The sequence below is a fragment of the Arachis stenosperma genome, chromosome 2 (genome assembly GCF_014773155.1).
Source record: "Arachis stenosperma cultivar V10309 chromosome 2, arast.V10309.gnm1.PFL2, whole genome shotgun sequence".
NCBI classification, from domain to species: Eukaryota; Viridiplantae; Streptophyta; class Magnoliopsida; order Fabales; family Fabaceae; genus Arachis; species Arachis stenosperma.
Genome location: NC_080378.1, coordinates 14,677,539 through 14,821,717, shown reverse-complemented (window position 1 = coordinate 14,821,717; position 144,179 = coordinate 14,677,539). Strand labels below are relative to the sequence as shown.

Sequence of the window (144,179 nt, the reverse complement as noted above, 5' to 3'; positions counted from 1 at the left end):
TATGAGATATTTGACCTGCCCAGGGCCGACAGGGAAGGGCCCTAAGAGGTCAATTCCCCACTGAGCGAATGGCCGGGAGGTCGTCAGCAAGCTCAACTCATTTGCCGGTGCCTTGGCAAAGTTGGCGTTCTGTTGGCTTTATGCACTTTTTGACAAACTCTTTGGAATCTGCCATCATCGACGGCCAGTAGTACCCAGCTCGGATCAACTTCCTTGCTAGGGCTTTTCCTCCGATGTGGGTGCCCACAGCAGCCCTCGGGGACTTCCCTGAGGACGTAGTCCGTTTGGTCGGGGTGTAGGCACTTCAGTAGGGGCTGGCTGAGCCCTTTTCTGAACAGCTGTCCTTGGATGACGGCGTATTTGGCCGCTTCTCTTCTTAATTTCACCGCCTCCTTTTCGTCACCAGGGACTTGGCCGTGTTCTAGGTAGTTGGTGATGGGGTCTAGCCATGAAGGACTTAGGGTTGTTATGTGTAGTGCAATTGCAGGTTCCTTTGTCATGCCTTGGATGAGAGACCGGTTTCCCTCCCCTGGCTTCGTGCTGGCTAATTTTGATAGGAGGTCTGCTCGTGTGTTCCTTTCTCTGGGTACATGCTGGACCGTGACCTCGTCGAACTTTTGGCTCAAGCTTTTGACCTTTTCCAAGTACTTCTGAAACAAGGGGTCCTTGGCTTGATAGCTGCCGTTTACTTGGAAAGTGACGACTTGGGAATCGCTGCATACTTCCAGCCTTTTTGCGCCGACCTCTGTTGCTAGGGTCAAGCCTCCTATGAGGGCTTCGTACTCTGCTTGGTTGTTCGAGATGGGGAACTCGAATCTGACCGATTGTTCGTATACAATCCCGTTTGGACTTTCTAGGATGATCCCGGCTCCTCCGAAGGTCTGGTTGGAGGCTCCGTCCACATGGAGCTTCCACCGTGTACCCATGTCTTCGCCTGGGTCTCCTGTTACTTCAACCAAAAAATCCGCCATTGCCTGCGCCTTGATGGCTTGCCGGGGCTCATACCGTATGTCATATTGAGAGAGTTCGATGGACCAAGTCATCATTCTTCCCGCCAGGTCGGGTTTTTGGAGAACTTGTCGGATCCCTTGGTCCGTTCTGACGACCACTTGGTGACTCTGGAAGTACTGTTTAACCTTCTCGAGGAAGTTAGGAGTGCTAAGGCTAGCTTTCCAACTTGCTATATCTTAACTCTGCTCCTTGTAGGGCCCTGCTTATGAAGAAGAGACTGGTTGTTGGGTCCTCCGTCCTCCCGCACTAGTACTGCGGCCAGGGCTTCGCTTGTTATAGCGAGGTATAGGTCAGTGGTTCCCGCCCCTTGGCTTCCCGAGAACGGGAGGTGCCGTAGGATTTCCTTGAAGTGTTGAAAGGCTTCTTCGCACGCGGGTGTCCACTCAAACGCCATCCCTTTCTTCATGAGGTTGAAGAATGGCAGGGCGTTTGTCGCCGAGGCCCCGAGAAACCGGGAAAGTGATGTCAATCGCCCTGCCAACCTCTGGACGTCCTTGACACAGCCCGGGCTCTTCATCTGAAGTATTGCCTGGCATTTCTCCGGGTTGGCTTCTACCCTCTCTGAGTTATCATAAATCCAGGAACTTGCCGGCTTCCATGGCGAAGGCGCACTTGAGGGGTTCAGCCTCATACCATGTTGACGGAGGGACGCAAACACACTTGCCAGGTCGTTTAGGAGGTCGTCAGGTCGTGTTGTTTTTGCCAGGATGTCGTCCACGTAAACTTCGACCGTTTTCCCTATGAGGTCGTGGAATATCCTGTTCATCAGCCTTTGATATGTCGCCCTGCATTTTTCAAGCCAAACGGCATTACCTTGTAGCAGAAAGTTCCTCCTGGCGTTATGAACGCCGTTTTGTCTTCGTCTGGTCGGTGCATCGGTATCTGATTGTAACCGGAGTAGGCGTCCATGAAACTCAGATACCGGTACCCGCAGCGTCTACGAGTGCATCTATATTGGGGAGGGGGAAGCAATCTTTGGGGCATGCTTTGTTAAGGTCAGAGTAGTCCACGCACATTCTCCATCTGCCATTGTGTTTTCTCACCAATACCACATTTGAGAGCCATGTCGAGTAGTCCTTCTCGTATGAAGCATGCTTCTAGGAGGCCGGCCGTTTGCTTGGCTACCTCTGCTCTTTCCGCCGACATCTTTCTCCTCCGTGAGCCATGGGCATGCTTCCGGCTTGACGGCTAGGTGGTGTGAGATGATTTGTGGATCAATGCCCGGCATGTCGGCTGGCGTCCATGCGAACAGGTCTTTGTTGGCCTTATCATTTCAATCAAAGGCTCCTTAACTCATGTGGGAGGTTCTTGTTGACGAATGTGAACTTTTCCCCTTCGTCACCGATGCTAAATTTCTCCAGGTCCCCTTCTGGTTCCGGCCTCGGGTTGTCCTCTACTCTGGCATCGAGGTCGGCTAGGAATACGCCAGATGCTTCCTTGGACTTCTTTCTGAGGGAAAGGCTGGCGTTGTCACAAGCGACCGCCGTCTCGAGGTCTCCTCTTATGGTCCCTATGGATCCATCATCGGTGACAAACTTCATAACAGCAGCTTGGTATTGATTATGGCTTCAAAATCATTGATTGTTTTTCTTCCCAAGATGATGTTGTAGGCGTGGAGTCTCGGAGGATTACGAACTCGGCCATCGCCGATCTCCGGCCTTGCACCTGTCCCACCGAGATTGGTAGGGAAATGACTCCGTCTGGTTTGATGAAGTGGTCGCCTAACCCGATAACCCGTGCTGGTGTGTCGTCAGGTCGGCATCCTTCAGCCCCAGTGCGTCGAACACGTTGCGGAACATGATGTTTGAATCAGCTCCTGTGTCGACAAGGATCCGTTTGACGAGGCCGGTTCCCACTCTGGCCGTTATGACCATGGGAGGGTTTTCCGGGGCGTCGCTGAACCATTGGTCTTCTGGGCCAAAAGAAATGGACGGGGGTTTTTTGGTACTCTGCATTGGTGGAGAGAGATCGCCAGGACCTTGGCGTCTTTCTTGTGTGCCGATCGGGACTTTGGTGCAGTGTTCTTTGCCGTTACCACGTTTATTAAGTGAGGCCGTGGTCTCTGTCTTCGGGCTCCTGTCGCCGCTTGGACGAGCGTGTCTTGCCTTCCTCGTCTTGGTCACGATAACGCCTTCTCGGCTCCCTGATGAGATGGGAGAACGCTGCCAGTTTTCCTTCTCTTATTGCTTGTTCTAATGCGTCTTCAGGTCGAAACAGTCCTGCGTTTGATGGCCATATCCCTTATGGTAATCGCAATAAAGGTTCTTGTTTCCACCCGTGCGGTCCTTGAGTGGTCGGGGCTTCGGAAGAATTCCCTTTTCAGCTATTTGTTGATAGACTTCCACGATGGGGAGGGCGAGTGGGGTGTAGTTAGTAAACTTCCCTACTCGAGGGACGGCTAGGTGCTTTGCTTGACGCCTCCTCCTGGCCTTTTCTTTCGCTCTCTCCCGTCGCCGCCGAACTGACGAGCCTGGCCGTAACCGGACTGCGCTTATTGGCAGCCACGACTCGGCTGACTCCTCCTGACTTCCTCATCGTTTATGTACTCTTGGCCACCGTTTGGATTTCATGCATCGTCCAAACCGGCTTCGTGGTAAGGTGCTTTCGGAAGTTCTCGTTGAGGAGGCCGTTCGTCAGGCAGAGACTGGCCACCGAGTCGGTTAAGCCGTCGATTTCCAAGCATTCGTCGTTGAACCGATCTAAGTACCTCCTGGTCGGCTCTCCCTGTCTTTGGGTTACCCCGAGAAGGTTGATAGGATGCTTGGCCTTTGCTATTCGCGTTGTGAATTGAGCCAGGAAATGCGCGGCTGACGTCTGAGAAATTGTAGATGGAACCTTGAGGGAGGCCGTTAAACCATCTGATCGCTGGTCTGCTAGGGTCACCGGGAAAGCGCGGCATCTTACTTCGTCGCCTACTCCCTCTAGATTATCTGGCCTCAAAGGCCGTGAGGTGTTCTAGAGGGTCTTGAGTTCCGTCGTACCTCATGTCCGTTGGCTTGTCGAAGTGTTTCGGCAGCCGGACCTCGAGGATAGATCGGTGGATCGGGGTGGCGCCCATTATCACAGGTTGTCGTGTTCTTCCGTCTTCGCGACCTCTTGTCGCTCGATGGGTCGGTCTGCCGTGGGAGTAGATAATCGTGTCATTTCGTCTCCTCACTACGGGTGACTCCTCCCGCGAGCTCTCCGCTTCCGTCCGCGGGCGGCTTCGGCGAGAGTCTTCCTCCTCGCTCCCGGGAGACGGGGTGTAGCTCGGATCGGTAGACCGTCCGTCCCGCTCCCGGTCGGCAAGCTGTCGCTCCAGGTTCTGGACTCTGTGGCGTAGCTCTTGCATTATTATGGCGCTATCGCTGCCCGTTCCTCCGAATGGTCGTGTCCTCGTGCGTCGATGGGGGGACCTTCGCCGCCCCCCTTGCGAGGTGACGGAGGCTGCCCCATGCTCGGCAGCTCGGCCTTGGTCGCCGGGACCCAGTGCAACTTCCATTTAGACGTCCCCACAGACGGCGCCAATGTTCGTTGGTCGGTTTCCGAACAGGTCGGGTGGACAGAAGATGCAAAGATGGAGAGGTGAGGATGTCCTTGGTCCTGGTCGCACTGATTGTGGGTCTGCCGAGCTAGCAAGCACTTGTGCCGGTGAACGGACGAGGGGGGGTGCCACCTGCAAAGACACTCCGACGCTCAAGTCAGCAATGTGCAGGCGGGCAGAATAATGGGGTGAGAGAATGTGACGTACCTCGGGGGAAGAGCCAATCTTCCCCTTATATACATGTCAGTAGTGGGCCCCTTATGGGACAGGCCCATATTTCCGAGGACGCTGTCCTGCAGCCGTGTGTGAACCGTACAGGACGCGTGTCCGGTCGGTTGGAGGGCGCGTGTCCGGGTCGGGTACTGCTTGGGTCGGGTCGGCCCAAAGCTGATTCTGGGCCGGGCCGTAACAGAAGCAAATTAAGATATGTATAAATCCTACAGTTATAAACAAGTTCTCAGAATTTTGTGGCGGTGACTGCCTCAAATATTAATATAATATGAGCAATGCTAGAGAGCCAGCAATTTTTGTGATTGTTAGCCATCAACTAGCCATCAATGATGATTTGATGGTGTGAGATTGGTGTGAGATTTCATCCAATGGCTCACCTTTCTCTGCTGGTTACATGCTGGCCAAAATTCAATAAAACTGCTGGCCCCCTAGACTTTTCCATATAATATATTCTACTTATAATAAATACAACTTCTATGTTGGTTTCTTACAAATAATTAATTATATATGCTAACTAATTTAAATGGGAGCTGTTCAATTCCCAGCCATAAAGTAAAAACAGGGATTGCCTTAATTAAAAGGCATATATATTAATATTGCACATATGTAGTGTCAATGGTTAAGAAAAAAAATGAAAAAATGAAAAAAAATCATATCTTAATTAGATCCTAAAATTTTTAATTTTAATCTCGTCATCAATGTGTATGCTTGCTTGTCCATGCATACATCTTCAAGGTGGCTTAATTATTATAATTAGCCATTGGTAGGATCACCCTTTGATGAGTTTGGAGATCCTTTTTGAAGCATTTGAATCAAACTCCCATCTTTTAATGGCCTCCACGCTTCTCCAAATTTAGGGTTTGCAACCAAAATTACCAACATAATCACAATGGCTATCAAGAGGATCCTCCTATAATTGTTAGAGAAAGACATGTTCTTAAAATAATTAATGTGTAAGTGCTTTTATGTGTATATGTAAGTATATATTATAATAATAATAATAATGTCTTAGGTTTGGAAGGCAAAAAGCTAGCTACTGAATAAGTTTGGTTGGAAATAAAATGATGAGAAAGAGTTATAGTTTATGAAATGGATATTATTTTGATTTGAAGGAAATAGCAATGGCACACATACATATATATAGAGGGAACTTTGTATGATTTTTGTTTTGTGCCCGGTTCAAAGAAAACGTTTGGCTTGACTCTTAGCTTGAATTTTCAAATTTTGAATTGAATTTGGAAAAAGGTAAAATAGAGAGATCTTTGAAGGGATCAACATAAACTAACTTGGACGCGAAACACATTATTATTATTATTATTATTATTATTATTATTATTATTATTATTATTATTATTATATTAACAAAAATAAATTAATTATTATTAGTAATATATAAATTTAATTAAATAATTATGTAAAATTTTATACTATTAATACATTAAAATTATTAAATTATTATTAATAATAATACTTCTGCACTGAATCAGGCATATATAAGAACGTACGTGTTGACTTGGCAAGCAATACTACTAATAAGTAATAGTAACGATCTCATTCGTAATTTTAATTAAATAATTATGTAAAATTTTATACTATTAATACATTAAAATTATTAAATTATATTATTAATAATATATACTTCTGCACTGAATCAGGCATATATAAGAACGTACGTGTTGACTTGGCAAGCAATACTACTAATAAGTAATAAGTAACGATCTCATTCGTAATTTTGACTCTATCTTTTGCCAAAGTCCCATAACTCCGGGTATTCACAACTCAATTTCAAGCCAGACAAGTTAAATTTAAATCCGAAAATCCAAAAAAAAAACACGATAATTTGAAATAAATTGGGTTTAATTTATTACATAATTTATTTTATTTTTGTTGTATCATTATTTTTATTTCAATAATATTTTAATTATATTTTAAAATTGTTTATTTAATTTTATAATTTAAAGCACACACTCTCTTTTATATATATATATATATATATATATATATATATATATATTTTATTTATTTATTTATTTATTTAAGATTAATAATCAAACTAGTCTATATAAAAGATAGAATATTTTGTAAATTTGTTTCTAAAGTTTTTTTCAATCAAATTTATTTTTTAATGATAAATTATGAATTAATTATATTTATTTTTTAGTGGCTCAATCAACGATTTAATTTATTTGGTCTTTAAACCCTTCCACAGTACCCTTCTTGGCCTCTTCCTCGTCTTCTTCATAAAAGGCATTGAAACGGACCTCCTTCCACATAATTGGACTCTGGATCTCCTCCTTTGCTATATTTGCCAAGGAATCATACTCATTAAGAAACCTCTTTTTCTTTTTTTTTTAGAAGAAAATATCTTTCTTTCTCTTGATTGATCTCTTGACCAATATCCATAGTCCGAAATTGGACGTGGCATTAGTGTTAGTATCCCAGACATTAATTTCTCATTATTCTTTTCATTTTGGTCACCTTTCCTAATAACAGTATTCCCTTCATCGGAGTTTTCATCATCACCAGAGTTGATTTGGTGAGTCGATGCCTTAGTTTCAAGATTTTCGTAGCAAGATTCTGAACGATGGCTGTACTTCTCGCAAGAAAAACAAATTTGATGGAGTCCTTCATACTCAATGTTCAATTCGCTTCCCAGAACAGAAATGCGGGGTACCAGTTTCTTAGTTAGATTGGTTTCCACGCAAATCTTCGCGAACTTTTTGCTTGAGTGTATAGAAGTCGCACGATCTACTTTGAGCATATGGCCAATAGTAGAACCTACCCTCTAAAGAAATCGCTAATTATAGAGTTCTATAGGCAAGTTTGGGATGCAAACCCATACAACAATCTTTCAAACCACATTTTCTGATGTGAAGAAGAAGGGTCTCCATTTTTGGACAATAAGGCATGGCTATCATCCACGGTTTTTTCATAAGCGTATGAGAATAGTCCTCGTCATTTGAAAAATGAATAAGAAAGTAGTCACGATCCATATCAATGACATGAATGGTTCCTTTCCTTATCTAATCTCTTTTTATATGTTGTTCCATAAAGGCCAAACCAACCCTCTTGCCCAACAACTTCACAATGAGGGCATTCTTTCAAGGTTCGCACCATTCTTCAAACTCTTCCTTAAAAACAGGAATAGTCACTACAACAAAAACGTCATTTAGCGGCGGTTCCTGGAGCCGTTTAGCGGCGGTTTTGAACCGCCGCGAAACATTTCGCGGCGGTTTTATGAAACGCCGGAAGATAGGGCGCGGCAAAACGGATAGCGGCGGTTTTAGTCAACCGCTGGAATAACCGCCGCTAAACATCTATCAATTTTGCGGCGGTTTGCAACCGCCGCTAAATAACAAATAAACGAAAACAACATTTATTTTGCGGCGGTTCTAAACCGCCGCCAAATTTTAGTATTTCCGTTTATAGTTATTAGAATCGGACCGGACCGTCCGGTGGTCCAACTGACTCAATCGTTAAACCCGCGCTTCCACCATTAGACCCACAACGCGTGGATCACTGTAGAATATCAACTTTGTAAAGCCTTCCACAAACGAAGAAGGTATGGCTCGAACTTGGAACCTGGAGGAAAGAAAAGCTTTAACAATGTCATGTTACCACCAAGCCAAATGTCTCTTCGATGTATATAGCGCTAATAATTATATATCATATGAACACATTTAATTGCCACACAGATTTTTGTTGTATACTTTATATATCTGATCATTGTTATTATAGGCACCTTATATTGGGTAAAATTCACAATTAAATCAAATGGAGGACTAAATTACACAATTCTACCAAATTAAAAATATTACCAGGATCTCCCAAAAGCATATTCTTATGTAATTCGAATCAGTCTCATTTGAATTAGACAAATAAACACTACTTGAATTAGTCCTATTCGAATTAGTAGTAATGCTTGTAATTGGAATTTGTCCAATTTGAATTATGCTTGCATGTTTATGGTAGTTCGAACCAGGGTGATTCGAATTATGCACGCTAGGTCGCCCTAGTAATTCGAATGAGTCTGCTTCGAATTAATTTGGACCATAGTAGATCGAATTAATTTACGTCTATTATATATGATCCAAGCATATAAAAGAGTACAATAAAGAGTACATCTAATAATATCCATAATAAATTCAATAAAGAGTATATTCAATCATAAATAAAAAAAACAATAATTATAAATATTTTTTATAAATTAAAAATAAAATTTTCTAAAAATATTTATTAAGATTAGAATTTAGTCTTAATATTTAAAATTAGTAAAATATTTGTCAAAATATTTATTTGTTGGTCAGTTAGCATTATTGAATCTATTAACCATAATAATATGTAGATAATTGATTAGTTTTCATATAAAAATATTTTATTCTATTTAGTATATAATTTTGATAAAACATTTTTTTTAAATTAAATTTAGTTATTATGATTCTTATCTAAGAATACAAGCTAAGATTGTTATTTAAAAAAAATTTAAATTTTTTATTTTAATAAATGCCCAACAAATCATTAAAATAAAAAAATGATAATTTAAAATTGTAATTTTAAAATTATAACGTTTTGAATTTTTAATGACTTGTAGAAAATATTTTTAATTATTATTTTAATATTTTATAGAAGATATATATAATTATTATTTTTAAAAATGTTGATTTTAATTAGTCCATAATATAATTTTATTTTCTTCTTTTACATCCATATTTGAATGCAAATTTAAATGCAATAAAGTAAACAAAAAAATATTGGTAAATTTGTTCACATGAGTAACATATATAACTTATTTACTTGTGAAATTTTTATTTATGTAAAACGAATGTAGAAAAGTGTTACAAGTTTAAGTAACAATGATTAAACATATATAGTTTAAGATAGTAGTATTACTTAACTAGATTATACCCAAATTTTACTAAAGAAAACATTGCAATATGTGGTAATACGCATCCCAACCTTTAACCGCCGCTATATGTGCCGCAATTTGTCTTTTCGCGACACATTTACAAAACCGCCGCAAAATAACCGTCGCTATCTTAAGGATTTGTTGTAGTGAGTCGGACAAAGGTCAAATTCTTTTGTAGTCTCCTATTGATCATTGTCCTCTTTATACCATCGATTTTTGGGGTTAGGATTGCCCTCCACCATATCATTAGCAAGCCCCGTTTTTGGTATCATTTCAAGGTAGTATCCAGTGATGGCCAAGAGCGCTTCCTTGTAAGCAAGTTTCGAAAACCACTAGTTCATGGGAATCACCCAAAACTGAAGTGTCCATAGGATCCACCGGTTGATTGAGGTCCACCTTATCCTGAATTTTAATTTACTTTGTGTTTCGTTCGATCAGATCTTCTTCTTCTTGTGATGAAACCTTACCAGAGTATTGTATCACATTTTTTTTGGTACAATAAGTTTGGCCAAAATCTTTTAAATTGTAATTAATCAGCTATCTAATTCAGGAGAAGCTAAAATTTGTAGCTTTTGCGTTCACGTTCATGGTGGCTGATTATCCTTGGAAAGGCATGAGTGAGAGATGAGAGAAGGAGTGAGACAGAGGGTAAAAAACACAGAATGGGTTAGAACTAGAGAACATGTAAAAGATCACAGGATTTGAAATCGAGAAAAGTATCAACGGTTGGAAAATGAGTCTTTCTCCATCTTTGTTGATAATCTCCCTGAAAACATTTTGAAGAATGAATTATTCCATTTGTTTAATTAGACTGGACACATTAACGACATTTATGTATCGCGAAAACAAAAAGGTGGTAATATGTATGTTTTTGCGTTCATCCGATACACAACGAAAGGTGGAGCTCTGAAGGCTATAACAGAAATGAATCGTATGAGATTGAGAGGGAATATTGTGTACGTAGGAGAAGCAAAATATAGACGAACAACTGAGACAAAGGTTCAAAAGACAGCTCAAAAAGAAGGTGATAGTAAGAACAAGACAAATTCTCAACCTCAGGAATGAGATAACCAAAGGCAAGTAGAGAAACTAACAAGGCACAAAAAAGAGCTAGACTCGTATGGAAATGAGTGAACAAAGAAAGTGAAAGTATCGGTGGTGAAAGAGAATCTGGAATGGCTACAAAGAAGTCTGGTCGATAGTATGACGAAGGTAATTGATTTAAGTTCCTTGAAAAAGATGATTGGAAAAAATCTGCCTCAAGTTGTCCAAGTACGGGAATTAGGAGCATATAAAGTTCTTTTGACTTTTGATTCTGTATTGAATGCGGAAAAAGCATATACGTTTAAAATGCATAGTCTCTTGCAATTCTTCTATAGTATATGGAGATGGGATGAGACGGAGCGATGTGAAACTCGAAGAGTGTGGTTAGAATGTTACGGGGTTCCGTTACATGCGTGGTCAGCAGGTACCTTTAGTATGTTAGGAGGCCAATGGGGGGAAGTAGTCAGTTGTGACAAAATGACAGAATCGTTCATGTCTTTTAGTGTTGGACGAGTGCAAATTGATACTTGTATCATGGATATGATTAATGAATGGGTCCATATCACAATAGGTATCAGTGGATTTGATGTGCTAGTGAAAGAAGTGGGACGGGAGACTTTTGGATTGAATTGTTACGAAGAAGCTAATGAAAAAAAGTGACTATAGTTGTGAACAACGAAGAACAGTTGCGGAAAGGGAGTATGTGAGTACGAGCTTAAGGAGCGCACGGGCTACAAAATCAGTGGTTTTCAACGACCTGGCTGCCGATGTGGTTATGGGGGAGCTGAGGGAAGTCGGAGAAGATAAGGGCAGGTTGGTAATTCCTGAAATTATTTTGAATGAGTGGATTAATGATCATTCACAACAAAATCAGGTAAAAACGGTAACATATCAACTAATTTATGAAGGAATTGAAGGGAGAGAGGATTGTGTGGGATGTGATCATATTAATTATGAAGCTGATTCTGAAGATACATTAACATGGATTTATGAAGGTAACTTTAATGGATTAGAAAGGAGGCACAAAAGGAATAAGAAAAAGAAGGTTCGTTGTAAGCTTGGTGCTAGACCCAACAATTCAAAGATGTCCAAGAAAGATAGAGAATGATCTTTGGACCTGGCTTCCTCAATCAATCGGTTTGGTGATGTTGGGTTGGGTCTGGAATTTGAGTCAGGCTTGATGGAAATAGAGCACGGTTTCACGATAGGGATGGACACGCTAGAGAAGGGTCTACGACAAGTGTGCATGAAGCTGCATCTGCAAAACTTGTGCTAGAAATCGGCTCCGAGAAGATCGAGGGTGACCGAATCGGTGTTGAAGGAGGAAAGCTAAAGACTGGCCCCGGCAAAGGAGGTTTAACGTGGCAAGGAAAATGCGCAACTCTGACGCCACCTATGTTGAGTCATGAGATCGAGGAAGAGTTGGTGACGGAGAACCAAGCCGCAACTCTCCTGACGGTGACATTGAATGGAGGGACTGGTGGGTTGGGTGTGTATGTTGATGATGATGGTATAGAAGACGTTGATGAAGAAACGCGTGATAGGGATGGCACTGTAAATAATAGTGGCATGAGTTTCGGCACAAAGGGAACAACATTGACAAAGAGACAAGGAGAGCTATCGGAACATGATGAAGAAGTAGTTGGGAAGAGGGTGGTTGATGATGGTGGTTCAGACAAGAATGAAGGAAGTGAGGGAAACATAAATAATATTTTGGAGGAGCAGATGCTTGAAAATAGAAAAACTTGGGACCTAGCGTTAGAATCAGGTGCAATTTTATACAATGAAGAAGATGATATTATGGCTATTCTCCAAGCACAGAATGAAGAAATTGCTCAGAAAATAAGATTGGCAAAACAGAAAGAGAAAGCAAGACGCTACATGCCCAAAAATAAAAAAGGTGTATAATGATTTATTAAAATAATTTATTTTTAGAATGGTAGGTGGTTAATGGGTGATGGAATATTGAGCATGGTCAAAAACCTCAATAAAAAAATTTAAGTTGAATACGTTGGGCTTGTTTGAGATTAAGTGGCGGGTAGTGACGAAATTTGATGTAATAAGAATTCGGGAGAGTGATGTTGCGGGATGAGAATATGTTGAGTCGGAGGGTGCCTCAAGTGGTTTACTATTAATTTGGGATGAAATAATGTTTAAAATGAATCGTTGTCATAAAGGGGAGTTTTGATTGTGTGTTGAAGGGGTCTTACTAAAAATAATTTCAATTATGCTTTCTGTGGTGTATGGAGATCATACAAGAGAAGAGAAATTTGTTGTGTGAGAAAAATTGAGTTATATTACAGAGTTATGTCAACCTTTATGGGAGATTTCAACGAGATTGAACAGGTGGAGAAAGGATACTGTCAGATTAACAGAGTTTTAGTAAGAATTGATAAAAGAAGATATGCAACTGGTGGACTTTCGTTTAGCAATCTTACAATTGGATTGACAGAGTTTTAATAAGATTGAAGTGGTTGAAGATGTTTTCCCGAGTACAAAATTAGGAGTACAAAATCAAGACTACACTATAAGAAGGAGGAGCACAAAAAATAGTTGATGAGTTTCTTTGCAATTTTTTTTTAATTTTTCTATTTACTTGTTGTTGTTCTTGCTCCACTTATTGTGTTGAGCTCTTTTGTTAAAAAAAAAATAATCAGCTATCTAATAGCATATATAAAAATTAATATGTATAAATATACACAAATATATAGTGATTGATTTTGTATTTTAGTATATATAGAACATTTTTTTTTTGCTTCATATTAGAACTCAAACTAATAGAACCTCTCTAAACAATGGGTACAATAATATAATTTAAACAAAATCTTAAAAGTTTTAGCAGTAATAATAACGATAACAAAAAGCAAATAATATTACAAATTTAAAATTATTTTTAGTAACCATATAAATTATCAAAAAAATAATGATTAAAAGTTATAGATTTTTTTGCTGTTATTAAAATTTTTTTTATAAATAATTGTTATACTAAAATATTTTAAAATAAAAATATAAGATAGTTAATATTTAATTACTTGTAAATGTGTTAGCAACTATTTTAATTATTGTTAAAAGCAAAATAAATCATCACTAAAAGTAATTTTAAAGTATTGAACATGAAGTAAGGGTAGTCTGTATTATTCTCGTCGTTTTCATTATTTTCATTTCACAACCAACATCACCTAAAGAAACTAAAACAGGGGATCTCCACCAAAATAATCAAATTAAAACAAAAAAACTTGGCACGTAATAATTCTTTCATTATTTAAGGAATGAGGTATACATGTAAAAAAGGAAGATAGAAGTTCCACTAAGAAAAAAGGGACACTTTATTTTTGGAAAAACAATAAAAGAAAAACTAGGTTATCGATCACCATTAGTATCACCCCCGGTTGATGGGTTTGGAGGTCCTTTTGGAAGCATTTGCATGAACCCATCTTGTAGTAATGGCCTCCATGCTTCTCCATATTTAGGAGAACCAATCAAAATCACCAACACCATCACCATAGCTATCAACACAAACCTCCTATAATTGTTAAAGAATGATGATGACATGATGAGTTCCTCGTATATATGTATCTTATGTTGTCTAATCTTGATGGGCTTGAAAGCTAAGGCAAAAAGCTTATTGATTGGTATATATATATTAAATCAGAGTTTAATTTGTGAGATATCTTAATTGAAATGATCAATGTAACACACATATATAAGGTTGCGTGCTGCCAAAGCAGTATCATACAGGTAGATTTTGATTTAGACTTTAGAATGAGAAAAATCGTTTCTGGGTTGACTTTGAATTCAAATAAATGTTAATGGTTTAAATTCAACATATAGAAAGTTTCCGGCGATTTTGAAAAGAAGGTTAAAACTTAAGCTAAAACTATATAAGGTTAATTATATATGTTTTTCGTTCTAATTTTGATGTCTTAGATTTAGAAGGCAAAAATACTATAGATTTTAGAATAAATGTACAAAATATACATAAAAAATTTTTGGGTGGACAAATGTATATTTCAAATATTTTATATTCTCAAAAAAATTTATAACGATGGACAAAAGTAACACGCCATTAATAAAGTTTTATTTCCGTTAAATTTAGTGCCTACATAACTATGGAGCGTGACAAAATAGACTTTTAAGTGAAAATAATATAATTTATCAAATTTAAAAAAATAAAAAATCCCAAATAAAATTGAGTATCTTAATTTTTGAAGAAACTCTATCTCTTACTCTAATTGCACTTGCTGCAAAATTGAAGAATGAGAAGTGGCTTACGAAATTGAGAAATGAGAAGTGAATCTCAATAGAGGGTAAATTGAGATTACCGTATTAAGAGAAGAACAATTTTAGTGATATCGGGTGGGTCTTTTATTGGAGGTGAAATGAAGAGAAACAAAAAGAAACACCCTTTTAATAATAGCAAATGCTACAATGACATGGATGTTGTGCTGCTAAATCATAAACGGTGAAGAATTTAGATAGATGGTTCTTATGATATCCGCATTATAAAGTATTTGTACGTTAATTGTAGCGTCTCCACTGTTAATAAAAATTTTGGTTGATATTGATTCATTCTTCTTTTATCCAATCTTGTATAGAGTAGAAATTAGAGATGAGATGTGATTATTTTATTGGATTGATATACTTGAAGATGAATGCTTAGAAAAGGTCATTTTTATGATAGTTTATTACACCATAATTATGAGAAGATAATGCAAATATAAGTGAAAAGAGGAGTAGGTATGACTTTAATATAAAAGTGATGTTGAAGTTAATTGCTAGGATGAATTCAAAATTAGTAATCAAAAGACATTGATAATTGATTTTTACATTGGTTTAGAGATGTTGGGTTCGAATAGCTGGCTCAAGATTCGGTGGTCTCAAAATTTTTGGACCACTTAATGGACTTATTAAAAAATATGTTTTTAGAGATTTTTTAATAATTGTTACATAGTCCTTAAATTAATTTTAATTACAAATTAACCTTATATATTTTATTTAATTATAAAAATTATTTTTTATTTTATAAATTATTATTTTATCAATTATCTATTATATTTATTAATAATCAAATACAAAAACAACAACCAATTATATTCTCTATTGATCCTAATAAAGCTTTTGGCCATTCCAATCGATTAAAATATTAAATTTGATCTCGTGACCTTCGTCCATGGCTTCCAAATCGTGTTTCCTTGAAATTCAATCGATTGGTTTATCAAAATAATCGATTGAATTACAGTGTATCACAAAACAATCGATTGAAAGTTGTAAGGTAGAATGGTTTTCACTTAAACCAATCGATTGTTTATACTTTCCAATCGAATGAATGCCAAAAAACAATCGATTGTTTTTGTTACTCAATCGATTGAATTCACGAAAACAACATGAATTTGTCAAATACAATCTATTGGAAAGTGATGACATTGAAGTTTTAGCCAAATTCAATCGATTGGTAATGTAATCCAATCGATTGGAAGGTGATGAAGTTAAATTTTTTGCCAACTTCAATCGATTGTTAATACTACCCAATCGATTGAAATGTGTCCTGCACCTATTTCAATCTTGTTATCTTTTTAAAAATTATCTTATTATTCATCTATCTTATCTTTAAAATTATATCTTCAATTTTTTGCTGTTTTATTTTGATGTAGATAAACTAATCTTATCTTTTCCTTAATATTAACATAATTGGTGAATAATCCATTACTAATTATTCAATCCCACCATTGAAATCGTGTATCATTTTCTTTGATTATAAAAAATTTAATTATTTTTCTTTGGAACATCCATCTATTCAATATCCATTTTTTTTTAATTTTTTATCCGTCTATTTAATATCCACTATTTCTTCATCGTTAATCACCGTTGCAGTAATCAGCAAAGGTCTAATCAAGTTTTTCATTGTAGTGTTCAAAAAATAAACCATCGTTTTGATTACAAAATCGAGGTCAGTGAATAGAATCTCTAATTCTGCAATTATTTGTTTCGATACTTTATTCGTGAAATTGATTGTATAAGGAAAAAATATTTTTTTATCTTTTATTAATTCACAAAAATTGAGAAATACTAAAAGTAAATAGATGTTATTATTTTTTATTATTAATTAATTAGCTTGTAATCAGGGATGGATCTAGAGGGGGCAAGTAGTGGCCTAGACACCCCAAAATTTTAAGAAATTATACTTATCTATAACAATTTATATTAGGAATATAGAGGGTTTGGTGTCGAATATTTTTTTCCTATTTTACCCCTATGTTTATAATCTAAAACAACATACTCAATCACGTACTCACGTTCTGTAAATTTTGCATTAATGCATGACAGAATGATGTAACTGCTCGTTAAAATATTCTTATTGGATGTAAATTATTATTACAAATATTTTTATTAAGATATGTTTTGAAGGAATAAAAGTAGAATAGTTCAATATTGATTAATTTAAAAAAAAAAAAAATTTACACTAATAAATTTTCTCTTCAAATTATTAACGTACTTTTCTAATATACTCTAAGTACTTACACAATATATAATATCAATTAGCGTTCAAATTTAAGTTCCAATATTGTTATTAACGAGAGAGGTTTATTAATTTTTAAAAAAATTTACACACAATAAGTTTTGTATCAATATATCATGATTTATTTTAAAAATAATATTTATTCATCTAAGTGTCTTGAAAAATTATATTTAAATAATTTTTTTATTTTTTAACTATTTTATATTTTTAGATTGAAAAATTTGTATTTTTTTATTCAAGCTTTATTTTTATATTTTATTTTAATTGTCTTATTCAAAACTATTAATATGAATTTTTATTTTGTAGGATAAATAAAAAGATGAGATTTTTTTAATAAATTAAATTATTGAAAAACTTACTTATTATAAAAGAAGTTAAATATATTTCTTGATTATAAGAATACATATAATTCACTTTTGAATATAATCAAAATAAATATAAATTTATTCAATTTTTTAAAATGTACATTAATTATTAAAATTATAACATAATGAATGTACTCCTATATAAATTTATTCTTATTTTTGTGCTTTATTTTAATTTCGTTAAACAAAAAAGTTTAAATATTATTTACTTTTAATTGGGTAGCATTACAAATCGATTGAAGTTGGCAAAAAATTCAACTTCATCACCTTCCAATCGATTGGATTACATTACCAATCGATTGAATTTGGCTAAAACTTCAATGTCATCACTTTCCAATAGATTGTATTTGACAAATTCATGTTGTTTTCGTGAATTCAATCGATTGAGTAACAAAAACAATCGATTGTTTTTTGGCATTCATTCGATTGGAAAGTATAAACAATCGATTGGTTTAAGTGAAAACCATTCTACCTTACAACTTTCAATCGATTGTTTTGTGATACACTGTAATTCAATCGATTGAGTTACAATTCAATCGATTGAATTTTAAGGAAACACGATTTGGAAGCCATGGACGAACGTCACGAGATCAAATTTAATATTTTAATCGATTGGAATGGCCAAAAACTTTATTAGGATCAATAGAGGATATAATTGGTTGTTGTTTTTGTATTTGATTATTAATAAATATAATAGTTAATTGATAAAATAATAATTTATAAAATAAAAAACAGTTTTTATAATTAAATAAAATATATGGGATTAATTTGTAATTAAAATTAGTTCAAAGACTATATAGCAATTGTTAAAAAAATTTTAAAAACATATTTTCTAATGGGACCATTAAATGGTCTAAAAGTTCTAGGATCACGGAATCCTGAGTCCGAATAGCTTGTATAACTTGTTAAAGTGAAGTATAATTATGACACCCAATTTTATTTGGAATTTTTTTAAATTTATTAAATTATGTTATTTCTACTTAAATTTCACTAAAAAGTTCACCTTGTCACGCTAAAACAGCCATGTAGGCCCTAAACGTAACAGAAACGGAGTCTCACTAACAGCGTGTCACTTTTATCCATCGTTATCAATCTTTTAGAAGTATATTGAGTATTTTGATTGAATAGAATATATATTTGTTCATTCTAAAATATTTCATGTGTACTTTCGTTTATTTACTCGTAAATTTTATAAGCAATGAGAAAATGAAAATTTGAATCAAATATATTTTTTAAAATAGAAAATAAATGATAGGATAAACAAGAGAAATTTTTTAGTTTGACTCACGTAATTGTAACAGTAAAATATTTAAAGTGAAAAATATTATTATTTTATTAGTAAAATTATTATGTTAAATTAATTTTAAATTAAATAAAAATAATCTTATTAAAGTTATTTTACTATTAAATTTTGAAATAAATTACATAATAAAATATAATTATAACAATTATTGTTATGTTATATACTTTATTTTTTTAATTTTTAATGTCAAAATTTTTTTAAATTCATTAATATATATATATATATATTAAAATTGAACATGTTATAATATAATATGTATAAACTAATTAATAAATTTTTAATTCGAAACAAGAAAAAAGAAATACAGCTAAATGAGAAGCATGGTCCAAATTGGACAACACATAAAGAATCTAAAACAGGGGATCTCCAAAAGGAGAAGAAATTAAAGTAAAAAAGCTTAAAAAGAGAAGAGTATTCTTGAGATTTATAGTGTTCCAATCGGGAGAAGATCAGAGAAACCCAGCTTGGCACATCTTTTCCTTGCTCTCTTTGGTCTTGTCTTCACCGCAATGGTGGTGGATTGCCGTGTATACCTGGCACAGTTGAAAATAATTATTTCATTATTTGAGGAATGAGATATATATGTTAAAAAGAAAGATAAAGGTTCCACTAAGAAAAAAGGGGACACTTTATTTTTGGAACAACATAAAAAACTAGGTTATGGATAATCATGATGATGATCACCATTAGTATCATCCCCGGTTGATGGGTTTGGAGGTCTTTTTGGAAGCATTTGCATGAACTCATCTTGTAGTAATGGCCTCCATGCTTCTCCATATTTAGGAGAACCAATCAAAATCACCAACACCGTCACTATAGCTATCAACACGAACCTCCTATAATTGTTAGAGAATGTTGACATGATGAGCTCCTCCTATAATTGTTGTCTGATCTTGATGGACTTGAAAGCTAAGCCAAAAATTTGTGAGAGATCTTAAGGGAAATGATCAAGGTGTGATGAATATTACACACACATATATATATAAATATAAGGTTGCCGCGTGCTGCCAATTCAATATCATAAGGGTAGATAGATTTAGACTATTGGGAATGAGAACAATCTCTTTTGAGTTGACTTTGAATTGATGAATAATGTTAGTGGTTTGAATTCAGTAGATAGAAGCTTACCGGCGATTTCGAATAGAAGGTTAAAACTTAAGCTAAAACTATATAAGGTTAGCTATATATATGTTTTCCTTTCTGATTTTGATGTCTTAGATATGTAAGGCAAAAATATTGATACTTACAGAAAATTATGATCAAAGCCATATAATAAATAGGAGAATTCTACGGTGCTTACAGCAAAAATAAGCATGATATACTGACTTTACGTGTCAATCACACTGAGGATTGAAGACAATTTTATTTTTAAAATAAAAAGAATAAATTAAAAAAAAGTTCTAATATAAGTACATTAATGAGACATACAATCATACATTACGTCAATTTGTAACAATTTTAATTTTATTGGAATCGATGCATTTATGGCCCCATTATAAAATAAAAAATGAGATAAATTATTAGTTATATTTGAGTAAAAGCTGAAAAAAAAATACATTTATTTAATATTAATTAAAATATTTGATTATTTTTTTAATTTTTATAATTTTGTTAAATTTATAATTAATTTATTATAATTTTTTTAATTAAATTTTTATATTATTTTTAATTTATAATTAAATTTTTGCTAATTTAAAAATATTAAAATTAACGGAATAACTTTTTACAAATTAAAAATATCCACAATTAAAAACTTATTAAGTCTTGAACACATATTTTTTTAAAAAAAATATTTTATTAATTAGTATATTTTTTACACGAAAAAAAAACTTAAAAGAAATAACTAATATTACATAAATTAATAAATCTCTTCTAAATAATATATTTTAATAAATAAAATATTTAATTTATTTATTTAAAAAGGTATTCCCAGAATTTGTATTATTATGATAATTATTATTTTAATTAAAATAAAATAAAATTCATTAAAAGTTATATTAATATGATAAATTACTAAAATAATATAATAAATAATTTTTTTATTGAAAAAATTCTGCATGTAGACGTAATAGTTAGTTTCTTTTCGAGACATATTTTAGAATTTGAAATTTTTTTGTTATAATTTAATATTTTTCTTTTTCGTTTAAAAAAATTAGTCTCAAATTAAAAATTTTACAGATTGACGTGATATATGTCTGAAGGACTTACTTAAAACATTTTTCTTTAATTTAATCTTTTTTATTTTTATTTAAAAAAAATTACTTTTAATCTTCAGTAACTGACACCTAAGGTCAGCATATTATGCTTATTTGTGTGGTAAGCACCATAGAATTTCTCAAATAAATATATAGTTCGTGAATACGGTAACTATGGTAGATTTGGTGTTTTAAAGTGTGCTTTTAAAATTAAAGTAATTTTTTCTATTTAGCAACACTTTTTAAAAAGTGTTGCTTAAAAAATTTTACTAAAATATAAAAAAATGATTTTAATTTTAGCAATACTGTCATATTTATATCGTACTTATATCGTCTACCATATATATATATATATATATATATATATATATATATATCACTATTAGAAAAATCATTTTTAGTGGCCATTTATTTTACTTTTAGCAATAATATATATATCCGCTAATATATTTACGGACAATTAGATATTATTAACTGTCTTATGCTTGTCACTAAAAAGTTTTAGCCGCAATTATATAATTGCTGATAAAGGCTTTTTTAATAGCAGCAAAAAATATATAATTATCATTATAACATATAGTAATAATGACAAATATATAATTATCGCAAAAATATGAGTTAAACAAGACATAGTAACTATTATATTATTGCCACTAAAAATTTGTCATTAAAAATGACTTTTGTTATAGTGTGTGTAAATATATTGTAAGTTTTATAAGTCTTGAAAAAGCAGGAATTTGAATCAAGGCACCTTTTAATATATATTTTCATAATCTGAACTCTAAATTAGAGAACTCTTTTTCCCTACAAATCTCATTCTAAGAGAATTGTGCAATCATGCAGGATGAATTTTTAGCTGTTATAACAAAGTCATTGGTGACCTTGGTGCATGACCTTGGATATTGGAACAATTGCTGGGTAGGCTACAATTCTTTAGATATCTATTTGAGGGGAAAAAGTTTGTTCTCTAAACACTAAACAGAGTATCGTGTGAGCACTTGATTCATGTATCTTCAAATCATACTCTAACCTAAAATAAAGATAAGATGGTATTTTAAAAAATAAAGTAAATGTTTTATTTTATTTTAGAAGAAATATAGAGAATTAACTTTTATATAATTAATATTAACTAAGTATTAGCAGGATAATTAGGGCGATAAAGTAAGACTTCCAATGATTACTCTTTACTATTTTATTCTATATTATCCTATAAAAGTTTTTTATATACCATTGTATTATGCTAGTTTTTTTGTCAAAAATTAAAGAACTGGGCAGAGGTGAGATCTTTAATACATATTTTCCACTACATAAGTAGAATTTTTTTTCCTGAAAGATAAAAAAATATCTCTGTATACAAGTCTATTGTGTGTTTAAAGGAGATATATATATATATATATATATATATATATATATATATATATATATATATATAATTCATGCAATTTGAATATATATATAATTCATGCAATTTGATTCTATTTGATTTGTACATTCTTTGTTGTTGTTTTCTAAAGATTTTTTGAACAGGGATGGATTATTCTTCTGCTCATTTTGGTGATAATTACTTGGCCATTGTACTTGATTTTAGAAAATAAAACCTTTCCTTTTCAGCCATACTCTCTTTCCTTTCCTGTGTCCTAGAAAAGCAAAACTCCTATGTCATGTAGTATTTACTTGCGATAAAAATTTTAATATATATTTGTTAATATTAATCTATTAATGCTTGTCTAGTTTTGATTTTATTTAATTCCATCCAAGAAGACTTGTAAAAACAAATGGGTGAGAATACTTTAGCATATGTAAAGAGAATCTAGATTATGTTTGAGGTATGTATTTTGGTGTTCGTGCTTCCCAAATAATTGGATTATTGCTTCCACAAGAGAATCTATGCAATCTATTACTACTAATGAACTATCAAGAGCTGAATATCATATATTTGTTTAGCACTTAGAAATATAAATTATGTTATAGATACAATATTTGTATTGTGTATGGTGGTATTTGCTCTTTATAGATACATGAATTATGAATTAAATGAACAATAAATTAGATCTATGATTTTATAAATGTTTTGATGTAGAAAATTTTATTGAGATAGAATTTTTTGATGTAGTAATAATGTTTATATACATGTAAATTATTTTTTTTATTATGGAAATCAGTTTTGTAATACTTAATAAAAGAAAACTTTGATGCATGAAAAATTATGACCATTTAAAACACACTAAATATAGGAGAAATATGTTAAAGGAATTAGTAATTTAGTGAAAATTTTAAACCATCACTAAATATATTTGTAACGGGTTAAAAAAGTCACTAAATATTAGAAAAACGGTCACAAAAACTAATAATTTAGTAACGGTTTCAAACTGTCGTTAAAAAATATTGTGACGGTTTAAAACACTCACAAAATATAAGAAAAAAATGTCATACGGTATAGTAATTTAATGACAATTTCAAACTGTCGCAACAGCATAAAAAGACCTAAACAAGTATTATAAATTAGCGACGCTTTTATACTTTAAAACAGTCACAAACAATTTAGCAATATTCCTTACCAACGATGGTTCAAAACCGTCACTATGTCACTTTGCGACATTCAAATCTGCGACACTTTTTTAGCCTTGCAAAAAAAAATTGGCAACAATAAAAATCCGTCATACAAATATTGTTTTGTTGTTGTGAATCAACACTATTAGTCTCATAATTGTGATCTTCAATCAATTTGATCCTTAAATACTAATCAATCAATTAATCATAAATTTAATTGTGATAAACTTAATTAACCCAACCAATATGTTTGTCATCACAATGATTTAATAAAACTTTTTAAAACTCAACACACACGCACACACACGTACGCACATAGAAGAGACATTAATAACTTTGAAAAAGATTAAAATTTTGAATTTATAAAAAAAAATGAAAAAAAAAAGTTTAAAGATTGAGTTATGTTACGTGTACACCAAAATTAGCCACCAGTATAAAATACATGCTGGAATACAAATACACATTGAAAATAAATTAAACCACACATGTATTTATACACACAAATACATTGGTGACTAATTTTAATAACTAATTTTGGTGTACAAATAGTATTTTTTTAAAGACTAATTTGGTTAAAGACATTTAATTTCACAAATTAAAATGAGTCTGTAAAATTCAAAGATTAATCTGGTTCATATGCAATGATGATAAGTGGATAACACATGGACGAATCGTATTATAACACGTGACACTAAAATGACATGTTAACAAACATTATTATTACATGTGAAATTATTGTCCACAATATACCATCACTACGGAAAAAGGGTTTAAAATGGCATTGATATTAAGGCGGTTTTAAAGAACCGCCATAATATCCATGCAGTATGGCAATTTTTGTTGCTGCCGTAATTGTCTTTGTATATTTTGGCGGTTCTGGTGATTATGGCAGTTTTGAACCGCCGTTTTCACACGTATATAAAATAAAAAAACTACAATCCTAACTCATTCAATGAAATACATATACGACGCTCTCATCTCCCTTCTATCTCTCCTTCGTCTCTTTCGGGCATGTAAAGAAGCTCTCCGACAACACTGTTCTTCCCTCTAGGGTTTCTCCTCTCTCCGCCGATTACGATCTCTCCAGGTACCTCTCCCACTCAAGTTAAACTGAAATAATTATTCTGTTAGAGAAGTCGAAACCGAAACTGAAATGTTGTTTTATTTTCTTTTTTCTGTTAGTGATGTGGAGACGAAGATTCCGACGAAAGGCAAGGCTCTGGTGGCTACTGACCTCAGCATTTCAATTCTAGAAGGCACCTATGCCCGCATTGGTGATTAAATTACCAATTTTTTTGTTTTTGTTTGGGTTAGGGTTTTAAAATTGTTTTTGGTGCTGATTTTTGGGGATTTTTGTTTATATGTAACTCCACGATCGGGTCTTCCGTTGAAGCATTGGATTGACGTTGGTGCGGGGGTGATTGACGCCGATTACAAAAGACCGATTGGGATGATACTGTTCAACCAGTCGACGATCTCAGGTCTTCTTTCGTAATTTTACCCCCTCCCCTTTCCCTCCCTCCCCCTCTCTCTCTCTCTCATTATAATGAAATTATAAAATTTTGTAATCATTAATAATAATAGTTATTTTTATTGTCGTAAAAAAATATATTTTTATAGTGTAAGCAAAACTTCCAAATTTTGGTATGTAACATATAATTAATTATGTATTATTATATTAATAAAAAGATAATTTTCAATAAATTTATTACTTAAAAAATTATTTAAACACATAAATTATTTATATAAACACTTTACAGATGCATAAAAATTAAAATTCTTATTATTAATATTACTTCTGCATTGAGCCATGCATATATCAGAACATAACGTGTGGACTTGGTAAGTAGTACTACTAATAAGTAATAACTAACTAAAAATTAAATAGTAGTGACTAATTAACAGCTTAAAATTTTCTAAGTATAAAATTGTTTAAATTTTATTTGCATATAGTATAAATACCTACAAATATCTAATAACTAATTTTTAATACACAAATAATATTTTTATATAACTTTTACTACATATCTAACTTTTTGGTGGAATTTTATTTATTTTTATTGATGCAATGTTATTTGAGCACCTATCACATCATACTATAATCACCAATCTGCCCCGACGTATGAAAGTATATATTTTGAATTTTGTAAAATAATTTTATTATACCACTATAAAAAAAAATTTAATTATTCGTCTGTTTCAGGTGTAATTATCAAGGTTCTGAAAACTGAACCGGTCATCGAACCGCTCTAGGCACTGGTTCACTGGTTCATAGGTTCAACCAGTTTGACCGTGGTTGAACTGTAAAAACCGTTTTATAATAAAATAATAATTAAAATATAAATAAGCATATGAAAATATAATTATAGTCTAATCTAAACTTTAAAATATCATTCAAATTAAAAGTACTACATAAACCAAATGTTATAATCTCATTCAAATACAAATTCAAAGTTCAAAAGTCCTCAAACAACCAATCAAACCCAACATAGCATCATCAAAATGATCCAAGTTTGTCATCAATCATCAAAATCCTCCATAATTTGCTGCAGATTTGCCTCATTGATTTCATCACCTTCATTTTCACTACTTGGACCAGAAAAAACAAGTGGTGCAGCATAAAATGTACTAGTACTACCACCACCACCACGTTGATCTAAACCAACATCAATCTCATCTAAGAAAATATAACACATTATCAATTATTTAAAGATAAAAGCTATTGTAATTTATTGTCTGATCAATAAACTATAATACTCACGAAGCAAGTCTTCAATATTACTTGGAAGATCAGACTCTTTTTCATCAGAATCGGATTGCATCACAAAATCATGTTGATAACCTAATTAAAAATTACCTGGAAATGAGGAAATCTGTTGCTTTCTCTCAGAGCTTGAAGGACAACGCTTCAACGCTTCAACGCTTCTCTACTGCTTTCTCAGAGGCAGAGCTCGACGGAGGTGACATGCGAAGTGGCTGAGGGCGTGAGTGCTACGACGGTGAGGGCGTGAGTGCGACGGCGGTGAGGGCGTGACCGTGCTGAAGGCTGGAGTTGAGGGCATGAGTGCGTTGAGGGCCTCCTGGAGTCTGGAGTTGACAACTGGGCGGTGAGTGCGGTGAGTGCGGTGACTGGGTGGTGTTCTGTTCCTTGGAAGGCTGGAGGAACGAGGAAGTGGAGGGCTGGAGGCTGCGAACTTGCGAAGGAGAAAGAAAACTCAGAATTAGGATTCCATCAGCAGCACAAAATGGCGGCGTTTTGCTGCAATGTTTAAAAACCAGTCGGGTTCCGGTTCGGTTCGATCGACCGGTAACCGGCCGGTTCGTCGATTCAAGTCCGGTTTTCAAATACTGCGGTTTTTACTATTGCCCGAACCGCTACAGCCACCGGTTCACGGTTCGACCGGTCTGACCGGCCGATTCGAACCAGTTTTCAGAACATTGGTAATTATTTTACTATAATAAATTTGATATTATTCTAATTACCGATTGTTTAGTTAGAAAAACATGCAATTAATATGTATAAATATAGACAAATATGTAAAATGACTAATTATGATAACTGAATTTTAATATATAAGAAACATTTTTGTACTTAATTAGTATTAAAACTTTAATTAATTAATTACTTTAATTATATATATATATATATATATATATATATATATATAAATAATTGTGCATATAGTATAACATATATAAACTAATGAATGAAATCATGAAATCTAAAAACATTTTTTAATTTGAAACAAGAGCAAAAATACAGCTAAAATGAGGATTGTATAAAGATATCATATATATTCTCGTTTTCATATTTTAAAATGGAAAAATACTTTTTTTTTTTCATTATTTTCATTTCCCAAGAAGAAGATTACAGAAAAGGTCCATTATGATAATAAGCTTATTAACATTACACCAATTAACACCAAAACTAACAAATACATAATACAAACATAAACAAGATTAATTAATACAAAAACATGGAACAACAACATAAAATCCTACGTTATTATGGCTAACCATGACGAGCATTAGTACCGCCCCCGTTTGATGGGTTTGGAGGACTTTTTGGAAGCATTTGCATGAACTCATCTTGTAGTAATGGCCTCCATGCTTCTCCATATTTAGGAGAACCAATCAAAATCACCAACACCATCACCATAGCTATCAACACGAACCTCCTATAATTGTTAGAGAATGACGACATGATGAGTTCCTCGTATATATGTATCTTATGTTGTCTGATCTTGATGGGCTTGAAAGCTAAGGCAAAAGAGCTTAATGGTATATAAAATCAGAGTCTGTGAGAGATCTTAATCTAAATGATCAATGTGTGATGAAGATTACACACACATATATAAGGTTGTTGCGTGTGCTGCCAATGCAATATCATAAGGGTAAGTATTGCTTTAGACTTTAGAATGAGAAAAATCGTTTTTGAGCTGACTTTGAATTGAACAATGTTAATTCTTTGAATTCAATACACTTCCCAAAAAGGTTTAACGAGAAGAAAGCACGTTAATGATTATATTTTTATCTAATACCTTTATTTAAGAATTTTACTTGAGTTTGCGTAAATTTTGGCATAAATCTATTTGTCTTATATTAAAATTATTTTTTTATAATATTATAAAAAATTTTGATATTATATTATAATATTATTTTTTTAAGTTTTAAACTAATAAAAAAACATATGAATAATTATATTTAAAACATTCAATAATTTTAAATAAAAAGCTACAAATTATGGAACCTTCATAATTTTAAATAACATTCAATAATTTTAAACTAATAAAAGATACGTTTGGCTTGACATTTTAAACTTGAACCTTGAAGGGTTGAATTGAATACTACAAAATGTGAAATGGAGAATAAACATTGAAGAGATCAAAAGAAAGTAACTTGAACGCCAAACACACCCTCCTGCGGGTTTGTGTGTGTGGCTTGTGAATATATTTACTAAAATTAATTAGTAAATTACCCATGCATTATATCGGTTTATATTTCAGAAGTACCAAAATTAATAAGATATATAAATGTTACAGTTAATTAATTTGTACGTTGATAGATATTAGCTGATGCTAAATTAGTATAAACAGAATTTCTTGTGATCAATTTGTTAGTTAGTTGGTTATAATTAAGCACATGTCAATTAGTTTGTTAGTGATTAGTTTAGTTTGCGACAGCTGTAATTTCACTGCTATAAGTAGTTAGAGTTAAATTATTATTGCGTGATATTGGAACTCACTTTACCAGTATACTTCAAATTTAACCAAAATCTTCTTTCTCTTCTCTACACATACTCTGCTTGTACTCCCTCTTCTTTTTTGAATTCTTTCCCTGTCTACTCCCTCTCTTGCTTGAGCCTAGTACCTTTCATGGTATCAGAGCTTTCTTTCATTCAGTTTAATGGCAAGCGAAAGTAAAAGATCTGAAAACTCAATGAATCAGTTGAACACATCTCTAAATTTTACCTCTTTCCCAATTTCAATGAAACTCGACAATGACAACTTCTTGCAGTGGAAAGACTAGGCCGAATCAACGATCGAAGGCCACAATTTGCTTCACCACATTACCGAAGAAGGAATCCCGTTGAGGCTTGATGAATCAGGAAATGTAACACCAGAGTTTGTTGCATGGAAGAGACAAGATGCGCTTTTCAAATTGTGGCTTCTTGCTTCAATGACCAAGCCATTCACCACTCGAATGGTAGGATGCATCTATTCATATGAAGTTTGGAAAAGGTTAGAAGATCACTTTTCTTCACAAATCAGAGCAAAAATAATGCAATTGAAACACAAGTTGAGCAGTATTAAGATAAGAAACTCAGTAAATGAGTATGTGTTAGCATTAAAAGGAACAATTGATGCTTTGCCTTGAGAACCAATGCGTGAGAGTGATCATGTAAACGCTATTCTGAATGGACTAACCGAAGATTATAGCTCAGTAATTACCTCAGTAGTAGCAAGACCAATGAGCATCTCGGTTGGAGAATTAGAGACTTTGCTATTAACTCATGAAAGTATGTTGGAGAGGTTTCGAAAACCAGAGTCATTTATACAAGCAAATGTGGCACAAAGTTCACCAGGTTACTCTCAGAACTTTAACTCAAGAGGTGGCTTTAGAAGAGGTTTCAGAGGAAATTACAGAAGTAGAGGTGAGGTGGTGGCAGACAGACGAGAGGTGGTAGAAACTTCTATAATAATAGTCAATCTGGTGACAACAATTCCAGATTTGGAACTCAAGCTTACAATAATCCAAGTTTTGGTGGTGCTGAAGGGGCAAGAATGTTCAACAATAAAAGGCAATAGCAGTATAATGGTTCAAGAATGTTCAATGCTGATAGGCCTATTTGCCAAGTATGTGACAAGCCTGGACACACTGCCAAGACATGCTGGTATAGGTATGATCCACCAGAAGGCTCCAGAACTCAATATGAAGACATAAACTCACAGACTCTGCAAGCATCACAAGCCAACTTGAGCAATGTATTGGCCACACCTACAACATTACAAGATCAAGGATGGTTTCTAGACTCAGGTGCTACACACCATATGACCTCAGACCAGCAATTGAAGGGGAGAAGTATGAAGGTGCAGACCAAGTGATCATAGGCAACGGATCAGGTTTGCATATCAACGTTGTTGGAAAGTCTTTCTTTAAAATTGATTTGAGCAATAGAGAATTCTTGTTAAGCAAATTACTACATATGCCTGATATCACTAAGAACTTACTTAGTGTATATAAATTCTGTTGTGATAATGATGTCTATTTTGAATTTCATTCTAATGGCTGTTGTGTGAAATCTCAGGAAACTAAAGAGATTGTTATATAGGGAAAAGTTGACAAGGGAATGTTCAAGTTCCTCAATTTCACTCCATCTTTCACTTCATTAAATAAACCAGCTGCTTTTGCCTCAAATGTGTCCACTGTTGATCAATTTCTCTTGTGGCACAATAGATTAAGTCATCCAGCAAATAATGTTGTTTCCTCTGTGCTGAAATCTTGTAATGTTGTTGCTTCATTAAATAAAAATTTTTGTGCTTCCTGCAGTATTGGAAAGTCTCATGTACTCCCTTATCCTCCATCAAATACCTTATATACTGCTCCCCTGTAACTCATATACACAGACATCCGGGGCCCTGCCCCTATACCTGACTTAAATGGAAACTATTACTTTGTCATTTTCATTGATGCCTATAGTAAATACACTTGGCTCTACCTCATTAAAACTTGATCTGAAATCAAATCAGTTTTTAATTGTTTCCAACAAATGGTTGAGTTGCAATTGAACACAAAAATTAAAATGCTTCAATCTGACAATGTTGCTGAATTTTTTAGCATGGCTAAGGATTTACAAGTACCAGGTGTACTGCATAGATTTTCTTGTCCTCATGAACATCAGTAAAATGGCAGTGCTGAGAGAAAGCATAGGCATATAATTGAAAAGGGTTTAGCTATGCTAGCAGGTGCAGGCATGCCAATTAAGTACTGGGGAGAGGCCTTCATGATGGCAGTTCACTTAATAAATAGGTTGTCAACATCAGTGTTGCAAGACCAGTCACCATTTGAAAAGTTGCTTGAGAAGAAACTTGATTACACAAGCCTTCGGGTCTTTGGCTGTTTGTGTTTTCCACACCTGCGACCATACAATAGGCACAAGCTGGAGTTCAGATCAACACCTGGGTTATAGTGCAGTGCACAAAGGCTACAAGTGCCTCACTGCAGAAGGGAAGATAGTGATGTCAAGCAATGTGATCTTTGATTAATAGAATTTTCCTTTCAAGAATTTGAAAACTCCCTCAACAACCAAGCCTGATTTGTCTTCTGACTTTCACTCAACTCCAACCATTCCATTACTAAATAGGAATATGTCTCAACCCTCACCTAACATTACAGAATCAAGGTCTCCACATCCTGCACCAAGCATCACGGCCACACCCCTTCCCCTGTCCTCACCTGTACCTACTGTACCAAGTATTCTAGAGTCCAGATTTCCTTCTTTTTCTATCACAGTCACCTCTCCTACCTTACCTTCACCAGTACCTACAGCACCATCAGCCACACCCATTCGAATACCTATCTCAGACTTGGAAATTGTTCTTCTTATTTATGATGATCACTCAGTCTCGACAGCATCAAATTAAAATGTTCACCCCATGATCACAAGGAGCAAGAGTGGAGTCTTAAAGCCTAGATCCTTTCTAGCTAGCATCGAACCAAGGATTGCAATGATGCCTTGTCAGTTGAAGCAATTTCTCAGGTCATTAAGCAGCTGAATGACAAATTTGCGTTGAAAGACATGGGTGAGCTTCACTATTTCCTTGGGATTCAAGCCACCAAAACTACTAATGGAGGTCTATTACTCTCACAAGAGAAATATGCCAGAGATCTGCTCAAGAAAGCTGAAATGGAACATTGAAAGCCCTGTCATACAACCTTACCTTCCTCAGTTCGATTTTCTGCTTTTGGAAGACATCCACTGATGAAAGCAGGTTTGGCAGAGAGAGTCATAAAGAGGGTCATGATAGATACAATAGTTTTGATGTTGAAGAACAGCCAAACAGCAGGGTCATGATAGATATTAGCTGATGCTGAATTAGTGTAAACAGAATTAGTTAGCTTGTGATTAATTTGTTAGTTAGTTGGTTGTAACTAAGTAAATGTCAATTAGTTTGTTAGTGATTAGTTTAACTTGTGACAACCCTAACTTCCACTACTATAAGTAGTTAGAGCTAAGCTATTATTACGTGATATTAGAACTCACTTTACCACTCTACTTCAGATTAATCAGAACCTTCTTTCTCTTCTCTTCACGTACTGTGTTTGTACTCCCTCTTCTTTCTTAAATTCTTTCCCTGTCTATTCCCTCTCTTACTTGAATCTGGTACCTTTCATACGTGTTGTCTATTCATCACGTTTATCTTATTTGAAAATAATTTATATAATAATAAGTATCAGAAAAAGAAAAAGTACATATAAAAAAAACAATATTCACTACAAAAAAGCGCTTTTTTGTAGCGGTTTTTTTCTATTTTGCGGGGGTTTTTGACCCCCACAAATTGTGTTGCGGCAGTTTTAGAAACTCCTGCAGTTACGTGTCCTGCAAATAGTTTGCGTCGGTTTTTGAAAAACCGCTGGTACGTTACACAAATTACGGCGGTTTTATGTCCGCTGTAAATTGCGGCAGTTTTTTGTTTGTTGCGTTTTAAAACCCTGCAATTTTGTGACGCAAAATTTAAAAAAAACATTGTGGGAGTTTGAAACCCCCGCAAATTTATGAGCAAATATTAAAAAAAATTAAATTAAAACCATTAAAACCAATCCAAACCTATATTACATCCAACATGTCAATTCCAAATTTGAGATACAAAATTAAAAAAAGTATACTCAATTGTAGATAACATCTCACTACATTAGAAATTTAGACTAGTAAAACTTTAATTGAATACAATAAGTAAATTAAAACAACATGCATATCACAATAACATCTCATTCTGAGTATGCCATTCTTCCTCTTCTCTGCATCAAGTACACAAAACAAAACAACACAACAAAAACTCAAGTAACTCAACTAAAATGAATAAAGCTATGACACACAAAATACACAAAAAAGAAAAAAGGTTTGGTTCCATGGTTCGAGAAGAGAACGATAAAAACTTTATTTTTTTTCTATTTTATTTTTATATGCACCCCAATACAAACACTATCCTCGATATCAAATGTATATACCAATTAAAGAGAATAAAATAAAAAATTCAACATGTGCTTTTGTTTAGGGGGGGGCAAAGAATAAAATTTCACATGTTCAGAAGCACTCACCAACAAACCCAGTTTTAATGAATTAAATAAAAAAAATGAAAAGTCCAAAACAGTTGGCTTTGTCACTATGCACTATCACTTCCAATACAATTAATAGGCTTATCATAGGACAATTGATGATGAATGCAAAAAGAGAAGTTTTGTTACTTCACCTTTGGATTTTCCTTATTCAATCCAAGATATGAGAATAATCTTCCAGCTTCACAAAATGCTTTCACAAGAAAGAAAAAGTTAATAGTATTACAGTAAACAATATATTTAATATTGTATTTGTACACATTTTCTACACACAAGAGAAACTATGTAATTAAAGTCCCAAATATGTGGGAGATCATGGAAAGTGACAACTAACAATGATTCTTCATTAGTAGTACTAGTATGAAGAGCCGTAGTATTCAACCTTTTATAGTTGTATTGAAGAGAAATAATTGATCACTTTACTTAGAAAACAATCTAATTTATATTGGTGAATTCGTTAATTTCTGGTTTTGTAATAATATGGCTGATATATATAATTGTTGTATCTTATATCCTTAGTGTTTCAGAAAAAGATTTCAGCAAAGAGGACAATTAGACCAGATACAAATAGGTTGCCTTAAGATGCAATCCAAAATCAAGTCTTGAGCGAATTTTTACAATGACAATTTGCACTCTCTTAAAAAGTAACCATCAATATCAAAGAATAAGCTACCTACAATGAAAAGTTATTGCACAATAACATTAGGCACCAATCATACAGTTACACAAGATTAGGTAAAAGGAATCCTCACACCCTATGTAGATAAAGTAGTAATAGTGCTAAATATAAATACAACACTATCAATGAAGCCTAATGATAATATAAAATTCAACAGTGATAACCATGTAATAAGTTTGAAAGAAAGAAGTAAAATTACCTAGAAGTGATAATCCAACTAAAACATCAACCAGAATTGGATCCAAATTAAAACTTTTATAGGATAATAACGCATAAGAACTAATCAATTTCCATACTTCAGAAATAGGTTCATTAGCAAGGATAGACCTTGGAGAGATTGATCCATGGATCTCAACAAGGTCAATATCAGTTTGCTGTTATTGTAAGTCCAATACAAGTTATTCAAGGCTTCAAGCTAGTTACTCACAGAAGCTAGTTCCATAGTTGAGCAAGAAAAAATGGTAATATGAATGTTAGTTACCTTCTAGGTGTAAGCAAAGAGAAGGAGGGTCAATGACACATGCTTTATAAAGCCTGCCTGGGTAGTAGTCGCCCACTATTTTTAGCACTGCCAGCAGCAAGCTCGTAAAAGTAGATGCGAACCTATAAAAGCCTGTGCAACCATCCATCAACTACTAACTCTTTTACTTAACAAACCTTAATTACATTTCAGGATAGCCAATTGTCAGACAGAATATTAGTGCAATTTCTGATATGGCTGGACTTACTTGCATCCAACAGAATCACAAATTGTTCTGCATTTTTAGGCATCGCCAAGATGGCTAAGCCTTCAAGATTTCAAAACAAATTGTGTTAGAAACCAACTCATCAAAATAGACTCATTTTTTTTCTTATGTTTTTTGTGGAAGTCAGATCGTCTTACCATTTTTGAGAATGTATCTTTTGGTAGTCTTGCTATATCCGAAAAATCTGTTAAACAAACTCAAATCATTAACTCAGAAAATAGTAACGAATGAATGTTGTTTCCATAGTAGAAACTATGTTAAGGGAACACAGATTAAATAAAAGGAGAGTAATAATACCCGCAGAACATCAGTGTAGCAATCATAACAGTATTTGGAGATCAAAAATAGACAAATTAATTTCCAAACAAAGATCCACAAAATCACACACTTCTTAAATACCAAAAATTATCCAATAGTGAAAAATCGAAAAGTCCAAGGCGCCATTCTGCCACAGGACATTTTTTTGTAGCAAATTTCAAGCCCCGTACTATGATTTTGCAACTTTAATGCATCTGTGGGCAATTTTTTGTGGCAAACTCCTGTGTTTCTAGTAGTGAAAACAAAATAGTCAAGAACATTTGACACATATATACCTTTGGAAGATGATTGAGGAACAGAAAAGGGAGAAGACAAGACGCGAACGCGAATCCAAGAAGCTGCGACGCCAACGAAAGCACGAACAAGCAGCAGCGGCAACAGCAAAAAAACTCGAAAAATGCAAGAGAAGTTAGAAGAATTGTGGAAGAAAAAAAGACAGTTTGAGCACTAAGCAATGAGCATGAGCCGCGAGCCTCGGGAGAGTAGGAGAGATGATCTTAGAGAGGGTTTGGGGAGGAATGTGAATTAATTTGGTGAATTGATTTGGCGCGTTAGGAATTTTGTGTGTTAGAGAGTTAATTTGAAGGGGTTTATAGAAACCCTACTAATTAAAATTAAAACTGCCGTTGCTAAATCCCTTAAAACAGAGAAGAGAAAACTCGGTTTCTTAACTTCATTTGCGGGATTTTTGTAAAATTCTCGTTATAAAATTCCTACAAAATTAGATTTTTTTTTTGTAGTGATTTTTTTAAAATAATATAAACAATAAATTAAAAAATGAGAGTTAATTTTAATTCAAATTTTAAATTAATTAAATTTATTTATATCTAGTAAATCTAAAATATAATTTATTATTCACATTATTTATAATTTCTCTTGTCTACCTAATAAAATTGTTAGAAAAATAAACTCTCTTCATATAATTTCTCTTGATTGTTAATGCTTAACTTTGCTCTGAATTGACAAAGGAACGTGTGGACTAACATGTCTTATGCTTGACAACGGTCTCATTCATAAATTTTGTCTTTGTCTACCAAAGTCAACTTCCAATGTTAATATATTAATTAGTTTAATTTAATTTGGGCCTACTTCAAAAATAAATCAAGTTTTTTAAATCCTTTTCTCAAATCAAAAGGATGGTATATATGTACGTGGATTTTATTCTTGAAATAAACAATTTTTGCACTCTTATTGAAAAATCTTACATATCATCGCTTGATCTAGGAAATAGATGGATAAAATGTATCTAATTTAAAATGTTTGATATAAGTTTTTCTCTCTAACTTTTTATTGCGTCTAATTCCAATTAAAGATATTTATTTTTTATCATGTAATTATACTTAATATTAAACTAAGAAATTAAACTGTGGTGCAAATGAAGTAAAGAGTACAATAAAAGACTATTGACATAAGAATGAAAAAATACCAAACACATATAATATAAAAATATTATTGATACACTAAAATTAATTATTATATTTTTATATATAAATACGTATATATATTTTTTAATTTATTTTTATTATATTTTTATATTTTAATATATATTTTATTTTAATAATTAATTTTAGTGTACATCTAATAAATAAATAAATATATATATATATAAAAGATCAAAATAAACAAATTAAATGATTTTAGTGTGTAAATAAAAATATTATTTACACACTAAAATTAATCATTATATTTTTATATATAAATATATGTATAATTTAGTTTATTTTTAATGTATTTTAATATATATTTTATTTTGATAAATAATTTTGATGATTGATTTTAGTGTACACCTAGTATGGTTAATATATATATATAAAATATCAAAATAAATAATTTTGATGAGTGATTTATTGATTAATTTTAGTATATATATATATATATATATATATATATATATATATATATATATATATAAGATCAAAATAAACAAATGAAAAAAAAAAATAGCATGAAGATAGCCTAAAATATACCAATGTAAACAAGATATTCTTACCTCACTTTTGAGAGTAATGCAGGGGAACGAATTAGGTTAGAAACAAATTTTGGTAACAGGAGTTTTGGGCCATAAGTCAGTTATTAATTAACTTATTATAGATACAGAAAAATCTTAAGTTTGATTTTTTTTTTAATATTAAAACGATAATATAATCAATGAAAATTTTGACTTTAGACTAATTAATTCTTAAAAAAATATTAATTAATTTTTTTATGATAACAAACTGTAAAATATGATATGTCTTTTTATTTATAGATAATGCAAAATAAAATGAAATTTTTCACCTATTCCATTATATATTTATAGTGATGTGCCTTGTTATTATCACATGTGCACAAGGACAATGTTTTTTTCCGTGAAATATTTGTTATCTTTTAGTTTTTATATAACTTTTATCAATTATTCTTTATCTATTATAAACTTTAATAATAAAATAAAGGAAGTTTCGTTCTAAAAATTTTTATTTTTTGACAATTTTTTAATAATAGATCAAACACGTTATTGTAGTTAACATTATATAAAAGTACTCTATTTATTATCGTGCAAGATTTAATTGACATTTTTTTAAGACTATTCATTTAAGATCAAAATTTTCAAAAACTTAATTGTCATTTGTATTTTTTTTTTTGACTCGGTATTAGGGACACTTTTTTTTTTTTAAATCATAACTCTTAGTAATGGTGCACTGGAAATAGTCATTTTACTAAATGATGCTTTTACTTGAAATTTAAGATATAAGTTTACAAAACTTCATTTTAAATTTTATTGAATTATATAATTAAAAATCAAGTTTGAATTTCGATTTAAATGTTTTTGATTTATGAGTTTATTAGAATTCAAATGGATAATATTCCTTCTTTTATTCACATTTCTGTTTTGCAATTAATATATAGAATTTAATTTGATACACTGACAGTGTAAAATATTTTACATAGTCGTGCAATCATATCTGTTCTTTTGAATGACCATTTACACAATCAATGTAAAAGATAGTTATTTTTTCTAATGTGACGTTACATAATTGGATGCACATGTAAAACTATTATACATTAATAGTGTATCAAAATTAAATTCTTAATGTATATTCATTTGAAAAGTTTTGAAATTAGAAGAAAAGTACTATTTTGATTGTTGAGATTTTTGTCTAAAATTAAACCTATTTCTAACGTTCTTTATTTCAAAATCATCCATAATATTCAATTATTTTTAAAATGACCCTTTCGTTAGTTTTTGGACAAATTTATTCGTAACAAAAATGATAATTACAAAATTAAAAAAAGTCATAACGCCTTCTTCTTCAATCCATGTTTCATATCCTCACTCTTCATCTTTAGCAGATACTCTCACCATTACATCCTCATCATCATCAACATAGGACACCAACTCCCACTTGACCACCCTCAAGAAATCAGATCTCGAGAAGAGGTTTGCAATGAAAACAATTACATATGAATGTTTATTTAATTAAAAATTAATTGTTGTTGTTGAAGGTAATGATAGTGGAAAAATTTTTTTGGTGGTGTTAAGGATATGAGATTCGCATGGTTTTGAGTTGGGGTGGGTACCTGTAAGTTGGAGAAATTTTTTTATTTTATAATTGTTTTTAGAGATAATTTAGTCTAAAAATTAAAATTTAGATAAAAAAAAACATTTTAAAATATAAAATAATTATAATGTTAAAAATAATTTAAAAAAAAATTCAAAGTAATTTTGATTTTACATAAAATTCTTGCCAATAAAAAATCACTTTGTCTTAGAATTAATCTTACAAGGAGAAAATCATTATTTTCAAAGTAATCATCATTATTTTCATTTCCCAAGAAGAAGATTACAGAAAAGGTCCATTATGATAATAAGCTTATTAACGTTACACCAATTAACACCAAAACTAACAAATACATAATACAAACATAAACACAAGATTAATTATTAGAAAAACATGGAACAACAACATAAAATCCTAGGTTATTATGGCTGACCATTACCATTAGTACCGTCCCCTTTTGATGGGTTTGGAGGTCCTTTTGGAAGCATTTGCATGAACCCATCTTGTAGTAATGGCCTCCATGCTTCTCCATATTTAGGAGAACCAATCAAAATCACCAACACCATCACCATAGCTATCAACACGAACCTCCTATGATTGTTAGAGAATGATGATGACATGATTAGCTCCTCGGATATATGTATCTTATGTTGTCTGATCTTGATGGGCTTGAAAGCTAAGGCAAAAAAGCTTAATGGTATATAAAATCAGAGTCTGTGAGAGATCTTAATCTAAATGATTAATGTTTATTTCATGAAGATTACACACACACATATATAAGGTTGTTGCGTGTGCTGCCAATGCAATATCATAAGGGTAGGTATTGCTTTAGACTTTAGAATGAGAAAAATCGTTTTTGAGCTGACTTTGAATTGAACAATGTTAATTCTTTGAATTCAATACACTTCCTAAAAAGGTTTAACAAGAAGAAAGCACTTAAAAGAGAAGTGATAGGGAGTTAGTAAGTTTTGTGATTTATAACCATCAATTAGTTATTATAAATTTTTTAATGGTGTGAGATTATATCTAATGACGTGAATTTACTCATTTTTCTTTTGTCAGTTAAATACTGACCATATTTTAATAAAAATATTCGTTCCTAAACTTTCTCATATTAAAATTATTTCTTTTTTTGGTATTATAGAAGTTTTGATATTATTTTATATTACCAATTTTTCTAAAAATTTAAACTAATAAAAAAAACATATAAATAATTATATCTATAATATCTAATAATTTTGAATAAAAAGTTAAAATTTGGGCTAAAATTATATAAAGTTAATTATATATATAAAACTGTAAACTTTAAAAAAATAGACACGCACACGCATACACATGTACGCACACTACAAGAAAATAGAACATTTGTAACAAAAAATTTGTATCAAATTTAAAATAATTGTTACAAATTATAGTTTTTTCGTAACAATAATTAATTATTGTTACAAAATAAGAATATTTTGTAACAACAAGAAAATTTGTTACAAAATATTGAAATATTTTGCAACAACGTGATTTCTTTTGTTACAAATTATGTTGGCTTTCGTATCAAATCGATGTTTTGTTGCAAAATGTTATAATATTTTGTAACAAAAGATTATATTGTTACAAAAATTCATAACATTTTGTAACAAAATATTTATTTGTTTCAAAAGCTCTAAATATTTTGCAACAAAAAATTAATTTGTCACAAAGTACTATATTTTTGTAACAAGTTATTTATTTGTCATAAAATTCAAAGATTTTTTGTAACTGATAAAAAATTTTGTTTCAACATATTAAATGTAAGACTTCAAATTTTTAAAAATTAATATAATAATTTATTATATTTATTTAAGATTTTATATTCAAAAATTTATTTTACTAAAAATATTTAAGTCAAATTAATGATACTTTAAATTTTAAATTATTTTAAAAATTAAATAATAAGTCATTTATGATTTATTATATTTATTCAAAATAAATTTTTAGAAATTTATATATTAAATAGAATATTTTCTTATTTATAATTTAAAATTTTAGTAATTAAAAAATATAAAAATTTTATATAATTTAATTTAAATATTTAAGATTTTTGCATTTAATAATTTAAATTTTATGAATAAAAAAATTAATTCGATTATCTGCAATTTCAACTTAATTAGTAATTATTTAAAAATAATTATAAAATAATAATAAAATAATATTTTAAGAATAATTAATTTAATTACTCTAATTCTTAAAATTAAAATATTTATTTAAAAATAATTTAAAAATTTATAGTTAAATAATATCTGTATATAATTATTAAATTAAAATTAATTTTCAGTTACTATACTACCTTTATTTTTATTGAAAATACTTAAATTATTCAATCCCTAATTGTAATACAACTCACATACCCCACTCCCTAACATCCTGAGTTTTTGGATAATTAAATTTATTATATTTGTTGATGATTTTATTTTAAAAAAATTATTTTATTGAAAGTAATTAAATAAAAACTTTATGATAGTTTGAATTTAAAAATAATTAGGAGAAATTATCTTTTTTGTAATTGAAAAATAAAAAAGACTTGTACCATTCAATTTAAGTAATTTCTATTTAAGTAATTTCTATTATAAATAAATTATGTTCTATTTTATTCATTTACACTCTTAGAGATTAATTTATTAGAAATAATTAGATTAATTTTTATAAATATTTTAAGTTTAAGTCAATTAATATTTATGTATAATTTTTATTATAATTAATTATTTTATAAATTGAAATTAAAGTTTTAGTTATATAAAAATAATAAAAAGTTATATCATTTAATTGGAATAAATAATATTTTGAGTTTAAATTATATTTTATAAAATGTGATAATATATTTATTTTATAATTTAAATTAAAAATAATTAATTGAACTTAACAATATGTTGATAAATAATGTTCTTAAATATTTTTAATAGAGTACATTTAAGAAACCTAATTCTCAAATTAAGAAACCTAACCCTAAAATCCCCCTTTCAACTTCGCATAACAGCCTTCAACACACATACCCCTTACAGCGGAGAAGAGAGAAAGAGAAAGTGAGGATCCGAGAGAACAGAGGAGAAGGTGGAGGGCTGCTGCCTCGCCGCCGCCGCTGTCACACGCATCACCACTCCGTGGAGCCGCACCTTGCTGCCGGTTTGCCATCGAACTACCACAGGCGTTGTCACCGCGGAGAGAGGGAGTAACGCATTGAAGAGAGGAGGAGGAAGGAGACCCATGCACTGTCGGAGCCAATGTCACCCAGTCACCGCTGTTCTCCGTTCAAGCCTCTGCCAAGTCACCGTCGATGAAGCTTATGCCGCTGCTGAGAATCGCGAACAGACGAGTAGAGGGAGGAAGATGCGGGGAGAAGAAGGAGGCGCTGTTCGAGTTGCTGTGCCCAGCTGCCTTCTACGGAGCCGCCGCCGTCGATTGTCACTGGGGAACTACCGTTGTGCCTCTTGTCACTGGAATCACAGACTAGAGAGAAGGGGCTGCCTCTCCTATTGCTGCTGCTTTGTTCTTTTATCGTAAGCGATCTCTGTTTTCAGTTCCATTGAATTCATTTCTTTTTTCGATTCCATTGAGTTTGAATTCTCCATTTTGCTGTTATTAATAATCATAATGTTATTAAGTTTGGATTATTGATGTGAATGTGACTGATTTTGTTGTTATGAGAGATTAATTGGTAGATTTAAGCTTGGATTGAGGTTGTGAAAATATGATTGGTGTGGTGTTGAGACTATTTTGATTTGAGGCTGTGATTTGTGAATAATGATTTAATTGTTTGAAAATGACTAATCACTCGAATTCCTGGTTACACTGATTTCTTGATTTAGTTGTGAAATTGAGATTTATTTGATGATGGTGGATATTGTTGCAAGATTGTTTGAGAAATTATTGGTTACTGGATATGTTAATTTGAGAAATTATTGGTTTCTGATAGATCTCTGATAAGAACAGGTTTGGATTGTTCTATAGGAGGAGAAGTAAGGAGTAGATAAACTGAATTTTCACTGCTTTCACTACTTAGTTCATAATTGTTGCTAGTTGGCTGCTGGTTAGCTCCTTTAAGCTAGTTTAGCAGGTTAGGAGCAGGAATTCTAGGCTTAACTGCTGCATATAAATACTGGGGTTTATTTGGTTTTAGTTAGATAATTTTTGTTCAGTTTGGTAGTTCAGGAGAAGGGAACTTTCTCCAGAGTTGGTTAGATCCAACAGTGTACTTCAATAAGGGATTGTGAAAATTCCCTATTTTCTGCTGGACCTTATCAATCTCAAATGCTAATCTATCCTAAACCTGTGATGTGCAGCGTATCGATCCTTGGCTCCATAGGAAAACATCATGCCCGGTGTGCAAGTCATCTATCACCTAATTTACCGCTGGTTTTAGATGGATAATTTCTTATTCTACCACAGAATGTTGGCTGTCCCATTTTGGTCTGAGGTATAGCAATGGATGATAATATATTCCCGTTAGTTGATAAGTAATAGAAATGCTTCCTTTTTTCAGTATGCTGTTACTATCTGGCCTGTTAGATATATAAAAAGTGAATACAAAGGGTCTAGAACTTACAAGTTGGTATTTTGTTTCTAAACTGCTCTGAGATATGATTCATTTTGCGGTATGCATATATAGGTAACTATTCTGATTCATGGTCTTGTAAGATGTAATTGATCACTTGCAGGTCCTAATGAAGTCTGCCAAACCAGTGGCAAGTCTGAAGGCCGCAGTTTTTTCCCCATGATAGATTAGTTACAAATATACCTGGTTGATGGGGCTACACAGGTATATACTGGGATTTAGACTTAGTAAATTTATATCACACTATTAAGGGCCTGCTTGCTTTTCTACTTTTTGGAGGCATGCTACTGTTCACATATAATATCTTGTGATTCCTAGTGCAGTTTCATGAAACTAGTCATCACATCACATTTATGATTTATCTCACGTTACTTGATGAACAACCCCTTTAATTTATGCCACTTACTTGTGATTGATATTTACTTGATTATGTGCTCTACACATACATGTGTATCACTTGTTTTGGCATTTTGAATTGTTGAGAAGTGAATACAAACTTGCTTGTTTTGAAAATTTAGAAACTTCTTGAACTTAAGGAACTTTTGACTATGCACCTAACTTTTTGTTTCGGTTTTTCTTATTTACAGGAGTGCTGAAATGGTGACCACATGCTACTTTGAGAGCTCAAGAATATTTTGATTCATAGTGACACTAATCTATGTTAGAACTTTTAACTTTTGGTTGAACTTTTATGTTAGAATTTTTATGTTTTGGTTGAACTAATCAATGTTCTCACTAGATAATGTTATTTTGTTTCAAGACAATTTTAGCTAAAAGGATCTTGTTTGACTTATGTATGTTTTTGCATATTATATACATGTAAACTTGCTTATTAAAATCGTTAATATATTAGTTAATTTAAAAAATAATTTAGTAAATTATGCATGTAATTTGTAATAAAAAAAAATTGTTACAAAATAATTAATTTGCTTTCGTAACTAAAGAAAAAAAATGTTACAAAATCATGTTACATTTTGTAAGAAAATTTTTTGATAGGAAAAAAATTGACTGTCACGAAAAATACCTTCAAAATCAAAATTTGTTACCACTTTTGTAACGGCTTCTGGTTTTTTGTATAAAAAAAATTGTTACAAAATATGGTATTGAATTGTAACAGTTCCATTTTTCGTTACAAAAATTTTTTGTAACGGAACTTACTGCAATGGACCTTTTTTTTGTTACAAAAAACTTTTGTTTCAAAATTTCGACGTTTTGTAACAATATTTTTTATTATAAATGCGCCTTTTTCTTGTAGTGGCAATATTGAGCTATATAAATATAGTTTGTGAAATAGATAAAATATTTTTAGTTTTTCTATAGTATTTCTTAATCTGAATTCTTTTTTAAGAATTTTCACTAATCAATAAATTACTGTAAATATAAAATAAAATTTAAATTTAATTTTTTAAGATTTGTCTAAGTGGATGAATGAGTAATTTATTGGACTGACCCAAATTGATTAGAGTGGTACTAATAATAATAACAACACATATATATTATTAATATTGGTAATTCTAGGGTTACAATAACTCGAAGTTACCTAATTGAACTTAATATTCATAATTTCATATATATAATATCTATATATACACTTATTATATCTAATATTACTCAATTATTCTAACAGTAATTGAACAATATAAAATAAGGTAAGTAATAATTAAAAATACAAAAAAATAAGATAACTTGAAAATATTTAGGCTGATTTTCTATTATTTCTCGATAATGATAGAGAAATAATAATTTAAAATTACCTTATTTAACTTAATATATAATTTCATACATGTAATATTATTACATTTAATATTATTTAGTTATTTCAACAATAATTAATAAATATAAAAAAAACTTTTGACTGAATTTTGCTGATTTTTATTGTCTTTTTAAGTTTTTAAAATTTTTGTTTGTTTGTATTAATATTCAGTGTGAGATATACTATAATGCTAAGAAGATAATAATCTAAAATTATCTTATTTAATTTAATATCTATAAATTTATGAATATAATATTTAAAACTATATATTTATTATATTTAATATTATATATTTATTTTAAAAATAATTAATAAATATAAAATAAGATAACTTTAGACTTATTTAACCTGATTTTTTATTGTTTTTCAAACCTTTCTGAGGTATATCTGTCCGATTCAAAGAAACGTTTGGCTTGACTTTTTTGCTTGAAGCATGAAAGGTTGAATTGATTACTACAAAAAGGTAAATGGAAGTTTAACATTGAAGAGATAATCAAAACAAAGTAACGTGGACGCCAAGCACACCCTCCTATGGGTTTGTGTGTGTGCCTTGTGCATATAATTAATTATTATAGTAATTAGTAAATTACCCATGCGTTATATGGATTTAAAATTAATGAATATATAAATGTTAAAAACTTAATTAATTTGTTTTATTAGTTGTCTACTTATCACGTTTTATCACATTTGAAATGTGATTTTTCTCACTCATCAACAATTATTTGTATAATGAGTATTAGAAAAAAAATTACTTTCATATTTCTCTAATTGTTGGTGCTTAATTTTGGTCTGATCTGAATTGTTATAAGAACGTGTGGACCAACATATATGTCTTTGTCTTATGTTTGACAACGGTCTCATTAATAATTTTTGACTTGTGTGCCAAAGTCCCAAAGTTGTTGTGTTGTGTTGCAACTTACAATGTTATTATATTAGTTTAATTTAATTTGGGTCTACTTCAAACTTGACCTTTTTTATTTAAATAAAAAATTATATTATTTATCAATATAGACCGAAATTAGAAGAATTATGAATTTATGCTTTCAGTTGCATTTTCACAAGCTACAACTACAAAAATAATTTATGAAGTACTTGTATACTGAAAATGTGAGAATAAAGCTAAAATTTTATCAGGTTTTCGCATTCTGCATCATGCCTAAAAAATTTCACTCCATTTTCATGCTTCCATGGATGCCATGTATAAAAAATTTGGATCCATTTTTGCTCTTCCTAATTGCAAAAATAAGTGCAATTTAAATTTTAATTTTTGCGGTTCATGTCTGAGAAAAAGCATTAAACTTGCAACGATAATAGTATTTCACCCAATCAGACTCAATTACTCTATACTCAATGCTTCTCTGAATATTGTAGTTCTTGATTATTAGATGCTCGAACCCTCTTTTGTAATGAGTAATGACACAATTCTGGAGCCACTACAACAAATCCTTAAGATAGCGACGGTTATTTTGCGGCGGGTTTGTAAATGTGCCGCGAAAAGACAAATTGCGGCACATATAGCGGCGGTTAAAAGTTGGGTTGCAATCAGAACGACATTTAGCGGCGGTTTTGCTAAAACCGCCGCTATATTGCTGTAAGGTTAACATTTCACGGCGGTTTTCTTCAAACCGCCGCTATATTGCCGGTCAGGTTTGTATTTCGTGGCTTCTTTTCGAAAACCGCCGCGATATGTCCGCCGGTGACTTCTTGTTAGGCATTTTGCGGCGGTTACTTTTAAACCGCCGCAAAATGCGTATTACCACATATTGCAATGTTTTCTTTAGTAATAATCATTTGGGTATAATCTAGTTAAGTAAATACTACTATCTTAAACTATATATGTTTAAATCATTGTTACTTAAACTTGTAACACTTTTTCTACATTCGTTTTACATAAATAAAAATTTCACAAGTTAAATAAGCCATATATGTTAACTCATATGAACAAATTTACCAATAAGATTTTTTTGTTTACTTTATTGGCATTTAAATTTGCATTCAAATATGGATGTAAAAGAAGAAAATAAAATCATATTCTGAACTAATTAAAAATCAAACATTTTTTAAAAATAATAATTATATATATCTTCTATAAAATATTAAAAATAATAATTAAAAATATTTTCTATAAGTCATTAAAAATTCAAAACGTTATAATTTTACAAAAATTATAATTTTAAATTATCATTTTTTTATTTTAATGATTTGTTGGGCATTTATTAAAATAAAAAATTTAAATTTTTTTTAAATAACAATCTTAGCTTGTATTCTTAGATATAAGAATTCATAATAACTAAATTTAAAATAAAATAATGTTTTATCAAAATTAAATACTAAATAGAATAAAAATATTTTTTATATGAAAACCAAACAATTATCTACATATTATTATGGTTAATAGATTCAATAATGCTAACTGACCAACAAAATATAATATTTTTGACAAATATTTTACTAATTTTAAATATTAAAGACTAAATTCTAAATCTTAATAAATATTTTTAGAAAATATTTTATTTTTAATAATTTATAAAAAATATTTATAATTATTGTTTTTTTTATTTATGATTGAATATACTCTTTATTGAATTTATTATGGATATTATTAGATGTACTCTTTATTGTACTCTTTATATATGCTTGGATCATATATAAATAGACATAAATTAATTCGATCTACTATGGTCCAAAATTAATTCGAAACAGACTCATTCAAATTACTAGGGACGACTTAGCGTGCATAATTCGAATCACCCTGGTTCGAACTACCATAAGACTACATGCAAGCATAATTCAAATTGGACAAATTCCAATTACAAGCATTACTACTAATTTGAATAGGACTAATTCAAAGTAGTGTTTGTTTGTCTAATTCAAATGAGACTGATTCGAATTACATAAGAATATGCTTTTGGGAGATCCTGGTAATGTTTTTCAATTTGGTAGAATTGTGTAATTTAGTCCTCCATTTGATTTAATTGTGAATTTTACCCAATATTATAAGGTGCCTATAATAACAATGATTAGATATATAAAGTATACAACAAAAATCTGTGTGGCAATTAAATGTGTTCATATGATATATATAATTATTAGCGCTATATACATCGAAGAGACATTTGGCTTGGTGGTAACATGACATTGTTAAAGCTTTTCTTTCCTCTAGGTTCCAAGTTCGAGTCCTACCTTCTTCGTTTGTGGAAGGCTTTACAAAGTTGATATTCTACAGTGATCCACACGTTGTGGGTCTAATGGTGGAAGCACGGGTTTAACGATTGAGTTAGTTGGACCACCGGACGGTCCGGTCCGATTCTAATAACTATGAACGGAAATACTAAAATTTGGCGGCGGTTTAAAACCGCCGCAAAACAAATGTTGTTTTCGTTTATTTGTTATTTAGCGGCGGTTGCAAACCGCCGCAAAATTGATAGATATTTAGCGGCGGTTATTCCAGCGGTTGACTAAAACCGCCTCTATCCGTTTTGCCGCGCCCTATCTTCTGGCGTTTCATAAAACCGCCGCGAAATGTTTCGCGGCGGTTCAAAACCGCCGCTAAACGGCTCCAGGAACCACCGCTAAATGGCGTTTTTGTTGTAGTGAGCCACCAATGTAGATTCTTTGACTATGCCTTGGTTCCACTCCATAACTCAATGTACCTAAACAACAAGACAAAGAATTACCGCCAATATCGACCAACTCAATATAAAATTCTATCACTTGTTACACTATTATATTCTCATGACAATCGAACATAGCATGAACATGCTAGTCATATTTTAGCCAAAACACTTTACATCGCACACTTTGGCTGTCATCCAAAAATGCAAACCAATACCCTACCTTAATTTTCTTATGTGCATCCTTCCTAATAAACCATATTCGGTAGAATAAAACTATTAAACTCAATCAACGATTGTAACCGTACCTCCAAGTATGTATTATAATTGGATCTTTGCATTTAGAAGATGCACCGTCATTGTTATGTCTAATTTTTTCATTCGGATAAACAACAATAATTGTATGTTCATTAGTCATTTTCATTACAAACACATTGATTACTATCGGAAATATCATCGAAATCGCTATAAAAATTGACGGTAATTTTATTATCGTCGAATGAAAATGGACAGTAAAATCTTCACGAGTAAAATAGTTCCTAATGGAATTCCAAAATCTGATGCTAGTTACCGTAAAAGAAAATATGACGATAAACATATTTAAAGGGTAATAAATCTAAAAGTTATCGTCGGATTTTTTCTCTAATAAATCCGACGGTAACAAACAACAATTTGTTTTTGGATTTTTTGAAAAATTCATATATACAATATTCTTATTATAACCTTATATATTAGATTCAATATTTTCACATTTAATATATATTTATATAAAAAATAATAGAAATTAAATATTATTTTTAACTAAAACAATAAATAAAAATATGAAATAACAATTGTAAGAGAACAGTAATGATAAACAAATATGAGATAACAAACAAATAAACCATAATGTCAAACAAATTTGAAATAAATCCTAATAACTATGGATTCTCATACTCATTCATCGTCCTCCTAACTGTTCTCGTGGTCCTATTGTAACGGCAGTAGAGGTGCATGTGCCGGTGCAGATGACGACTAGCCCCCCTTAGCAATGATGCTACCACCTATGTGCATCTAGTCTTAATAGACCATCATCTGTTGTTAGGGGTGTACGCGGATCAGATCGAATCAGATATGGCCGAAAATTCGATCTGATTCGCACAATTTTCATCAGATCGGATCGGATATGATATCTGCATTTTTTAATGTCGGATCGGATCGGATATCGGATATATCGCATAATTGAACCTTCTCTTTTTAATCATATTTCGATGTAAAAAAATTCAATAAAAATACTTCTTTCACACTTTTAAACTTATTTATTCCTAAAATATTTTTAATCAAATATTTTCTAAATAAAAAAAATAAAATAATACATTATATGAATAATAATTACTAACTAAAACATACAAATAAGTAAATATAATACCAAACATATATATATATATATATTTTAATTATTATTGTGCGGATCCGCAAATTGGATATGCGGATGTAGAGCAGATATCCGCGATCTGATCCATAAACACCCCTATCTGTTGTTGCATTTTCTGGACCAACTCCAGTTCTACCTCAAAAACTGTCTCCTCATCCTGCACATCTGCTTTACCATGCGTGTAAGGAGTTCCTGGTACGTCTCCTCAAATTGATACAGTTGTTGACCTTGTTCCCAAAAAATCAACATCTTGAGGATGAGATAGAGCATTGATGATTGAAGCGGAGGAAGCATTCAAGGTAGAAGTACCAAGATTGCCGGTAAAGAATAACATTCTATCTCCACAGATGTGGATTTTATATGGCTCGGATACAGTCTCGTACTACATCGTATCAAGTTTATTAACAAAAAACAGGTTGACTCGTGGGTTTTCTCCCCATTATAGTGAAAAAAAATCTTAAACCTTAAATCTAAATCCATTGAATAATACCTACAAATCATTGCTTGATTTGGGGAATAGACCGATGAAATGTATTTAATTTAAATTATTTGATATAAATTCTTTTCTTTGACTTTGTATTGCGTGTACTTAGGGGTGGCAACAGAGCGGATAGGGATAGATTTTTGCTCTATTCGATCCGCCCGACTCTACAATAGCCTGTATAAAACCCGTCCTGTCTCTATTCGGGGGTAGTAAAAACTTATACCCTAAATCATACCATCCCTACTCGCTCCTATTAATTAGTGAAATTCAACCAAAAAAAATTTAAAATTTATATAACTATGATTATACACATAACTTAAATTAAACTAAAGGTTAAGAATGATATAATATCAAACAATATTTTTTTATATCCAGGGTGGGTAGGAGCAGGTATTCTCTAAATCCAACCTGCCCTGCCCCACCCAGGATTCTGTCGTGCCAAAAATGGATTCCGATCGAGTAAGAATATAATGGAGTGAATAGCTGCAAATACAGATAGTATTATCATCTCTATGTGTACTTTCAACTAAATATTTTGATAGATATGATGAAGTAGTAAACTCTTTTTTTAATGATAAAAAAATTGAAAAAAAAAAACACCAAGAAACATATATGTAATATCAAAATAAACAAATGAAACAAATAACATGAACATAGCCTAAAATATACCAATGTGAACAAGATACTCTTAACTCAATTTAGACAGTAACGCATGGCAAGAAAATTTGGTTAGAAAACAAACTTGGTAGCATGTGATTTTGGGTCATGAGTCATTATTATAGATGCCGAAAAATCTTGAGTTTGAATCATTCTAATTTTTTTTATTACTATATATTAGGGATAATTTTCTTTTGAAATTATAAGTCTTAATTAGTAATGGTATATTGGAAGTAGTCATTTAACTAAATGATGCTTTTACTTGAAATTTAAGGTATAAGTTTACAAAACTTCACTTTTTATTTTATTAAATTTGAATTAAAAACAAGTTTAAATTTTGATTTAAATTTTTAATTTATGAGTTTATTAAAATCCAAATAGAGAATATTCCTTCATTTATTCGCATTTATGTTTTTCAATTAATATATTTTTCTGAAAAGGTTTTAAAATTAATGTAACAATAAGTGGCAATTTGTTGGAAGTGTACTCATGCATACAAATATAATACAACATTACAACATAAAAAAATTTGTCTAAATTTTATCTAGTGTGAGCCAACATATTAAATAATGAAAAAACATCGTAGTATAAATTCATATACTTGTAACACTACAAGAAAAATTAACTTTAGATTTTTAATGACAATAATATTATTACGGCCAATATTTCTTTTAGTTAATTTTTTTAGATTCTTCTTGATTTTAAATAAAAAAAAATCATAATTGAGGAGTATGAATTTTGAGATGAGTTAGAGTATGTTTGAAATTTTTAATAAAGGAAAAAATTCCATCAATAAGAAATAGAAATCTACTGCTTGATGTTTTGCAATAAGTTAAATTGATAGTAGAGATTTTGTAGGGGGAGACTTGGTAGATGATATACTTAGTTATAGATTCACAAAAGAAATTTAAAAAAGATTAGTTCTGTCTCAAGTTGAATTGTTTACTTGGTTTGTTTTAGTAGGCTAAGTAAATACTAAGAATTGATTGAGTAGATTCGGTGTTATTAGATAGAGTGATAATATGTACTTTCTATGCATGTAGGAAGGATGTTGAAATTGTATAATATACGATGTTTGTTATTTGTGACTTGTAAGTTTACTTGACAGGTGTGATTGTGATGCACATGAATTTCAGAGGTTGGACGTATTTGGACTATCCTAAGTATCATAAAAAAATATTTTGAGAGTTGGGGAACCATGTATACCGATATCTAACTACCAATAAATTAAAGGTAAATGATATTCTACCCTCTCTAAAGTAACATGTAAGTTATTCTTTCTGATGTGTCACATTCTAATTGGGTGTTTATTTTAACCTGAGTTACCTTCTCCACTCTTTCGTCGTTGTTACGCCTCCCAAGCATCATCGTCTCATTGGTGTTTGTTTTCTCTTCCCAAATTATTCTTCTAGAAAAGGTACTCAAATTCTCTCTAATTGCGTGTACTCCTCCCCCACTCCTTCGTCGTCGTCATTACGCCTCCCAAGTATCACCATCTCATTGGGCGTCTTATTTTCTCTTCCCAAATCATTCTTTCAGAAAAGGGCCTCCAAGCATCACCGTCTCATTGGGTGTTTCGTTTTCTCTTCCCAAATCATTCTTCTAGAAAAGATACTCCAATTCTCTCTAATTGCGTTTACTCCTCTCCATTGTACTCTTTCGTCGTCGTCGTTACGCCTCCCAAGCATCACCGTCTCATTGGGTGTCTTGTTTTCTCTTCCCAAATCATTCTTACAGAAAAGGTACTCTAACTCTCTCTAATTGTATTTACTCCTCCACACTCCTTTGTCGTCGTCGTTGTGCCTCCTAAGTATCACCGTCTTATTGAGTGTTCTATTTTCTTCTTTTGTCAGGCCGTCACCATCTTCAAAGATATTATTAACTCTCATGAGATTAAAGAAACTCAGGTTAAAATAAACACCCAATTAGAATATGACACATCAGAAAGGGTAACTTACATGTTACTTTAAAGAGGGTAAGATAGCATTCACCTAAATTAAAAGCTGATTTTTCGAAGGAAACTCTACTACAGTGGCCTCGGCTATAGCTCAAATTAGAGTAAGATTTGATGAGTTCAACCGTTCGTCAAGATCTAAAGTGCACCTGAATGCTCCCTATGCCAATCATGATCGATTAATAAGGTGGAAGCCTCCTAGTGAGGATGCTGTTAAGTTGAATGTAGATGGCTCCTATATGGCAATAACTAATAATGCTGCTTGTGGTGGGATCCTTAGAAACTATCTTGGAGGGTTCATTAAAGGATTCTCTTGCAATCTCGGGAGCTGCTCCATCATGCATGCGGAACTATGGGGGATTGTTCATGGTCTTCGGATTGCTACTTCTCTAAATCTTTCTTGTGTAATTGTGGAATCGGACTCGGCTTCAGCGTTAAAGTTCATCACCCAAAGCTGTCCAGCTACTCATTCTTGTTCCTCCCTTATTGAGGAAATCAAGCTCCAAGCAAACCGCATCCCTCATGTGTACTGGAATAATGTGCCTCGCGAAGCTAACTCTGTTGCGGATCAACTAGTAAAGAAAGGGCAACATTTACCTCTTGGTCTCCATACTTTTGATTTAGCCCCTTGTGAAATTTCTCATATTCTAGCTTCCGATATAGCCTCTGTTCCTCTGTTTAGAGGCATTTAGTTTTCTTCTTTTTTGGATCTTTGACCCACTATCACAAAAAAAAAAAAAAAAATTAAAAGTATTAGTGACTATGACTATTTTTTTTCTACTAAAAGCAGTTATTGTAACTAAAAGATTTTTCTTGTAGTGTAAACAAACTCTCAAATAATTTTGGTACCCTCTTTTGTTGAAAGACATTGAAAATCAAGAATTATTTGATGAGAAGGATATGTATATAAAGAATGTTAAATTAAATAAATACAACTTCCAAGTTGGTTTCTTACAATTGACTATATGCTAATTAATGACCAATTTAATTTACATGGGAGCTCTTTGTTCCCATCAAGTAAAAACCTTAAAGGAAAAAAAATATATATAATGATGTATTGTTAAAAAAAAAAAAAGGAAAAAACACACGCACACAACTCTAACAGCTTAAATAGCTACCTATAAAAGAAACATTACACAGCATCATATCTTATCTTTGGTCCCCTAAGATAATTAATTAATCTCCTCAACAATGTGCGTTATTATGTTTCATGTGCTTAATTAGCCTCTTCCCAATTTATTATTAGCCATTGGTACGGTCACCATGGGAATTATTTGGAGGGCCTTTTGGAAGCATTTGAATCAAAACCCCGTAATCTTCTTCTTTTAATGGCCTCCATGCTTCTCCAAATTTAGGACTTGCAACTAAAATTACCAACATAATCACAATAGCAACCAAGAGGATCTTCCTATAGTTGTTAGAGAAAGACATAATAATGTTGGTAAAAAATGTAGTGGAACACAATTTTAATGTTCTTTTGTATGTACTTTTATAGAATTTTTGTTGTCTAGGGTTTGAGAGGCAAAGATTATTGATTGAAAATAATGAGAGTGAGTTTGTGAAATGAATGTTATTAGTTTCTGATGGAGAAAGTTAGTTACACAACATATATATAGGGCTCGTATGTGGTGTGGTTTAGAAGAAACGTTTAGCTTGACTTTGTATTGAGTTTGAAATTTTGAATTGAATATTATGACCTCATATTAATGTTGAAAAAACTATAGCTTATGGAACGATTGAATAGATCAAACTAAAGGAACACCCCGCCTTCCATTATATATATATATGTTTTAGTTTAGTAAAATTTTAAAAGTTATTTATTTTAGTTTTTTCTGTTTATTATTTGTCATGTTTAAATGTTGGTTTAGATTTTTTTTAGAAAGTAATTTTTTTAATTATAATAATTTTATTCAATTTAAAACCTATTTAAATACGTCTTTTAAAAGAATATTTTTATTAAAAAAGTAAATTATTTATTTTTTCTAAAAACTAATAATACATTATTTTTTGAAAAATAAAAATAAAAAATATTTTTAATACTTAAAAATTCTTATAAAAAATTTATTTAAATATAAAATAATTTTTATCGGCAAAAAAAATAGCTTTTTAAAAAAAATGAAAAAGTAAGTAATTTTTTTCAAAAATTAATTTAAACTGTTCCTAAATTTTAGCAGTGACATGACAGGTTAAATAGCGGTGGCATGCCTCTCAAAATGTCATATTTTAGATTTTCAGTCAATATTTAACCTATCACATACATTACCACTAAGTGATATTTATTTGCTATGAAAATATATAATTGAGATAGCCAACTTTTAAATTCTACTGAAAAAAAATTATAAATACCAACACAAAAGATCATAAATGTATTTGTTAGAGACCAAAGCTTATTTAAACCAAGATATATTATTATTAACAAATAAGCAAGCACAGTAAGTACACACTTTATATAATTAAGTACACATTATTGTCCATTAATTTTTAGAATATCTTTAATTATTCCTAATATATAGGATTTAGCTAAAAATAATGCCTTAAGAGATCACTGCAGGAAAAAATGTAAAAAATAAGTTTTGGTCAGTTCTTCGTAGGGGTGTTCAAAACCGATCTAAACCGAACAAAACCGACCAACCGAACCAAACAAACCGAAAACCGAACAAACCGAAAACCGAAAAAAACCGGAAAAATGATATTTTGCTGTTTTTTAGCGGTTCGGTTCGGTTTTCGGTTTTAATAATGAAAACCCTAACCGAGAAGCAGCGTTTAGCAAAATCTTCTCTTTCTTTCAATTGCAAGAAGTAGGTCTATTGCATCATCTTTTCCCAAGTCACCATAGAATTTAGCAAGGTCCCTACAATTTGTGTCCCATTTTCTTTAATTATTATATTTGAATTCCTTTTGTCTTAAATTTCATTGGATCAAAGACTTTGTTAGCTATTGTGTATTTGTATTTGTAGATTTCAATGTTATGACTTTGTGAAATAGTATGGTAATATTTTTTTTGAATTGACTGAAAAAACCGAACAAACCGAACCAAACCAAACCGATTTTAATTGGTTTGATTTGGTTCGGATGGCTTAAATAAAAAAACCGAACCAAACCGAACCGCAGTTTAATAAAACGATTGGATCGGATGGCTTTTCTCTCAAAAACCGAACCAAACCGCACCGCGAACACCCCTAGTTCTTCCCGTGTACAAATTTTTTTAAAAAAATTGCATCATTTAATTTTTTTTATTAAAACTTTCTACTCAGTATTTTTAATTTGTTCTCAGATATCAAGACCCTTCTTGATATTATAGATCTACAAAATAAAAATGTAGTTTTATTATTGTTCATCAACATTAAAAGGATATATTCTTAAATTATATATATATACAATAACCGTCGCAAAGTGCTTATGTTATTGTGTGCACAAATTATATGACTAGTACACAATAAAATGTGGGTTTTAATAGAAAGGGTCAAAAGGTTTTAATAAAATGTTGGTTTAGTGGGCATGTTGTGGCCTTGTTAAATAATATTACTAATCTGAACGTATAGAAGGAACAAGAGAGAGAGACCGTGTTGCATGGGAACGTGTGGATTTAGTAATACTAATTCCTAACCCTAATACTAATAATAACATCACATTATATTTGTTCTAATTCTCCGTGTTTCCACTTTCTACAACGGTCTCGTTCACAACTTTGATTCTTGAGTTGACAAGACCAAAAAAAAAAGTCAAATAGTGTTAATTTTTGGTATTGTGTAAAATATTGTGTGAGATTTAGTATGATTATGATTTATATAGTTACAGTGGCCATGATTTCTCCTTTTTTCTGATTTTTTAAATGAAAATTTTATTTAATAATAATTTTAGATATAAAGAAAAAAGAAAAAAAATGAGGATGGAAATGATGACGATAATGGTACGAGGAAGTCACGAGAGAGCAATGGATTTGGGGAAAGGGAAAATGTAGTAGCTTGCCAATAATTATCGACATTGATGGTGAAAATAATTTCGGGGAAGAAGATGAAAACAAGTAGAAGTGCAGATAGCCAATGAGTAATAGCCCAAATGATATAATCTTTTCATACTTATTTAAGAGATTGTAGGTTTGAGTCTCCTATCTTTGGTAAAAAAAAAGTAAAAGTGCAGATAGATCGGATCGAATTTAGTTAAAATTTCTATTTGGTTCATATAAAAAAAATTAATCAAATATATACATTATTAATTTACTTTCATTTTTTATCCTATTCGATTTGGCCATTTTAGAATTAGATATGTAAATGACACATTTGAAATTTAAAAAATAAAAACATCTTAACGAATTAAATAACATACTTTTTTTATGAAGATACTATTTTTTTTCCTTAAGGTATTCCTGAGAATATGAGAGAAGGAGAGAGGAGGCTAGCGGGGTGGGAAAACACAGAGTAGGATAAAGTTAGGCACTCACAGAATGAAAAAGATATGCGGATTTAGAATCGAGAAAAGTATCAACGTTTGGAAAAAAAATCATATACAAATTTTGTGAACAATTTCTCAAAAGATAGTTCGAAGAAAGAGTTGTTTCACTTATTTAAGTGGATAGGGCGGATAAACGACGTATATTTGTCGCGTAAGAATAAGAATGGATGGATCCACTTGTTTGCTTTCATAAGGCATACTACGAAGGGAGGGGCACTGGAAAGCAATACAAGAGATGGATCGAATGCGATTACGGGGTAAAAAGATCTTTGTGAGAGAGGATAAGTATCGGAGACAACTTGATGATAAGGCGAAACATGTTCCAGAAGATGCTGCTAATATAAGATATATTCAGAACATTTTAATTGGCTATGAAAACCACCAGTGATCGTGGTGGCTGGTTTGAACAGTGTGAATCAGCCCAGAGTTAGAGTTTGGCATCCGTGCTAAATCACGAGAGATACCATTAAAGATGGGGTGGGACATTACAGCGGAGATGGTGACACAGGTGGCACTGGCAGACTAACAGGGAATGGATAAAAGGGTCATTTCCCTCGAAGAACTGGATGAATGGCGTACAGTAATTTTGGTAAATTTGAAAAAAAGCAACGGAAGCTCCTATAATTAGATCGATAGTTATGGGATTACATTTAATTGATGAAGACGGTGCTCCTGGAGGTAAGGGGCCAATAACGTAGATAAGTACACTAAAGAGAATATGTGTAATGTGAGCCAAAACCACATAAAGCGCTCATGAGCTAGCTGATCCTGGAGGATGGGCGGGTCGAGTAACCCAACCAGGTTGTGAAACATGGGATGTACTCCCAGGTAGGATTGTCGTGCCGCGTGGGGGTGAGAAGGGGATTGGAGTTGATCACACTCATGTTGCTGCTACCATAAGGTGTGGTGGTGACTTCATCATACTCCGCTTTCATAAGGAGTTCTTGGTAGCTGCTGCGGGTGGTGGTGCAAGGGATACGATGCATTGGACAGTGATGAGGAAGGAGGGTCTTAGGTATCACACAGCTGTGGTGGATAACGTGAATCACAATAGCGACGCGGGATATGGTGGAAGAGTGGTAGGGATGGAAGATGACCGGCAGAAAGTCAGCAGTTGTGCCAGCGGAGATGTTTGGAAAGCGATCGTTGTCATGGCGAGTGATGAGTTTGACATTGGCGATGCCGCCGCTGGTCCGCTCCGTGCCATGAAGGAGCACGACGGTGTTGGAGGGCACAAGCCCATGCCAACGGTGGAAACCTCTTTGGTAATGAAGGTAAATGGCGTAGGGATGAATGATTTCTCTTGTGCGGGGATGCTTTATGCGGTCAACAACTCTGTGATAGATGGCGATAATCTATTGGAGGGGGAGGAAGGGGAAAGAATAATAAGGAGCTTGAATGAAACTAATGCCATATCACATACGGTTCATGAAAGTCTCTATTGGAGTGTAAAGAAGAACACCGTTACAAGATTGGCAAAGGATGATGGAGTAGAGGAAGTAGATTTAGGGGGAGAGGATACTCTGAGGGAGGGAATGTGCTTTGAAGAGGATTGGGCGGTTAGGAACTTGGAGGATATTGAGATTTTTGAAAAGGATATAATCAGTGATCAGAATATCATGAAGCAAATAAAAAGCTTGGATGAAGACTTGGTTGAAAATAGAGTTGCTTGGGCTTTGGCAGTGGAATCAGGGGTTGTCTCATATTACGAGGAAGACGACATTATGGCAGCTCTTCAAGCTCAAAGTGAAGTGCTTGCACAGAAACGAAGGCAAACAAAGCAAAATGAGAAAAGCAAGAAGGAGCCGGCCTAAAAACCGGAATAAGGTGTGTAATAATGTGCTTAAATGATTTATAATTTTTGGAATGTGAGGGGTATTGGGGGTGTTAGAAAAGTGGGTATGGTTAAAAATTTTAAGAGAAAGAATAATGTGAATATACTAGGCTTGATAGAGACAAAGAAGAATGAAGTTACTAAGTTTGACGTAGTGAAAATTTGGGGAAATGATGCGATGGATTGGGAATATGTGGGTTCCGAAAGGGCTTCTGGAGGTCTATTGTTAATATGGGACTAAATGATTTTTATGTTGAGTAAGTTTTATAAAGGGGAGAGTTGGCTGTATGTGGAAGGGGTGTTGATGAGCAATAATTTTCATTGTACGCTTTTTTTTTGTATACGCATATCAGGGAGGAGAAGCTAACTGTGTGGGAGGAGTTGAGTTTTATTGCTGGAGTATGCCAAGTCCCAATTTGTTATATGGGTGATTTTAATGAGATTGTGAGAGTGGAAGAAAGAAAATGAGCTAATGCTTTAACCGCATCAGCGGAAGATTTTAGAGACTGGATACGGGATATGGAGTTAGTGGATTCAGAATTGAATGATCGCAAATTTACATGGTTCAGAGGTCAATCTTGCAGTCGCATTGATAAGAGTCTTCGTTAGTCTGGAATGGCTTGAACAGTTTCCTGAGATGCGGCTTAAAGGTGGTCCAAGAGGTTTATCTGATCATTGTCCTTTAATAGTGGAGAACAGTAGATTAAGAGGGGGGTCGGGGCCATTTCGAAGTTTGGATTCTTGGTTCACACATGACGGGTTTTTCAGAATGGTGAAGGAAGAATGAAGGGGTCTAGGAGAGGTTTAATTTACTGAAAAGTTGAAGGCTTTGCCGATACCTTTGAGTAGATAACACAAGGAGAAGTTTGGTGATATTGATTTGAAGGTACAGTAGTTGGAGGATGAAATCAGGAAGTTGGATGATTTGGCTAGTGATGGAGTTTATGATGGGACTATGGAGGCAAGAAGGAGAGCTCTAGTTAACTTCTATAAGCGTTGGTATGTTAGGAAGGAAATTCATTGGAAGCAGATGTCAAGATCTTGACATGCTAAGTACATGGATAAGAACACTAGATATTTTCATAATTTAGCCTCAGCAAGAAGAAGTAATCGGATTGATGCGTTGGTGATAAGTGGCAGATTGGTGAGGAATCAAGCCAGGATTAAGAGTGCAATAAGATATTTTTACAAAAACTTGTATCATTAGGAAGCGTCACCTTTGGTAGATATTCGAGATAGCCTAGTTAACAAGATACAAGAAGAGGAGGCTACAGACTTAGAGAGGATGCCTTCGGTTGATGAGATAAAGGAAGCAGTTTGGGATTGCGAGTCGTTTAAGGCCCTTGGCTGTGATGGCTACAATATGAACTTCATAAAGAAGTGTTGGGGGCAAATTGATCCTGAGTTTACTGCAGCTGTCATGGATTTCTTCCAGTCAACTGAGCTACCAAGAGATTCTAATGTTACCTGGGTAGTTCTGGCTCCGAAGTTTATGGGAGCAAGGGAGATTAAAGATCTTTGGCCGATTAGCATGGTAGGATGTGTGTATAAGGTCATTTCGAAGGTGTTGGTGCGGAGAATGAGAAGGGTAATGCCAGACTTAGTAGGGGAAGCTCAGAGTGTGTTTGTGCAGGGGAGGAAGATTCATGATGGGGCTTTGATTGCGTGTGAAACTATACAATGGTTGAAGCAAAGAAAGAAGAAATCGGCAATAATCAAACTGGACTTTCAACAGGCTTACGATAGAGTCAAGTGAAAGTTTGTGGATATTGTACTTAAGAAAATGGGCTTTAGGCAAAGATGGCGGGGGTAGATCAAGGAATGTGTGTGCACGGCGTCTATGTCGCTTTTGATAAATGGCTCGCCTTCTAAATCTTTTAAGATGGAACAGGACTTACGAAAAGGGGATCCTCTTTCTCCGTTTCTTTTTGTTCTTGTTGTTGAGGTCCTTCATAGGATGGTAGGAGAGGCAGTAAGACATGAAAAGATCTCTCCTTTGTTGGTTAGAAAAGACAATATTGAGTTGTCTCACTTGCAATTTGCGGATGACACAATACTTTTTTGTCCCCCAGAGGAGGAGACTATTCGCAATTATAAGCGGCTTCTATGGTGTTTTGAGATGATGTCTGGCTTGAGTATTAACTTTGATAAATATAGCTTGATTCTGGTTGATTGCGAGCAAGAGTGGGCACAAAGGATGTGTAGCTTGTTGTGGTGTAAGGAAGCAACGTTGCCAGTCAAATATCTTAGTATTTCTTTGGGAGTGAATCCGAAATTGGTCAAGACATGAAAACCTAGTATAGACAAAGTAGAAGAGAAACTCAATCTATGAAAAGCCAAAACGATTAATAAAGCTGGTAAGCTAGTACTCATCAAATATGTGCTTAATAGTCTGCCAATTTACTACCTTAGCTTATATAAGATGCGCAGAGCAGTAGCAGATAAGTTGATATCTTTGCAAAGGAGGTTCTTGTGGAGTAATGAGGATGGAAGAGATGGGGTACCTTTGGTGAGGTGGGATATTGCGCAAGCTCCAAAATGCTTCGGGGGTTTGGGCGTGGGCGATGCAGTGCTCTGGAATACAACATTATTGTTCAAGTGGTAATGGCGGTTTTCAAAGGAGGATTGCCCATTATGGAAGAAAATTGTGTGCTCTTGCAATGACTTGAATCTAAATGTCCTTCTTTCTTGTCAATCGGTTTCTAAAACAAAGGGTCTGTGAAGGGACATTTTTCAGTTACAGATAAGAGAACAGCAAGCGGGAGATAAGATGGTCAGAGGGTTATCATTAGAGCTAGGAGATGGTAGAAGAATTCATTTCTGGGAAGATAATTGGCTACCATGTGGTGTGTTGTAGGATGTATTTCCAAGGCTTTTCTCGATTTCAGACCAAGTCGGATCTGTAATAAGAGATTGTGGGTTCTGGAATGGGTTGGAGTGGATATGAAACTTTCATTGGAGAAGGGTACTTTTCCAATGGGAGTTAGAATTAGTTAACCAACTTCATGAAGTTCTACAATTTGTCAGGTTAAAAAGTGAGAGGGAGGACAGAATAGTATGAAAATTTGATAGATCAGGAGTTTATTCTACTAACTCATTTGTGCAGGTTTTGCAGGCTGAGACTCTCCTGGAGGACATTACGAGTTATAGTTTAACTAGATCTATATGGAGAGGACTAGTACCACCAAGAGTTGAGCTATTCACCTAATTTGTGTTAGTTGGTAGGGTCAATACTAAGGAAAGATTGATTAGATTGGGCATTATTGATCACAGGGATATGATTTGTGTTTTATGTAAAAAAGAAACTGAGAATGATTTTCACTTATTCATTGGCTGTGAGTTCATGTGGTAGGTGTGGTGTGCTTGGTTATACGGCTATAATAAACTTTGGTCTATTCCAAGAACCATTAAGCAATACTTTGAGATTTGGACAGGAGCTCCTGTAAGAAAAGACGAACGTAATAGGTGGCTGATTGGCTTTTTTGCTATCATTTGGAATACGTGGTTGGAAAGAAATGCCAGGATTTTCAGGAATCAAGAAACAGGCGTTGCGGAAGTTATTACCAAGTCGATCAGGAGTTACAAAGAGTGGGTTAACTTTGTTCCCTCTAGTTGTTGATGGCAATGCCGGAGATAACTACGGTTTCTTTTTAGTGTTTGTATTGTAATTCTGGACTTTCTAAATGCTCCACCTTACTGTGTTGAGCTCTTTGTTAAAAAAAAAAAACTATTTTTTTCCTTATCTATTTTATTCTAAAACTTCGTTGCTCTTATTAAATAGCCCTTGGTGTCTTAGAAATTTTGTATACTATAGCATAAATTATCTGCATATCTTCAATACAATATTTATTTTTATACTTGTTACTGATATGTGAATGTAACTGATATAAAAATGTAGGGTAAAGTATATTTTTTGTTCTTGAAGTTTGACAAAAATTTCAAAAATACCCTTAAGTTTTATTTTGTTTTAATTTTGTCCCAGAAGTTTTTTATTTGCATCAAATATATACCCCTGACGGCTAATTTTTCAAAAAATTAAAGACCGATTCAACAACAATTTTATAAAAACAACCCTTCAACACAAGCAAATCAAGTATAATTTTCATGCATTATTGTTGGATTAGTCTTAATTTTTTTTAAAATTTAGCCATCAATGGTATATTTTATGCAAATCGAAAACTTTTGGAACAAAATTAAAATAAAGTAAAACTTATATTAGGGGTATTTTTAAAATTTTTGCCAAACTTTGGAGACAAAAAGTATAATGTACTTTATCCAAAAATGTAAATATAGTAGAGTAGAAAGTTAGTTAGACATTTTTGCCTAACAAGTAAGCACTTAGATTTAGTTAATTTCTAGAAGCTTTAGTTAGTTAGACTTAACTCTTTACACATGTGTATATAAGAAAACTTTATTGTGCTATTAGAGTTTGAGGATTCTAGTTACATTTTAGATCAATAGATGAACATCACTCTCCCCCTTCAATCTTTGTTTTCACCTTCTCTCTAACTTCCTTCTCTGATCACATTTTCATCATGGTGTAGTGAGCCATTGCTATTCCAATGCTGCTACACCTTCATTCTTTTCTTCCATTATCTCTCATCTAAATTCTTTCTTCACTTCTCTTCAACTCATACGACATAGCTGATGAGAACGTCATCTCCTATTGCTAATTTCACGCATAGGTTGGTAAGTTCTGATCACGAGTTATAGAGAAGCAGACTTGATTATATTGATCAATTTCATTGAATTGGAAAGCTAGTTTTCTGATTCAATGGATCTCTCTCAACTACATCCAACTCCTTTGATTCATAGGATTGATCTGCAAACCCTAACTGCACTGGTAGCTCAAGTCAACGCAATTCATGCAGCAAGTGCTAGAAGCACGATGAATATGCTCATGGATCCCTCAAATCCTCTTTTCTTGCATCCTGGCGAACATCCAGGTACCTTACTGATCTCAACAGTCTTAGATAACAAAAACTATAGTTCTTGGTCAAGATTGATACTACTAGCTTTAACATTGAAGAATAAGCCCACTTTCGACGAATCTTTACCGAAACCACCAAGTAATGATGCTAGTTTTGCTGTGTGGCACCGCTATAATATTCTCATGCTTTCTTGGATAACACTCTCTTTAAGTCCAGATATTACCAAAAGTGTGATCTAGACTGGTGTTGCCTCAGATCTTTGGGAGGAATTGAAAAAACGATTTTACTAGGGAGATGTGTTTAGTGTGGCAAAATTGGATGAGGAACTCTTCTCTGCAAGACAAGGTGATCTCACAGTCATTACTTACTTTACAAAGTTGAAAGCAATTTGGGAAGAATCGGAGACCTTTCGCCCAATTCCCTCCTACACCTGTTCACCTGCATGCACTTGTCCTAGCACATTTCATGCTTATAAGAAGGACACATTTGTGATTCGTTTTCTTAGAGGGCTCAATGAATAATACTTAGCTGTGAGATCAAATATTATGATGATGAAACCACTCCCCTCTATTGATAAAATTTTTTCTCTATTCTTGCAAAAGAACGACAAATTGTTGACAATGAGCAATTTGATTCAAACCATTCATTAATGTAGTTGATAAAAATTTCATCAATACTCATTCTAACCAAGGTAGAGGCAAATGAATAGATTAAAGGGGAGGTCAAAATCGAACCTTTGGTAGTAGATCACAGCCCAAACAGTGTTTCTTTTGGGGCAAGACAGGCCATCTTGTTGATGTATGCTTTAAGAAACATGGAGTTCCTCCCCACATCAAGCAAAGAATGGTACCGTTCACCAATAGTCTCACTGCCAAGATTGATGATGTAGAAGACAGTGACGCGCTTGAGCTGTAGAAAGAAAGTGCTGACCTAAGCACATTCTTTACTTTGGAGCAGAAACAGTCTCTTCTAGCTCTCCTATAACAAAAATGGAGCCACCAATCCTTACAATGTCAACCGATTTTTCCTTGCCACACACACAAAGAATCAAAATGAAGGTAACTTGGTCACTAAACTTACTTTACAAAATTAAAATTCTGCATATATATCTTGGATCATTGATACTGGTACAACTATTCATGTCTCATACAACATTAATAATTTTTAATCATATCACAAAATCAACCCATTCAGAGTCAGATTACCAAACAAATCCATCTTAATTGCATCAATTTCTGGTATTGTTAAACTATCAAACTCTCTTTATCTCACAAATGTTCTATACCTTCTTGAGTTTGCACTAAATTTAGTCTCTGTGTCATCCTTAATTACGTCGATTGATTATTATTTACTTTTAATACATTTGGATGTGAGATCCAAAACTACCATACAATGAAAAAGATTGGAGCAGTTGAAGTCAATGTATGTTTATATGAAATAAAGAATCCGACTACTTCACATTCTATAACACAAGCATCATGCATTGCATCACACACCACACCACTGCCAAAGCTTGATGACACTATAATGTGGCACCTCTAACTTTGTCACTTTCCTTTCAATAAGTTATACACTTTGTCATAATTATATCCCTTTAGCCAAAAACTCAAAAAAAAATAAAGATGTTATGAGTTCTCCTTGTGATTCATGTCATTATGCCAAGCACAAAAGAAATTCATTTTCTTTAAGTGCTTCAAAATCTAATTCTTGCTTTGATTTAATACACTACAATATTTTGGGTCTATGGCCACGGTTTTTTTGGTCACGGTAAAAAACCGTGACCATAGACCCTCTATGGTCACGGTTTTTTAGGGTGACCAAAAGAAAAAAGCTATGGTCACGGTTTTTTTGGAAAGGGTGACCATAGAGTACCTATGGTCACGGTTTTTTAAAAAAGGGTGGCCTAAAAGGGTCTATGGTCACGGTTTTGAGGGGTGACCTAAAGGGGTCTATGGTCACGGTTTTTTACAGTGACCAAAAAGGGTCTATGGTCACGGTTTTTCAAAAAAGGGTGACCTAAAAGGGTCTATGGTCACGGTTTTGGGGGGTGGCCTAAAGGGGTCTATGGTCACGGTTTTAGGGGTGGCCTAAAAGGGTCTATGGTCACGGTTTTGGGGGTGGCCTAAAGGGGTCTATGGTCACGGTTTTTTAAGTGACCAAAAAGGGGCTATGGTCACGGTTTTTCAAAAAAGGGTGACCTAAAAGGGTCTATGGTCACGGTTTTGGGGGGTGACCTAAAGGGGTCTTTGGTCATGGTTTTGGGGGTGGCCTAAAAGGGTCTATAGTCACGGTTTTGGGCGGTGGCCTAAAGGGATCTATGGTCACGGTTTTAGGGGTGGCCTAAAAGGGTCTATGGTCACGGTTTTAGGGGTGACCTAAAGGGGTCTATGGTCACGGTTTTTTACAGTGACCAAAAAGGGGCTATGGTCACGGTTTTTCAAAAAAGGGTGACCTAAAAGTGTCTATGGTCACGGTTTTGGGGGTGACCTAAAGGGGTCTATAGTCATGGTTTTGGGAGTGGCCTAAAAGGGTCTATGGTCACGGTTTTGGGGGGTAACCTAAAAGGGTCTATAGTCACGGTTTTGGGGGTGGCCTAAAATGATTAAATTTTAAAAATAATATATATTATTTTATATTTTTTTATAAAATTAGTATATAATTTTTATTAATAATTAAATTAAAAAAATTAATTGTTAAATATAAATAAAAATAGTTAAAATTTAAAAATAAAAATAAATATAAAAAGTAAAAATCCTAATTCTAACCCTCACTTTCACTTTTTATTATGTTATTTGTCGCCATCGTCTACTCTTATTGTCTTTACAACTCCACCATCTCATTATAAAAATAGAACCCACTATAACTCAACACTCATCATTAAACCTTAAAAACCCCGTTTGTTAGAAAATAAATAACAGATTATTTGTAATTTATTATAATTATTCATACTTTTATTTTCAAAAAATTATTTATCAAAAAATAATTAAATCAAAATTATAAAATTTTAAATTTAAAATTAATCACAACTTATATAATTTTCATAAATATTTAGATATTTTTATTTAAATTTAAAATTTTAATAACTTAATTATTTCTAATTTTATTAAAAATATCTACTCTATACCTTAATTTTATTAAAATTTCCAAATAAAAACCTAATGTACCTACTCTTCAAACTCTAACCCTAAGCCAACCCTTTTTCCCCTAATTTACGCACACACTCAGCCCTCACCATGTACACAGACAGAAAGAAAAGGGTGGAGCTCGAAGAGAGGGGGGAGAAGGACAAGGAAGGAGAGGGGGAAAAGGAGAGACGGCGCCGGTGGGTGTCACCGCCACCGTCGCCGCCGTCGTATCGCCGTCGGGAGAGTCATAACGCAAGGAGAGAGAGAGAGCGCTGCAGCCACTGGAAAGGAGCCCTCCAGCCCTCGTCACTATCAGCTCCATCGCTGTCGTCACCATTGGATCTGCGTGAAACGGTCGTCCTCGTCGTCACAATCGATGCTTCTCCTCGTCGTTTGTGGGTTGTCACCTCTCCTGCTTCTGCTGTCACGCCATCGTCTGCCCTTCTGGACTTTGCTGCTTTTGAATCACGCCCTGTCACTGGTTCTCTGCCTCCTTGTTGTGGCCCAACCTCTAATTAGGTAACTCAAGTGTCTCTTGTTATGTGATTTTAGTTGATTTGGTTTCTATTTTGATTTGAATATTGATTTGGTATAATGCTACCTGTTTTGGTCCCTAGTTCTCTGGCTGGAAGTGTATTTTCTATTTCGGTCACTGATTCTCTGGCTGGAAATTCATTTTCTGTTTTGATTACTGCTCTGTTTTGGTCATTGATTCAAATAGGAAAATATTGATTCTGTTTTGGCTGAAGCTATTCAATACAAATAAAATTAATTTTATTGTTAATTTTTAGATGTCATAGACTAAAATCTCTAAGATTGATTCTTTGCTTATTGCTCATACTTGCATCTCTATTTCATACAAGAATCACATTAAATAAGAATGTTGTACTACATGGATAACTCTTATGTAGATCTAATTAAATATAAATGTTTCAATGTGACAGTAAGTTTGAACAATGTTAACTGTTTCTAAACCTCTAAATTTGACGATGGTTTAGTTTGATCATTCAAGTCTGTAAAAGTTCCAAGTCTTAAAATTTGCAATTAGCTAAGTTTTTTCAATTGTTTGTGATTGGGTGTCACTGATATTGGGTTGGCCAGGATCGCTGTTGGTTGCAGCAGATTAGAGCGCCTCAGCTTGAAGTGGTGCTTTGAGATTTCTGATCTTGGCGTTGACCTTCTTTGCAAGAAGTGCTTCTATTTGAAAGTTTTCGATGTCTCGTATCTCAAGGTTAGTTAGTTAGTTAGTTATGGAAAGGTGTTTGGCCATGACATTATTGGTAGTACTTATTTGAGAGCCACTAATTGGATATGCTGATTAGATGATCCATTTTGGTTTTGACTTTTCAGTTTTCACACTTAGTCCTTTGTCTTTGTTCAAAACAGTTATCTCAGTTCCACATTACAGTACCATGTGCAGATTGGTGAATGAAAGGGACAGAGAGATTGAGAAACAAAGCTGGACACTGTGAGTTTTTGGCCTCTAATATCAGTTCAAACAACATAAAAAGTATAACTAGATCATTGTCAAGTTTTACATTCATGCCTTGAGTTTTCAAGACTCAACAAAAACAAAGGGTATATAGTAATAAATTCTTTGTCATATTCATGCTGTTCAATTTTACTTACTTTTTACCGTAGAATGTTAGTTCATAGATTATATGAAATTAATTGCAAAACCTTTTTCTCTAATCCATGTGTCAATATGAATTTTATTTTTCAATTATGTGGTTTCAAATACAGGTGTAGAGAAAACATACATAGTTGTCTTTGGAATAGGACTATTAGCTTAGCTATTTTTTTCCTCGATTTTGTACAAAATGATCGGTTTCCAAGTAAGTTAAATGGCTTAAAATGATTTTCTAATAGAGATCTGAATTTGGTATTGTGATAGAAAAATTTGGTTGTTGTGATAAAGAAGTTTGGTTGTTGCTTTGGCTTTGGATAAGGGAAGCATTTGGAAGCTGGGAAGAGTTACTATGGAAGGTTGCTGAATTACAAGAAGGATGGGATGCCCTTCTGGAACCTACTTACAATTTCACCCATCAAGGACGAAGACGGCAAAGTCATCGAATTCATCGGGTAAAGTTAGTGTCCTTTTTTACCTCTGTTGAGTTTTGTCTTTCAAGTTAGTTTTTTACTTTTTTTATTCATTTTATTGTTGACTTCTTTGTCATTCTTTTAATTAGAGGGTTGGTTGGGGACCAAACTGTGGCTGCATGGATTTTGATAATAATTTGATAATGACCATACTATGTATCATTTTCTTCCCATTTAGAAACTGCCAAGTGCCACGAGGGCTATGTTTACTTGTTTAGCTGTTTTTGTTAAATTATAGATTCCTTTTGACATTTATAACATTTATTGATTCCTTTTGTAATTAAATGTGGAATGTTTGAAAATTTCGATAAATAAAAATAAGAACTGACTTCGCATATATAGGGCCTAACTAAACATTTAAGTAAAAATCCAGGGGGGATCATTATTAATTATAAAACAAAGCCATTGCTTTTTTAAGATTTTTAAAATTGGTTGTTGTGATTTTTTAAAATTGGCTTTGGTTTTCATATTTAAATTCTTATTCATTACTTCCTCTTCAAGCAGTTTTGACTTCATTTTTTTTTATTTTAGGTGATGTATTTAACCTTGATGGATCACAGAGTTGTTGAATGTTCAATTGGACTTTGTTGTTTATATAAAGAGGGACATGTATGTATAAGTTTTGGCTAAGATTTTCTTTTTATGTGGCTCATCAAAACCCTAGCAAATACTCCCTGTTTAGTGGTTGAAATTTTAAAGTTAATTGACTTATTAAACTTTGCTGCATATGTATTGCATTATCAAAAGCATTTTTGCTCTATTTTAACATGTTTATTTCTTTTGCTAGCAGGAAGACATGATGTGAAGAAAATATGTTCCATACAAATATGACATGGAATGGGTCTTACACTTTAGTTATCTAAATGTAATTTTTTGATGTGTTCTGTACTTTTTGAAAAGAGACTTTACTCGGTATTACATGTAATTGGATATATTACACTCTATTTTGATTTCTGTTGTTTAGACTAAAATTAAACATATCTATTTTATAATGAAACTTTTATGATTTACATTTCTTGTTCTTAGATTTATTTTGTGATTATCATTATTTGAGATGTGATTATGCTTTAAAAAAAATTAAAGCTCATAAAACAAAACAGGCTATTGTCACCATTTTAAAATAAAGTGACCATAGATAACCTATGGTCACGGCCAAAACCGTGACCATAGATAAGGCTATGGTCACGGTTTTAAGGAGGGGTGACCATAGGCTCTATGGTCACAGCCAAAACCGTGACCATAGATAAGGCTATGGTCACGGTTTTGAAGAGGGGTGACCATAGAGGCTATGGTCACGGCCAAAACCGTGACCATAGATAAGGTTATGGTCACGGTTTTAAGGAAGGGTGACCATAGAGGCTATGGTCACGGCCAAAACCGTGACCATAGATATGGCTATGGTCACTGTTTTAAGGAGGGGTGACCATAGGCTCTATAGTCACGGCCAAAACCGTGACCATAGATAAAGCTATGGTCACGGTTTTGAGGAGGGGTGACCATAGAAGCTATGGTCACGGTTTTAAGGAAGGGTGACCATAGAGGCTATGGTCACGGCCAAAACCGTGACCATAGATATGGCTATGGTCACGGTTTTTATGCGTGACCATAGATTGCCCTATGGTCACGGTTAAAAACCGTGGCCTAAAGTGTCAAAATTTGAAAATTGTAACCGTGACCATAGAAACCATGACCATAGGTAAAAAAACCGTGACCATAGACCTATGGCCACGGTAAAAAACCGTGACCATAGGTCCAAAACCGTGACCATAGATCTATGGTCACCCTTTTCACTAGCTATGGTCACGGTTTTTTACCGTGACCATAGGCCCTTTTTTTTGTAGTGATATATGCTGATATTTGGGGCCCTATTCATGTCACATCCATCAATGGCAATAGGTACTTTTTAACTCTAGTTGATGACAACAATAGATTTACTTGGGTATTTTCTATGAAACTAAAATATGAATCTGCTTTGCTTAGTTTGCAAAAACTCCATTTGGAAGCAAGATTAAGTGTATTAGATCAGACAATGACATGGAGTTTTAACAATCACAATTTTATAGCTCACAAGAAATTTTACACCAAAAATCACGTATTGAAACTTTCCAACAAAATGGTATTGTAAAAAAGAAACACCAACATCTCTTACAAGTGACTAGAGCTATATTATTCTACTCTTCAATACCAAACTATTATTGGGATTTAGCTGTCCTATATGCCATTGATATCATTAATTGCCTTCCAACTGAATTGCTTAAGAATAAATCCCCTTTTGATATTTTGAACAACACACAACTTGATTTTTCGAAATTTAAAGCTTTTGGAAGTCTAGCATACATTTTCACACTGACAAATCACAGAAGAAAATTAGACCCAAGGGCTAAAAAATGTGTGTTTTTGGGGTTTAAATCAGGAATCAAAGGGTTCTTAGTTTTAAATATTAGTACTAATGAAATCATATTATCAAGGGATGAAATTTTTTATGAACACATTTTACCTTTTAAAAATTTTCAATCATCGACTAATAATCAAACTTTATCACAAGACTTAATAATTAATTCACCAACTGCCTGTGATACACATTTTCATCATTTTTCATCGAATACTCATAATCAACATTTTCACAATTTTGACATCTTGTTTGATTACCATAATGAAGCACAGTATACTTACTTAGGTTCAACACTCCCGATCATAACTTCTCATGACAATCACACTCATGACTTACATATCACTCACAATTCCCATGATGCACCCACTAATGACACACAGCATCACAACATTAGAAGAACTAGTAGAGCAAGAAAGAAACCCTCATACTTGAATGACTTTCATTACTTTCAAACCTTTATTGACTCAGCTACCGAACCAACCTGAAGGTATCCTATCTCTAACTATGTTTCTTATGACAATATCTCACATATATATCATGCATTGTCTGTGGCCATCTCTGCTTCACCCGAACAAGACATTATGAGGAGGCCGTTTCTCAATCTTGTTGGCAGAAAGCTATATTAGCCGAGTTAGAAGCTCTTAAAGCAAATCATACTTGGATTATCTTTACCTCAAGACAAAAAGGTTATAGGGTGTAGATGGGTTTTTAAACTCAAATTAAAGGCTGATGGTTCAATTGAAAGGTACAAGGCTAGATTAGTAGAGAAAGGATATACACAGCGAGAAGGTTACGATTTTTTTTATACTTATAGTCTGGTAGCAAAAATGATAACATTGAGGATATTATTGGCCTTAGCAACTTCCAAGAAGTAGCATGTACACCAGCTAGACGTCAACACAACCTTCCTCCATGGTGACTTAGAAGAGGAAGTTTACATGCAAATGTCACAAGGTTTGGGTGTTCATAGAAGTGGTTTAGTGTGCAAACTCCAAAAATCACTTTATGGATTAAAACAGGACAGTAGACAATGGAATGTCAAGTTGACCTCCATGTTGTTGAGCCTTGATTATTTACAATTTAAACATGATTACTCACTCTTCACAAAGAGGAATAATGATAAGTTCATTGCCATATTAACTTATGTTGATGATTTAGTACTCACAGAAAATGATCTTGAAAAGATTACATACACCAAGTCTAAACTCCATGAAGCCTTTAAAATTAAAGACATTGGGGAGCTAAAATTCTTCTTAGGACTCAAAATTGCAAGGAAGAGCAAAGGCATGATAGTACATCAAAGAAAATGCATTCTAAATCTCTTAGATGAGTATGGTATGACTGATTGCAAACCAGTGTCACACCAATGGATTATTGCATTAAGTTAGCAAAGGACTCAGCACCACCTTTTGACAATATTTCATCATATAGAAGACTAATTGGTAGACTTGTTTACTTGACAACTACAAGTCTACAAGACCCGATATCTTCTATGTAGTTGAAAAGCTCTGCCAATGTCTTGACTGTACCACCATTGCGCACTATCAAGTTGGTCTCAGCGTGCTCAAGTTTCTTAAACAATCTCCTGCATCAGGACTTTTCTTCCCAACCACTTATGATTTGGCTCTCTCAGGCTATTCAGATCCAGACTGGGCATCGTGCATAGACACATAACATTCTATTTCAGGGTACTGTTTCTGTTTAGGCACTTTATTAATTTCGTGAAAGAGCAAAAAATAACCAATAGTAGCAAAATCCTCCTCTGAAGCTGAGTATTGAGCTTTAGCACTAGCTACATATGAAGCATAGTGAATCTCTTATTTTCTCTCTGATCTTGGCATTCAACTCTTTAACTCAATTCCTCTATATTGTGATAGTCAATCTGCTCATTATATTGTAGCTAATCGGGTGTTCCACAAGCAAACTAAACATATTGAGGTTGATTGTCATGTTGTAAGGAAAAAATTAACTTCAGGCCTAATCAAGTTATTACCTATCTCGACAAAAGATCAAAGTGCTGACATCCTTACCGAAGCTCTTGCACCTGGACCCTTTCGAATATGCTTCACCAAACTTGGCCTCGTAGACATCTTCAGTCCCAGCTCAAGGGAGAATGTTAATTCCTAAGAATGATCTTTACTGCAATTTTGTATTTTTTATTGTACTTAATTTTAGTTGTACCAACTTCACAAATCAGGACTTGTTTAGTAAGCTGTCATTTTATCTTAAAATGTAGCTTAAGGGAGAATGTTACTGATATATGGATGCTACTGATATAAACATATAAATATAGTAGAGTAGAAAGTTAGTTAGATATTTTTTTCTAATAAATAAACACTCATATTTAGTTAATTTCTAGAAGCTTCGTTTAGTTAGACTTAACCATTTACACATGTGTATATAAGAAAAATTCGCTGTGCTGTTAGAGTTTGAGAATTCTAGCTCCATCTCAGATCAATACATGAACATCATTCTCCCCTTCAATTTGTGTTTTCACCTTCTCTTTAACTCCCTTCTCTGATCACATTTTCATCGCTTCTTTTTCTTTTAAAATTATGTTAGCTTTGTCTTGATATTATAAATTATGGTAGAAAAGATTTATAGAATTAAATTACTTTTATAAAAATGTCATAGGGGACAAAAATTTTTTATCGGCTAAGAAGACCAAGATTTTTGTAGATAAAAAAAATTAAATAATAAACTTTTTAGTTATTATTTTCATGTGAAAGAGTTTATTTTTTACTAAAAATTAATTTTAACATTCATTATCTAAAATTGAAAGAATTTAATGTTTATATTTTTATATTTAATTAGGTGTTAAATCTATTGCACAAATAAAATAAATAATTTTCATGCTTATTATTTAAAAAAAAATTCTCTCTATATATAAAAATATACTTAGATAGTAATGGTATAAAAAAATTATATTGATGGTTATAAAGTTAACTCAATTTTTTTTGAAATAATTGAATCTTGATTCTAATTATTAATCACAACATTAATATTCTCTCCAAATTATATATAATAAATATTTAAAAAAAGAGAAATGAAAATATAGATTAAAAAGATAAATAGTAAAAATATGAATCTAAACAAAAAACTAAATAATAATAATAATAATAATAATAATAATAATAATAATAATAATAATAATAATATATTTATGTGAATAATATTATAGGATATTTTTTAATTATATTTAACTATAAATTTAATATGTTCTTTATAATTTTTAAATTTATTTAAATTATATTATTTTATTAATTTTATTTTTAGTAGAACAAAAATATTGAGAAAGATAGAGAATAAGAGAGAAAAGAGAGAAAAAGATAAAGAAGAAGAAAGAGAAATAGAGGTTGTTAATCTTAGTGAAAAAGATCTTATTTTAATTGTAATGAAAGAGTATCTCATGGTAGGTATATTTGAATTTGTCAAGTTAGTAATATAAAGGGATAAGTACTTTTTTCATCCCTAAGGTATGAGGTCAAAATCAAAATCGTCCCCAACCTTTTTTTTCTTATTAAAATCATCCTCAACTTTACAAAACGTTATAAAATCGTCATTTTCTACTTCAATTTTATTTTTTTACTAAATTACCCTTATTAAATAATAAAAAAAATTAAAAAATTAAAACAAAACCTAACCCCCCACCCCCTCACCACACTCCCGTAGCCCCCCATCCCTCACCCCACTCCTTCACCCCCTCACCGTAACTCCCACCCCTTCACCCCACTTCCTCACACCCTCACCCCTCACTGTAACCCCCCATCCCTTATGCCGTCGTTTGGGCTGCCTCAGAGGTGCACCTGCCACCGCCTCCTATGTCCAACCCGCAGCCACTAGCCGTCGCAAGCTTGCACAGAGGCACCGCCGCTGCTGTCCAGCTCCCGACCCTCCGCTGTTCGCTGCCACTTTGTCCTCCGTCTTGATTCCAAGGGAAGATCGCAGCTCTGCTCCTCACATCGTCATCAGTGGTGGTTGTCCGCGGGTTCGGCGCCTCCCAAGGAAGAAACCGAGCCATGTTCCAACGTCGCCGCTGGAGTGAGGTCCCGTCGCCATCGAGCCCTGTTGTTGCTTCTGCTTTTCTGCATTCTCCTTCTACTTCTGCTTCTATTTTTATTTTTGTTGTTGTTTCACCATTGTTGATTCACCCTTCACAATTATTGTTGTTAATTTATTATTGGTGATACTGATTCTGATTATAATAAATTAGTAATTACTTCTGATTATAGTAATTTTATAATGATGATTTGGCTATGGTGACAGTGGTGATGGTGGTGAAAAAAGGGAGAGTGAGGAGGTGCGAAGGGAAAGAAGTGATGGCTATGTTGCTGTTAATTTAATTTCTTACTTCTACCTTTTGTTATGCTCTGTCTGCATGGTAGAATGAAGAAGAGTGAGAAGTTAGAAGGGGATTGGGGACGAGTGAGAAGAGGAAGGAGAGAAGGGAAGAATGAGAAGCTGGAAGGGGATTGGGAAAGAGTGAGAAGAGGAAGGGAGGAGGGGTGGGTGTCCTCCGGCGGTGGTAATTGCCGCGGCGAAGGTGAGAAGAAGAGGGTGATGGTGAAGAGTAGAAGGAAGGAAATTGGGGGAGGGTGGGGGGAGAGACCGAAGAGATGCTGAGGAGTGCGTGGGGTGGAGTTTTACTTTTTTTAATATTATTTTTATTAATAATGAAGGGTAATTTGGTCAAAAAATATAATTGAAATAGAAAATGACGATTTTATAACGCTTTGTAATGTTAGGGATGATTTTAATAAGAAAAAAAGGTCGGAGATGATTTTGATTTTGACCTCAAACCTTAGGGTCAAAAAAAAGTACTTATCCCTAATATAAACTATAAATTATAAGTTATATATATATTGGAAAAGGTAGAGAAAAATAGAGAAAGGAGAGAGGTAAATAAGAAGATGGATGAAGATAAAATTTATTAATTTTAGAAAACAATATTTTATCTCAATTTTAATGAGAGAGTGTCATGTAACATATTTTAGTTGTTAATATAATTATATTTTAATTTTAATTTTAATTACAATTAGAGAATATCATATTGTATATTTTAATTATTAAATTTATAATAAATCATTGATAATAATATATAAAAGAGATAGAATAGATGAAAAATAAAAAAGAAAAAAGAAAGAACTTATTAATTTTAAAATAAATTTGATTTTAATTATAATAAAAATAATATATAATATATAATATATAATTTATTTTTTATTTTATTATAAAAAAACTTTTTTTATTAAACTTAAGTTGGAACAATAAACCAATAAAATAATAAATTAATAGTCAAACTAGTTCGATGACCAATCCGATTTTCAGAACCTGTGGAACAGATGATGATTAGTTTAGCTACATCTTCTCTCTTAAACTCTAGATTTTTTTTATTTTTTTACTCAAACTAATTAAGTACAAAATACTTTATCTGTAATAATTCTATTGATAAAATCAAATAAATCAAACTTGTTTCAATTAAATAAGAATGGAATTTTCATGTTTATTTTTAAATATAATTAAAAATGATGAACATGATATTTCATAATATTAATGAAGTATAGTTATGAAAAGTGGTAATACCTTTCACCAATGAAGACGAGAGAGTGCTTCAACTGTAATGTGGTGATACTTTTCACCGATGAAAATGAGAGGAGGCTTAGGCTGGACGGTTTCTGTTTATTTGAAATTTACTAATGCAGTGTGAATGTTACGTAAAAAAATAACAAATCATATTTAATTTTGTGGAGTTACGTAAAAAAAGTAAAGTCCTAATAACTAATTATAAAGTGAGAGAGAAGTTAGAGAAATTTTTTATTTTAATGTTTAAATTAAATTTATTTATAAATATGTATCTAAAAAATAAGGATATGTTTTAATAAAAAAATAATTAAATATTTTTAAAGATTGATTAAAGGCTGATTAGTATTGTACAAGTAGCTTTTTCTATATCTATATGATATATGAACTTTTTCAACTGTACGGGGGGAATTCATCGGCCCTGCTTTGATTCCTTCTTTGATTAATTACGTTTTTGGGTACTTGCAAGTTCAATTCCTGTTTTATTATATTAATTCTATTTTATTATATCAATTTATTCTTGATCTTAGTTCAAAATTTTATATGATAAGAAGTAGATGTCCAAAACAAAATACTGAAAAAAAAAGGGTGAACTTGTTATTTAGATTATTTTTTTATTAGTTTAATATTAATAGTAATTAATTATACTAAGAGTACATAAAGAATACATAATATTTTGGTAATCAGATTTATATTTTTGTTACTGGTGGTTTTGATTTTTTTCTTTTGTTCTACAGCTGCTTATTTGACACTACTTTATTTGTGTAGTTACTACTTTATTGTAATCCATACATTATAATTTAGTACGGATTCTTCTCATGATTTTTTTTCAAGTGGCGCGAAACCAGAGAACAAACCGAAATAATGACCGTAAGAATTAAAATAAAGTTTGATTAAGTTTAAAATAGAACAATCATATAACTAGTTGTCTATTTTTATTTTATGTTGTTCTCAGTTTCTTGCATTACATGCAACATGCATTAGTTGCTGCATGCGAAGTAAAGATCAATTTGCGCACATGAAATTTTTAGTGTACAGTTTGATTTACAACTGTGCTCGATTGTTATCCATACCATTCATAGGGATCCTTAAGAAGGACTTCATTTCAAATATGGGTTCAAGGTTTAACACGAATACGAAGTCTATACAATATTTGAGGAGAAAGACGAAAGGGAGGTATATGATAATAATATTAATCATTCTCTTTACTAAAAATATATGGGTTTTTGATTTAGTTGCTTTTAATTTTGTTACCTAAATTATTTTTTATTAGTTTTATATTAATGGTAATTAATTATAATATGAGTACATAAAGAGTACATAATGTTAATCACAAAATATTTTTAATGAATGAAATAGAAAATTAAATAAAAATATTGTGTTAACTTTATGAATTTTTACTATAATTAATTACCATTAACATTAAACTAATAAAAAAAGTTAATTTTTCTCGTTTTAAAAATTTTAAATGAATGAAAATAAAAAATAAAAAAAATATATTACAATTAACCTTATGTATTCTTATATACTCTTACTGTTATAATATTGTAATGAATTTTTTTTGTAATTATTATTATTTTTTTAACTGTTATTACTTTTGTGATGTGGAGTTATTTTATAATTTATTAATTATGATTTAAATTTGAAGTATTAGAGTAACTATTTAAAGAGTTGCACTTTTGATTGGTGTTAAATTTACAGTTTATTAAGATAATTTCTATTATTCTTTGTTGAATTTTTTGGTTCATATTATTGGATACGATTTTTTGTTTTGTCACTATCTAATTAATCACAACAACTTCACATTTATGAATTATTTATTATGTTTTATCTTCCTTTTATTTTGACTGCTGCATTTGGATTAAAGGAATATAAAGGTTTACTAAGAAAATTTGTGACATGACATGATTGAGTATACTCTTCTTATTGTCTGAAGAATGAAAGGGTCAGCAACAAATCAGGAATACTACAAATTTAAGTTGGAAAAAAATTATTCAATTTTCTCTTTAGAATGCACTTTAAAAAAAATCGTATTCGTAGATAGTATTGTATAAATAAATAGTATAAAATATAATACTATCAACAAATTGTGAATGATATGTATATATATTTTAGCATTATATTTTATAAAAAGTGAATAATATGTATATATATTTTATAAACAAATCGTATTCGTGTATTATATTTTATAAAATATATTCACTTTTTTATAATACTATCAAATTTTTAGTATTATATTTTAAATTTGATAGTATTATATTTTATATTATTTATTCATATTAAAAATAATTTTTAAATTTTATTTTATTTTATTTTATTTTTGTATATACTCTTCTTCAAAATAACTTTTTTTTAACTATACATAATTGTCAAACTAAATATTAAACATTATTAAATATTTGTAAATTAAAAAAGAAAACATAAATATCATTTATTAATCATAACATATTTTTTTATGATTATATGATATTTTCTTAAATAAATATTTGAAGTATATACTAAATATAAATTATAAAGTAATTAATAAATTATTAAAATATAAAAATAAAAATTAAATTTAATACAAAAATAAAATAAAAAATACTTATTGTAAAACGAATGAATATAATTTATATAATTATTTAATTATTACCGGATCCATTTGTTTAAGATTCCACCAATAATTCAACCATTAAATTAATAAGCTAGTGATTCAATACTCTAACTGAGTCCATTACTAATTCGGTTGTGGAAACATTGGTGAATAGTACCTAGACAGTTGTGTCAACATTTAACTAAGACTCTTAAAATACAATAATAGAAGGGGAATAAAAAGAATGTCGAGGTGTTGTCAAGAGAAAAAGAAGTTGCCAGAAAAAAAGCAAAGTGAGAAAAAGGAGGAAGTTCTAAGAGAAAACTAAATAAATAAGTGGGTGCAAGTATAAGTGTTCAATTAGGCCGTGATTTTTTGTTGAGACATGAATACTAATTATTAGTTATAGATCCAGTGGTATATAAATATACATAAAATATATATATTTAATATTTCTTTTTTAAATTAAAATATAAAGATATAATGTATAAGACACAAAATTTAATCTTTTTATCTCTAATTATTTATATTTGGTTCATACATATGTGTCTTGTATATATATATATTTTTTACCAAAGATAAAAAAACTCGAATTTACGACTTCTTAGATGAGGATTGAGAGATTATGTTATTTGAATTATAACTCATTGACATGTGTCTTGTATATTATTATCAAACACATTACAAAATTTGTATATCTTTATGTTTATGTATTTTTGTGTAGTGGTGTATGTGTCTATGTGTCTCAAATAAGAATTTAATTTTAATATATTTAATTATATAATGTCACAATAAAAATAATTCTCTTTTACATTAAATACATAAATAATCATTTAAAAAAATAAATATAATTGAACAAAGGAATAAAATGTAAAATGTTTTATACTGATGTATCAAAACTAATCTAATTAAATAAAGTGATGACTCATGATTTCATTCTTATTCTTATCTATACAAAAACCTAACGCAAACCATCATTTTCCCATGGGGGTCCTACCAAACATGATCTTTCAAATTCAAAATGCACAAGTTAAACGTTAAAGTAACTTTGATCCAGATTGATGCAAAAGCACCCAAACATATGAAACATTAACATTGTGTCTTCAAACTTGCTATTCTAAGTGGCAACAATACAAACAACTACCAACTTGACCACAAACAACATTAAGTCCAAAATTTGTTAGCTGAACAAGTGAAAAATAAAGGGAAGATTCAATTTAATTCAACTCATGCTATTTATCATAAGTAAATACATAATTCAGGTCATTGATTACAAATCAGTTCAAAGAGAGCCACAAAGACCACATCTTAGGACTTAACTTACAATATGATTTTAACTTACAATCTGATTAATATAAGTACACTAAGAACACTATCATGTATACCTAACAATAACATTGTTGCATTGCATTAACATGCCACATGATGATAAATATATAATCTTTTCTGAAAACTTATCAGTTTTTGGATAAGGATGCTTCAAGCTTTTCCTTCAATTGTATTGCAGCAGCCTCGCTGCCCTGCGCTCTTATGGAGAATGTATGAATCATCTTTCCCTCCGATGTTGAAACACCTGACTCTGGAGCCATGATTTGATGCTCCTGGAATGTCTTAATGACTCTGGAAACCGGGTGGAGATCCAAGGGGCAACTTACTCGCACGACTGCTGTGTCATCCTCTCTGGCTTGGAAATCTATATCCGAAAAAGGAAACATTGGTTCATTGTTGTTATTCATGTTCTTCTCTGTTTCCAACACCTTGATCTTCATCTGCAGATCAGTGATATACGTAATCGCATCGCCAAGTAGAGATGCCTTGTCCATTTTAGATATATTCGGAACAACAGCTCTCAAGGCGTAGAACCTTTGGTTTAGCTTTTCCCTCCTTTGTCTCTCGGCTTCAACATGATTCAGGGGTTCCTCTCTTCCATTCGCAGGCTTTCTACCTCTTTTTCGGGGCTTCCGCTCATCCAAATGAGTCGAGGAGGAGTCTTCATTTCCAAGATCTAGCGAAGAAACCCTTGTTTGAGCGTTGTAATTCCCACCAATCATTTGAGGGAACAATTTTGCTTCGCTATTTTCACCCATGCTCCCATTGGAAGGATTCCCATATCCATGGTTTGCTGCTAGAGCTTGAACTTCATAAGAGTCTGAAGTGAAACCAGAATCATCTTCCAACTTCGGTGAGAAACTAATGGTTATTGACTGAGATTTCGCATCCCCACCACCAACGCTTAATTCACGGCCAAAAATCTTCGGAAATGCCTTCGCCTGTCCAGAACTAGATTCACCAAATGCTGTCCTGACCAAATCCAAAACACCCTGGTCTTCTGGCACTGTTTCCATGGAACCAAGCTCAACAACTCCGGCTTTAAGAGGCACAAAAACAACCGTTTGAAGACCAGCTGATCTCCCAAGAAATGACCTTGATTCTAGTTGGTTTGAACAGCTAGCAGAATCAGAAACCCAAATTGATTTGCCAGACTTGAAAGAACAACCAGGGCCACAAGGCGAATCAAAACCAAATATATAATACATTGAGGCCAAGTAAAACATATGCAAATCCGAAACCCTATCTAATCTTGCATAATTCGCCTCTTTCGACACAGAGCAAGCAAAGTATGCATCAAGCTTCTGCAGCACCTTCTTTCTCAGCTCCTCTTCATCACCCTTACCAACTCCACTCCAATCCCCTTCAGATCCCCCCTCGCCAGCTCCGCCCCCTTTGGGATCGCAGCATTGGCCGTCGCCCCAAATCAAGGCGGAGCCACCAGATTTCAGTCCAGCAACCTGCCAAAACACAGCATAATTCCACTTGGAACCCTCTAAAACCTGGCACAGCCGCCGCCGGAGGCCAGCATCAGTTCCGGCCAAAGCCGAAGCAGAAGCAACCACGCTGGAGAAGAAATTATTTGAAACCGCAGAAACAAAGTATGCAACAGCTTCTGCACCCAACACAGATTCCAACACACCCTTGTCTTCATCACTCACACAAAACTTCTCGCTCATGATCTTTTCTAACAGTAACAGCTCCTATACCTAAAAATCGAAACTTTACTTTTCCCCTCAAAAAGAAATGCTTTGAAAATATCTCAATTAAGCTTGAATTTCACCCAACTAACCAAAAGCCGTTAAAATTCATAAACATAAAACAACCATATGGAAAAACCCTAGAAATAATCCAAGTGAAACCCACGATTAGTGAATCACTTGTGATGGGTATTCCTAAATTATTAGAAAGAATCTAACTTCGTGTTGAGGTCAAAGATTTAGTGGGTTAACAATCCGAAAAGAAAGTGCTTGAATTAAGGTAGTGGAACACAATAAAGATTCAGCAGAAAATGAAGGTACGTAGTTTGAATAATTACCTGAAGGGTTTTTGGGATTTGGTGGGGTAGTAGAAGCTTGAACATAGAGGAAAAGAGATTTATAAGATTCGAAAAAACCTCAGATCTGAGAACAACAAATGCAAACCGGAGAGAGAGAGAGAGAGAGAGAGAGATTCAAAGCTACACTAGGACTCTTTTTCTTCATCTCTTTTTTTTTTTTGGTGACTTATCTTTCTTTATTTAATTATGCTGTATAGCATATTAGCATTTAATTTTTTTATTTTTGATATTAAAATATAATTTTCCATTTCATAATAAATAATTTATTTTTAAGATTTTAAAATATTTGTTCTATTTATGATATATAGGTTGAATTAAATTCTCTTTCCATTTTTCACTTTTAAAATAATTAGTGTTATTATTAATTGAAGTTTTATTTTAAATAAGGGTAATTTTTCCATATATTTTTTTGTTACTTATTATCATATTTTTTTATTTTTCTTAATCTAATATTTTAAATAAGGGTAATTTTTTTCCATATATTTTTTGTTACTTATTATCATATTTTTTTATTTTTCTTAATCTAGAAAGTACTATAGGAATACCAGTTACTAAAATCTGAAGAAAGTTTCTAATGAGTGCTCTTATATCACTTGTAAATAAGATTTTCAAAATTTTCACTATTAAATATACATAAAAGAATTAGTTAAACAATATTTTATTCTTATATTATGAATAGGTGTGTTTAAATAGTTAAATACACTTATTCACACAAACTTTGAATTAAAGGAAAAAAGTTATATTAGGAAAACAGAAAATTTGAGTTAGCAAAATACATTATTTGTGATAAATAAAATAAAAAAATTGAATGATTTTATTTCTTATAGCTTTATAATAAGTATGGGATTTTTTATTTTAATTATTTAAATTTTTTATTTATTGAAATATATAACATATAAAATATTTACGTATAAAATATTTACGTTTTTACCATGTCAGTACATATTTCAAGTGCACAAATAGAAGAAAAATAAACATAAAAGATAAATAAATATAGTACACAAGATGTGTAACATCTTAACAAAATATCACACGACATATATTACATTTGCGTAGATATAGGATAAAGTCAAAATGAAATTCAATCCAGTGTATTTGAGATATATTACGATATGATTTTATTTAATTTTTTTATTTCATCTAATATTATTCAAGTATTTTAAAATTTTAAAATTATATTTCTCTAAAATTTAAAATAAAAATTTTGTAATTTAAAATTTTAAATGATTTAAATAAAATTAGATGAAATAGAAAAAAAAAATCAAACCAACACAATATGATCCAAAACATTATATTGATGTATGAAATCTTGAGTTGATTTTACAAATATCTTGAATTCATTTAAATTTTTAAAAGGGTTAACTTTTAAGTTAGAAATTTTAAATCGTTAGTTTTTTGTAAAATCGAACATATAAACATAATTAGCCATATAAATATAATATTACGAATATATTTATTTTTATTGGATTAAATTAAATTATTAATTTAAATTATGTTCATCTAAGTTTTAAATTAAAAATTTTATAATTTTAAAATTTTAAATTATTTAAATAAAATTGAATGAAATGAAAAAATAAAATTCAAACTAACACAATACGATCAAAAACATTATACCGATATATTAAATTTTGAGTTGATTTTGTACATATCTTTTGATGCATTTGAAAATTAAAATTATTAATTTTTTTAATTTAAAAACTTTAACTCATTAATTTTTTTTAAATCAAATATATAAACATAATTAATCACACGAGGATAATAATACAAATATATTTATTTGTATTAGATTGAATTAAATCATTAATTTAAATTATATTTATCTAAATTTTAAGTAAAACATTTTGTAATTTTAAAATTTGAATAATATTAGATGAAATAAAAAAAATCAAATCAAATCAGATGTAACATATTTCGAATATTTTGGTTTTATTTTGAATGTACAACACCCTAAATATGTACATCAAAATATATGTAATATATTTTGGGTGCATCTAAATATTTTTTGTTAAGTGTTACATATTTTAAATATATCGTATCTAATTTTTGTGCTTAGTCGTCCTTTATTCTATGTATTTAAGATGTATAACAATAATATAAAAATATAAATATACTTAGTAATATGTATATTAATTTATTTTATTTATCAATAAAAAAAAGCCTAATAAATATCCATAATAAAAAACTCATAAATATATAACTACTACTACTTTATGATATTAGCATTTATTATGGCACGGATATTCCATGTATTTGGACATCGAAAATAGTCAAACAGTGGGCCATAATGGCACTGCATTTCATCTGTGCCTAAAGTTTTCTGCTGGCTCTTTAAGAACACTTTGATTTGATGTGATAATGTTTGGGGTAGAAACGAAAAACACACCTTGTAAAGTTAGACTTCCTCTAGCCAACTTGGTCTTAGTTCGTTTAAGTAGTATAAAAACTAGTGCATTCACCCGTGGGATGCACGGGAATGGCACAAAAATAATAAAAAATATTAGATATATTATATATGTTAATTAAAATTGAAAGGCAAAAAATTAGTATTTAATTAATTTAAATAATAAAATATTATTAACTAATACATATATATATATATATAATTAATTTTTATAATACATAAATTATTTTTTATAATGATTTGATTTACATAATTTTATAATAATAAATAGATTATTAAAAATTAAAAAAAAATATTAAGATTTTATATTCTCTTTAAATGTATTTTAAATGTATTTTATATTATTCTCAGCTAATTTATTCTTGCTTTTAAACTCCAAGTATTTAGTTTCAAAATTTGTATAACCTGAATTCTATTATTAAATATAAAAAAAATTATAGTGATGTAAATTATTTTTTTATTTTTTAAATTTTTAACAATAGAATGATCAATTTATATATAAAAAATATACTTTTAAAAAATAAGTTTTTCAACTATTATTTAGAATTTAGTATTCAAATCAATTAAAAAAAGAAAAATTCAACGTCATCACTCTACTTTTAGAATTAGTTCAGCCCTGTGATAATCTCCTAGTGTTCATGCTCTTTATGCACGCCTCACCATGTTGTCTCTAAAATCGATAACATTAAGCGATGCATAAATATACTAAGTTTAATAAAAATCAGTTAATATTAAGCTATTGTTAGAATAACTAATTAAATATAAATTTTTTATTTTAAATTAAATCATAAGAATAAAATGATCTAATTTTACTTTTAAGAAAATTGTAAAAACATATAAATTAAGATTAAGATTATCGTTTAATTACAATAAATACATGATAGAAAAATTGTAAACTAAAGTGAATAAGTATCCAAAAATAATTTCTACAAAGAAGTAACAAACTTATAGAAGAATATAAATATCTAAAATTACATATTAAATAAAATTTAAAATTATACATAATCAACTAAATTTATCTACGAACAACATTTATATCTTTTGCCTTGAATGATTATTCTAAACTAATACCCTTAATCTTGATTTTGATTTTTACTCTTGAAAGAGCAACATAAAGTTGTCTTGTGTGTAAAAACATGCTTCGACAAATATAGACTCATATGTTTGACCCCTAAAGCTTGTTAATAGTCATCGTCTCATAGATAATAACACACATCAGAGAGGAAGAGCCATTTCCTACTATTAAGATCACCTAACATTGCAATGGCACTGTCACCAACTTCATATACCACATAATACCACAAAAGTCATATAAAATTATAAATATACATTAATAGAGCAGCAGTCAAAATAATAATGATAATAAAAAAAATACAATTATAGACATTCAAAAGAGCACAGAATATTATATATCACATAAGCAAGTTTTTTGAAAACTTCATAACTAAGTCATTTAAGAAATATGAATAGCTATTTTTTTAGAGAACAGGATGCACATTACACGCAATGCAAAATGGCTGATCTCTAAACTCTCATTATGTAGAATAATAGGTTCACATAAATAGAAGAGTCTAAGAAAGAATTATCTTAATTCTATAGGAACAGAGGCTTTCAAAATAAAAATTGAAAAAATGGTTTAAATGCATATATTTGCCAAACATTAATTTTTCAAGATAAGAGACAATTCACTATCTCAACAAAAATTAGCTGGAAAAGATATAGCTTGTGTAGTTAGAGCATGAATATACAATAATGAAAGCTAAAGCAGCAAAAGATAAAAAGCTTCATGTTTTTTTTTTTTTAAAAAAAATAAATATGCACTCCAAACCATAAATATTCAAACTTTGCACCAGTCAGATCCACCTCATCCAACTAAAACATAACAACTGAAAGAAGAATAGCAAACACTAATGTTGCAAAGCAATTGATACATACCATTAATATAAAAGGAAACCAATTGGAGAATAAAGTGTACAAAATCCACTATCAGGTGTCAGAAATTCACAATTATGATTTCAACCATAGAATAAATTGATAAATGACTAAGTGGATAAAAAAACTATATGGGAGAGAGAGCTTAATTTTTCTGAATCTAAAATCATTAGGAATTGTGGTGCAGAATTCTCTGTAATAAACAAAGAACTCAATTAAACAATGGCAACCCAATATTTTAAAGCAAAATTATATCCCTCAAAAAGAAAAAAACTTAAGTCATAATATATAGACAAATAAGTATCCAACTCTTTGAAAAGCAACTAAACAGGAGAAGGCACATCAACGAAAATGAAAAAGAAAAAAAGCATTGAACACTAAGTACAAAGGAAAAAAAGAGCATAGAACATTAAGTATAACGAAGTACTGAATCTTCTTACTCACGTAATTGCTCAAGGAATTTCCTATCAAATTTATCAGTCACATAAGCAAGTTTTTGAGAACTTCATAGCCTTAAATCATTTAAGAAATATAAATAGTTATTTTTCTAGAAAACAGGATGCACAATGCACGCAATGCAAAATAGTTGATCTCTAAACTCTCATTATGTAGAATAATAGATTCTCATAAATGAAAGAGTCTAAGAAAGAACTATCTTAATTCTATAGGAACAGAGGATTTCGAAAGAAAAATTGTAAAATGGTTTAAATGCATATATTTGCCAAACATATAAATTTTTCAAGATAAAGAGACAAATCACCATCTCAACAAATCATAAATGTTCACTCCAAACCATAAATATTCAAATTTTGTGCCAGTCAAATCCACCTCATCGAACTAAAACATAACCACTGAAAGAAGAATATCAAATACTAATGTTGCGAAGCAATTGATACATATCATTAATCTAAAAAGGAAACAAACCAGAACGAAGTCACCCACACATAAAATAGTGTCCCATTTGTAATTCTTCAAATCTTATTAATAAACTGAATGGTAATGGAGGATCTGTTAATTTTATTAATAAGTTCAACTATGTCCTGTTTCAAGCATCTGCTCTCAAGTGAGGAAAAAGAAACTAAAGACGGTCAAATTCTGTGTTTTATTTGTTCTTCGTTCTGTTTTCTTTTCCTCCTTAAAAAGTAGAATCTTGCTTATGTATGAATGAGATATCAAAAGATTTCTTGCATGCACACTAAAGAAAGCAATTTTTCTTCTTCTTTTTCCCCTTGATAATCTAGAATGATATACGGTTCCTTCATGAGGATATTTAAAGTCTTGGAACCATGCTTACTAACCAAATCAGATATAAAATATTTAGACAGGCATAATTAAAATGAATAATTAATGACAACATAATAGAACATACACAAAGTGACACCACTAAGGAATCTTATGGAAACTTACTCAGTTACTTGTTTATTCAAATTAATGTAGATATAGGTTTAATGTTCATTCTCATCAATCCATGTGAATGCAGAAAGGAACTTATCAACATCATCAAATTTACTATCAAGCGATGTGCTCGAAATACTTCACATCAAAATAGAACCCAATCTCATACTAAAGCCTAAGAAAAAGATAACAAAAGAAAAATAGAGTTTCAAAAGGAGGGGTATTAAGAATCTTAGTCTATAATGTATTGGTAAAATAAGATTAAAGAGAAGTTATATGAAATGAAAATCAAGATTTTAAAATATGCTTAAAAAATATATTGAAAAATATAATAGCAATGTCACTCTCAAATTAAAACAATATAAAACCACTATTAAAAAAAATAAAAATAAAAAATAAACGCAATAACCCATCAATCAAATGCCAACTCCAAAAAGAAAGGAAGAAGACCGAAACAAAAGGAATTGCAACAAAGAAAGCAATAGAGTAAGGGATGCACAAAAGTGTATATATTCACCTGTTATTAATAAAGAAAGAAGTAGAATCAGGGATTGTAAGAAGTTAGAGTACCACAGATCTAAATGGGAGCTTGGAGATCCCATAAAGTTGGCTGTTGCAAGAAAATATGCCAGATCCTGGACTCCAAGAGTTCCACCTTCTTTTTTACCTGGAAAAAAAATTAAAGAAAGAAGCTAAATGTCTTAGCATGAAAAGCATGAAGATACATATTTATCATCTTGACCACCTTCTTTTAGAGAGGAACCAATAATGAGTGTTATTTATATAAGAATATCAATGAAATAAGATTATTTATTATTTATTATAATTTTTCATAATTAGTCGTCACTTAATAGTTAATAGTAAATTCTCAATATTTATGTATATGATAGCATAGCAAAACAGAATAACAGAACAACCATAAACAATATTAGAAACAATAAACAATATAAAATCAATAGCAAAGTAGTTAAAGAACATATCTTTAAAAAATAAATAGATAAATGTCTGAATTATATGTATATTATAACAGCAGTCATCCACAAAACGAAAAGATGAAGGTTTCATTGCTCTTTAGCAATTTGAAGGAAGAAACTGGTGGTTTATTCTTGGTAACTTAAGGTAAATCTTCTTGTTCATAGCTTGAATCCTGCTGAAATAACTAAATGACAAAAGAACAAACCAAAAAAATACCGAACAAACCAACAAAAATCTCATAAGTAAATGACAACTATCAGTAAATTAATTGGGAAAACAAATTACCACTTATTTGTGATTCCTTCTAGTAGTTTTCTTAGTGGAATTCTTCACACCCATGGATCTTGTCTTCATATTGCACTATGGAAAAGCCTTTGAAGCTTTGCTGTCTGGTAACGTACCCATTTCTATTGTTAGTAAGTTCTGGTTGTTAGAAATCAGATCTCAAATAACTTTAGTAAAATCAACATGTCGAAAAGGAACTATAAATGAAACATTAAGCAAAAATATCTACCAAAATTCATAGAGAACCATGACCTCCACTATATGTGTGCTTGTACATCATGGGGTGAACCTGAAAAAAGAAAATAATGCACAATAAGAACATTTAAAAGAGAGAAACTGCAGAATTCAAATCCACCAATAATTGCTATTGCTAACACCATGACTCACACGACACTAAATGAGAAACCTCTTGTCTAGTAGATCCAATCATTTCAAAGGATTCTAAATTCCAAAATTTTAGTGTATTGTCTGCTGACCCTGCAATACAATTTGTGATATTCAAAAGCTTAAGAATAAACATTGAGACTTTCAATCTTTTAGCCATCAAGTCACAATTAAGTTAACCAAAATTAGAGGGAAAAAATATATGTATAAATGCCAAGTCCACACAAATACATATTATGCTTAGTATGAAAAAGTTAATTTGTGAGTGGTCCATACATTTGCACTTTTTACGTTGGTGATATATGTTTGGGGCTGCATTGAAATAAAAAAATAAATTAGCTTCTTATTTAATTAGATCCTTATATAGAGAAGAGAATTTGCTATATCTAATAAGATATTTAGATAGTACATGTACTAAGATTGACATTAGTAAAAATCACAACGGCTAAGATCACAAAATTTATTTCAATTGCAAGGAGTATAACAATGTAACGAAGAGATCAAAACGAAGAGATCCTTCTTACATATTGCCATTGCTCACTCCCAAATACCGAACCGATCTCCGTATTTCTTCTGCATGCTCTACTGCTTCAATACCGGTTTTTATATAAGGCTCGGAAACTATCTCAAGCAAAGGTGCCCTGCTCTATTTAGATCCACCATTCAACCTATCATGAAAACACCAGAAACTTCAACACTATCTTATCATAGATATAGGTAGTTGAGCATATTATGTGTTTGATCTAACAATGAAATAACTAAAGGTAGTTGAGGGATTGTCCAAATATAGATGTGTTTAAAAAATATGTAACTCAGTGCAATAGATGCACAACAAATAAAAATAATATATTAATTATTAAGCACTAAAGTTAGAAATAACTAAAGTTCCAAAAAGGAAGAAAAAAGGATTGCCTATAAGTAATTTTAACAGTGAGTAAAATCAAGACATTTATCAAATTCCATGATCAAAACTCAAAAGGGAGATACCAAACCATGTTTCACAAACAGTAGCCGATTTGATTTTGCGGTGGAATACTACAGCTCCCAGTATTAGAGAGCGAGAGCAAGAATGATGAGAAGAAAAAATTGGAAAATATAATTTGTGCGGATAATGAAAATGAACATATACAAATGACTTTTTTTTCAAATTAATTTTCAATTCAAAATTTAAATTTTCAAACAATAAAATTTGTAGATTAAGCAAATAATAATCATTTACATAATTTATCTAATTAATTAATTAAAACAAAAAAATAACAACCATGCAAATCTGTTCTGAACGCCGATTAGATCTCACGGTTCTGTTCTGGTCGTCGCTGCTGTGCTCTCACTACATGTGCTCCCTATGGCCGCGACTCACTACTTTCCAGCTATATGCTTTCTTCCGCCGCTTCCTCCTCCGTATCCATCACCACACATCGATGATTACCACGAACTCCACCTCACCGACGGCGACCACCACGCCATACCATCGTCCATCACCATAGCAATCGGCTCCTCATCCACTGCCGTAACCCTACCACCACCGCTGGCGTTGCTCCACCGCGACGACTCCCCTGAAAGTTAGAGCCATCAGGTACAATGACATCCTCTGCCTTGGTGAGTACATAAACTTTCTCCATCTCCAATTTAGATTAGGAATAGGAAGAAAAAATGAACGGAAAAAGGGAAAAAAAGGAGGAACGGATGATGAAGGAGAAGAATCGATGAAGAAGAGGAGGAAGAGAGAAGAAAGGAAACAGAGGACGGAGAACGCAGATGATGGAAAATTGGGAATGAATTTCCTTTTTAATTGATTTTGAATTCGAAATTTGAAATTTTAGGGTGTGTACACGTAAAGAAAGCTGTAAAGGATGATGAGAAAAGTAGGCACGATGTTCAGAAGAGTAGTAAAATGAGGATGATTTGATCATGGGTGTTATTGTAATAATGATCATACATAAAAAATTTAAAAAAATCTAGAGGATGCCACGTAGCATATTCCACTACTGAATAACCTTCTTTTAAAGGATTGTTATAGGATTTTGAAATTTATTTTATATATATAATAATTTTTATTTTAACAAACTAAAAAATACCAGAAACAAATAAAAAAATATATTTTATCTTTAATATTTTATCCCTAATATTTTAATCGTTATATTTTTATCCCAAAACGTTTACAATAATATTAATATTATTCCACTGTCAAATTTCTCACTAACAATTAATAAAATTGATGTACGATTAATAATACTTTTGTTAAAGTTACGTTTGCTCAACCCCTTCTTCCACCATCACCCTTTCAACAAGTCCAAACTTCATTCTCCTACTCTCTTTTACACTATTAATTCTCCAAGGGGGTTTAAAGAAGAGGAAGAAGAGAGTAGGAGATCAGCGTTTGAGCTTGTTAAGAAAGTGAAGGTAGAAGGGGGTTGAGCAAACGTAATTTTAACAAAAGCATTATTAATAGAACATCAATTTTGTTAATTGTTAGCGAGTAATTTGACGGTGGGATAACACTGATGTCATTTTAAACGTTTTGGGATAATATTCAACGATTAAAACGTTATGAACCAAAATAAGATTTACCTCGAGGAGCGGTCTTCAAGCCATCACCGTGAGCCAAACCCACCAAACCCAACGCCCAAACCATGGAACAACGATCGTCCGCCAACCCGCGGAAGAATAACCAACGCCGTGCACCTCCAGCCAACCCTTGACAGACAGCAACCGCAAAAAGACGATTGCCAATCCGGAGAGGCTAGAGCAACCGACGCCCTAGGAAAAAAGGCGATCTAGGTAATTCAAGAACCCTACCAAAGAACGATACCAGTTGGAACATGCAAGCAAAGCGATCTCTAGGAGTATATCACAATAAGAAGTTAGGAGTGAAAGGTCACCCAACTAATACTACGGCAAATGCCGGAATCACAGCATATCCCGAGAACCTAAACGCCAACACTATGACGACAAGAGATACCGAAGAGATTCCAAATGAAGAAAGAGCGAATACGTGATAATGGAAACTACCCCGTTCACCGAAAGAACCCTATGAGCCAAGTTACCGAAGGATTTTGACAAGCCGATCGACATGAAGTATGATGGGACGAAGAACCCATGGGATGAACCTAGAACGCGCTGTCGACGCAGTTCGCTATAGGGCCTTTTTAGTGACCTTAGCTAGCCTAGCAATTAAGTGGTTCAACGCCCTCTCAAACAGCTTGATAGCCAATTTCGACAATATCTCTAGGAAATTCATGGCTCAATTCACCACCAGCATCACAAAAGCGAAACACCTGATTAGCGTACTCGGCGTCACGCAACGACCAGATGAACCCACAAGGAAGTACCTCGACAGGTTCAACGACAAATGCCTGACATTTGATAGGCTCATAGACTCCGTGGCCAACATGTGCCTAACCAACATGCTCATGAATAAAGATTTTCGAAAGCACTTCACAACCAAGCCGGTCTGGACAATGCATGAGATCCAGAACATCGCGAGGGAATACATAAACGACGAGGAGGTAAACCAAGTCGTGGCGGCCAATAAACGGAACCACGGCAACACAACACCTCAAAGTAATCCACCGCCCAAGGAAACCCCAAAGGAACACTTCAAACTTGCTGTCCCCAATCGATTGTCGAGTGGAAAAGTTCACAAACTACACCCTTCTTCTGGTCCTAATCTAGAAATCTACCACCAAATAATAGAGCGATGCATTCTCCCGAAGGCCAGACAATTGAAAGAATGCACAGGAAATAACAAAAGCCTATACTACGATTATCACAGAGGATATGGACACAAGACTCAAGACTACTTCGATCGTAAAGACGCTCTCAAATAAGCCATCTGAGACGGCAAACTCCCCGAATTTTCCAAAATTATTTGCAAGCCCAAGAAAGTTGAAAGGGAGAGATCACCAAAGCGGGAAGGACGAAACCCTAGAAGTGTGACACAGGAGATCCCAGAGACCAACCCAACGATCATAGTAAACATTATCACTGGGAAGGGTGCACCTGAAAAGTCAATATCTTCTTTGAAAAAAAAATCTCTAGGTGTTAGCCGTAAAAGACAAAAAAGAACCTCTTCCCTTCCGACAACAATCACAATCTCTCCCGATGATTGCCAAAACGACACTTCATTGGGAGACGCCCCATTCGTTATCTTGGTCAAGGTCGGAACCAACGTAGTAAGACATATCCTGATGAACACCGAAGCCGACTCCAACATCCTCTTCAGGGGAGCCTTCGACAAGCTCGGACTCCGAAACAAAAACCTACAAAGTCATTGCAATCAAGTAACTAGACTCGGAGATAACTTTCTCCAGCTAGACGATTCGATAGTGCTACCAGTCACCATCGGAACTGGAAGCCAAAAGAAAACCATACTTCGAGTTCGTGGTTCTAAAGGACTTCACGACCTACAACATCATCCTGGAAAGGAAGATAATCAACGACCTTTCCACCGCCATATTTACGAAGTTCCTAATCATGAAGTGCCAAGCGGACAACGAAACCATAAGAACGATACACGGTGACCGGAAAGTCATGGTAGAATGTCATAACACCAGCCTAGCCCTCTGAAAGTAATCTTGGGATGCGGCAGGAATCTTGCTTGCCGACTTGGACGCATGTCAAGATTATCAACCCAGACCGAAACTAGAGGGAGACATGGAAAAGCTACAAATAGGACAAACCAAAGACGAATTCACCTTTATCAACAAGAATCTACCCTTCAACATAAAAAGCGAACTCATGGAATTGTTGAAATAAAACAGGGACCTTTTAGCATTCACCCTGGTGGATATGCCGGGAATAGACCCAGATCTGATGTCTCACCGATTCGCTGTGGACCCCAAAGTCAAGCAGTATCCCAAAGGAGAAGAAAAATATCCACTAACCGAGCAACCAAAGTCAGGAAGCAAGTCAAAAGCTTTTTTGAAGCAGGCTTCATCTGGGAACTACCCTACATAACCTGGCTGGCCAACATTGTGTTGGTAAAAAAGACAAACGTTAAATGGCGAATGTGCATCGATTACACGGACTTGAACAAAGCTTGTACAAAGGATGCCTTTCCCCTACCAAACATTGACGAACTGGTGGACACTGCCTCGGGACACCAGTACCTCAGCTTCATGGATGCCTACTCAGGATACAATCAAATACATATGCATCGACCGGATGAAGAGAAAATGACGTTTGTAACCCTGGAAGGTACGCACTACTACACATTCATTCCCTTCGGGTTAAAGAACACAAGGCCACCTATCAAAGGCTTGTCACAAAGATCTTTAAAGACCTCTCGAGGACTAAACTGAAGGTCTATATTGACGACATGCTAGCCAAAACAGAAACAGTTGACGAGATCATTAACGACCTCAAGCTCATATCATGCACTGAGGAAGCACCGAATGCATCTCAATCCGACAAAATGCGTATTCGGGATGGAGGTCGGGAAGTTTTTGGGTTTCATGATCACACAACGAGGAGTAGAGGAAAATCTGAAAAAGTGCAGAGCCATCCACGAGATGAGTAGCCCCGCAAACCTCAAGGATGTCCAAAGGCTAACTGCGTGACTTGCTGCCCTCTCTCGCTTTCTTGGAGCCTCGCCTCAGAAGGCCATCCCCTTCTTCAAACTCATAACTAAGGGCATAAGCTTTAAATGCAAACCTGAATGTGAAGAGGCCTTCCAACACTTCAAAAGAGTGTTAGCAGAACCTCCCACACTCTCAAAACCCAGAATGGGAGAAACTATACCTCTACTTATCCATAATAGAGGAAGTGCTAGCGGCAGCGCTGATCTGGAAAGACGAGCAAAAAACATAGAGTCATGTATACTTCATAAGTAAGGTTTTCCAGAACGTCGAGATACGCTACTCCAGACTTGAGAAGCTTGCCTACACACTACTCACGGCATCTCGACAACTTCAGCAGTACTTCTAGAGCCACCTTATCATGGTCCAAACAAACCAGGCTATCAGACAAGTACTGTAGAAACTAGACTTGGCAAGATGGATGCTCACTTGGTCAGTCGAGCTATCTCAATACGAGGTCCATTTTGAGCCCAGAAATGCAATCAAGGCTCAAGCCATGACAGACTTCATAGCCAAAATGATTCTGGAAAGTGAATCCATAGAGCTTTGGAAACTCCACGTTGACAACTCGTAAAACAACAGCTCCGGGGGAGCACGAGTAATACTAGAAAATGAGAACGGGATTGTCATAGAACAATCGATTTTGTACGAGTTTCTAATTTTTAACAATCAGGAAGAATACGAAGCCCTTCTAGCTGGATTAACGCTGGCCAAAAAAGTCGGCGCAAGGACACTGGAAGTTTCTAGCGACTCCCAGGTAGTTATCTCCCAAAAAACAAAAACTACCAAACACGAGATCCCCTACAACAACAATACTTATCTAAAGTCAAGGAACTAACTACCGAATTCGACGGAGTGACCATCCGATCCATTCTCGGGGAATGGAATGCGAGGACTGTCCTACTCTCTAAACTAGCAAGAACCAAGTTAGTCCTAGAGAGCCAATCACTAATCCAGCAAGTCATCAAGACACCATCTGTCGCGGCCACAACCCCAACAAACATGATTGTGTCAAACTAGCACTCCTAGACCTTGTTGATCCTCAAGTACCTCACCGACGGGAACTTGCCCGAGGACTCAAAGGAGGCGAAGCATACAAAGCAAGAAGCTGCAAAATACACCACATAGCGGAACAACTGTACAAAAGATGATTATTCCAACCTCTCCTCAGGTTTATAGAATTCGGCGACACATATTACATACTTTTTAAAAGCCACAGACGATGTTATGGCCATCACATCAGGGGCAAAACCTAGCCCAAAAGGTCATCTAAGCTGGCCACTTCTGGCCCACCATCATCAGAGACTCCCTCCAACTAGTCAAAAACTACAAGCAGTGCCAAGTCCATGCCGACCTTTACCAAGCAGTTCCCCATCAGCTCAGTGTGATAATAGCGGATTGCCCTTTCAGAACCTGGGTAATCGACCTTGTAAGACCCTTCCCCATGGCTCCCGGGCAGCTCTGATTCCTTATAGTCGTCATCAACTACTTCACGAAATGGATTGAATCCGAGGCATTGACCACTATTATATCTACTCAGTGTAGAAATTTCTTTTGGAGGGAAGTCATAACTGGGTTCGGAATCCCCAAAATTGTGATCTCAAATAAAGGGAACCAATTCGCACACAAACGTTTCAAGGAGTTCCTAAAGGGACTCGGCGTTTCACAGAAGTTCAGCTCGATTGTACACCCACAAACTAACGGCCAAGTAGAAGTGGCCAACAAGATCATCGTGAAGGGTCTCAAGAAATGACTGGACGAAGCCAAGGGCCTATGGGCTGACAAGCTCGGGTCTATACTCTGGTCATACCAAACATCGCACCAAACCTCAACCGGAGAAAGTCTCTTCTGGCTAACATACGGCCTAGAGACCGTTATCCTTGTGGAGGTCAGGGAACCTAGCCCATGAAAGATCATGGGAGGACACAATGAGGACGTAGAGCAGAATCTCATTGACAAAGTCAGAAGCGTAGCACACTTACGGGAGGTATTCCTGAAATAAAGAATCTGCCTAAGATACAACCGAGGCATGGTAAAACAGGACTTCAAACAAGAAGACCTAGTCTTGCGACGCAACGATATTGGTCATCCCATCCCGGGAGAAGAAAAGCTCACCCCTAGCTGGGAAGGACCCTACCAAATCAAGTCCGTAATTGGACAAGGAGCCTACAAATTGGAACGACTGATCGGGACTGAGATCATGGAACACCGCAAACATATGTTACTACTACACGTAGGAGAGTCCCACCGGTCTGATACCCTTAGCAATATATAAAGTTTATTTTTGTTATTTTTCATACTTTGTTTATAATTACCTTTTTTTCTTTTTTATTGTTTACATCATTTTTTCGTGAAGTTTTTCCTACCTAAAACGGGAGGTTTTAACGAGGCGTGACCTTTAATAAAAAAGTCATTTCATTCAAATACTCCATTTTAAAAATATTTTTCGCGTTCTTACCAAGTAAACGATACGAACAAAAAATGGCAAATCAGGTGTCCGATCACCCCCGATGCCACACAAACACGAATATCCAACAAAACAAAATAAAATATGCAATCTGGCCCACCAAAAGGCCCATAAAGCAAGTTTATAATAAAATAACCAAAAAATGCCACCAAAGCATTTTTAAGCTACTAACTACGTGGCTTACAAACTTTAAAGAAATTGTTTGCAAAAAGAAATTCATATGCGCCAAACAAACATCTAACAAACTTCAAAAATAAAACATCTAAGCTACTCGATATCCACGATCTGGACATCCCTCACGGTCCGAAAAGCCCCCATCACGGACACATCCACCTCTAGAGCCACCACACGAACCTGTGTCTTCAGAGTCTCCTCGGTAGCCGAGATAGCATCCTTAGCGTCAGTGAGTAGACCTTCCTTCTCCTTCTTCAGCTTGGCAACCTTATCCTTTAAAGATTCCACCTTAGCAAGAAGAGAAGTGTCCCCCGACTCAGCATCAGACGCCTGCTTTTGCTTCTGAGACAGCTAAAAGAGAAGTAAAGTCTCCAACTCGAAGAGACAGAGGATCTCTGAACGAGCATCCTTAGCATCCTTCATAGCCTTCAACCGAGTAGCCACCTCCGCCTCCAATTGCTCCTTTAGCCTACCATATTCTGCTTGGAATTAGTGGAGTTTACCATCCAAAAGATCCACCTGAGATAATATCGGCTCTGCCTTCCGGACGATAGTAGCCGAGCAAATAAGAGCACGGCACACGAATTTCGCTTGACCGGCAACGTCGCAATCATGAAAGAAGTCCTCGATGCTCGGTAGGAGGTGTTGATCAATGAAAGTCAGGGCATCAAAACTCCGATCTATCACGGAAGGCACAGGCCTCTCCTCTGCCATGTTCTCCCCGCTACTCCCCTCAATCGTCCTCTTCTGCTTCTTACTTGCCTCGGAAACAAGAACCTCCACGACTTCCACATCGACGTTGGTACTAGCCGCCCCATAATCACCTCCTGAGAGACTGTCCATGAGTCTGGCTGAGGTACGGACTGAGGTGTTAACGATGAGGCTCCACCATCCTCACTGCCGAAATCTCGGGTCAGGGCAACCTTCAACCTCGCAAGAGTAGTCTAACCACCAGCCATCTCAATTGAAAGAAGTAAGAAATTACATCAAGTCTCAAACTCTAAAAAACATAGAAATAGAAGCAAAACAGGAGAAAGTATCAAGATCCACCGACATAAGATTGACACGCCATCGGGAAACCCATAACATCCCGGGGGTTTAATCACTAATCCCTAAAAATTGCCAACATGACGTCGGAAATATCCCTGCTTTCAGAGGACAACTCCTCATAGGTGATCCTCGTCAAATACGACGAACCTCCGCCAAAATTCCAATAAGTGGCGAAGCGACGTCCCCTCCTCCTCTGATGCACCACTATTTCGTGGTACATCTTGTGCTTAATTGAGTGGATTTTATCCACTATTCTCACACTTATTCACACAATTTGCATGATTTTACAATTCCTTCCCAATTTTGTTCTATGGTTGAAAACTTGCTTCCTAAGCCTTTAAATTGTGTATTTTTAATGTCATTCTATACCATTCGATGCCGCGATCCGTGCATTAAGTGTTTCAGGTTATATAGGGCAGGAATGGCTTAGAGGATGGAGAGGAAGCTTGCATAAATAGAAGGAGCACAAGAATTAAAGGAGATAACCAGCGAGGAGCGACGCGTGCGCGTACCCGACGCGTGCGCGTACCCGACGCGTGTGCGTGATTTGGAGATTTGCACAGCGATACGTGCGTGTACCTGACACGTACGCGTGACACGCAAAGAAGACCATCGACGCGTACGCATGACTGACGTGTACGCGTGACATGCGCCACGTGCAGAAAATGCAGAAAATGCTGGGGGCGATTTTGGGCTGAGTTTGGACCCAGTTTTCGGCCCAGAAATGCAGACTAAAGCCAGGGGACAAGCAGAGACTCAAGGGGGAATGATACAACATTCATTCACATAATTTTAGGTTTTAGATGTAGTTTTCTAGAGAGAGAGGCTCTCTCCTCTCTCTAGGTTTTAGGATTCTTAGGTTTAGCTATTTTCAATTTCAGATTTCTACTCTACTTTAATTTAGTTTCTCTTCTACTCTTATTTATTCTAGCACTTTAGTTAATCTTCTCTTGGTGATTTATTTATTTATCCAATTTAGCTTATGAATTCTCATGTTAGATTTGATTTTCTATTTAATGCAATTTGAGGTATTTCATATTTATGATTACTTTCTTCAATTTGTGTATTGATGCTTTCAATTGATTGTTTGGATTTTATTATCTCTTATTGCTTTTCTATGCTTTTGTGTTGTGCCTTCCAAGTGTTTGATAAAATGCTTGGGAGGTGGTGCACGAAATTGTGATCATCAATGGCGCCATCAACATGGTACGCTCAATTGCAATCTCAACTCTTTATCACAACTTCGCACAACTAACCAGCAAGTGCACTGGGTCGTCCAAGTAATAAACCTTACGCGAGTAAGGGTCGATCCCACGGAGATTGTTGGTATGAAGCAAGCTATGGTCATCTTGTAAATCTCAGTCAGGCGGATTCAAATGGTTATGGAGAATTAATGATTAAAAGATAAATAAAACATAAAATAAAGATAGAGATACTTATGTAATTCATTGGTGAGAATTTTAGATAAGCGTATGGAGATGCTTTGTCCCTTCCGTCTCTCTGCTTTCCTACTGTCTTCAACCAATCCTTCTTACTCCTTTCCATGGCAAGCTGTATGTTGGGCATCACCGTTGTCAATGGCTACAGTCCCGTCCTCTCAGAGAAAATGTTCAACGCGCTATGTCACAGCACGGCTATTCATCTGTCGGTTCTCGATCATGTCGGAATAGAATCAAGTGATTCTTTTGCATCTATCACTAACGCCCCACAATCGCGAGTTTGAAGCTCGTCACAGTCATTCAATCCTTGAATCCTACTTGGAATACCACAGACAAGGTTTAGACTTTCCGGATTCTAAAGAATGCCGCCATCAATTCTAGCTTATACCACGAAGATTCTGATTAAGGAATCCAAGAGATAAACATTCAAGTCTTGTTTGCGTGTAGAACGGAAGTGGTTGTCAGGCACGCGTTCATAAGTGAGAATGATGATGAGCATCACATAATCATCACATTCATCATGTTCTTGGGTGCGAATGAATATCTTAAAACAAGAATAAGCTGAATTGAATAGAAGAACAATAGTAATTGCATTAATACTCGAGGTACAGCAGAGCTCTACACCTTAATCTATGGTGTGTAGAAACCCACCGTTGAAAATACATAAGTGATAATGGTGATCATTGGCTTCAGCCCCAAAGAGGGAACCAGAAGAACCAAGATGATCTAAGAACTAGACGTCCAAAGATGAAAATACAATAGCAAAAGGTCCTATTTATAGAGAACTAGTAGCCTAGGGTTTACAGAAATGAGTAAATGACATAAAAATCCACTTTCGGGCCCACATGGTGTGTGCTTGGGCTGAGCATTGAAGCTTCCATATGTAGAGACTTTTCTTGGAGTTAAACGCCAGCTTTTGTGCCAGTTTGGGCGTTTAACTCCCACTTCTGTGAAAGTTCTGGCGTTTAACGCTGGAAATTCTTGAGCTGATTTGGAACGCCGGTTTGGGCCATAAATCTCAGACAAAGTATGGACTATTATATATTGCTGGAAAGCCCAAGATGTCTACTTTCCAACACAATTGAGAGCGCGCCAATTGGACTTTTGTAGCTCAAGAAAATCCAATTCAAATGCAGGGAGGTCAGAATCCAATAGCATCTATAGTCCTTTTTCAGCCTCTGAATCAGATTTTTGCTCAGGTCCCTCAATTTCCGCCAGAAAATACCTGAAATCACAGAAAAACACACAAACTCATAGTAAAGTCCAGAAAAGTGAATTATAAATAAAAACTAATAAAAATATAATAAAAACTAACTAAAACATACTAAAAATATACTAAAAATAATGCCAAAAAGCGTATAAATTATCCGCTCATCACAACATCAAACTTAAATTGTTGCTTGTCCCCAAGCAACTGAAAATCAAATAGGATAAAAAAAAGAGAATATACTATAAACTCCGAACTATCAATGAAACTTAGCTCCAATTAGATGAGCGGGACTTGTAGCTTTTTGCCTCTGAACAGTTTTGGCATCTCACTTTATCCTTTGAGGTTCAGAATGATTGGCATCTATAGGAACTCAGAATTTAGATAGTGTTATTGATTCTCCTAGTATAGTATGTTGATTCTTGAACACAGCTACTTTATGAGTCTTGGCCGTGGCCCAAAGCACTCTGTTTTCCAGTATTACCACCGGATACATACATGCCACAGACACATAACTGGGTGAACCTTTTCAGATTGTGACTCAGCTTTGCTAGAGTCCCCAATTAGAGGTGTTCGGGGTTCTTAAGCACACTCTTTTTTGCTTTGGATCACGACTTTAACCGCTCAGTCTCAAGTTTTCACTTGACACCTTCACGTCACAAGCACATGGTTAGGGACAGCTTGGTTTAGCCGCTTAGGCCAGGATTTTATTCCTGTGGGCCCTCCTATCCATTGATGCTCAAAGCCTTGGATCCTTCTTATTTTTACCCTTGACTTTTGGTTTAAAGGGCTATTGGCTTTTTCTGCTTTCTCTTTTTTTTGTCTCTCCCCCTTTTTTTTTGAATTCACTGCTTTTTCTTGCTTCAAGAATTATTTTTATGATTTTTCAGATCCTCAGTAACATTTCTCCTATTTCATCATTCTTTCAAGAGCCAACAATTTTAACATTCTTGAACAACAAATTCAAAAGACATATGCACTGTTCAAGCATACATTTAGAAAACAAAAAGTATTGTCACCACATCAAAATAATTAAGCTAGTTTTAAGGATGAATTCGAAATCATGTACTTCTTGTTCTTTTGTAATAAAAATATTTTTCATTTAAGAAAGGTGATGGATTCATAGGACATTCATAACTTTAAGGCATAGACACTAAGACACTAATGATCATAAGACACAAACATAAATAAAACATAAAGCATAATTTTCGAAAAACAGAAAAATAAAGAACAAGGAGATTAAAGAATGGGTCCACCTTAGTGATGGCGGCTTGTTCTTCCTCTTGAAGATCTTATGGAGTGCTTGAGCTCCTCAATGTCTCTTCCTTGCCTTTGTTGCTCCTCTTTCATGATTCTTTGATCTTCTCTAATTTCATGGAAGAGGATGGAATGTTCTTGGTGCTCCACCCTTAGTTGTCCCATGTTGGAACTCAATTCTCCTAGGGAGGTGTTGATTTGCTCCCAATAGTTTTGTGGAGGAAAGTGCATCCCTTGAGGCATCTCAGGGATTTCATGATGAGGAATCTCCTCATGTCCATGAGTGGGATCTCTTGTTTGCTCCATCCTTTTCTTAGTGATGGGCTTGTCCTCATCAATGAGGATGTCTCTCTCTATGTTAATTCCAACTAAATTACAGAGGTGACAAATGAGATGAGGGAAGGCTAACCTTGCCAAGGTAGAGGACTTGTCCGCCACCTTATAAAGTTCTAGGGATATAACCTCATGAACTTCTACTTCCTCTCCAATCATGATGCTATGAATCATGATAGCCCGGTCTATAGTAACTTCGGACCGGTTGCTAGTGGGAATGATTGAGCGTTGGATAAACTCCAACCATCCCCTAGCCACTGGCTTGAGGTCATGCCTTCTCAGTTGAACAGGCTTCCCTCTTGAATCTCTCTTCCATTGAGCGCCCTCTTCACAAATGTCTATGAGGACTTGGTCCAACCTTTGATCAAAGTTGACCCTTCTAGTGTAGGGGTGTTCATCTCCTTGCATCATGGGCAAGTTGAATGTCAACCTTACATTTTCCGGACTAAAATCTAAGCATTTCCCCCGAACCATTGTAAGCCAATTCTTTAGGTCCGGGTTCACACTTTGATCATGGTTCTTGGTGATCCATGCATTGGCATAGAACTCTTGAACCATTAAGATTCCGACTTGTTGAATGGGGTTGGTAAGAACTTCCCAACCTCTTCTTTGGATCTCATGTCAGATCTCTGGATATTCACTATTTTTGAGTTTGAAGGGGACCTCGGGGATCACCTTCTTCATGGCCACAACTTCATAGAAGTGGTCTTGATGCACCCTTGAGATGAATCTCTCCATCTCCCATGACTCGGAGGTGGAAGCTTTTGCCTTCCCTTTCCTCTTTCTAGAGGTTTTTCCGGCCTTAGGTGCCATAAATAGTTATGAAAAAACAAAAAACAACGTTTTTACCACACTAAACTTAGAAGGTTTGCTCGTCCTCGAGAAAAAGAAGAAAGAAGAGAGTAGAAGAAGAAGAAATAGAGGAGATGATAGGGGGCTTTGTGTTTCGGCCAAGGGGGAGAAGTAGTGTCTAGGTTGTGTGAAAATGAGGGGGTGAAGATGGGTTTATATAGGGGTGGAGAGGGGGGGTATGTTTCGGCCATTATGGGTGGGTTTGGAAGGAAAAGTGGTTTGAATTTGAATGGTGAGGTAGGTGGGGTTTTATGAAGGATGGATGTGAGTGGTGAAGAGTATGGTGGGATTTAATAGGTGAGGGGTTTTTGGGGAAGAGGTATTGAGGTGATTGGTGAATGGGTGAAGAAGAGAGAGAGTGGTGGGGTAGGTGGGGATCCTGTGGGGTCCACAAATCCTGAGGTGTCAAGGATAGCTCATCCCTGCACCAAGTGGCGTGCAAAACGCCCCTTTCTGTCAATCCTGGCGTTAAACGCTGGGCTGCTGCCCTTTTCTGGCATTTAACGCCAGCTTCTTGCCCATTCCTGGCATTAAACGCCAGTATGGTGCCCTTTTCTGGCGTTAAACGCCCAGAATGGTGCCAGACTGGGCGTTAAACGCCCATTTTACTGTCTTCACTGGCGTTTAAATGCCAGCAAGTTTTCCTCCAGGGTGTGCTGTTCTTCTTTCTGTTTTTCATTCTATTTTTGCTTTTTCAATTATTTTTGTGACTTCACATGATCATCAACCTACAGAAAATATAAAATAACAAAGGAAAATAGATAAATATAACATTGGGTTGCCTCCCAACAAGCACTTCTTTAATGTCAGTAGCTTGACAGTGGGCTCTCATGGAGTCTCACAGATGTTCAGAGCAATGTTGGAACCTCCCAACACCAAACTTAGAGTTTGAATGTGGGGGTTCAACACCAAACTTAGAATTTGGTTGTGGCCTCCCAACACCAAACTTAAAGTTTGACTGTGGGGGCTCTGTTTGACTCTATTTTGAGAGAAGCTCTTTATGCTTTCTCTCCATGGTTACAGGGAGATATCCTTGAGCCTTAAACATAAGGGAGTTCTCATTCACTTGAATGATCAATTCTCCTCTGTCAACATCAATCACAGCCTTTGCTGTGGCTAGGAAGGGTCTGCCAAGGATGATGGATTCATCCATACACTTCCCAGTCTCTAGGACTATGAAATCAGCAGGGATGTAGTGGTCTTCAATCTTTACCAGAACATCCTCTACAAGTCCATAAGCTTGTTTTCTTGAATTGTCTGCCATCTCTAGTGAGATTCTTGCAGCTTGTACCTCAAAGATCCCTATCTTCTCCATTACAGAGAGAGGCATGAGGTTTATGCTTGACCCTAGGTCACACAGAGCCTTCTCAAAGGTCATGGTGCCTAATGTACAAGGTATTGAGAACTTCCTAGGGTCCTGTCTCTTTTGAGGTAATCTCTGCCTAGTCAAGTCATTCAGTTCTTTGGTGAGCAAAGGGGGTTCGTTCTCCCAAGTCTCATTACCGAATAACTTGTCATTTAGCTTCATGATTGCTCCAAGGTACTTAGCAACTTGCTCTTCAGTGACATCTTCGTCCTCTTCAGAGGAAGAATACTCATCAGAGCTCATGAATGGCAGAAGTAAATCCAATGGAATCTCTATGGTCTCAGTGTGAGCCTCAGATTTCCATGGTTCCTCATTAGGGAACTCATTGGAGGCCAGTGGACGTCCATTGAGGTCTTCCTCAGTGGCGATCACTGTCTCTTCCTCCTCTCCAAGTTCGGCCATGTGGGTCATGTTAATGGCCTTGCATTCTCCTTTTGGATACTCTTCTGTATTGCTTGGAAGAGTACTAGGAGGGAGTTCAGTAACTTTCTTACTCAGCTGACCCACTTGTGTCTCCAAGTTTCTAATGGAGGACCTTGTTTCAGTCATGAAACATTGAGTGGTTTTGATTAGATCAGAGACCATGGTTGCTAAGTCAAAGTGGCTCTACTTAGAATTCTCTGTCTGTTGCTGAGAAGATGATGGAAAAGGCTTGCCATTGCTAAACCTGTTTCTTCCACCATTATTGTTGTTGAAACTTTGTTGAGGTCTCTGTTGATCCTTCCATGAGAGATTTGGATGATTTCTCCATGAAGAATTATAGGTGTTTCCATAGGGTTCTCCCATGTAATTCACCTCTTCCATTGATGGGTTCTCAGGATCATAAGCTTCTTCTTCAGATGAAGCGTCCTTAGTACTGCCTGGTGCAGCTTGCATTCCAGACAGACTTTGAGAAATCATATTGACTTGCTGAGTCAATATTTTGTTCTGAGCCAATATGGCATTCAGAGTATCAATCTCAAGAACTCCTTTCTTCTGATTCGTTCCATTGTTCACAGGATTCCTTTCAGAAGTGTACATGAATTGGTTATTTGCAACCATTTCAATGAGTTCTTGAGCTTCTGCAGGCGTCTTCTTCAGATGAAGAGATCCTCCAGCAGAGCTGTCCAATGACATCATGGACAGTTCAGACAGACCATCATAGAAGATACCTATGATGCTCCATTCAGAAAGCATGTCAGAAGGACACTTTCTGATCAATTGTTTGTATCTTTCCCAAGCTTCATAGAGGGATTCACCTTCCTTCTGTCTAAAGGTTTGGACTTCCACTCTAAGCTTACTCAATTTCTGAGGTGGAAAGAACTTTGCCAAGAAGGCATTGACTAGCTTTTCCCAAGAGTTCAAGCTTTCTTTAGGTTGTGAGTCCAACCATATCCTAGCTTTGTCTCTTACAGCAAAAGGGATTAGCATAAGTCTGTAGACCTCAGGGTCAACCCCATTAGTCTTAACAGTGTCACAGATTTGTAAGAATTCAGCTAAAAACTGAGGAGGATCTTCCAATGGAAGTCCATGGAACTTGCAATTCTGTTGCATTAGAGAAACTAATTGAGGCTTAAAGTCAAAGTTGTTTGCTCCAATGGCAGGGATAGAGATGCTTCTCCCATAGAAGTTGGGAGTAGGTGCAATAAAGTCACCCAGCACCTTCCTTGCATTGTTGGTATTGTTGTTGTTTTCGGCTGCCATGTCTTCTTCTTGTTTGAAGATTTCTGTTAGGTCCTCTACAGAGAGTAGTGCTTTAGGTTCTCTTAGCTTTCGCTTCAAGGTCCTTTCAGGTTCAGGGTCAGTCTCAACAAGAATGCTTTTGTCTTTGTTCCTACTCATATGAAAGAAAAGAGAACAAGAAAATATGGAATCCTCTATGTCACAGTATAGAGATTCCTTGAGATGTCAGAGGAAAAGAAGAATAGAAGGAGGAGGTAGAAGAAGAAGAATTCGAACTTATCAAGAGAGATTGAGTTCGAATTGTTGATAGTGGAAGAGTGTTAGTTCTTAAATAGAAGGATGTGAGAAGAGGGGAAGAATTTTCGAAAATAAATTAAAAGATTTTGAATAAATTTTGAAAAATTGAAGAATAATTTTTGAAAATTAAAGTTGGGAAAGAAATAAAGTGATTTTTTTGAAAAAGATTTTTGAAAGTAGAAATAAAAAAGATATGATTGAAAAGTTATGGTTTTAAAAAGATATGATTGAAAAATAATTTAAAAAGATTTGATTTTTAAAATTAATGACTTGGCTAACAAAAAATTTAAAAGATATGATTCAGACATTTAAACCTTTCTCAACAAAAAAGGCAACATACTTGAAATGTTGAATCAAATCATTAATTGTTAGCAAGTATTTTTGAAAAATGGAAAGAAATTGATTTTGAAAAAAATATGATTGAAAAGATATGATTTGAAAAAGATTTGATTTTGAAAAATTATGAAAACTTGAAAAAAAAATTGAATTAAAAACAAAATCTTCCCTCTTGTGCCATTCTGGCGTTTAACGCCCAAAACTCCACCCTTTTGGGCGTTAAACGCCCAGCCAGGTATCCTGGCTGGCGTTTAAACGCCAGTTTTCCTTCCTCACTGGGCGTTTTGAACGCCCAGCTTTTTCTGTGTAATTCCTCTGCTGTATGTTCTGAATCTTCAATTCTCTATATTATTGACTTGAAAAGACACAAATTAAAATTTTTTTTGTATTTTTCGAAAATTATATGGAAAAGAAAATAGAGAGATTCAAAATTTTTAATAAGAATTCCAGGAATCATGCAATGTTAGTCTAAAGCTTTAGTCTAAAGGAATTAGACATGGCTAGCCAAGTTTCAGCAGGACATTGCATTCAAGAGCTAAATTGATGAGAATCAATCAGCTTTGGTGATGATGAAAATATCACCTTGAAACTCTAGAATTCATTCTTAAAAATTTTGAAGAAAAATACCTAATCTAAGCAACAAGATGAACCGTCAGTTGTCCAAACTCAAACAATGCCCGGCAACGGCGCCAAAAACTTGGTGCACGAAATTGTGATCATCAATGGCGCCATCAACATGGTACGCTCAATTGCAATCTTAACTCTTTATCACAACTTCGCACAACTAACCAGCAAGTGCACTGGGTCGTCCAAGTAATAAACCTTACGCGAGTAAGGGTCGATCCCACGGAGATTGTTGATATGAAGCAAACTATGGTCATCTTGTAAATCTCAGTCAGGCAGATTCAAATGGTTATGGAGGATTAATGATTAAAAGATAAATAAAACATAAAATAAAGATAGAGATACTTATGTAATTCATTGGTGAGAATTTCAGATAAGCGTATGGAGATGCTTTGTCCCTTCCGTCTCTCTACTTTCCTATTGTCTTCATCCAATCCTTCTTACTCCTTTCCATGGCAAGCTGTATGTTGGGCATCACCGTTGTCAATGGCTACAGTCCCGTCCTCTCAGTGAAAATGTTCAACGCGCTCTGTCACAACACGGCTACTCATCTGTCGGTTCTCGATCATGTCGAAATAGAATCCAGTGATTCTTTTGCGTCTGTCACTAACGCCCCACAATCGCGAGTTTGAAGCTTGTCACAGTCATTCAATCCTTGATTCTCAAGAATGCCGCCATCAATTCTAGCTTATACCACGAAGATTCTGATTAAGGAATCCAAGAGATAAACATTCAAGCCTTGTTTGCATGTAGAACGGAAGTGGTTGTCAGGCACGCGTTCATAAGTGAGAATGATGATGAGCGTCACATAATCATCACGTTCATCATGATCTTGGGTGCGAATGAATATCTTAGAACAAGAATAAGCTGAATTGAATAGAAGAACAATAGTAATTGCATTAATACTCGAGGTACAGCAGAGCTCTACACCTTAATCTATAGTGTGTAGAAACTCCACCGTTGAAAATATATAAGTGATAATGGTGATCATTGGCTTCGGCCCCAAAGAGGGAACCAGAAGAACCAAGATGATCTAAGAACTAGACGTTCAAAGATGAAAATACAATAGCAAAATGTCCTATTTTTAGAGAACTAGTAGCCTAGGGTTTACAGAAATGAGTAAATGACATAAAAATCCACTTCCGGGCCCACTTGGTGTGTGCTTGGACTGAGCATTAAAGCTTCCATGTGTAGAGACTTTTCTTGGAGTTAAACGCCAGCTTTTGTGCCAGTTTGGGCGTTTAACTCCCACTTCTGTGCCAGTTCCGGCGTTTAACGCCGGGAATTCTTGAGCTGATTTGGAACGCCAGTTTGGGCCATCAAATCTTGAGCAAAGTATGGACTATTATTTATTGCTGAAAAGCCCAGGATGTCTACTTTCCAACTCAATTGAGAGCGTGCCAATTAGGCTTTTGTAGCACCAGAAAATCCACTTTGAATTCAGAGAGGTCAGAATCCAACATCATCTACAGTCCCTTTTCAGCCTCTGAATCAGATTTTTGCTCAGGTCCCTCAATTTCAGCCAGAGAATACCTGAAATCACAGAAAAACACACAAACTCATAGTAAAGTCCAGAAAAGTGAATTTTAAATAAAAACTAATAAAAATATAATAAAAACTAACTAAAACATACTAAAAACATACTAAAAATAATGCCAAAAAGCGTATAAATTATCCGCTCATCAGGAGGGTTTTAAGTTAGATGTTTCTCCTTTTGTCTTTGGTTGAGTAATTGGTAACACTTGTGTTATCAAACTCCTTAGTTGATTGATAATTGAAAGTTGCTAATTGATTTGGATTCCACTGAAGCTAGTCATTCCTTAGGAGTTGACTAGTACTTGAAAAATCAAATTAATTCATCCACTTGACATTCTTTCATAATTAGAGGGTTAACTAAGTGGGAGTAATGAACAATTCTCATCACTATTGATAAGGATAACTAGGATAGGACTTCTAGTTCTTATACCTTGCCAAGAGCTTTTATAGTTGTTAGTTTGTTTCTTTTACAATTTAATTTTCTTATTGCTTATCTTAAAAACCCCAAAAATATACTTTTCCATAACCAATCATAAGCACACTTTCCTGCAATTCCTTAAGAGATGACCCGAGATTTGAATACTTCGGTTATCAATTTTACTAGGGGTTTGTTACTTGTGACAAACAATCTTTTGTATGAAAGGATTCTTGTTGGTTTAGAAGCTATACTTTCAACGAGAATTTAATTGTGAAATTCTAGACCACGCAAGGAATCCGTTCATCACCCCCCAAGGGTCAACAGGAAGGGATGATGCCCCCAAACAGGTTGGACTTTAAAACATTCCTGCTTAAAGCTGTGAAAAGAAACCTCAAACAACCCGAAGATAAGCTGATTCAGTTGGGCTCGGAATGACACGTAGCCTTTCTTGTGATTTCCCTCCTTGGTTGGGAGAGTGCACAAGGAAAAATACAGGAAAACCTCCACACGAGCAGGGAGCTCCAGATACTCACAAACTAGTTCGAAAGCCTGGATAGCCGCCCATCTATTTAGATGTAATTGAGACGGCACCACCGAACATCGATTCAGCAAAGCTTGAACAAATGCAGAAAAGGGAAGCCGCATCCCCAACCACGTGAACATAGACTCGTAAACGCACATCTCGTCGGTGACTCGGGGAAAGTAAAAATTTATGTAGCAAACATTCTCATCTACCCCGGAAAGCAAAAGATCATATACTGGTGCTTTGCCTTGCAACCTCCACATACCGCGCCATCATCGTGCAACTTCTGGAGGTTGTCTTTTGTAAGCCAGGAATGTGTCCCCCACACGTCAGAGATTACCCAATAATAAGCGTTAGGAATGCCTCCGGCCGGGAAAACAAAAATCTTAGCGCCCTCAGTTCTCTGCCGACCCATACATATAAATGAAAGGGGCACCACCGTCATCCCACTCCCCAGAAGAAGAAAACTATACAGATTATATACTAAAGGCTCCCAAAGGATATCTAAAAAATAGTGGCGCCTTCTCCCTGTTTTCCTACCATCTCCAAGCTATGGCAAAACAGTGGTAGCCCCACTAATTTCCTATTATCCCTACATTAAAAGCACCCCGAAAAAGACAAATGCAGAAGGAAATAAATCAAAAGAAAAATGCGAAAATAACAACAAAGACACCAACCTCATTCTCAGAAAGACAAAACGATAAAAGCAGAGATGCAGAACGCACAGGAAAACATAGCACAATTAGCACACTGAAACACAAAAATCCAGCCAAAAGCAACACAAAAAAGGAAATATGGAAACCACTCGAGCAAGGAAAATGGAAGAAAGAAGGAGGAGTAGTTACAAGCAAAGGAAATAAAAAGATAAGAAGAAGCGGTTACGAAATAAAAGCCTCCAAAGGTTTCAAATGAAATGCAGAGGAACGGAGGGCAAAACAGGAAAAAAACCTAAAACTTCTCCTCTTGCATTAAAACGTCATTATGACGCATGGGAAGCCGCAACTGACAAACCCTTCAAAGAATGCAACGGTCAAAAGATGAGACGGCCAAGTGCTCCACGGGTTTCCGATCCAGAAGGGAAGTTCGATGTATGTGGCACTTCATTCCCCATGCTAGGCTCGCGAATCGCAAACCCCATAGCAAAACGAACTCCTCCAGCGACGAGACTGCGCAAGCACACCCTCTCGCTCCGGAGGCAAATGTTCCGAACTGGATCTTCGGGTCCTCTAGTGGAGTAGCAACAACCCAACTACCCAAGCCCAAGGCACCACCATGGCCAAACTGCCTAGGGGACCTCAAATCCTTAACCGATATTCAAATTCAAATACTTTTCTTATTTTAGATAACAAAATAAAGATAAAACAACGACTGCAAACTATATAAAGGGAGTCAAGAGCTCCCTCAAGTACGTTACACACTCATAACTCTCATCTATACCTCTGAGATCCATTTTGACTTGAGCGTTAGAGTGTCTTTGTAGGTACCACCCCTGCGGCTCCAGAAGTCCAATCATGTCATCACCAAGACCGACGAATCTCCGATCCTTCTTTTAACCCGTACCAACGAAGTCTTGTACAATTTTATTCTAATTTACATTTGTATTTGCTAAAAGCAATAAATGATATAAATATAAAATATGTCTTTGAATTTATTATAATTATATTTTATTTTCTATTTTAATATTATTTTATTTTATTTTAATTTAAATTTATTAAAACCAATATTTTTATAAATATTAATAAAAAATTCAAATTTTTGTAATTATTTTTTATTTGATTTTCTCTGATAATATTGTTATTTCATTATAATTGATATTTATTAAAATTAATAAATAATATAAATATAAAAAATTAATTTTTTGAATTTTATATAATTATTTTTTATTTTCTATTTAATATTGTTATTTATTTTATTTTGTACTTATTAAAATTATTTTTATAAATATTAATAAAAATTTTGAATTTTTTATAATTATTTTTTATTTTATTTTCTATTACAATATTATTATTTTATTGTAATTGGTATTTACTAAAAGTAATAAATAAAATAAATATAAAAAATATGTTTTATGAATTTATTATAATTATTGTTTTAATATTATTTTTATTTTATTTTCCTATGTAACTATTAGAACTAATTTTTTTATAAATATTAATAAAAAATTTAAATTTTCAGTAATTTTTTTATTTTGTTTTCTGTTACAATGTTATTATTTATTGTAATTGGTATTTATTAAATTCATAAATAATAAAAATAAAAAAATTAACTTTTTTTTGAATTTGGAATAATCGTGTGAAATCGTTCCCATGAAACACATGTACTTCCAGTTGTATCTCCGTATCTTCCAACAATCTTTCTTGCATATCAAGTTGGCCTGGATAAGCCAATCGCATTCACGGCTATACATCATACATTTTGTATAGAATGTCTGTGGTTCGAACTCATGAACAACATAATCGACTCTTCTAAAGATAATGTAGCTCCGAATTGCCGCGATAATCAATTTTCTAAAACCGTATTCCATTTCAATGCTGAGCTCCTCGTCCTCAAGATTAGCAACACCTATAGAACAAAAATTGTTGCTAATCGATCCGTCCAAAAAACACATTAAGAAAAACATATTACTTACACTTCACGTACCTATGTTCGCATATTCGAAAAATTTCGGTGCATGTATAACGTCAAGATCCAAGATACACATAAAAGTGGAACATCCATGGGTTGATTAGATGTTGGTGGAACCACTACATCTTCCGCAACTGCCTCACCTCCCTATTGCCATCCTCGTCCTCGTCACCGACTTCGTAGGTAGCTTCGAAATCCTCTTCACTATCATTGTTCATTCCTTCGTACACTTCAACTATGTCATCTTGCATGTCTAGGTCCTATTGAATCTATCCGCATTATATGTTCAAAGTCAACATACAGCTCAATATTTGAATGTTGCACCTGAGTTTTCTAGTGAATATGAAACATACACTGAATACTTATTTCGTCAATAATCAGAATAATCTCAAGCTGTATTAGGCTGCCGAATATGATAACCGGACTCTTGTAGAGAATATTGTCCACCCTCTTTAAAATATCGCTCTCTATGCTTTGACAAAGACTGTATTGTAGTTTCGCGAATGTCATGATGCGTGGAACCAGAAACCAAAACAGATTCTCATACACGAAACTCATCTCCTCATATGTGTTTCGTATAATCACACCGTTATGGTAAACCACTATATTTGTATTGTCCTCCATCATACCAACAATGCACTAAAACATAAATTTCGCAATGAAATAAAATAGTAACGAACTTCGATTTTTATAAGCAAAAGACCCACCTTGCAGATTACGTATTGAAATCGTAACAAATCGACAATTAACATGTGTACAACACATACCTTACGTGTTATATGAATGTCTGCCATGTGGCCAACTCGTATGTAACGTGTTGCCTCTGATATTGCCACACGTCCATCATGTTGCATGCGTGGTGACTTGGCACATTTATTGGGCAGGCTATACATATAGCATTCACCCACCGCTATATACACAAAAAAAGTTCATTTCAACAAAAACACGTCTTTTTCTGGTAGAAAAAAATTAGCCTTAATATGTAGATTGTCATTAATTGTTTAATGAATATTAAGTACTTAACTCTGGTTTGTTATGAAATTTAGTTTAATTTTAAAGTTGTTAAAAATTTTGATAATTTTAAAAAATAAATAAATAAATAAATAAACAAGTAAAATAAAAAATATTAAAAATATATAGACTAACTTAATTTATAAATGTATTTAAATATTATAAAGAATATAAATTCAAACTTTTACTCTTGTCCATTTTTAGTATAAAATTTTTTTTAATGAATGTTTTAAAAATATGATATTTCAGTCATTTTAGTTGCATTGTTAATATTAGTTATATAAAATTATTGAAGTCATTGAAATTATTGAAACATTAATATTCCTATGACACTTAAAAACCTTCTTTTAGTTTAATTTGTTGTAGTATAATTTTTTGACACTTTAATTATTTTATTAATTTTTATAATTTTACCAAATTTATAATTGAACCTTTACAATTTAAAAGCTTTTAATTGAATTTACATCAATTTTAAATATATAATTAGATTATTTTAACCGAAAACATTACAAAAACATTTTCGAATATCTCACACTAATAGCAAATATATCATAGCATATTCTGTTAAGTTAAACAGTTTTTAGAATGATAATGATGTGATTAAAAATTTAAAATTAGTATAAAAATTTAATTAAAAATTTTTAAAATATAAAAATTTAATTATAAATTTAATAAAATTATATAGACTAACACAAAAACTTAAAATTTTTTGACGTACCAGATTAAATACTGACCAAATTACAAATTTTTAACAGATAGTCTCTCGTTTTTCCAACTTATATATATAATAATACGATTTTTTTAAATAAATATTTTATTTATAAATATAAATAATTTATAATATTTTTTTTAAATAAATAAAAAAAGGTGTCCGATTTAATGAACGATATTTGCCTCAGAAACCTGAAGCCAGGATGACTTTTCCATCCTCGTATTCCCAGCTTTAATATCCCTTCAAAAAAAGTTTATCATGTTTTCTTGTATACGTCAAAAATAAGACTGAATTTATAATATTAATTTAATATAGGGGTGAATTTATAATAAATTATAGGGGGTGAATTTATAATATTAATTTAATTAATTAAAAAAATTGAAGAAGATAAGTGCTTCCATATCATGCACATCCCAGCAACTTCCAGTTTTCATGGTCATCTTCTTCTCCATCCTCAAGCACTGCTTTGAGAATATCCCTTTTCATTTTGTTATTGTTGGCTCCTCCTCTACTTCATTCCACAACACCATTTACTTCTCCTTTTTTGAAATCATTCAGAATTTTAAGATCATCATTTGGGTCTGTAGCACCGTAACACACTGTGATCATCATCATCGTCCAGAAGAAGAGAAAGTTGCAAGCTTTGATCCGATGAAGACGAATACCAACCATAATTTTAGAGAGAAACGGTGATCAAAGTTTGACATTTTTTGAGTAAATTCATAATCCCATGAATGAGAAAAGATCAAATTCTGACTCCTGTGACTGAAATTGAGATCGAAACAAAAAAATTCAGAGAGAGAAAAAGAAAGAAGAAATGAAGTGACAACAAAAACAAGCGAGCATTGTGTTTGAGTTTGTGTGTCTTTAATTTCTTACATTTACCTGTTTAAATGAATTGGGACTCAAACTTTGGAATGGTAGCAAGAAGCAACTATGGAGCCAGATGTTTCAGGAAGCAGACCACCCGCAGCGTCCGGTGGAGTTGTGGTTCTGATGGCATCGATTGCTGCGTTTCTATGGAGGCTGAGAAGAAGAGAAGATGATCTGAGCGAGATCTACAAATACATTTAATTTTGGATTAAAGCTGGTATTTTCAACAATTATTGTATGACAACCATCCAACCCTTCATTTGAAATCTTATTGCATGGTCGTCCTTTAAGGTCATGAATATACTTTTTCCACTAAAGACACTACCATGGATGTAATGTGTATTAGCGGTTATGTATTGTTATAGTTAGGAGGGGTGGTTTCTTTTATTCTAGAGTTTTTTTCTTTTTAATTTGTTAATAACAAATTTGACCCTCAATTTTGTGGATGATGAAATAAATTTAATTTTGATGCATTAAAGTAGTTTTATAAGTGTATTCAATTATGTAATATTACATCAACAAAAATAACTATCTTTTATATTGATCACGTAAATAATCATCCAAGAGAATAGATGTAATTGTATGACTGTGTAAAATATTTTACACTGTCAATACATCAAAATTAACCTCTTATAAAATTTTGATGCAAATTTGAAGATGCGTAATTTTAAATTTTGAGATACACAAATTTTGGATTCAATTTGTATTTGTGTATTTTTTTTATCAATCTTGCTACAAGTTCAGACTTTTTTTACAACCAACTTCAATTAAATTAGTCCAAACCTAACAAAAATAAGTTTTATTAGTGAAAGCGAGAATACACGCTCCAACTATCCTACTAACGTAAATGTTCCCTCCTCCTCCTATTCGTCTTCGCTTGTTTTTCTTCATTGTCGTTCTTTTATTGTTGCTACATTTTTTTTCTTCCTCCTCTTCTTAGTGATTTTGCAGCATTATGTGTTTCTTCTTCTTTTTTTAATTTTTTTCTTGTTTTTATTTTTGTTAAGAAAGTAAAACAAAAAGAATAATGAGAAGGTAAAACAAGAAGGAGAAGATGAACAAGAAAAGAAGAAGACAGATGATAATGAAGAAGAAGAAGAAGGAAGAGGATTTTTGAGTTATCATTAAGTAATTTCGATGCATTCTGGATTCAAATAATGTGCACTTAGTATGTGATTGTTTTGAACCGAGTTTACTTGTGTGTTATCATCATTAAGTAATTCCGGTGCATTCTTGGTTTAATTTTGGTGCATTCTGAATTTGAATTTGGATCTTCTAAATTTGAATTTTTACTTTAGAGGGTAAATTGTGATTTCTCACCCTTGAATGGTTTCTCTATCATATTTTCTTTTGGTCCCACCTATGAAATAAATGGTGAGAGATCACACTTTAGAAATTCAAAATTTAGAGGATCAAAATCCTTTAGATTTAAATAAAGCGCACTTTTGGTCCGAAATTGTTTTGAACTAAATTTGTTTGTGTGTTATCATTAAGGAATTTTGGTGCATTCTGAATTTGAATAATTATACATATAAGAAGACGACGACGACGACGATGACGACAATAACGATAACGATAACGATAACGATGGTGATAATAATGATGATGGAGGAGGAGGAAGAAAAGGAAGGAGAAGATGGAAAAAATTGAAATGAGAAAAGAAAGAGGAGAGGAGAAAGAGAAGGAGGAGGAGATGGAAGTGGTAGTGTGGTGGTGGTGACGACGACGATAACGAAAGAGAAAAATAAGGGAAAAAGAGAAGAAAGAGAAGAAGAAATTGCAACATCAATGGAAGAATGAGGAGGAACACGAAGGAGGAAGAACGCGAAGGAGGAGGAAGAGGAAAAAAAGAAGCGCAAGATGTGAAAAACAGTTATAATAATTTGATTAGACTTGGTTAAGTATTTTACTTGGTTGTAGAATTTTATTTTTTTTATATTTTACTGTAAAACAAATTAGAAAGTCCGATGAAGACATTTAAAAAATTTAAATACCAAAATAACAAATTTAAGGATTAGATTTAAATATTTAAAAATTTAAAATAAAAATAATAAATCTAGAAATTAAATTTGAATATTTAAAAATTTAAAAATTAAAATTAACAAATCTGAAGGTTAAATTTGTGACCTACATATCATGATGGAACACACCAAACTTTAATAAAGTTGAAAAATACTGTTGAGAAGCCAATATCAAAATTAGAAGGTACTAAAATAAAATCGAATATCAAAATTTTATTTTTCTTTGAAACAAATTAAAACTGTGAAACATTTCTTTACTATTAATTTGGATTCTAATACACCAAAAAAGGTATAAAATAAATATCAAAAATGTTATTTGTACACTAAAATTAGTCATTAATATAATATAAATATATATATATATATATATATATATATATTGTTTAATTTATTTTCAATGTTATTTATATTTCAATGTGTATTTTATACTAGTAACTAATTTTGATGACTAATTTTAATATAGGCTTAGTAATTAGTATAGTCGGATAAATATTTATCTAAGTAATGTGTGATGCAATCATGCAATCATGCAAACTCACTCAACTTCAATTTGGAGTGAGTTATTAATTCAAAAGCTTCCCTAGACAGCTTTACCTGCAACAACATCCATTAAACCAATTAGATGAGACGCAAATGACATGAACATCCAATGATGCCACGATCAAGGAACCACTAGAAAACCAGCGAAGTAGGTAGCAAATGTCGGATAAATCGTGGTATGAATGTCAAGATTAAAATCATACCGAAGTTGAATATATGTCCTATTGATCTGGATCCGAATCCGATGCTAGTTTTATTCTAAAGTTTTCTTTCCAAGTTCTCCAAGCCTTTCTAACTTCATCCAATTGAGTTTCTGGAATGCTTGTATACTTGTCCAATTTCTCAACCCAAAGCTTCCATGGAGGCTTTGACGAATCTAGAAACTTGGAAACTTGAGGCAACATAACAGACACGTAGAACTCGTCCACTGCTTTCAGAATTTGTTCTGACTCGACGATAGACACCATCTCAGGCCTTGTTAAACTGCCGGCACTTGCTCTCATGCTGAAAGCATTTCCCTTCAAGATCAAAACTTCTGGCGGGGCAAGGGGGAGGACGATTCGCGAAAACTTGACGAGTGACAAAGAAAGGATGTCTCTTGGGATTAAATTGCGCTTAACTGCCACAGCAGTCCCAACCATTTTGCGTATCTGGCAATCCATTCAGAGAGCAAGGATGATAGTTAAGATCTAGATAATTTAACATATTTGACTGAACTGTTTGATATAACATGTGTTCACATCTCAGCGAACTAAGTACTGAATTGGTTCTAACTTGCCACGCTGGACATATGTCTAAACAACGTCGTTTCGTTTTGGCATTTAAACAAGGCAAAAACAAGAAAAAGGAGAAGAGTTTATATGATTTGCAAATTATTATATCTCCTTTCATTCTCCAAAATGACCTTATTTTGCTTTATTTAAGGGCTAAAACGAAAATACGCTATTTAGCCATGTGTCTAACGAGAACTAATTCAGCATTTCGTTCCTTGATTCAATGTTAGAAAGCGTTCAGGGACCAATGTGGTGCCTGGAATTAAATCTCGAAAACCAGGACAATGAATTTCGAATCTAAAGGACTAAAATGATGAAAATCATAAATACGAAGGACTACTATGGAAATTTAGTCCGAATTTTCATAAAGTGCAAAAGTTATTACCAGTAAAACAGAATTAACAACTTACTTGATGAAGCATGAAGGACTCCCCCCATATATCGAGCTCAACGTAATTATATCCAAGTGATGTTTCTAACTTCCCACAAGAGCAACGGAAAATCTTTCTGAAATGAGAACCGCTTAATCTATCTGTCTCGTCAGGTTCATATAACCATCGTGCATGAACGCCTACAAGTGAGTGTCGATCACTCGAACAGCTAGATTCACTAGACCCCGAAGACTTGTGTCTCTGTTCCTTGTCGCTTAAACTAGTTGTGTTACCACTCAGAATATCATCAACATCACTTTCCTCACTCTCAGATTCCAAACTAGACAATCTTGTTCTGTTCGACGGGCTACCTTTTCCGTCGGCTCGCCTTTTACGGTAAGTTTTTCTGTACTTAGACCGTACAGTATAATTATGGAAAGGATGTTCTCCCTGAAACAAATAATATCAATATTACAAGTTTACAACACAAATGAATTTCATGCCGAAAAAAGTATAATAAAGATGAATTAAGCTATACCTCAAAAACATTAAGTATACTATTGAACTCCAAAATATGGGAATCAATTTCATCCTGACTGAAATGGCTCTGGATCCCTATAATATCAGCAGGGAGGAGGTAAGAATATTTCCGCAGATTGCACTCTCTTCTGGGATCAAATCTCCTTAAACAAGCCAAAACTTCAAAGTTAGAGATAACAGTGAAAAAGTTCATTGATAAAGAATGGTGTATATAACATTCCTCTAAAAATATCAGTACACTTTTATAGTTTGAATTACTTTAAAAATCATAGCCACCTAGTCCATATAAATTTTAGCCACTGGTCAAAATGAACACAATTTGTTATTTTCTTTCTTTACTTTGCTGCATCATAAGTTTCAAAGTCCTTGTAATAATTCAGTTATTATTGTAGTATGCAGAACACTTAGAAATTGAACACTGCATAAACAATAAGATACTAATAATCTTACTTTTTAGAAGGCAATATGCTGAAAACTCGGATTGTAGGAGGAAGGTAAGAATTAATGCAGTTCGCAAGGGAGATTCCATCATGGTCTTCTTTCCATGCACTATCCGGAATTTCCATCTTAAAGGATATCATTGTTGCTAAAGAATGAACCTGCACATAAAAATGAAGTAACAACAAGTAAGTCATATAGTGAAGCGAAAAGGTACAACTATAAGTAACAAGAAGGTTGGTTACTCCTTTATCAGTTCTGCTACTTCGGCTCCATTTAACTTTGTCCAAGTCTCCGAAATTACTATCTCGGATGCCACCGGCCTTGAAGATAGCAGTTTCGAGTTCTTTCTCGATCGCTACATCATGTTCGAATTTTCTTAGCAAGAAACTCATTCATAGAGGCCAGACTGGTTTGTAGTGTATGCAAGTAGTTGGAGTTAGCATTGAAAACAGGGTAATTTCATCTGAGTTTTAAGACCAGATAATATTAGTCAATAAAATATCAAATCTCATTCAAATATGTAACATTAGGGGTCATTAATTTTTATTTTCATCCATTATAGAAACGAAAAATCGCACTTCTCATTCAAACCTATGTGAATTTACAATTTTTTTTTATCAAGTAACCATCTTCCACTTTCCTTTTTTCCAATTTTAGTTTGAGTTCTGATTTTTCACAAGATTACATTTTCATTTTATACTTCATACTTGGGAACTTAGTGGAAGGTAAAGTATGTTTTTTTACCTAATATTTGCTATTTTCTTCAAAGATACACTAAGGTTTTATTTCATGCAATTTTGTTATAACATTTTCTGTTTATTCAATTTCGTACCTAACGTTTTCGATTTGAGTCAATGTTCCCCTATATGTTTTCAATTTTGTCTCTAACGGTTTAGATAGAGTTAATATCATAATTTTGACAGAATCGAAAATCTTAGAAATAAAATTCAGGAAGTTAAATGTTAGAGATACTTTTGAAGATAACTAACATTAGGAACAAAAGCATAAAAATTTAATTAATTTATCCTTAAAGAAATGTATGCATTTTAAGAATAATAATCACATAATCAATGATTGTTTTCTACTGTGAGGAGGAAGAATCAAATTAAAAGGGGGTCTTACTTGATAAGTCATGCTGATCTCGTTGCATTTGCAAACCTGTTAAATAAATAACGTTAACCTCAATAAAGAATTATTAAAAGAAAAAAAATTGGTGAAAATAAGAAAAAAGATAAAGGAACTGACCTCTATAATCAGTGCCAACATAACCGACTCTCATGACAACCTTTTTCTTGAGAAAAGGTTCCCACTTTGGAAGGGAAATGGTTGAAGTTTCGGCGGAAGAACAACAGAAGCAGCTGAATTTGGATCGAGGAACTAGCAGAGAAGAAGAAGAAGAAGAAGACACCATTTGTGCAAAACTTGGTATCATGTTCTCTGTTAGAGTGACACGTGTTGGAACAAGATTATACGAACACGCACCATACCAAATCATCACTTCACTTCACTTCTCTTCAAGACTTGAAAGCTCAAGCTCTATCTTCTAACTTCCAACACTGTTGTGTACAGTTATAACTTATAAACTGAATTCACTGTGTCGTGTTATCCTTTATCAACAATAATATAATATTATTATATTTATTTTATATTTAATAATTTATATCATCATCCATTGTGTATAAGCTTTTTTCTATTTAAATAAAATAAATACTTTATTTACCAATTTATTTAAGATGGAAGCAAATTACGCATTTACGTATATTACTCATTTTTGCATATTGAGCCAGCAAAAATGGATTAAAGTAAATTCCATTTATTTTCACTGTCAATAAAAAAAATATACTAAAACATTTTTTGACACAGAAAAGATAATAGTATGAATTATTTTTTCATTTACGCAGCCATTCTGAACGAAAATACATCAACAGAATTTATATCAAATTTAGCCATTTACTTAAAAATAACTGAACTCTCTAATCAAAGACAAAATATTTAGAAACATACATGAACGAAAATATATATACAGAATTGATATTGTGCCATGTTATCATTGTGGCTGAGAGCAACCAGAAGCCTCCCCCATCTCCAATAAAAGATATAAATTATTGAAGCAGCTTGTGGAACCTGAATTGATGTTTCTTTAACTAGCCCATGAAATTGTCATATGGCACTTGATGGATTTCTGAGGAATCATTTTCATGGGTATTCAACTATTCAATGGCCATCCATTTAAGCCAAATTCTTCACAACATTGCTATTTGATCCAGCATTGTCCTTGAAAATGTACTCTGAAGCTGAAAGACCCTCTTGATAAACTTCAATTGAGATTTGAGTTGCTTGATTTTACATTTTATTGATTTTGAGAAATAATCCTCAATCTTCATCCAAATTTCATGGCTGAAATTACAACCAACCATCTTTTTCTTGAACACAGGATCCATGGCGGCTAGTAACCAGAGAATAAATTGTAACCCTCTCGTCTCCATAGTTTGTACTTGGAAGATTCAATACCTGCGAGACGATCTTGTTCAGAAGCAAACTGTGAGGGAAACTTAACAGAATAGAGATGATCCTCCAAATCTTGGCCACGAATGCAGCAAAGGATTGCTGTTGCCATGTCCAGCGGTTGTTTTCACCGAGCTTGTCCCCAATTTGATTAAACGGTTGTTGAGAGAAGTAGTGTTTGATGTATTAGAATTGTTGGTAGCTTCAGGCGTGCTGGTAGCAGAGGAAGCCATGGATCTTTACATCTTAAGCTTAAGCTCTTGATACCATGAAAGGATTTGTAGAAGTTGATCAAGAAATCAAGAAAAGTAAAATGAACAGTAGAAGAAGAAAGAAAATGAAAAAGACTGAATGCATATGTTTCTGTATTTGGATATCACTCATATGTATACAACACTGAAGTTCACCTCTGTATATATAGAAAATGTGAAAATATCTAAAAGAGGCAACAGCCAACTAACATAACTGCTGATATCAAAAACAGTTATAACAAACCCTTAACAAACTACTCTATCTCTTTTCCTTTTGAATTTCCTATTCTATCCTTATTCTCTTCTACTACTCTATTATACTTCACAGTCCATTGCATACAGGTACACTTGTGTTCTTGTTGCAAAAATCACAATTGAAAAATCTAGTGCAGCTGTGTGAAAGTGCTAGCCAATGGAAGCTTCAACTAAGAGGCATGTTAGATGCCAAAAATGAGAAAAAGCTGATAATAGGAGAATAGCATTCATCACCTTTTACTTTCTAATTTTTCTTTCCACGATTTCCAACCATTCCTGACGTTGTCCAACTGATTGTTCGGTATGCCTGTGTTAGCATCCAATAACTCAACCCATTCTTTCCAAGGAGGTTTTGACGGGTCCAAAAATTTGGAGACTGCAGGTAACATAACTGATGTATAGAATTCTTCAACTTCCTTATTGATTTGTTCCGATTGAACTAATTTCAGCATTTCCGGCCTTGTGTATCCTGGTCTTTTTCTTACAGCGAATTTGTTTCCCCTTAATATCAAAACTTCTGATGGTGCAAGTGGCAGAATAATCCGGGAGAACTTTGTGAGAGAAAGCATTAGAATGTCTCTGGGGAGTAACCTGCGTTTTACCGCCACAGCTGTCCCAAGCATTTTTCTTATCTGGTCACAACATAATAAATTTTCTTATTATGATGCATGTGAAGCAAAGCAACAAATTCAACCAAAATCATTCATCTCAAACAAAGCACGAAACAAGATCACAATGCAAATAGTTAGTATTAAAAAGTTCTAGATTGGATGATTGAACTAGTCATGGCTTAAAACAGGACATTGCTAAGAAAATAGATAGAGAATGTATATTCCAAGGTATTGTTATTGTACATAAATTCACTAGCTTACACAATATGAACATGCACATTAAAGTATTAATATAAAGTGATTGATATTTCCAGATAGGAAATAAACTCAACTAGAAGTCTAGAACAATAAGTATTATAGTTACTTGTTTAGGGTATTGATTGAGATAATTTTCTTAAATATAACTGATTCATAAATAGTCAGATTTAATTTCAATGCATTTTCAATATAAAATTTATTTGCAGTTATTTAATCATACATTACATATCATTAAAAATGTTTGACTTTTAGAATACATCCTTAAAAGTTACATTTATCGTAATATATGATTTGTTGTTAATGTGAAGTTTATTTACAATTTCACATAATGATGTATCAAATCAACCCTAAAAGTTTTCTAAAGAAAATGTGCATATCAGCATGTTATTTAATATGTGCATACTCATATGCACCTCAAGTTTTTGTACTATGAAAAATCTGAAGAAATCCAGCACTAATTCTCCAAGGATAAGAAAAATTTACATAATAGTGTGGGAAAAGATTTACCTGATGCAACATAAAGGACTCTCCCTGTATGGATATCTCGATGTAACTATATCCTAGTGATTTTTCTAGCTTGCCACAAGAACACTGAAAAACTTTTCTGAAATGGGAAGAACTTAATCTATCTGCTTCCTCAGGTTCATATAACCATTTTGCAAGAATAACTGATTGAGGCTGTTGATCATGTGAACCATTTCCACTCTTATCAATAATGCCAGTGACTTCCTCATCAATATCCTCATTTTCTGACTCGGAAGCTGTTAAACTTGCACTTGTTGACAATGATTGCGTATGTGGGAACTTTTTCCTGTATTTGGACCTAGCAGTATAGTTATGGAAAGGATGCTCCCCCTATGAAGGAAACCATAGCTTGTAACTGACATCATCATGAAGGATAACAGAGTCATCCTAACTAGGTCCACAATCATCAGAGAAAGAATGTTGACCATAAAAATTCTAGCATGCTGGGTCTGTAATTTATTAATTTATTTTTGAAAAGAAATAGATATGAAAAAGCATATTATTGATAAGAGATCACATCTTAGTTACTATTTTGAATTTTGAGTCCACTCAGATTTAGGTACAAGAACAAATGATGTGAAAGAACATGTATGAATCCTCATAAATTAACTAGTACCAGAAAAACTTTCATAAATAATGAACGGAACAATACAGTAAATATGAACTAAAAGGAGTATTGATTTTACAATGAAATAAACAAAGGGCAGCAAGGAGACTAGAAGGCAACACACCTCAAATTCATTAAGAATATAATTGAACTCTGATATGTGGTTATCAATTTCATCATTGCTAGAATGACTTTCGATACCGATAATTTCAGCAGGAAGGAGGTAGGAATACTTCCTCAAAATGCAGTCCCCCCTCGTATCAAGACTCCTATTTCCGAGAGACCAAAACAAATAATTAGAGAGCAGCACAAAGGAGGAGTAGCGACTCAGGTTAATATTGAACATCAATGATCTTGGTTTCAAGTCTTACCGTTGCGCAGGCAAAATACTAAAAACTTTGATATCACGAGGAAGATAATAGTTAATATAAGCTGCAAGGAAAAAACCATAAGGATCTTCATCCCAAGGGTTTTCTGGGATTTCCATTTTAAAGGATATCATTGTTGCCAGAGAGTGAACCTAATAAAAAGCAAGAACCAATCACATCCTAGCAGCATCACACCAAGAATCCTGAGTAGAGAGCAAATGAGTAATATAAATAAAAAGCTCGAAGATCACCAATTACCCCTTTGTCAGTTCGGCTACTTCTGGCCCACGCAATCTTCTCCAGATTCCCGAAATTATTGTCATGGATGCCACCGGCCTTGTATATAGCAGTTTCCAGCTCCTTTTCAATGGCTACATTGTTCAAATCAGAATACTTTATCTACACTCAATCAATTCCTATGATTATGTAGTTTTATTTTTATTAAAGATATAGAATTTGTACTAATCCTATAAAGTATTCATTTTTCCAAGTAAGTTTCATGCCCCACAAACAGCTTCAGCATTTCTACAAGCATGTTATAGGCATTCCAAAGAGCAACTATTCTGAACTGGGATTCTCTTTCTTTTCTCTTCCTTTTTTCTCAACAAATACAGTTACATTATGATTATAGCTCAGAAGTGAAAAGAATCATACTTGATAGTGGTGAACATTCATCTCGCTGCATTTGCAGGCCTGAAATATATAAATTAAAAGGAGCATGAGAAACAAAGGTATATGTAGAAGCATAATTGTTACAAGAGTAAATTGGCAAAATAGTTACAAAATATTTTGGCGCTTATAAGATAGGAATGTAACTACTAACTAACCTCGGTAATTGGTGCCGACATAACCAACTCTCATAACAACTTTTTTCTTCCGAAGAGGGTGCCATACACGTGATTGGGCGGTTGAACTTAACGGTTGAGTTGAGGATGAGCGGCAATGGAAGCGTTTCACTGTTTTCGAGGCTCTTCTCAGCAGAGAGAAGAAGAGAGGGAGTTGCAGAGACAAGGTAGCCATCTCTCACCCTACACAGATCAGTTCACATTTCACATTCTACAATTTAATATTTTATTGGTTTAATTTGGATAACAATATTTGGAATTTTGGATCATATTTCACACTCCACTCGTAAAAAAAAAAATATAAGAGAAAGTATTTGGAACTAATTTTTAGTTATTTAAGATTAGTTCATTCTAAAATTTAGGTTTATAATCCGGAGTTAGAATTAAGTCTGTTTTTGAAATAAAAATTAAGACTAAGAGATAGAAATTGAAAAAAAAAATTTGTATATTGTAGTTAATGTGAAGTGTATTGAATTGAATTAGTTTCGGTATCTTTTTTTATTTAAGATAAAAGTAGAGAGTGAAATATTTGAAGTTATTAAAATATTTCTAAATATAATTTAATTTAATCTTAAAATAAAATTTTAATTTCTTTTTGATATATATTTCATTTATTCTCTTTTTTTTTCTTTGTTCGAACTGCAAATGAGCACGGACCGCCCGAAAATTCTGTGGGTCATGCTTTTGAATCCACTTCATCTCATTGCTGTGGAGGTCATCCTTGTGAGATTAGCAAGCATTGGCCGACGATTCTTTTTCTGTGTCTCTTTTTATGTCTTATTCTGTCACACATATAGATATATAAACGTACATAATATTTCTGTTGAATGAATATTGTCTCTCATTTTTCATGATGGTGATGATGAAAAACGAATTAGTTTGTATTTTATGCTTTACTATTTTTGAAGAACCGAAAAACTTCCTCCTAGCAGCGACGCCGACAACATCAACAGCAAGTCCTTTCGGCAAGTGGCAGTAATAATGCCCCTGGCTCCACTCTTGGAAAAGTGCTATGTGAGATCTCTAGAGAGCGAAGCATGATCTTTAGAGGAGAAAGAAAACTTAGTCAGAGTCTTACCCTAATGTGTTTGTAGAGGGATAAACTTGAAAAATTAAAAATATAATGAGGACATTTTAAGAACAAAATGTTATTAAAGTTTTAGATTCGTCTTAAAAAAATTTAATCTCTTATATCCTTATTTTATTGGAGATATTGAAGGGACTAAAATTTTGTGTCTCAGAATTGAAATTTTAATTTCAATCTTTGATCACCAAATCACAATACTGAGTCTCTGTCACCTAGTCTCAGTACTAGGATTCCATACCAAACATAGCCTAAGGGTTTATGATATATGATTTAGAGTTTAAGATAAATAAAATAATTTTAAGAGAAAATGACAAATAGGTTCCTGACTTTTTTTTTGCGAACATTTTAGTTCCCAAGGATTGGAAAATACATTTATGTTCCTGACCCTCCAAAATGCAGACAAATTTATCCCTCCATTGAAGTGACTCTGTTGGACCAGACGGAAAAGTCTGACGTGGCTCCCGTGGCGCTGACCTGGCCATTACGGGAGCACACGTGGTATGTAACTTTTCAAAACATGACATATTAGTCCTCTCACACCAAAATGTGTAGCTTTTCAAAACAGGACATATTAGTCCTCCTACACCAAAATGACGCCGTTATTTTATGCTGACATTGTACATTGTATTCTTTGCACCTGATTCTCTTTATGTAAATAACTGTTGGATTTGCGCCCCCAATTAGAACCTTCTGTATATCATCAAAGCAAAGAAAGCATTTTTGCTTATGATATACTCCCAGATTAGGCTATCAAAAATTTGATAGAAGCCTAAAGTTGTGTTTTCATAAGGTCAAATGTGATATCAAACCAACCAGACTTTAACATAGAATTTTGAGAATTGAGATAATAAAAGGTGAGAACCATGGTGGTCATTACAGAATTTTGAGAATTGAGACAAAATCAGAGGTTATATATTGAGAGAACAATAAAAGGTGAATACAATTTGATACAATAGATCTTTTATACACCAACAAAACTATAACCAATCAGCCAATCACAACTCAATTACTAATCTTTGTTAATAATTTCTAACTAATCCCACAAAAGAAGAATCTAATTTGAGAAGACTAATACAGTTGCTTCTTCAACAAATTATCAAATGCCAAAGACTAATATAATTCAACCACTTAAAGCAAGCTTCACCAATTGGCAGAAACAAACATCAAAAGCTACTAGAACTATTTCAAGAAATTTGAACCAAATGCTTAACCACCTTAAAACAAAGTAAAAAAGAGAAGTTAAGTTGAACTTAATCAACAATTGCGAAAGTTATACAAAAAATATGAAACTTTGAAATGAAACATGGAATTATGGTTAAAACTTCACTCTTTTGAAGGAGCAATCAAACCCTTGGGAACAAAGCGATAAACAAGAACACCAACCCTAGCACCATCGGAGGGAGCACAATTGTACAAAACAGCTTCTTCGCTTTCTTGAAGAATGTCGATTCCTTCTTCCACCTCCTCATGTGAGCCATCACAAATACCGTCTCTTTCTACATAGGCGAGTCTATTACGATGTCGTATCGAGGTGACCTATCTATTATCCACGGTATCAGGTCACACTCCTTTGCAAATCCTAAACCTAAAACGGTGCAAAGGAGTGAGAGGGTGCGGTTGGGAGGGGAGTAGAGTGTGTTAGGGTAAGCGAGGAAGAGAAGAGGGAGGGGGATGGGGCAAGGAGAGGAGGGGCAGTGTAGGTGGTCGACTGGTGGTGGAAGAGGGAGACGGGGGGAGGAGGTGGTTAAGGTTAAAGGGGCATGTGATGAGGTTGGAAGAGGGAAGAGTAACTTGGAGAGCAGTGTTGGAGAGGGAGAGGAGGCTGTTGAGGGATGTGAAGGTGGTGGGGAGATAGTTAGAGGCTGAGGAAGGAGTTGGGGGTGGTTGAGGACAGTGACCCACTTCACCCACTTCACCATTTATGTGCATTTCAAGGATTAGGGCTCATAAATTTGAAAGATTGGGGTCTGGGTGAAACGAAGTCGTTTTGGTGTGGGAGGATAAATATGTCATATTCTAAAAAGCTACACGTTTTGGTGTGTTTGAGGACTAATATGTCCTGTTTTGAAAAGTTACATGCCACGTGTGCTCTCGTAACGGCCAAGTCAGCGTTACGAGAGCCACGTCAGACTTTTTCATCGGGTCCAACCGAGTCACTTCAACGAAGGGGTAAAGTTGTCCGTGTCTTGGAAGGGTCAGGGATATAAATGTATTTTTCAATCCTTAAGGACTAAAATGTCTATGGAAAAAAAATTAAGGACCTATTTATCCTTTTTTTAATTTTAAAATATTTGATCAATATTGGTTAAAAAATTATTTCTCTAATGTTATTATAAAAAATAATATGATATTTTTATATTATTTTTGTTATATTTTAAAATTATTTTAAGTTAAAAATTCATATACAATTATTTTGCATGTGAGTCTCCATCTTGTTTTAGATTTATTTGTTATTTATATTTTTTAGGATTATTTTTTTAAAAGAATATAAATTTTTGCATACTATTTTAATAATTTATCCATATTAAAATTATTTTTTTCAACTTTTTTTAATGATGGCACTACCAAATGAAAAACGTGTTTGAATCACATTTTTTTTTATCAATTTTGATTTTAATACATCTTATTTTCTTTTGAAAATAAAAAAAATCACTCTTAAGAAATATATTACAGAAATATTATTTTTAGATTGGATTAGAAAACACCTGCGTATGAAAATTTAAATTTTGTCTTTTATATTAAATAATCTAATAGTTAACAATAAATCTTTAAATGAAATTTCAATACACGATAAATTAATTATTAATTTATATATATATATATATATATATATATTATATATCCGTCCAACTTTTGTTGATATTTCTAATATAAATAACAATTATTTTGGTCCTTTAATGTTTAACTCAATAATTAAACAGTTATTCTATACATACAAGTCTTTTTTATTTTATAAGTTTTACAAGTTGGCTTAAATTCAATAGAAGCTACACTCACCCACAAAAGCGTGTTAACACGCACATCACGTTTCCAAAGCGCTCATTCACCATTATGAACGACTCTTCTTCTTCTTCCTCGATAAAAATCACAATTGTCATTTTTTCTTCGTGTTTCTCCTCCTCTTCCTCTTCTTCCTTCTTCTTCTCCTTCTTTGTATTTCTCCTCCTTTTTCTTCGCGTGTTTCATCTGTATTGTCATGTTTCTCCGACTCCTTCTTTTGATTTTGCAATATTATATGTTTTTTTTCTTTGTTTAATTTTTTCCTCCCAAAAAGAATTGAGAATATAAAATAAGAAGATGAAGAAGAAGAAACAGTAGAAGATGAGGAGGAGGAAGAAGAAGAGTTCTGAATTATACAAACTTATCAGAATAAAAATACACCCAAATATCTTCGTTTTACACCCAAATTTGCTGCAAATACAGAAATGAGTTATGCTACATGTACACTAAAATTATCCACCAAAGTTAGTCACCAGTATAAAATACATATTGGAATACAAATATGCATTGAAAATAAATTAAACCACACATGTATTTATACACATATACATTGGTGGCTGATTTTAGTGTACAAATAGCATTTTTGTACAGAAAAATATTTCCTCTAATAATGCTGCATTTTTCTTCTTCTTCTTCTTTTTCTTATTTCTTTCTTTCTTTTAGTTAAATGAATGTAAGTTCATCCTTTTTTCAAGTAATTTTACAGCATTATGTGTTTCTTCTTCTTCTTTGTTTGATTTTTTTGTTTTTAATCTTGTTAAGAGAGTAAAACAAGAAAAAACTTGAAAAGGTAAAACAAAAAGGAAAAGATGAATAAGAAAAAAAGAAGATGGTGATGATGGTGAAAAAAAAAAGAAGAACCAGCAGAAGATGAGGAGGGGGAAGAGAAAGAGTTTTGAATTATGATAAGTGATGAGGAGGAGGAAGAGAAAGAGTTTTGAATTATGCAGAACTTATCAGAATAAAAATACACCCAAAATTCCTTAAAATACACCCAAATATCTTCGTGTTACACTTAAATATCTTCGTTTTACACCCAAATTTACTGCAAATACAGAAATGAGTTATGCTACGTGTACACTAAAATTAGCCACCAAAGTCAGCTACTAGTATAAAATACATATTGGAATATAAATATACATTGAAAATAAATTAAATCACACATGTATTTATACACAAATACATTGGTGGCTGATTTTAGTGATTGATTTTAGTGTACAAATAGAATTTTTATACAGAAAAATATATCCTCTAATAATGTTGCATTTTTTTTCTTCTTCTTTTCCTTATTTCTTTCTTTCTTTTACTTAAATGAATGTAAGTTCATCCTTTTTTCAAGTAATTTTGCAGAATTATGTGTTTCTTCTTCTTCTTTATTTGATTTTTTTTATTTTTATTCTTGTTAAAAGAGTAAAACAAGAAGAAACTTGAGAAGGTAAAACAAAAAGAAAAAGATGAATAAGAAAAAAAAGAAGAAGATGGTGATGATGGTGAAAAAAAAAAGAACCAGTAGAAGATGAGGAGGAGGAAGAGGAAAAATTTTGAATTATGTAGAATTTATCAAAATAAAAATACACCCAAAATTTCTTAAAATACACCAAAATATCTTCGTGTTACACCTAAATATCTTCGTTTTACACCCAAATTTGCTGCAAATACATAAATGAGTTATGCTACGTGTACACTAAAATTAACCACCAAAGTCAGCCACCAGTATAAAATACATACTGGAATACAAATATACAGTAAAAATAAATTAAACAACACATGCAGTTATATACAAATAGGGATAAGTATGATTTTGGTCCCTAACGTAGAGGCCGAAAATTTTTTCGTCCTCAGCCTTTTTTTCGCTATAAAATGGTCCCTAAGGTTTCAGTTTGTTTTAAAATCGTCCTTTTTACCAATTTTATTTTTTTATTATCAAACTACCCTTTATTAAAAAAATTTTAAAATAAAATAAATATAAAATAAAATAAAAAAAGAAAGAAAGGGATATGAGAAGCGGGGTGGGTGGGGAGAAAGAAAGAAAGAAAGGGGGGAGGGTGGATAGGGAAGAGAAGGGGCCGGGGACGCCACCCCACCGCTTCTTCTTCTTCTTCTTCTTCTTCTTCTTCTTCTTCTTCTTCTTCTTCTTCTTCTTCTTCTTCTTCTTCTTGTTACCGTCGCACCACCGCACCATCGTACTGCCGCTCTGCCATCTGTGATCCCGCTATTGTCCAACCGCTTCTTCTTCACCACCGCACCGGCGCACCACCGCACCGCCGCCCTGCCGTCTCTGATCCCGCCATTGCCCACCCGCCGCTTCTTCTTCTTCTCCCATTCTGCCTTTGCTTTAATTATGTAGTTAATTCTGGTTGCTTGATTGATTATATTGTTACATTGTTATTGTTATTGTTGTTCTGTTTCTACTCTTACTTCTTCTATTTCTACTTGATTCCATTGTTGTTTCATTGGTGTTTCATTGTTGTTGTTGTTATTGTTGTTGTCCTGCTGCTGCTTTATTTAATTAATAATTGTTGTTGTTACTACTGGTATTTCTGCTTGTACTTCTAGTGTTTCTGCTTGTGCTTCTGGGATTTTAGGGAAGAAGGGAAGGGATAGGGGCATTTTGGTCTGAAGGACGGTTTTAAAACAAACTGAAATCTTGGAGACCATTTTATAGCGAAAAAAAGCTGGGGACAAAAAAAATTTTCGGCCTCTACGTTAGGGACCAAAATCATACTTATCCTATACAAATACATTAGTGGCTGATTTTAGTGGTTGATTTTAGTGTACAAGTAGCATTTTTGTACAGAAAAATGTTTCCTCTAATGTTGTAAAAAAATTTTTCTTCTTCTTTTTCTTATTTATTTCTTTTTTTTAGTTAAATAAATGTAAATTCATCTTCTTCCAAGTAATTTTGGAACATTATGTGTTTCTTCTTTTTCTTTGTTTGATTTTTTTGTTTTTATTCTTGTTAAAAGAGTAAAATAAGAAAAAACTTGAGTAGGTAAAATGTAAGACCCCTAATCTTTAAAAGTTATCAATAAATTATTTATGATGTCTTATATTTATTTAAGACTATTTTAGAGATTTTTATATAAAAGTTGAATAAACTCTTATTTATTATTTAGAGTTCTTATAATTGAGAAATAATTAGTATTTTGTATGTCTTAATTTTAATATATATATATATATATATATATATATATATATATATATATATTTAACCTTATTTTATAAATAAAGGAGAATTAATTTACTTATCTCCAATTTTTACTAAATTGGTATTTAACTGAAAATTATTTAAAGATTATTAATTAAAAGATATTTTTAAAGATGGATACGTTATATTTAATTTGATGTTTACTATTATTTTACTTTTTATTTATTTTATAAAATTACACTACTATCCCTATTTTTAATAAAAAAATACCTAAACTAAAATCCTAACATAATCCTAATTTTATCTAAACCTAATTTTTATCCTAACCCTCTAACACACAAATAGCACCCACACCCCACCCTTCACCCACGGCTCACCCTCACACACATACAGATACCCACACCCACAAAAGGAAGAAAGAAAAATAAAAAGAAAAGGGAAGAGGGAAGAGGACTGATGAGCGGATAATTTATACGCTTTTTGACATTGTTTTTAGTATATTTTAGTTAGTTTTTATTATATTTTTATTAGTTTTTAGTTAAAATTCACTTTTCTGGACTTTACTATGAGTTTGTGTGTTTTTCTTTGATTTCAGGTATTTTCTGGCTGAAATTGAGGGACCTGAGCAAAAATCTGATTCAGAGGCTGAAAAAGACTGCAGATGCTGTTGGATTCTGACCTCCTTGCACTCGAAGTGGATTTTCTGGAGCTACAGAAGCCCAATTGGAGCGCTCTCAACTGCGTTGGAAATTAGACATCTTGGGCTTTCCAGCAATGTATAATCGTTCATACTTTGATCGAGATTTGATGGCCCAAACAGGCATTCCAAGTCAGCTCAAGAATTTTGGCGTTTAATGCCGGAACTGGCACAAGAATGGGAGTTAAACGCCCAAACTGGCACAAAAGCTGGCGTTTAACTCCAAGAAAATTCTCTACACATGAAAGCTTCAATGCTCAGCCCAAGTACACACCAAGTGGGCCCGGAAGTGGATTTTTATGTCATTTACTCATCTTTGTAAACCCTAAGCTACTAGTTCTCTACAAATAGGACCTTTTGCTATTGTATTTTTATCTTTGATCAGTCCTATGCTATCTTAGATCAGATCTGGGTTCTTCTGGTTCTCTCTCTGGGGCTGAAGCCAATGATCACCATTATCACTTATGTATTTTCAACGGTGGAGTTTCTACACACCATAGATTAAGGTGTAGAGCTCTGCTGTACCTCGAGTATTAATGCAATTACTATTGTTCTTCTATTCAATTCAGCTTATTCTTGTTCTAAGATATCACTTGTTCCTCAACTTGATGAATGTGATGATCCGTGACACTCATTATCATTCTCACCTATGAACGTGTGCCTGACAACCACCTCTGTTCTACCTTAGATTGAGTGGATATCTCTTGGATCCCTTAATCGGATCTTCGTGATATAAGCTATAATTGATGGCGGCATTCTTGAGAATCTGGAAGGTCTAAACCTTGTCTGTGGTATTCTGAGTAGGATTCAAGGATTGAATGACTGTGACGAGCTTCAAACTCGCGATTGTGGGGCGTTAGTGACAAACGCAAAAGAATCACTGGATTCTATTCCGACATGATCGAGAACCGACAGCTGAATAGTCGTGCTGTGACAGAGCGCGTTGAACATTTTCACTGAGAGGATGGGAGGTAGCCATTGACAATGGTGAAACCCAACATACAGCTTGCCATGCAAAAGAGTAAGAAGGATTGGATGAAGACAGTAGGAAAGCAGAGAGACGGAAGGGACAAAGCATCTCCATACGCTTATCTGAAATTCTCACCAATGAATCACATAAGTATCTCTATCTTTATTTTATGCTTTATTCATAAATCATCCATAACCATTTGAATCCGCCTGACTGAGATTTACAAGATGACCATAGCTTGCTTCATACCAACAATCTCCGTGGGATCGACCCTTACTCGCGTAAGGTTTATTACTTGGACGACCCAGTACACTTGCTGGCTAGTTGTGCGAAGTTGTGATAAAGAGTTGAGATTGCAATTGAGCGTACCATGTTGATGGCGCCATTGATGATCACAATTTCGTGCACCAAGTTTTTGGCGCCGTTGCCGGGGGTTGTTCGAGTTTGGACAACTGACAGTTCATCTTGTTGCTCAGATTAGGTAATTTTATTTTATGTTTAAGCTTTTTACTTCTTATTTTCGAAAAATCCAAAAAAATTATAAAATCTTAAAATAAAAAATATTTTTATGTTTCTTGTTGAGTCTAGTGTCTCATTTTAAGTTTGGTGTCAATTGCATGTTTATGTTCTTCTTGCATTTTTCGAATTCATTCATGTGTCTTCATTGATCCTCAAGTTGTTCTTGATGATTTTCTTACTCTGATCTTTAAATTCTCTTGTCTTGAGTATTTTGTTGTTTCTCATATGCATTCTCAATTTGTTAGTGTCAGTAGTATACAAACTTTTAAGTTTGGTGTCTTGCATGCATTGTTTATTTGATCTTAGTGGCATTTTTATTATTCCTCATTATTAAAAATCCAAAAAAATTTTAATTTGTGTCTTTTCAAGTCAATAATACAGAGAATTGAAGATTCAGAATATTCAGCAGAGGAATTACACAGAAAAAGCTGGGCGTTCAAAATGCCCAGTGAAGAAGGAAAACTGGTGTTTAAACGCCAGCCAGGGTACCTGGCTGGGCGTTTAACGCCCAAAAGGGTAGCATTCTGGGCGTTTAACGCCAGGATGGCACAAGAGAGAAGATTTTGTTTTTAATTCAAATTTTTTCAAGTTTTCAAAATTTTTCAAAATCAATTTCTTTCCATTTTTCAAAAATACTTGCTAACAATTAATGATTTGATTCAACATTTCAAGTATGTTGCCTTTTCTGTTGAGAAAGGTTTAATGTCTGAATCATATCTTTTAAATTTCTTGTTAGCCAAGTCATTAATTTAAAAAAAAATCAAATCTTTTTTAATTGTTTTTCAAATCATATCTTCTCAATCATATCTTTTTAAAACTATATCTTTTCAATCATATCTTTTTGATTTACACTTTCAAAAATCTTTTTCAAAAATCACTTTATTTCTTTTCCAACTTAAGTTTTCGAAAATCATCAATCAAATTTTCAAAATTTCTTTTAATTATTTTAAAATCTTTTACTTTATTTTCGAAAATTTCTTCCCCTCTTCTCACATCCTTCTATTTATGGACTAACACTACTCCTCAATGCACAATTCGAACTCTATCTTTCTTGATAATTTCGAATTCTTCTACCTCTTCCTTCTATTTTTCTTTTCCTCTGACACCTCAAGGGATCTCTATACTGTGATATAGAGGATTCCATACTTTCTTGTTCCCTTCTCTTTCATATGAGCAGGAGCAAAGATAAAAGCATTCTTGTTGAGGCTGACCCTGAACCTGAAAGAACCTTGAAGCGAAAGCTAAGAGAAGCTAAAGCACAACTCTCTGTAGAGGACCTAACAAGAAATCTTCAAACAAGAAGAACCCATGGCAGCCGAAAACAACAACAATGCCAACAATGCAAGGAAGGTGCTGGGTGACTTTACTGCACCTACTCCCGACTTCTATGGGAGAAGCATCTCTATTCCTGCCATTGGAGCAAACAACTTTGAGCTTAAGCCTCAATTAGTTTCTCTAATGCAATAGAATTGCAAGTTCCATGGACTTCCATTGGAAGATCCTCATCAGTTTTTAGCTGAATTCTTGCAAATCTGTGACACTGTCAAGACTAATGGGGTTGACCCTGAGGTCTACAGACTTATGCTATTCCCTTTTGCTGTAAGAGACAGAGCTAGGATATGGTTGGACTCACAACCTAAAGAAAGCCTGAACTCTTGGGAAAAGCTAGTCAATGCCTTCTTGGCAAAGTTCTTTCCACCTCAAAAACTGAGTAAGCTTAGAGTGGAAGTCCAAACCTTCAGACAGAAGGAAGGTGAATCCCTCTATGAAGCTTGGGAAAGATACAAACAATTGATCAAAAAGTGTCCTTCTGACATGCTTTCTGAATGGAGCATCATAGGTATCTTCTATGATGGTCTGTCTGAACTGTCCAAGATGTCATTGGATAGCTCTGCTGGAGGATCTCTTCATCTGAAGAAGACGCCTGCAGAAGCTCAAGAACTCATTGAAATGGTTGCAAATAACCAATTCATGTACACTTCTGAAAGGAATCCTGTGAACAATGGGACGAATCAGAAGAAAGAAGTTCTTGAGATTGATACTCTGAATGCCATATTGGCTCAGAACAAAATATTGAATCAGCAAGTCAATATGATTTCTCAAAGTCTGTCTGGAATGCAAGCTGCACCAGGCAGTACTAAGGACGCTTCATCTGAAGAAGAAGCTTATGATCCTGAGAACCCTTCAATGGAAGAGGTGAATTACATGGGAGAACCCTATAGAAACACCTATAATCCTTCATGGAGAAATCATCCAAATCTATCATGGAAGGATCAACAGAGACCTCAACAAGGTTTCAACAACAATAATGGTGGAAGAAACAGGTTTAGCAATGGCAAGACTTTTCCATCATCTTCTCAGCAATAGACAGAGAATTCTAAGCAGAGCCACTCTGACTTAGCAACCATGGTCTCTGATCTAATCAAAACCACTCAAAGTTTCATGATCGAAACAAAGTCCTCCATTAGAAACTTGGAGGCACAAGTGCGTCAGCTGAGTAAGAAAGTTACTGAACTCCCTCATAGTACTCTTCCAAGCAATACAAAAGAGAATCCAAAAGGAGAGTGTAAGGCCATCAACATGGCCGAATTTAGAGAGGAGGAAGAGGCATTGAGCGCCACTGAGGAAGACCTCAATGGACGTCCACTGGTCTCCAATGAGTTCCCTAATGAGGAACCATGGGAATTTGAGGCTCACACTGAGACCATAGAGATTTCATTAGATTTATTTCTGCCATTCATGAGCTCTGATGAGTATTCTTCCTCTGAAGAGGACGAAGATGTCACTAAAGAGCAAGTTGCCAAGTACCTTGGAGCAATCATGAAGTTAAATGACAAGTTATTTGGTAATGAGACTTGGGAAGATGAACCCCCTTTGCTCACCAAAGAACTGGATGACTTGACTAGGCAGAGATTACCTCAAAAGAGACAGGACCCTGGAAAGTTCTCAATACCTTGTACCATAGGCACTATGACCTTTGAAAAGGCTCTGTGTGACCTAGGGTCAAGCATAAACCTCATGCCTCTCTCTGTAATAGAGAAGCTAAGAATCTTTGAGGTACAAGCTGCAAGAATCTCACTAGAAATGGCAGACAATTCAAGAAAACAAGCTTATGGACTTGTAGAGGATGTTTTGGTAAAGATTGAAGACCATTACATTCCTGCTGATTTTATACTCCTAGAGACTGGGAAGTGCATGGATGAATCCATCATCCTTGGCAGACCCTTCCTAGCCACAGCAAAGGCTGTGATTGATGTTAACAGAGGAGAATTGATCATTCAAGTGAATGAAGAATCCTTTATGTTTAAGGCTCAAGGATATCCATCTGTAATCATGGAGAGGAAGCATGAAGAGCTTCTCTCAAAACAGAGTCAAACAGAGCCCCCACAGTCAAACTCTAAGTTTGGTGTTGGGAGGCCACAACCAACTTCTAAGTTTGGTGTTGAACCCCCACATTCAAACTCTAAGTTTGGTGTTGGGAGGTTCCAACATTGCTCTGAGTATCTGTGAGGCTCCATGAGAGCCCACTGTCAAGCTACTGACATTAAAGAAGCGCTTGTTGGGAGGCAACCCAATGTTATATTTATCTATTTTCGTTTGTTATTTTATGTTTTCTGTAGGTTGATGATCATGTGAAGTCACAAAATCAATTGAAAAAGCAAAAACAGAATAAAAAACAAAAAGAAAAACAGCACACCCTGGAGGAAAACCTTGCTGGCATTTAAACGCCAGTAAGGGCAGCAAATGGGTGTTTAACGCCCAGTCTGGCACCATTCTGGGCGTTTAACGCCAGAAAGGGGCACCAGACTGGCGTTTAACGCCAGGAATGGGCAAGAAGCTGGCGTTAAAAGCCAGAAATGGGCACCAACCCGGCGTTTAACGCCATAATTGGCAGAAGGAGCATTTTTGCTCGCCACTTGGTGCAGGGATGAATTATCCTTGACACCTCAGGATCTGTGGACCCCACAGGATCCCCACCTACCCCACCACTCTCTCTCTTCTTCACCCATTCACCAATCACCTCAACACCTCTTCCCCAAAAAACCCCACCATTCTCTTCACCACTCACATCCATCCTTCATAAAATCCCACCTACCTCACCATTCAAATTCAAACCACTTTTCCTCCCAAACCCACCCATACATGACCGAACCCTTGGCCGAAAAACAAAGCCACCTCCATCTCCTCTATTTCTTCTTCTTCTACTCTCTTCTTTCTTCTTTTGCTCGAGGACGAGCGAACCTTCTAAGTTTGGTGTGGTAAAATCATTGCTTTTTGTTTTTCTATAACCATTTATGGCACCTAAGGTCGGAGAAACCTCTAGAAAGAGGAAAGGGAAGGCAAAAGCTTCCACCTCCGAGTCATGGGAGATGGAGAGATTCATCTCAAGGGTGCATCAAGACCACTTCTATGAAGTTGTGGCCATGAAGAAGGTGATCCCCGAGGTCCCTTTTAAACTCAAAAAGAGTGAATATCCGGAGATCCGACATGAGATCCGAAGAAGAGGTTGGGAAGTTCTTACCAACCCTATTCAACAAGTCGGAATCTTAATGGTTCAAGAGTTCTATGCCAATGCATGGATCACCAAGAACCATGATCAAAGTGTGAACCCGGACCCAAAGAATTGGCTTACAATGGTTTGGGGGAAATGCTTAAATTTTAGTCCGGAAAATATAAGGTTGGCATTCAACTTGCCCATGATGCAAGGAGATGAACACCCCTACACTAGAATGGTCAACTTTGATCAAAGGTTAGACCAAGTCCTCATAGACATTTGTGAAGAGGGCGCTCAATGGAAGAGAGATTCAAGAGGGAAGCCAGTTCAACTGAGAAGGCATGACCTCAAGCCCGTGGCTAGGGGATGGTTGGAGTTTATACAACGCTCAATCATTCCCACTAGCAACCGGTCCGCAGTTACTATAGACCGGGCTATCATGATTCATAGCATCATGATTAGAGAGGAAGTAGAAGTTCATGAGGTTATATCCCAAGAACTTTATAAGGTGGCGGACAAGTCCTCTACCTTGGCAAGGTTAGCCTTCCCTCATCTCATTTGTCACCTCTGTTATTCAATTGGAGTTAACATAGAGGGAGGCATCCTCATTGATGAGGACAAGCCCATCACTAAGAAAAGAATGGAGCAAACAAGAGATCCTACTCATCATGAAATCCCTGAGATGCCTCAAGGGATGCACTTTCCTCCACAAAACTATTGGGATCAAATCAACACCTCCCTAGGAGAATTTAGTTCCAACATGGGACAACTAAAGGTGGAGCACCAAAAACATTCCATCCTCCTCCATGAAATTAGAGAAGATCAAAGAATCATGAGAGAGGAGCAACAAAGGCAAGGAAGAGACATTGAGGAGCTCAAGCACTCCATAAGATCTTCAAGAGGAAGAACAAGCCGCCATCACTAAGGTGGACCCATTCTTTAATTTCCTTATTCTTTATTTTCCTGTTTTTCGAATTTTTTGCTTATGTTTATCCATGTTTGTGTCTTATTACATGATCATTAGTGTCTTAGTGTCTATGCCTTAAAGTTATGAATGTCCTATGAATCCATCACCTTTCTTAAATGAAAAATGTCTTAATTGAAAAAGAGAAGAATTGCTTGAATTTTAAATTTTATAACAGATTAATTATTTTGATGTGGTGGCAATACTTTGACTTCTGAATGTATGCTTGAACAGTGCATATGTCTTTTGAATTTGTTATTCATGAATGTTGGCTCTTGAAAGAATGATGAAAAAAGGAGACATGTTACTAAGGATCTGAAAAATCATAAAAATGATTCTTGAAGCAAGATAAAGTAGCGAATACAAACAAAAAACAAAAAAAAAAGAAAAGGGAAAAAGAAAAAGAAAAAAATAATAAAGTCGTGATCCAAAGAGTGTGCTTAAGAACCCTGGACACCTCTAATTGGGGACTCTAGCAAAGCTGAGTCACAATCTGAAAAGGTTCACCCAATTATGTGTCTGTGGCATGTATATATCCGGTGGTAATACTGGAAGACAGAGTGCTTTGGGCCACGGCCAAGACTCATAAAGTAGCTGTGTTCAAGAATCATCATACTTAACTAGGAGAATCAATAACATTATCTGGATTCTGAGTTCCTATAGAAGCCAATCATTTTGAATTTCAAAGGATAGAGTGAGATGCCAAAACTGTTTAGAGGCAAAAAGCTAAAAGCTCCGCTCATCTAATTAATACTGATCTTCATAGATATTTTTGGAATTCATTGCATATTCTCTTATCTTTAACTTATTTGATTTTCAGTTGCTTGGGGACAAGCAACAATTTAAGTTTGGTGTTGTGATGAGCGGATAATTTATATGCTTTTTGGCATTGTATTTAGTATGTTTTAGTTAGTTTTTATTATATTTTTATTAGTTTTTAGTTAAAATTCACTTTTCTGGACTTTACTATGAGTTTGTGTGTTTTTCTATGATTTCAGATATTTTCTGGCTGAAATTGAGGGACCTAAGCAAAAATCTTATTCAGAGGCTGAAAAGGACTGCAGATGCTGTTGGATTCT

At 33.7% G+C, this 144,179-nt stretch overlaps 5 protein-coding genes and 2 non-coding genes across 8 annotated transcripts; 3 read left to right on the top strand and 4 right to left on the bottom strand.

The window, feature by feature from the left end:
* Positions 1–24,472: 24,472 nt before the first annotated feature.
* Positions 24,473–25,140, top strand: LOC130962611 (deoxyuridine 5'-triphosphate nucleotidohydrolase-like). Its single transcript, XM_057888801.1, has 4 exons — positions 24,473–24,559; positions 24,665–24,732; positions 24,828–24,919; positions 25,013–25,140. The coding sequence occupies exons 1-4, from the start codon at positions 24,473–24,475 to the stop codon at positions 25,138–25,140; spliced, it is 375 nt and encodes a 124-aa protein (XP_057744784.1).
* A 36,208-nt stretch (positions 25,141–61,348) lies between these two features.
* LOC130962610 (uncharacterized) lies at positions 61,349–61,798 on the top strand. Its single transcript, XM_057888800.1, has one exon. It carries the CDS (start codon positions 61,349–61,351, stop codon positions 61,796–61,798), a length of 450 nt encoding a protein of 149 aa, XP_057744783.1.
* A 19,626-nt stretch (positions 61,799–81,424) lies between these two features.
* Positions 81,425–83,751, bottom strand: LOC130961156 (transcription factor MTB3). The gene is made up of 2 exons (XM_057886880.1): positions 83,576–83,751; positions 81,425–83,246 (listed from the first exon to the last, which is right to left on the bottom strand). Exon 2 carries the CDS (start codon positions 83,214–83,216, stop codon positions 81,666–81,668), a length of 1,551 nt encoding a protein of 516 aa, XP_057742863.1. The 5' UTR covers positions 83,217–83,246; positions 83,576–83,751; the 3' UTR covers positions 81,425–81,665.
* A 24,111-nt stretch (positions 83,752–107,862) lies between these two features.
* LOC130965076 (small nucleolar RNA R71) lies at positions 107,863–107,970 on the top strand. Its single transcript, XR_009081132.1, has one exon. It is a non-coding gene; the product is annotated as a small nucleolar RNA R71 (small nucleolar RNA).
* An 8,711-nt stretch (positions 107,971–116,681) lies between these two features.
* Positions 116,682–123,558, bottom strand: LOC130960579 (putative tRNA pseudouridine synthase). Of its 2 annotated transcripts, XM_057886008.1 has the most exons (9): positions 123,241–123,558; positions 123,118–123,153; positions 122,238–122,350; positions 122,005–122,153; positions 121,553–121,697; positions 121,054–121,464; positions 119,925–120,520; positions 117,322–117,494; positions 116,682–117,201 (listed from the first exon to the last, which is right to left on the bottom strand). In XM_057886008.1, exons 1-7 carry the CDS (start codon positions 123,488–123,490, stop codon positions 120,092–120,094), a joined length of 1,533 nt encoding a protein of 510 aa, XP_057741991.1. In that variant the 5' UTR covers positions 123,491–123,558; the 3' UTR covers positions 116,682–117,201; positions 117,322–117,494; positions 119,925–120,091. The 2 variants fall into 2 exon arrangements, with proteins under 2 accessions (XP_057741991.1, XP_057741990.1); XM_057886007.1 differs by lacking the exons at positions 116,682–117,201; positions 117,322–117,494 and adding an exon at positions 119,708–119,924 and having other exon boundaries at positions 120,074–120,520; positions 122,005–122,350.
* Positions 123,559–123,899: 341 nt separating this feature from the next.
* On the bottom strand, positions 123,900–128,403 carry LOC130961794 (putative tRNA pseudouridine synthase). The gene is made up of 8 exons (XM_057887801.1): positions 128,203–128,403; positions 128,030–128,068; positions 127,634–127,746; positions 127,379–127,527; positions 127,132–127,276; positions 126,383–126,730; positions 125,241–125,638; positions 123,900–124,759 (listed from the first exon to the last, which is right to left on the bottom strand). Exons 1-8 carry the CDS (start codon positions 128,393–128,395, stop codon positions 124,753–124,755), a joined length of 1,392 nt encoding a protein of 463 aa, XP_057743784.1. The 5' UTR covers positions 128,396–128,403; the 3' UTR covers positions 123,900–124,752.
* A 10,951-nt stretch (positions 128,404–139,354) lies between these two features.
* On the bottom strand, positions 139,355–139,462 carry LOC130965031 (small nucleolar RNA R71). The gene has a single exon (XR_009081090.1). It is a non-coding gene; the product is annotated as a small nucleolar RNA R71 (small nucleolar RNA).
* Between the last annotated feature and the right edge of the window lie 4,717 nt (positions 139,463–144,179).

What these genes read in the sequence shown, in the direction of transcription:
- LOC130960579 (XM_057886007.1), bottom strand. Translation starts at nt 123,490, where the DNA reads ATGATTTGGTATGGTGCGTGTTCGTATAATCTTGTTCCAACACGTGTC. An exon ending in AGCATATTGCCTTCTAAAAA is followed by an intron (nt 121,698 to 122,004) that starts GTAAGATTATTA and finishes GGCTTGTTTAAG; the next exon opens with GAGATTTGATCCCAGAAGAG. An exon ending in AGTCCTTCATGCTTCATCAA is followed by an intron (nt 120,521 to 121,053) that starts GTAAGTTGTTAA and finishes ATGGATTGCCAG; the next exon opens with ATACGCAAAATGGTTGGGAC.
- LOC130961794 (XM_057887801.1), bottom strand. Translation starts at nt 128,395, where the DNA reads ATGGCTACCTTGTCTCTGCAACTCCCTCTCTTCTTCTCTCTGCTGAGA. An exon ending in GTAGCCGAACTGACAAAGGG is followed by an intron (nt 127,528 to 127,633) that starts GTAATTGGTGAT and finishes GCTTTTTATTAG; the next exon opens with GTTCACTCTCTGGCAACAAT. An exon ending in AGTATTTTGCCTGCGCAACG is followed by an intron (nt 127,277 to 127,378) that starts GTAAGACTTGAA and finishes TCTCGGAAATAG; the next exon opens with GAGTCTTGATACGAGGGGGG.
- LOC130962611 (XM_057888801.1), top strand. Translation starts at nt 24,473, where the DNA reads ATGGCAATTTTTGTTGCTGCCGTAATTGTCTTTGTATATTTTGGCGGT. An exon ending in TTGAACCGCCGTTTTCACAC is followed by an intron (nt 24,560 to 24,664) that starts GTATATAAAATA and finishes GGGCATGTAAAG; the next exon opens with AAGCTCTCCGACAACACTGT. An exon ending in GCCGATTACGATCTCTCCAG is followed by an intron (nt 24,733 to 24,827) that starts GTACCTCTCCCA and finishes TTTTTCTGTTAG; the next exon opens with TGATGTGGAGACGAAGATTC.
- LOC130962610 (XM_057888800.1), top strand. Translation starts at nt 61,349, where the DNA reads ATGTCGCTTTTGATAAATGGCTCGCCTTCTAAATCTTTTAAGATGGAA.
- LOC130961156 (XM_057886880.1), bottom strand. Translation starts at nt 83,216, where the DNA reads ATGAGCGAGAAGTTTTGTGTGAGTGATGAAGACAAGGGTGTGTTGGAA.